Genomic DNA, 144,179 nt, shown 5'->3' with positions numbered 1-144,179 from the left:
CAACAATCTCTTTACTAGCGGGTAAGCTGAAGAGCCTCTGCTCCTGGTATGAACCACAAAGCCCTGGACTAGTGGCAACAACTTGCAGCTCACATGTGTTTATGTCATTGAGTCTTGGGCTTAGCTCTAGCGCATATAAACCAATGTTGGGTGGCTTTAGTACATAGGTTAGAGGTGCCCAAGGTTATATGTAGTCCACGACCTGTTTTGTGTGACCTGTACAGGAGTCTTTTCAAGACTTGAGACATTTAGTGTTTAGGCTTGGAATTCGGGGCTTAGACATCCTACTAGAGCTCTCCCACGGCTCTTGAAAGACCAGCATTGGGTATGTTTTGATGACTGGCCATATTTGGGCATGACAGTTCTTGGAGTCCTTTACTGGGCAAACTAACATTTCAGCAAGCTGTAGAAAAAATGGAGCCTATGTTGGTCAGAGTGGCATACATGTCTGAGTTCAAGGCAAATAAGGACTATGTCCTGTAGATAAAGTTCAGACCCATCTCACCAGGACACAGCATGTCTTACTCCTTAATATTGTCTATGTGGTCCCTGTATCTGCCCCGGGTAAGTTCAGCAGAGGGCATGTCAGCAACCGGGAACAGACCAAAGAACCATGGCTGCACTAGCTACGAGGGAGCACTCAAGTAACCAGTCGGGAGGCTCTTGCCAGAGACATTAGAACTAACACTTGTGGCAAGGAATTCAGATATTCTGAATGTCAACTTCCTGATTTGTAAATTGAGATGAATGGGTAACCAGCAATTTCACTACTGGCTATAATCGAAGAAAGTGAAATCAGAATATCAAAGAAATGCGCAGGTTCCCTTGTTGTGATGGTTCAATTTTTGCCAACTTGACAAAAACTAGAGTTATCTGGGAAGAGGGAGTGTCAGCTGTGGAACTAACTTCATAAGGATGACTTATAGACACGTTTGTGGGGCATTCTCCCCCCCCCCCCACCTACTGGTTTCTTGAGACAGGGTTTCCTTGTGTAGCCCTGGCTGTCCTGGGAGTGACCAAGATACATAAGACACAGCTAAAAGGTGCTATCCAGACTCTAGACTCAAGTAGCCTGGCTGGCCTACAGTCCATGGTTACCTACAATCATTTGCTATTTTAGTTAAGAGGGTGATCTTTATTTGTAAATATCTTTCTACGACAGATACTTAACATGAAACTATGAGCCTTTTTTCAGGTCTTATTCATGTCTGAGTAAAAAAAAAATGCAGGTCTGATCTCTCTGTTAGCATCTCTTTCCTGATATGTAGGACAGCTACAAGCTTTCCTATGTTTTCAGGATAAGGTGTAAATACATATAGTATACACACACACGCACACGCACACACGTACATGCACATGCACACTCTAATGCACACATGAACACCTACTATAGATATTATCTTGATGCTTGTTTCTAGTCTCAGGTGCGAAACATTTATTTGAAATTGGAGTTTGTACAAACATGTCCTTAAAGACTATTTAAATTCATTAAATAGTGACATTTCCTTTTACTCGGGAGTAATTTTCTGTTAAATTAAGGGACAGGATAAATCTATTAAATACATTTTTTTTTCTACTTAGCAGAACAAGATTTGAAATAAAATCTTTAACATGAAAAAATACTGAAATCAAATAGTGGCTTACCACTAGATGGAGCAACTAAATTTAAATTTTTTTCACTCACTGCAAAGTTTTGAGTGGTTTGAATTAGGTTCTGATTTTAGATTTCTTCTTCATTTTTCCTACAGTCCCCCTTTTTTGTTTGTTTGTTTATTGGGTATTTGGAAGGCTAGCAAATCTCTATTAGAAAAAAAATAAAAGTAACATTGCAGTTTGTACATTGATGTCCATAAGCTTAAGGCTTTGTGAGTTGAAAGGAGTCTTAGAAAGTCTGCTCAGAGAGAAATTGGAGTTCAAAACTGTAAACAAAAAAAATTTATCTCAAAAACAATGATAGCATCTTCCGTACTACCTTAATCTTCCACCTTACAATGTTGCCTATCTAGTCAAACCAAGCAAAAGAAACCTTTGACCTGTCAGAACAAGTGCTGTAGAGTTTGTGTGTACATAGCTTCCTATGTTATGGTTATGTGTACAACGCTGGGAGAGCCAGGACAGTGTCTGCTAGTGTGCACAGGAAGCCACAACAGGTTAGTCGCTGACATGATTCAGGTGGAACTGGAAGGAGAGGGTTCTAGCCCATGGCTTTATTCTGTTCCCTCTGAAAATCAAAGCACTTGTCCATTAATGGAATAAACATGTGTGGGGCTGAGACCTCTCGCCTGACACACGTGGGGCCCTGGGTTCAATCCCCAGTCCTGTACAACAATGGTGGTAAATAAATACGTACTAAGAATCTGTTGTCCTGAGCTCTATTCTCCATCCATTTCCATCTCAGTGGCTGAAGAGGGTGTCTCAGAATTAGACTAGACCAATCAGTCCCTGAAAGGTACAACGATATGCGTACTTGCTGTGGACCGAGGGGAGGAAGGAGAGCCAGAATTCATTAAGCTGAGGTTGGCGAAATGAAAGAGGACAGGATTGTATTCCTCACGGCTTAGCATTGACACCAGTCCCTGGATGGAGGATGTGAGCCGTCACCGTCATAACCATACAGAACAGTTCTGGAAATGTGTCTGAACAACCTAAGTCTAGCGTCACTACGCCTAAATTATATGCTTATATTCCAGGAGGAGACAATTTCATCTGTTGTCATCATTCTGAAGACTAGAATTAAAGAATTGTTTTTATGAGATTTAAGTTTTCTGTCTAGACTGATGGGTGTCAAGATCCTGGGACTCAGAAGAGGGTCAGGTAAGCAGTCCTTCGGAAGAGAACAGTGCCTTTTCCTACCTGAAGGAGACACTGCACTAACGCTCAGTCCCTTTCCCAGCAGGCTTTCTGACCAGGCATTCAAAGATCATGGGATTCCATCTTTTTAGGGTCTAAATAAGGTTGATTGGTTTCCAAGTCCTTAATATGGCCAAAGCAACAAATGAGAGAGAGAACCAGAAACACAAATAATGTATTGGGCACCGTATATTGTGTTTATACATTTTGATATGTATTCGTGTGTATGTGCACATATGTGTGTTTGTGGGTGCACATGTGTGTGAGGCTATAGGTCAGTTTGATTTAGCTAGACTGGCTGGTCAACAAGGCCCAGGGATTTCCCTGTCTCCATCTCCCCAGTGCTGTGGTGACAGATGCATGTTTTTGCACACAGCTTTCTTTTGGAAAATATATTTGTATTACTCTTTTGAGAGTTTCATGCATTCGTTTTATATATTCTTATTATATCCACTCATCCCCTTAACTGCTCCCAGATCCACCCATAGTCCCCACTCCTCCCTGCTCCTTTCTTTTTTATAACCCACCAAGCCCAGTTTCTACTGCCCATGACTCATGGTGTGTGATCACTCACTGGGGCGTGATTGACACATTAGGGGACATACTCTTAAAGAAAACTGATTCTCCCTTCCTCTCAGGCTGTCAGCTGTCAATAGCTCCTCAGTTAGGGTTAGTGGTGGATAAGCCCCACAGGCTCTTTGCATCCAACTTTTTCCATGTATGATCTGAATCTGAACTCAGGTAAGCAGTTTATAGACCAAGTCATCTACCTAATCCCAGATCCTCACTTTGTGAGGCATGGCTTTAAGCATTTTTACTTCACTTAGTGTCTTAGTTTGATTTTCCATTGCTGGAATAAAACACCATGACCAAGAGCAACTTGTGCAGAAAAGGGATATTTAGTTTACACTTCCCAGGTCATAGTTCATGGACGAAAGACAAGGCAAGAACTCAAGGCAGGAACCAGGAGACAGGAACTGGAGTCAAAGCTATAGTGGCATTTCATTTGTATTTTAGTAAATAAAATTTGCCTGAAGAGAGTAAAACAGCCCTGATGGTCAGCCTTACAGACCAGGCAGTGGTTAGCACACACCTTTAATCCCAGTAGTGACAGTAGTTGCCAAAAAAAAAAAAAAAAAAAGAAAAAGAAAAAAAGAAACCGGGTGGTGCATGCATTTAATCCCAGTGGTGCATGCCTTTACTCCCAGTTTTAGGATTATAAAATGGGAGGAGACAGCTCTCAGACACAGTCGTATTCTGAGATTCCTGGAAGCAGGATCGCCATTTCAGACTGAGGTAGAAGTAAGAGCCAGTGGCTGGCTTTTTTGCTTTTCTGACCTTCAGGTTGAACCCCAATTTCTCTCTCTGAGTTTTTATTAATCATGTTTCAAGAAACCATGGAGAAATACTACTTCCTGGCTCTCTTAGTCTGTTTTCTTTTAAATCCCAAAACCACCAGTCCAGAGGTGGCACCGCCCACCATGGACACTGCCCTCCCACATCTATGGTTAATCAGGGAAATGTCCCGCAGGAGGTATTTTCTCAATTGAGGCTCCCTCTTCTCAGATAACTCTAGCTTGTGTTGAGTTGACAAAAAAAAAATAAATAAATAAAATAAACAAACAGGACACTTAGTCTCTAAGATAACTTCATCAGAGAGATACTATTTTTATGTACCCTTTTGAACATGAGAGCACCAAAGAACAGGAAGTTAAGTACCTTGCTGGAAACTACCCAGCTCTAATACGACAGATCTGAACTCTCTGACCAAACATTCTTGCCCCAGACTCATGCTCAGAATTGCTGGGTGTCCTACACTGAGCAAATTGTGACTGTTGCCAACCGGACAAGGGGAGATTTGAAGAGTGGAGCCACTAGACAAATTTAAAATTCACCACAACCTGGCGACATTTAAAATATAATTTTCCTATTTTTTTCAGGATATTTCAGGTTTAAAATATGTATTTCTATTATCCTCATGGAGATAAAACTTTGTCCAATGTTTTTCCTAATTTTCAATTCATAAAAAAAGTTCTGTACCCTACGTCTTTTATATTCCTGAGAGAACAGTTTGGCTATGGTTATAGTGAGCTGAGAACTGAGTGTTTGCTGAGGAATGCACCTGTGTCCTCCTGGGTAGCATTAGAGACTTTCTCCTGAGTATCCTGGCATCTGCCAATGGAAGTCTGGAGCAGGAAGAGTTCACTTAAACGGCCTTGGTTAAGGAGAAGGCTTAAAGAGTGGACACCACAAAAACAGCAGGGCTTATGCTCCATCCTACCAGAAATAAGAGTTCTGGACGTGTGTGTACACATGGCACACACGAGACGGTTATCACAGCCAGCAGTGTGACCTAGACTTGACTGCTCCAGATGAAGAAGAGTCAAAGCTGTGACCATATCTGAGCTGAGTACAAGGAAGAGGACCCTGGCACACTACTGCCAGGCTCCACTGACATCAGCATCCTGAGCTAACATTTCAGGATTCGTGTCCTCCCCTCCCAGAAGGAATGAGAAAAGATAAAAAGATCGAGAAAGTTTGTGAGGAGCTGTATAGCCTGCTAGTGACATGCAGCTGAAGTCAGCTAAGAGTGGAGCCCTCCCCAAACCATTGAGCCTTACTTAATGTAGTTCCTGCAATTTCATTGTGTGGTTTTTGAGCATCAACTTTATAGAAAGCAGTTTCATGTTGCAATGTGAGAAGGTTGGACATGTTCATGAGAGGAAGACACAAACGGTTGGGAATGCAAATGGTACCCAGAGAACAGAGTTGCAACAAGGGTGGGTTCAGGTTTTTAAGATATTTGAAACTAGGGCTGGAGAGATGGCTCAGCGGTTAAGAGCAGTGACTGTTCTTCCGGAGGACCTGAGTTCAATTCCCAGCAACCACATGGTGGCTCACAACCATCTGTAATGAGATCTGGCGCCCTCTGGCCTGCAGGCATCCATGGAGGCAGAATGTTGTATACATAATAAATAAATAAAATCTTTTAAAAAAAGATATTTGAAACTAATAAACTGTAAGGGTGTCATTTAAGGACGAATATAATTATGAATATAAATAGCATAAAAATCAAATATTCATGTAGAAAGGAAAAGGCATCACAGCAAATTATAAGCACTCAGGGGGATGAGGCAGGAGGATTGCTTCAAGTTCAAGGCCAACCTGAGCTAAATGGCTGCATGTTAAAATTAATAATAATGGAAAAAAATAATAAAAAATGACATACTGTTTCCCCATCCTCTGACATATTAGTCCTGTATTTTAGGACTGCAGTTAAACATGGATAGTATAAAGTTTGTATCATAAATCAGCAGTAAAAACTCAGGACAATTCCAGTTTTCTTGACAGGTAGTAAAATAAAGTATTTTTCTCTTCCTTTCTTCCTTCCTTCATTTATTTAAATTTATTTTGTGTGTATGTATGTGTGTCCGTAACTGTCTTTTGTGTGCAATAGCTCAACACTGAACATTTTCCTTTGCTGCTTCCCACCCTCCACCTTATTTTTTGAGACAGAGTCTCTCATAGAATCTGGAGCTCACTGTTTCAGCTAGATTGACTGACCAGAAAAGCCCTGGGGATTTTCCCGTCTCTGGTCTCCCCAGAATGGACTGGAGTTACAAACACTCTGCCATGCCCAGCTTTTATTTAGAAGCTGGGGATCTAAGGTCACGTCCCTATGGTTGCACAGCGGGTGAGACATCTCTCCAGACACAAGCATTTTAAGTCCACAGTATAGCTGAAGCTGAGGAAGAAGCCCAGATAGCTAGGGTAACAGCCCTGAAACTCACCCCACAGTGTCTTCAAGACACCTCCAGCAAGTAGAAAGCTTCCGGTGCAGGTTGGAGAGCCAGGAGACAGCTCAGTAAAGGGTAACTGTGTGAGGGCAATGGGAGCTAATCACCTACAGAGAATTTTCACACAAGTGGCCATTGCAAGACTGGAAATCACTGCCAGGTTCAGCAAATCTGGCCATAAAGGCACCAAGAGCAATTCAGAGGTTTCAGTTGCTGTTTCAGTGTCTATACCAGCAAAATAAAGGAGGAGCTGTATGAACCTGGATCCTGCCAGGAAGCAGCAAGAAAGGCCAGCACTGCTATGGTGCTAACCGAAGGGGAAACACACTCTCTGATGCAAAAGACCAGGAGTAAGCATCCTAAGAGGTGGCTTTCAAACACTTACTTCATACAGAGGAAACCCAGTACCTGCATTGCCAGCGGTGGTGTTCAAGTGCCCCACCTAGTCACACAGTGTGGGACCCCATCTCATAGGGAATGGCACTATTAGGAGGTCTGACTTTGTTGGAGTGGGTGTGGCCTTGTTGGAGGAAGTGTGTCACTGTGGGGGTGGGCTTTGAGGTTTTCCATGCTCGGGATACTGTCCAGTGTCATAACTGACTTCCTCTTGCCTACAAGATAAACTACTCTCGGCTTCAGCAGCACATCCATCTGCATGCAAACATGCTCCCCGCCATGATGATAATGGGCTGAACTTCTGAAACTGTAAGCAAGCCACCCCAATTAAATGTTTCTTTATAAGAGATGCAATAGTCATGGTGGCTTTTCACAGCAATGAAAAACCTAACTGAGACACACAGTGCATCAGCTTTGGAATCACGGGGACTTAAAACAGAGTGTTAACTCCCAGATTCAAAACAAAATGTATTGGTTCTTGTGAACCTTATTGCCTCACTACCCTAAAACTACACCCAGTTTCTTTCACCTCTAGTTATCTTAGAGACAAATTCTAGGCACCATTACCCTTTGTTCGCAATTCTAGAGTGTATCTGTAGGAGATAGAGCTTCTCAGCCAGATGTGATGGGTGCACACCTCTAACCACAGCATTGGGGCACTCAACAGACCCTGTCTGGGTTTGGTGAGATTTAACTAAAAAACAAGCCATGACAAAACTAAAACAAAAAATGACCTCCAAACTAAATACCAAATACCTTTAAAATAATGATCATAACCATACTATGACTACCACACTCTTGACACTGATACTCTATGAATTCTAACTAGTGTGTAGCCACATGCTCCTTTGGTTGATACCAATAATTAAAAAGCAGACCAACAAAAGAAACTCGGACCCAAACATAACAGTGAAAAGTTGTGTCTGGACCTCAGTTCACCCTATTTGTGAACACATGGGAATAAATCCTCTAGACCTTGATTTTCAGATTACAAAATGGCCAACCCTGTTCTCTTTTCATTGTTGCTCCTGGGAGTAAGTTATTTAACTTTCGTTAACTTTAGTGTCTCTGTGTGAAATTAGAATAATGACCGACGAGAATGGTAGAATAATACCACAAAGTATGAGGCTATTATACATATTAATTAAAAGAGCTTAAGCATGGCATGCAGTTGGTATGCAACCATCACTCAACTTCTCTTTCTTGTTTGAATCACAAACTAATTTGCAGCAATGTTGCTATTTTTAATAGTGTATAATCCCGGCTCTGATTTTTATCCCTCATGTATTTTCAACAATCTGGCAGAGAGAGTAGTTTAGGTTGAATGTAATCCAAGGCCCAGAGAGATTTATTGTCTTGCCCAGAGTGCACAGCTGTTAAATGGCAGAAGCCGAGTTTCCATAGTGAACTCTTGACTCTCCCTGTTCTTCTGAACCTGTGACATCAAATGAAAGTTAAGTTGTGCTTTGAATATTGTGTTCAGAGACAGATTGATATATAACAGCCTCAAGAAAAATTGTCACTTAGAATAATTACTTTCTACAATTTTTGAACTAATAGAGAGAACAAAGTTACTTTAAAAAACCTCATTTTTGACTGTCCAGTGTACTATAAACTTCAGTTTTTCTCTCTCCTAAAAGAAAAGTAGCTAAGCCTGCTGGTGGTGGCACTCACCTTTAATCCCAGCACTTGGGAGTCAGAAGCAAACAGATCTCTGTGTGTTCGTGGCTAGCCTGGTCTACAAGAGCTAGTTCTAGGACAGGCACTAAAATTATACAAAGAAACCCTGTCTGGAAAAATAAAACAAACAAACAAAAACAAAAAAAGAAAACCAAAAGAAAGAAAAGAAAAAAAAAGGACCTAAGTGATAATAATATACATTCTGTAATTAGCTACGATGAAACTTGTATCCAACTCCATATATAAAATTTAAATTTTAAAAGTCACAGTTTAGTATAGGCATACAACTGTTATCTCAGCACTCAGGAGGAAGAGGCAGGAGGAGGCCAGCCTGGGGTATATAGGGATTTCCAGTCTATTTGGAGCTATAAAATGAGAGTCTGTCAAAGAGGAAGAAAAGAAAGGAGGGAGGGAGGGAGGGAGGGAGGGAGGGAGGGAGGAAGGAAGGAAGGAAGGAAGGAAGGAAGGAAGGAAGGAAGGAAGGAAGAAGGAAGGAAGGAAAGAAGTGGAGAAGGGAGGGAAAGAGAGAGGAGGGAAAAAGAGGATGGGCGTGATAGTACAGATCTTTAAAAAACTCAGGCAGGTCTTTGTGAGTTCAAGGACAGCCTGAACTACAGGAATAAAGATAGACCAGCCAAGGTGTAGATAATGAGATTCCATCATAAAATAAAAGTGAAAAGTACTGAATGTTTATTGACTTTAAATGTAGATCACAATGTTTATAAATTAGTGAACAAAAACTTTTTAAATTTTTCTGATAAAGTGAGACTAGACCGCCCATACCTACAATTTGGCCAGAAGCTTGGTGCAGTCAATATTCCTTTTGTAAACGGGATGGCAATTATTTGTGATTCTGGGTGTTTCAAAAGTCAGAAGTCAAGGGGTGGCTGCAGATCCCAGCAGGTCCTTTCCTAGGGCACAGGCTCTGGCTACCAGTGTTATCCATTTGCTCACACATGTTTACACCTGGATGACTGCTAAGCCTCTGCTGCAGAAGCTCTGGGAACCTTTTTCTCAGCTCAGTGGTGCTCTATTTTTCATTGTATGCTCCCACCTTTCTGCTTAAGATTCTATTCTTGGAGGGAAGGGTATTTGTAGTTTGTGTGTATTCGTACAAAACTACCTCCCTTAGATTTTCTCACAGATGTCTGTGGAGCAAAGGTAAATGATCCTGGGCCTGCTGTCTAGTATTCCCAGGACGACCTAGATGAGAGGCTAGAAGTGCTGCTCTCAAGCCTGTCTGGCCATGGGTAACCATTAACCATCAAGCAGCTGGGGAATTTAACATGACCTCAGACTATCCAAGTGATGTTAGGAACAAGGAACACTGCCTTGAGTGGTGACAACAATGTCCCCAAACAGCAGCAAACAACTTAGCGAGAGAAAGCTGTAGGAGGACTTGCAGCTACTCAAGTCAGTGTCACCTGGAGACTCTGAGGTCAGCGTGCAGGAACCAGGAAGATTTTCTGGCCTAGGAAATTGAGCACCAGAGTATAAAGACCATAACGAGAGTTTCCCTGTTCATTTCCATATTAGTGAAACCCTACCATGGCCTCTTTCACGTCTGACAGCTACTATTTTAAGAGAAAGGTGGAGGTTTCAAGCCTAGACAAAATGAGAATTATGAAGATGAGGACAGTATTTTGATTTGTTTCTTTAAAAGATTAGAATATAGAATTACAAGAAGAATGATAATAGGGAAGTGACCAACAGAGGCCATGAACACGGGACACCAATGACTAAACAAGATGAATCAGGCTTAACCTGCATTTTGAAGTCCCGCCAATGGCAGAAGCAGGCTTATTAATCATTAAAATGAATTGACTGTGAGGATGTCCAATTTCCTGTTCTGAAAGTATAATTTATTAAAATTTGAAACATGCTTCCAGATTTTATGAATATTGACAACAATCATCTAAGGTTATTTTTATTTATATACATGTGTGGGGTCTGTGGGAGTGTATGCCACATGTGTGTTTGCCCAATGGAGGCCAGATGAGTGCATCAGATCCCATGGAGCTGGAGTTAAGGTGCTAAGAGCAGAACTCAGGTTCTCTGGGAAGAGGGGTAAGCACTCTGAACTACAAAGTCCTCTCTCCAGCCACTCAGGCTATTGAAGATATTCACAACTAAGAAAATAAAGGAGTTGTCCTTACTCCCAAGTGCAGAGCAAAGGACTTTGCAGCTGATGGATAGTTGGATAAGATGAGAATGTTGCTTTTCAGTGCACAGTGAAAGAGGGATCTGATGTGTTTATAACTGGGGACTAGTCACTGTTTATACCCATGTCTCGCGGCATCTCGTAAAGAACAGACAAGGAGACACAATCTGGAGAGAAGGCAGGGCAATGTTGAATCAAAAACAAAGTTGTCTCTTAACCAGCTCATGGAATGGATGTGAAGAGGCTCAACAGCTGAGAAATAAGCCTCTAGGATCTCAGAGTGATGCTCACACGGGGGAATAAGTGCCCTTAAAGGCATTTGGAATCAAAGTAAACTTGTTTAAGATTAGCAAAGCTGCTTAAAAATAAATGAAGAGGGCTAGTGAGGTGGCCCAGTGGTTAAAAGCACTGTCTTAACCACATCCCGAGGACTGAGCTCGGTTTCCAGCACCTGCATCAAATGGCTCACAACCACCTCTAACTCCAGCTCCATGGAACCTAGTGCCCTCTTCTGGCCTCCATGATACCTGCACACACGTGGTGCAGGGCTAAGAGTATATACTATAATTCTATAATTATAATTCTATAGTTAGATTATAGGACTCTAATTTGGTTCCCATCACACATGAAGTAGCTTACATTGCCTATAACCCCAACTCCAAGAATCTGAGCCCTCTCATGGGCATATAACCACAGACTCGTCCACATATAAACACAGAACTTAAAAATATATCTTTAAAAGGAAAGAATGAACTGGACATGATGGTGCACACCTCTAATCCCAGCACTGAGGAGGCAGAGGTAGAAGGATTTCTGTGAGTTTGAGGCCAGTCTGGTCTACACAGTCAGCTCCAGGACAGCCAGGGAAAAATACCCTCCTCAATCCTGCCTCTTAAAATGGATTAGAAATGAAAATGCTAAGTATTATAACAGAATCAATTTTGTCATGCTTCATTTAAAATTTTGTGTTTTTTAAGGGTATAACTAGAATATAGCCCTTAGAACTTGAAAAATTAAAGTCGTATGGCATGCAAAGAAATTGGACTTGGAGAGGTCCTCAGCACAGTTTGAGGAATGGTAAAATCTGATTTGCATGTTAGAAACATGCTTCTGGGGCTGGATAGTTTGGATCACGGCTGCAGCCTTAAGGACCATAGCCACAGCTTTGCTGAGCGCCTGACTGTGCTCCAGATGTCACACATGGAATATTAAGATTGAACGTTTTTCCTGCTGGGTTTTGATCTTGCTTTCATTTGATTCTTGCTATTTTCTTTGCCTTTGGAGTGGGACTTCTTTTCTCAGACCGCCGTATCTCGGATGTATGTAGCTTCTCTTTATGTTCCCAGGTGCTCACAATCAATACTTTGCCTTGAGTGTCAGAGGAGACTTTGGACTTGGGTTTTTTTGCTTGTTTACTTGTTTTTTTTTTTTGTTATTTTTTGTGTTTTTGTCTTGTCTTTTTGTTTCTGTTTTTGCAATATTGAAACAGTTGAGACCTTGGATAAGTTTAGGGATACACTTGATTCTTTTTGCATTGTCAGACCTACATGAAACCTTGGGAGCCTGAGGTAGGATGCAATGGTTTAGATCTAGAAAATTACTCATAGCTCCATATGTTAAGGCTGACTTTACTTTTTATCTTGGCAATATTGAAAGGTGGTAGAACTTTTGAAAAGCAGAACCTAGAGGGGCCTTTAGAACACTGGAGTAATGTTCTTTTTTTTTTTTTTTTTTTTTTTTTTGGTTTTTCGAGACAAGGTTTCTCTGTGGTTTTGGAGCCTGTCCTGGAACTAGCTCTTGTAGACCAGGCTGGTCTCGAACTCACAGAGATCCGCCTGCCTCTGCCTCCCAAGAGCTGGGATTAAAGGCGTGCGCCACCACCGCCCGGCCCTGGAGTAATGTTCTTGAAGATGATTGTGGGTGTTAGTCTCTTTTGGCTTGTAGCCAACATGAAGTCTGCGCTGCCATGTGCTCCCATCATGAGGCATTGGCCTAAAGCAATGGGGTGAAGCAAACAAGGGCTGAACCCTCCAAGAGAGTGGACCAAAACAAGTCTTTTCTCTTTTGAAGTTCATGAAGTAGCAGTCTGAGAGGAGAACTATAGAAAACTTGAGAAGAGAGATAGGTCAACCTGTCCAGGGCTGTCCTAGTTAGCCCTTTTCAGCTTGACACAAACTAGTATCACATGAGAAAAGGGACCCTCCAGTGAGGACTTGTCTCTAGCTCATTGACCTGTAGGCATGTCTGTGGGATATTTTCTTGACTAATGGTTGATGTGGGAGAGCCTAGTCTACTGTGAGCAGTACTAACCCTGGCCAGGTGCTCCTAAGATGCATAAGAAAGAAAACTGAGCAAGCTTATGAAAAGCAAGCTGTAAGCAGAGGTTCCTGCCTCTGTTCCTGCTTTGATTTCCTGCCCCGATTTCTCTCGGTGATGAACTGTTGCCTGGAACTGTTAAGATGGGATAAACCCATTCCTCTTCAAGTTGTCTGTGTTTTATCACAGCAACAGAAAGCAAATGAGTGCAGAGATTATTTCAAACGCCTCGAATAGACGACGATGAGCATCTAAGAGGGAGCCCCAAGGCAACGAGAGGAGTATTACAAGGAATCTGACCTCTGTAAGACTCTTCACAGGGGTTTCAAGTAAGTAGGAGACTAATTAGATGAGAAGGAAAACATGGGGCTGAAGATGCTGCTCAGTGTTATGGCTGTATTGAGCTGGTGTCTTATCAGAGCATTAGATAGTACAGAAAGAAAAGTAGAATTAGGGAAAACAATAACGACATTAGTTGAAGATATTTGAGGTTTGAAGCAGAAATATTCAGGCTGGCTTCCTTTATCTTTCCCCTAACTATAATATCTCTCCATGGCCATAAGCAGACCCATGTATACGTACTTTGAAGCTCTGTGGCTTCAATGGTCAATTTCTTTTTCTACCTCTAAGTGAAAAATTCCCAGAAAAGCACTGACCGTAATCCCAGGTCAGACAAGCATTGTGAGCAGGGTGCCCTTATTGGCTAGAATAGCCACACTTTCCTACCCCAGTGACTAGAGGGATACAAGTATGTGTATGCGAATTCCTGCATCTAATTTCTCAAAAGAGGCTTGGAGTGCAAGACATGGTGGTGCATGGATGCTTACTTTTAATTCCAGCACCTGAGAAGGCACAGGCAAGCAGATTTCTGTGAGTTTGAGGCTGGCCTGGTCTACATAGTGAATTCCAGGAGAGCCAAATCTACATAGTGAGACCCTCTCTCAAAATAATTAAGTGAGATTTTTTTTTTAAAAAAAAAAAAAAAAAAGCCTTTCATGCTGGGCAAGCTGGTGCATGTTTGCACTCCTAGCACTCGGGAGGTTGTCGGAGGAGCATCACTGTGGCCTGAGATACAGAGTGTGACCTTGTCTCAAACAAAACAAAGGAGTTGTAGAACTGGAAGGACGAACCCATAGATACCCCTACTATTTCAGTTACTCTGGGTCTGTGTGACTTAAAACATACCCCATTATAGAGGGTACGGAATGACTTGGTAGATAAAGTGTTTGCAACATGTCAGGATTTCAATTGGAAACTTAAAAACCTACACAGAAACTGAACGCACACAAAGAACATTTGTGATCCCAGCACATTCCTACTGGGAGATGGGAGGTAGAGATGAGAATTCCAAGAGCTCATCAGTCCATAAACCTGGCCTAGACAACAGAAGACTAGCAGACTCTGTCTCAAACAAGGTGAAATGTGAGGACTGACACTTGAGGTTGTCAGGTTGCCATCTGACCTCCACATGGGTGCCGTGGTACACGTGCATCTGCATTCACACACAGGAATGTGTACACATACATACACTCATACATCACACACCCACAAACACACTACACCTTCCATTATTGAGACATTGTCACTAGACCGAATTAAGCCAGAAGGAAGATTTGGCTTCAAAACTTTTGTGACTTCGAAGTCATTTTTACCCTTTGAATCTATTTTCTCATCTGAGAGATGCATTATAAATACATCAAAGGGCTATTATGGGATGGTATGAAATAATGTGTCTAAAACTACTTTGAAAATCGCAAAGCTCCATAAGTTGAGAGATCTTTCATTCAATGAGCACAGAGTACCTGCTGTGGGCTGTGAACTCTACGAGGTGCTATGAATGCAAAAATGAGTACAATAGGGGTTTTTTTTGCCCTCATATCATTTAGGACCTTGTTAACATCCAGTACATAAATAGGCTCAGTACATCTTAACTTGTTTAATCTTTAAAATAGATCAAGTAGTTGAGAATTGGGTCAGAGGTTATATTAGTTTAAGAAACATGGGCAGATCCTCTACCTTATAGAGATGTTTCTCACGATCTGAGTGTAGCCTGAACTACTTGAAGAAAATCTTTCGTTTTACCACTATCATTTCATGACATTCTTTTCTATTCTGTTCACCTCTTAAACAAATGATTTCCTCTTAAGGTAGGTGACAATGATAGCCCCTGTCTGGCATCTTTCTTTAAATGTGCTCCTGAGGCTCCTTCTGAACAGAATGCATCTCATTCCTCTATGCACAGTTAAACACCAATGCAGCAGTTTTTACCACAGCCCTCCCTCCCCCACAATTTCATTACTTTTCCCAAAGAAGCCAATTTTGAACTTTATTCATGTTGGGTTTTTGTTCTTATCTTTTCTTGGTATAATTCTCTTATTAAATTATATCACCCTTGCCAAGCTCCTGCTTTGAGAACGAGTTCATAAACATGAGATCTACGAAGTTATTTTACAATTCTTTAACCATTAAACCTAAAATTGCCCGTTATCATTTATGTCAGTCCAACTGATTTCTCTGAGAGCGATTTGGATTTTACAAATCATCTTGAACCACATTTTCACAGATGACTTCTTACAAATTTCAAACTGATTAAACAATAAATTATAACAGACTTGTTTGAGAACCACTTGTCAAAAGTATTTGCTTGCCTGTGCAAAACATTTACGGGGCAAGCACATGCCTTTGTAACCTGAGCTGAGCATATTACATTAAGCTCCTATCAACACCAGAACTGTGTGAAATTTCCAAGCCTACAGCTGCTTAGTGAGCACGAGATTCACTTCCATGGATGGCAAGCACCAGTCATCTGTTAGTGAGAGCTTGGTCATAGCTTCCTAACATACTTTTCTTGAAACTCATTGCTCTGGTTTGTTTGTTCATTTCTTTCCTCAACAAGTATTTCTTGAAGGCCTGTTCTATGCCAGATGATATCCTTGGTAGACACAAAGTTAACAAGGTAAATTCTTCACCCTTGAGATCATTATCAAGCAGTGGAAAGGATGGAGAACGAAATATAAGTGCAAGGCAGGGTTTGTAGAGCATGTCCAAAGGATGTTTCCCCCGTGTGATCGTTCCTTTGGGAAGTTTAGCCTACACTATTGAACTGAAAGTGTTGACCATATTGGTCAGAAATGGCCATATCATTGTTTCAGAGTAGGCCAAGGACTCTTGAGATTTTCTGATAGAATTTTAAAGGAGGCACTGTTATTTATCCCACCGAGAGCCCCTATGTTAAAGGCTTGATTGCCAGCCTGTGGATGGGATGTAGAACTTGTTGAAGTGGGATCCTGAGGTGGACATCTTTGGGTCAATGGAACTACCTGTTTGAAAAAGGTCTGGGGAACCCATTCCTTTGATGCCTCTCTCTTCTGTTCCCTGGCCATGAGGAAAAAGGAACTTCTCTCTCCATTGTATGCTGCTTCACCACAGATTTGAAAGCTGTTGGGCCAAGGGATTATTAATTACATCCTTCAAAACTGTGAGCCTAGGTAATTTCTTTTTATAAATTTACCACCTTCCCTGCTTCTGAAGATCATGTGGAGCCACACACCTCACACAAGTAGCACAAACCAACTCTCAACTTATTTCTCTATACCCCACACATTTTTAAACCATAGAAATTACATTTGGAGTACTAGATAAAATCTCAAAGTAGCTTTAGTTGCCATTTTCCTAGTGGCAAAGGGTGATAAACATTTTAAAAATTATTTCTCAGCCCCTTGTATTTCTTACCATGTATCCTTGGCTGTCCTGTAACTTGCTGTATAGACTGGGCTAACCTTAAACTCACAGAGACCCAACTGCCTCTCTCTCCCAAGAGCTAGGGTTAAAGGCATGTGCCACCATGTCTGCTACATGTTCCAGTTTTGATTGGTTGTTTTCTTTGTGTTCAGGTTTGTTGTTGTTTTAGCTCTTTTTTATATTCTAGATAATAGACCCTTGACAGATGTATAGCTGGTAAAGACTTCTGTCTACTCAATAGTATGTCTATTCCCTGGACTGCTCTTGTTATTTCCAGTAAAAAGCTTTTTAGTTTCATGAGGGTCCATTTGTCAGTTGTTGTTTTTAATACCTGTGTAACTGGGGACCTGCTCCAAAAGGCCTTTCCTGGCCTATAAGTTGAAGCATATCCCCTGCTTTCTCTAAATATATCAAACTATTAGATTTTATATTGAAGTCTATGGTAGTTTAGATGAAATTGGCCCCCAGGTGTTCATAGAGAGTGGCATTATTGGAGGTGTGGTCTTGTTGGAGTAGCTGTGGCCCTGTTGGAGGAAGTGCATCACTAGGGGTGTGAGCTTTGAAGTCTCAGAAGCTCAGGCCAGGTCTAGTGGCTCACAATCTCTTCCTGTTGTCTGCAGATCAAAATGTAGAATTCCCAACTACCTCTCCAGCACTATGCTTGCCTGCATGTCACCATGCTTCTTGCCATGATGATAATGGACTAAATCTCTGAACTGTAAGCAAGCACTAATTGAATGTTTTTCCTTTATAAGAGTTGCTCTATATATGGCATATAATATAGTATAGTCTTGTGCAGGGTAAGAAACAAAGAACAAGTTTTATTCTTCACCATATAGCTATCCAGTTTGGCACTCACCATTTGTTGGGAATTCTGTTTTTTCTCCAGTATAAACTTTGGCTTGCCAAAAAGTCAGGAGACTGTAGGAGTGTGGGTTTTTATATGAGTCTTCAATTCTGTCCCATTGATCAATGTGTATTTATGCAAGAACATGCTGCTTTTATTACTACACCTCTGCAATATAACTCGAAATTAGAGATGGTGATACCTCCCAGTAGCGGTTTTATTGTTCAGGACAGATTTGACTATCTTGAGTATTTGTGTTTCCATACAAATTTTAAGTTAAAAAAAATCTGTGAAAAAAATATAGGAATTTTGATGAGTGTTGCATTGAATCTGTAGATTGCTTTTGGTAAGATGGGCATTTTCACCTATCCATGAATACAGGTGCTCTTTTCACCTTCCGGGGTCTGCTTCAACTTCTTTCTTCAGTGTCTGAGAAGTATTCTTTGTACAAGTCTTTCAATTCATTACAGATACTGCTGAGGTCATTTTTAAAATGAGACTGTTTCCCTGATTTCTTTCTTGGTGTATTTGTTCTTGGTATGTGGGAAGGCTTCTGATTTTTTAATGTTAATTTTGTGTTATACTACTTTCCTGAATATATTTATCAGTTGTAGGAATTTTCTGATGGAATCTTTAGGATCTTTATGTATAAAATCATATCATTCTCAAATAAGGATACTTTGACTTCTTTGACTATTTGTGATCCTTTCATCTCTGTCTCTTGTGTTAGTCCTCTAGATAATACTATAAAACACACTGTTGAGCAGAAATGGAGACAGTAAATATTTTTGTCTTCTTCCTAATTTAGTAGAAATGCCTCGACTTTTTCCCCATTTAGCTGTGGGATTTCTCCATGTTGGCTGGAGGATTGTTTTAAAAGTGCTAGGATTAAAGGCCTGCGCCACCACCATCAGCCTATTCTCCAGACCTCACCCCAGGCCTTGTCCTTCGCCCTCCATTGCTTACATTGGACACCTTTCTCCTTTGCCTCCACTGGGTGTGTCATGCAAATGATTTCTAGAAGTCAGACAGGTTGCGGGGGAGGGAAAATCCAATTGTCTTCAGGGTTGTAACCCCTGTCTGTAGGACTCCAGTAGATAGAACATCCATGCACACTCAGAATCTCAGAATCACTAAGTGTACTCAGTGAGTTTAAAATGTGTGTGTGTGCGTGCGTGTGTGTGTGTGTGTGTGTGTGTGTGAGAGAGAGAGAGAGAGAGAGAGAGAGAGAGAGAGAGAGAGAGGAAGTTGGGACAGAAAAATGAGTGGTGTAGATGAGGTAGGAAACTGGAATGGATTGGATTAAAACACATTGTGCATGTATGAAACTCTCAAACAACTAAAAAACAACTGTAGATGAGAAAGAAATTCAACAATTCCCTACCCAAAAAGTCAACTACATGCAAAGATAGTACAGGATGGAGAGACAGGAAGCAAGGAGGCATATGGAAACAGTGTAACAAAGATTAAACTCTTATTATTAGCAATTATAGCACTTTACAGTACGTGTTCTCAAAGACAGACTGACAGAAATGGATGGAAAAGCACTACCCAAGTGTGTGCTGTCTAAGTGATTTATTTAATATAAAAGGAAAAAACCTATTTTTAAAAAGGGGGAGGGGGAGTGTACAAACAAATATGGTCCATGCAAACAAATTGTAAGCTAAAGAAAAGGGGCGGCTGTACATTAAGAGACAAAATGAATTTGAAGTTGATGCAGAGAAGCTATGTATCTGCAGCCATCTAAACCTGGAAGGAAATAGCCTCTTTATCAAAGGAGCTCACTGTTAAATCTATGAGATGAAAAACAAAGAGAACTAGAACCCTGCCAGAGCCTAGGGGGATTTTGCTCATCTTTGAATGAGTGGCTGAGCTCCAGGAGCAGTGAAATCACTGCTTGCCTAAGCCAGTGGCCCCAAGGTTGCGTTTCCTATTTCCTGACTCTTAGAAGCAAATAACTGGAGGATGACAGACATTTAGTCCAGACTGCCCGCATTTGATCTGGGAAAGTCTGGGCCTGGGAGGGGAAGTGACAGCTGAAAAGTCATACGGAGAGGCTGGAGAGATGACTAGGTAGCCCTGAGCACTAGCTGCTCTTCCAGAGGACCCAGGCTTGATTCCCAACACCCACAGGGCAATCCACAAACATCTGTAACTCCAGCCATAGAGGATATGACACCCTCTTCCAGTCTCTGCAGGCACTGCATGCACAAGATAGGCAGACACACACGCAGGAGAAAATCCATACACGTAAAACTTAAGGTTTTTAAGAAGTGATAGGCTGAGTCCCAGCAAAAGTCTCCATTCACTGAGTGGCCTCCACATTCTCCCCATTAGACCAGATAATGTTTAATCCAACTTAAGCAGCCAGACTGATTCATTGATCCTTATAGTTATGCCCAGACAGCCTTGCTGGTTTCATATCAAATTCCTAATTGATTTTAGATCTTTTGCCCTATTAAGTGATAGGGTTGTTGGGCAGTGGTAGCACACACCTTTAAACCCTGTATTCGGGTGGCAGAGGCAAGCGGATCTCCGTGAGTTGGAGGTCAGCCTGGTCTACATGAGCTAGTTCCAGGACAGTCTCCAAAGCTACAGAAAAACCCTGTCTTAAAAATCAAAAAAAAAAAAAAAAAAAAAAGAAGAAGAAGAAAGAAGGAAGGAAGGAAGAAAGGAAGGAAAGGAGGGAGGGAGGAAGGGAAGAAAGAAAAGTGACAGAGTTTATTTTTTTACTTTTATCTACATTTATTTTATGCCAAATTTATTCCCATGCCATAAGATTGTGTTTCTTCAGTTTCTTCTGGGATATCTTTCCCCCCTGTGTACCTCCCTTCTCTTCTGGCTTTGGAACAATCTGTTTTCAGTGAGGATCTTCTCAGAGTGGTCAGGGAGCGCATACACGGGTTACTCCATCTGGTCATTAGCTCTGTTAAATTTGTCTGCACACCTTGGGTGATTTGCTCACCTGGATATTTCCAATGACTAGGGAATCTACAGCTAAACCCTTCAGTTCAGCATCACTGTCTTTAAGTATGTGCAGCAAAATTTCAACACTCTTTTCAGGCCACCAGCCCTGTGTCCTGCCCTGCTGTTTGATCTGGGAGCACGTACTGATTGCACCACTGTACTGCTATACACTACAATGTGTGCAACAACAGCGCACATTGCTTTTTTAGGACGACTTCTAACAAACTTCAGACTTTTGGCAGCTTTTCAAATGTGCCTACCCTCAATGGCCTGGGCAGTTTCACACATGTTCTTAAAGTGAACACGAAGATTTGAATTTCTTGATCTGCATGATTTTGTAGGGTTGTCTGGGTCACTAGAGTAGCAAACCATCTTCACAGGTCACCTCAGGGGCTTATGGGAAGGGGACAAAGTGATAGGGTTCTAAAAGAGAGGCGATGGTGGCGCACGCCTTTAATCCCAGCACGTGGGAGGCAGAGGCAGGCGGATCTCTGTGAGTTCGAGACCAGCCTGGTCTACAAGAGCTAGTTCCAGGACAGGAACCAAAACCACAGAGAAACCCTGTCTCGAAAAACCAAAAAAAAAAAAAAAAAAAAAAAAAAAAAAAAAAAAAGAGAGTAAAAACAACACGAAAGTGATGTTTGTATCTGGCAATATTTTTTCTTTTCAAGTAGTATGTAAGTGTACAAATAGGGGTTTTATTAAGACATTTTCTAGCATATATATATCAGGTACTGTAATCATATTCACCCTTCACTGTTGGAAGCAGTGAACCCCTGACCCTGAATTTCTTGTAAACAACTTGTTTTACCTGATCTGAGTGCCTACAGCTGCTCTGGGTACGAGACCCTCAGGAGTTCCGGATGGCTGGAGAGTGGTTTCTGGTGTGTTTGGCTTGGGCGTGGCTATCCCTATATAAGCTGCCCCTGAACACAATAAAGAGGGTATTCTTGGGGGCATTCCTGTTTCAAGGATGACTCGTGTCTCTCTCTGTCTTTGTGTGTTTCAATCTCCAGCCCCTTGCCCGGTTCATGAACTGTATGGCGGCACATACCCTCGGACGGGCGTGGTGCGCTGCACTTCACGAGCCTCTCGATCCTCTCGTGCCTCTGGACCACTGCTGCTCGTCCCTGTCTCTTCAGACACTCCCCTTTCTTGTTTTCTCTTTGTTTTTTCTAATGCAGATTCCACATAAGAGAGAAAATGTGCTATTTATCTGTGTTAGTCTTTATCTTTTTGCTAGACAGGATGATCTCCAGTTCTATCCACTTTTCTGAAAAGGACATAATAGCATTACCCTTTATGTGTATGTGCACTGTCTTTACCCATTCATCTGCTAGTGGTCGCTTGACTTGGTTACGTAATTTGGCTATTATAAATAGTGTCTCAGTGAAGGTGTGCTAGTAGACATCACGACTGCATGCTGACTTGGATTCCTTTGGGGGTACATCCAGGAATGTTAGGGTTGGGTCATTTGGTAGTCAGTACTTCCATTTTTGTTCTTTGAGCAACTTCTATTCTGATTTCCGTAGTGGCTATTTTAATTTACATTCCCCGGGAGAGCATAAAAGAGTGGGCATGATGATTTTAGAACTTGATTTGACAGAGGGAATTGCATGGTGAGACTGCGAAATGTGTGTGCTGGGGTCTCCTTTCTTCTTAGTGAGGAACCAGTTCCAACATGGGGTTGGGCACATCCTCATGATCTTAAAACATCCTAAGTATCTACCAAAAGCTCAAGCTACAGACATCATCTTTGTATTAATTGGTGATTAAGTCTCCACTAGAGGAAAGTTGAGTAACACATTCAACTCAAATTACCAAACAAATTAGATGTAAGAAGAGCAAGACTCTACTACAAATGGATGCCATTTCTGTGAACGCTGTCTTTATCCTCCGTGTCTTCAATCCCTTTCGGGTAATTTCTAACCACATGGAATAGAAGGCGGAGAGCAGGGAAGGGCAGAACGAAGACAACAATGGTGTGCTGAAGAACTCATCTTGCCACTTCCAGAAGTAATGGCTAGTTTCTCTATAAGCTGCCTCCGCCGCAGACCACATCAACACCACAGCAAGTGCAGCAAGAATGAAAACTGAGAAAGTCCAACTATCACACTTCAGTCTCTCCCAGGAATGTCTTATCTTTCATCCATTAACACGGCCTTAGGCCAAGGATGTTCTCTATGAACTGCATGCAGATAAGAAATCAGATCTTTAATATTTTGAATGAGCTTTGGTTTTTATAAGTTTTTATAGCTGCTGACTTCATTTACCTTTCAAAGAAAAACAAATGAGCTGACTACATGCATCATTATAGCTAAGGAATTTAAATTCTTTCAGCACTAAAGGGATAGGGAGGGCAAAAATTGAGATCAACTTTTGGCATGATACTTAGGGCAAGTAAAACATGTACTAATGAAAAATGATTCATTCTGAAATGTTAGTCTACATCATGAATCAGTAGGAGAAAAAAGCCCTTGAAGGTTAATGGTTTTAGAAATAAGATTCGAAATTGAAAAATTGACGTGATGTAAAAACCTCAATAGGTTATAAGAAATAATTCAATTTATTATTGTATTACTATGGCCATATCATGTCCAGAAAAGGAATTGAAACTGAGAAACCATGTTACTCAGTGTTTTTTCAACCAGATATAACTGAATTTTAACATTGTGTAGTTATATGTGAATGGCACCTACATAGTGAGTTTTGACATGTTGCAGTCTCCATGTAAAGGACATCTTTATCAACAACTGGCTTAAAAATAAGTAATTTTTCTTATTGTGATAAAACTCTTCATTATTTTCCCTTTATTTTTATTATTAAGTATAGTAAAACTCAGAGTTGAGCACAATTTGATTGAGATCAAATATTATAATCCAGTTGATTGATAAAATTTTATTAACTAAGCATAAGACTTTTTTATGTAAAGTCAGAATGTCATACATTTTTAGGTAAATAATTACCCCAAATATAGACTTTTTTGTTAGTGTGATAAAAAGATGTTGATACTATAGGTAAGCTGTATTTCTGAAGAATTTATATTAAGACCAATGTAACAGAACAAAGCCAGAAGCATATTAAATTCAGTGTAAAATCCTTCAAAATGTTCCTTTTGCCAATAGGATAGTGTCTACAATACTACAGATTTAATAAAAATTCAATTTTAAAATTGATCATTTTCATTCTTTGCTTAAAAATAGCTCTTATTCTTAGCACATAGAAAAATAAAAAATGTCTTTCACAAGTGAACTCATGAGGAAAATCTTGAATATCTTCTCTGTAGCCCCAGTTTCAAGTCAAGAGACTAGGTAGGTGTCCACGTGACTTAAGTCCCAGCTGTATAAGCTGCTTCAGAGGTGTTTAGAAGGTTGCTTATGGCAGGATAGCACAGTCTGAAACATGGTTTTCTGGACTTGTTGAGATTTTCTAAGCCTCCTTATGGTGATGAAGGCAGCTGAAAGACAGTAGCTGAATCTCATTTTTCTCCAATAAAGTACTTTGGGAGGTTCTTCTATGATATCCAGTACAGCCAACAGCTGCGTCTGGATCTCAGACTACTTGCATATGTGTATGCAGTTAGGTACCTTAAAAATAAAACTTCATAGGTTTTATTTTAAAGGTGGCACACACCCTTAATCCCAGCACTTGGGAGTCAGAGACAGGCAGGTTTCTGTGAGTTTGAGGCCAGCCTGGTCTACAAGAGCTAGTTCCAGGACAGCTAGGACCATTACACAGAGAAACCATGTCTCAGATAGATAGATAGATAGATAGATAGATAGATAGATAGATAGATAGACAGATAAGTAAATTAAACTTCATTTGGTGGGCAACTTACAGTTAAACCACTAAAGCAATACACATGTGAATTATCAGCATATAAAAATAAATATGCAAATGACTGTAATATACTTTTCAAAAATAGCATCTTTAATAGGGCACCTTTCATAAGACTCTTTATGAAGTGATGTACTTTAGATTGTTTTATATTTCAGAAGTACTTAGAACCAGCGGTTCTTATTTTTAAATAGAAAAGTGTCTTTCCAGCCACACCCAAATAAGTGGGATGTGTGCACATGAAGAACCGGTGCTTATAAACACGTTTATTGTAAATTAAAGCATCAATTAAACAAGTTTAATAAGCACTTTCTACTCATAAGCAGCTTTTTACAATAGTGAATGCTCTAAGGTACAAAGTTTGATATTAGTTTTCCACTCCAGGAGCAGCAAGTCTGCACAGAAACTCAAGAGTCAATACAACGGGTCCTGTCAGATTTGCTCAACAAAGCCCCGCTAAAACGCAGTGTTCTGCGAATAGCATAAGAAGAGTGAAGAAAGTGTAAAAGTGAATTCTTTTAATTGGGTGGAGAATTTAGATACTTCAGAAAAGTTCTATCAAGGGCAAGTTTAAAGAATAGGACTATTTAAACATGCAAGGTAGACTGTATCCTCATGACTGATTGTATCCACTGTCCTCCCTACCTTAAAAAACCCAACAATCTAAGAAACCATTTTGGTATGCTTGCAGATGATGTGGTCTGGGAATTTGGACAGGACACAGGATTTGTTCGTCTCTTTCCTTGATGTCTTTAGTCTCGTGTCGGATGACTTAAACAACTCAGGGCCAGAACAGCTGAGAATAAAGTTGATTAATGACAGGGGCTGGAATGGTGGGAAGGCTTGGCTGAGCTGTCACTATTGACCACATCTAGGTATGGCCTCTGCTTGAGGTTCTGTGTTCTACAGAACTGTTCCTGGGTTCTAGTAGGTTCAAGCTAACAGAACGTGTTCTAAGAACTCATGGCAGCTTTCAACTGCTGCAGTTATTACATTTGTTCCGGGTCCTAGAGAAATCAGTGGCCGTAGATTTGGACGTGGAAAGGCGAATGCTTTGCTGATGGCACAAATTCCTGAACATATACAGTGGGTACTACAACTGTCCGTCAAAATCTACCTGGCCTTCTTGAGGAAGAGTTATGGGTAGGCCCATGATATTGCTCAGAGACATTCTTCAGCCTCATCTGAAACTAGACACAATCAAGTCACTACCTTTCCACAGCAAAATGTGAGTGGGAATGTCTATTTTTGAGCCATAGCCTTAAGACATAGAACGTTATCACTCTCCATGATCTACTTTTCATCTCAGAAAGTAGGTCATGGAGTTCCCTGACAAGCTTTCAGATATGCAACTGCAAAGATGCCATAATTACTAGTAGAACAGGAAAGAGAAGGCAAAAGTCCTCTGACGGCCTCAGGCGGAAGAGCCGGCCTGATAACTTGCTGTTCTGTGCAGTCCTGTGCACAAATATTACTGTTTCATTACAATAACAAAAACTTTATGTAGGTTTTTTATGAAAAGTGTTTTTTTAATAATAAAAAATCAAAACTGAGCTCACAGTTCTTGAGGCTTTAAGTCTAAATGGCTTCACTTCTGCAAAGAGGGTCACCCCTTGGCTGCACTGTCTCATGGTAGAGAGAGATGCCAGCAAAGAATGCCAAAGTGTGCAGTTGTGATGCCTGTTGGGGGCTGTCAGCTTGACCACATCTGGAACTGACTTAAATCCCAAGTGGCCAGATTCATCTGTAAGGGGTTTTTCTTAATTAAATCTTTGCAGTGGGAAGACACACTTTAAATATAGATCTTTTGAAGGGGCATGGTCCTTGGAATAAGAATCACTCCCATTGGCTTTTGGTGAGCTGCTTGGAAGGATTAGGAGGTGTGCCCTGGTTGGAGTAGGTGTGTTGCTGGGTGTGAACTTTGAGGTTTTAAGTCTGCTCCAGGCCCAGTATCCCTTTCTGTGCCTCTGTAGACCAGGATGTAGCTCTCGGCTACGTCTCTGGCACCTTACCTGCTTGCTACCATGCTCTCTGCCACTATAGTGCACTAAGTAAGCCTCAGAAACTGTAAGCGAGTCTTACCTCACTTAAATGCTTTCTTTTCTAAGAGTAGATTTGCTCATGATGTCTCATCACTCAAAAGAACAGTGACTGAGACAGGTGGGAAGTGCCCCCTTCCATTTGGGAGTCACCTTCTGGTGCCAGGCTAAATAGAGGAAGAGGAAGAAAGGCTTGCTTTCTGCCCTCTTGCCCTTGCTCTCTCTGACATGTTCATTCATTCACTGGTGTAAGAGCCCACTTCTCTAGGATTCCAATGTACACTGGAGGCCAGCTGTGATGTATAGCCTCCAGATGGAGCAGTTACTGGACTCTCTGACTTTCTATTGGTAGGCAGCCATTGTTGGACTAACTGGGTCACAGACTCGAAGTAAACCATGCTAATAAATCCCTTTCACATATGTGTGTATGCATATAATTATATATGCATATATCATATATAATCATACATATCACATATAATCTATTATATATGTATATTCCAACACACACACAGAGTTCTACTCCTCTAGAGAACCCTAACTCATACACATGTGAAGCCTAGAAGCAGAAAGCAGTGAGTGGGGCAGAAAATGATGAACGGGATTAGACTTGCTTCTTTTAAAGCAGCCTCAAGAGAGAACAACCATAGGGTTACATGAGAACTCTTTATTCTCAGGTTCTCCCTGTCAGAAGGCCGATCCCTGAAAGGTTCCACAGCAACTCCCAGTACTGACACTTTAGCGAGTGGTTCCAAACGCCGGAAGCTTTGAGAGGACGTAAGGCGCCTCCAATCTGCATCAGGAGGAAACATAACCAGTGTTCCGGAGTCTGTTACAAAGGGCAATTTACCAGATACATTGTTACAGTTGCGGAGTCTGTTACAAAGGGCAATTTACCATATACATTGTTACGGTTCCGGAGTCTGTTACAAGGGGCAATTTACCAGATACATTGTTACGGTTCTGGAGACTGTTACAAAGTACAATTTACCATATACATTGTTACGGTTCCGGAGTCTGTTGCAAAGGGCAATTTACCGTATACATTGTTACGGTTCCGGAGCCTGTTACAAAGGGCAATTTACCGTATACATTGTTACGGTTCCGGAGTCTGTTACAAAGGGCAATTTACCATATACATTGTTACAGTAGCCTGATGCTGAGGAACTGAGCCAGGAAAGTAAGCTTCCTGCCAGGGCTCTTCCTCCTCAAACCCTCTCAGGCATTCTGCATGGTCAGTAGTTTTGGCACTTATTCATCTGGACTGCCATTGGACAGTTACAGTTCAGCTTTAAAGCAAGCAATAGTTAGTGGCCATGATTTTACATAAGCTGTCTCATTTTCATGTTCCCTTTTCATTTTGACAAAGACAACTCAAATTTTTCATGTATTAACAACTTCTCACAGGAAAAGCCCATGATGCTTGATATGATTTGAATATGATATGGACCCACTTAACACTTGTGTTGAAATTTGATTTCGGCTCTAGCAGTGTTGAGAGGTGGTGAGTCTTTTACAGGGTGCTGTGGATGTTAAGAGAACGGCCACTGGGCGCAGTGACACATCCCTATAACTCCAGCTCCACTTGGGAGACTGAAACCGGAGGCTTGAGTTTGAAGTCAGAATAGGCTGCATAACAGGAGCCCTATCTCAATAGATTAACTCACAAATAAATAGTGAGTCCGAAGGAACCAGTGTCTTTCTCATGGGACTGGGTTAATTCTCATGGGACTGGATTAGCTAGTCCCACAGCAAGCTGTCATTAGTGAGGGTGTGCTGGAGAGGTTATGTCAACTGGAGGAGGGAACCTCAATTAAGATAATACCTTCAAAAGACTGGCCTGTAAGCAAGCCTATAGGGCATTCTCTTAATTAGTGATTGATGGCAGAGGGCTCAGCACATCGTGGGTGCTGCCATTCCTGGGCTGGTGGTCCTAAATTCTATAAGAAAGCAGTCTGAGCAAGCCAGTAAGCAGCACCCCTCCAGAGCCTCTGCATCAGCTTCTGCCTGCAGGTTCATACCTTGTTGGAGTTCTTGTCCTGACTTCCTTCAAGGATGGACTATCATGTGAAAGTATAAGGCAAATAAACCCCTTCCTCCCCAACTTGCATTTCGGTCATGGTGTTTCATCATAGCAATAGAAATCCTAAGTGACACCTTTTCTATCTATGAATGTTTTCCACTCTCCTCTTTGCATGAGACCTTCATCAGGTTCAGCCACCTGGACTTCCCATACAGCCTGTCTCTACTTCATACCTCACCCAGGCTCAGGCGTTTCTTTATAGCAACAGAAAATGAACAAAGGCCGTAGTAAGTCAGAAGCTCTGGAAGTACAGAGATCCCGTTTCATCATTCACACGGAGCATTGCTAATCCAGTCACCAGCTGCAGCCCTACACTTTAGGAGCTCTCCTTTGGGGCCTGCAGAAGACGTGCAAGGTCAAATCCATTTCCTTAGCAGTAGTAGGATGCCCGTTTTCTTTTTCACTCTGATGGCATTTTTCGGGGATTGTGTGGGAGAGGATAAGGCCATTACTTTTAAAGATTAATGAGCTGTAAGCCTGTATATTCTTGTGTTTTAAAACTTCTTTGGTTTTAACTTCTAAAGAGTAAACTTCAGAAGATGTAACTCATCAGGTCTTTGATAATATGTTAATACAAGAGATCTTCAATGTTTATATTATTTCCAGGTGCTAAAACAAAACACAGAATAAATGGCTTACCAAAACAGAAATTTGTTTCTCACAGTTCGGGTGGCAGGAAGTCCCAGATGAGTGTGCCATGGCAGCTGTGTTTCAGTGAGGACCATTTTCAAGCTGAAGAGTGCTGGATTCTCCCTGTGCGCAGGAACACAGGAGTTCTCCCGAGACTTTTCTACACGGACACACATCTTGTCTACAAAGGGGTCTGCTGTTGTTAGAATATGAAAAGTCCTCTACAGGCTGACAAGTTTGCCCTGTTTTGGGAAGTGGAACCTTATGGACATGGATAGCTGCTGAAAAAGCCAGGAGCTCAAACAAATCCTTGACTCCCTCATTTCTTGTCAGGTATTTGGTCACATGTTGACAACAGTAATCTAGTCTCTAGTCATGTGACTTAAGTACTGTCCTAAGGCCCTCCCTCCTAACATCACAACTATTAGGCTTCCATGATTTCGGGAGGGGGGGGGCATTCAGTTCCAGAGACTGAGGGTTCCTGAGTGTGCAGAATGAGGAGTGGGTCTCTGCATTTATATCTGGGCTTTGTGTGTGTGTGTGTGTGTGTGTGGGTGGGTGTACGCGCGCGTGCGCACATGCACACACGCTTGTGTGCATCTTTTTTTTTTGGTCCTATTCCAATGTGTTAGATTTTTGCCTTATCTCATTTTTTACTTTATTATTCTTTAGACTGTCTTGTTTTTTCTAATGAGAGACAGAAAGGGGTGGATCTGAATGGGAGGGGAGGTGGAGAGGAACTGGGAGGAGTAGAAGGAGGGAAAACCATAAACAGGATATATTATTGTAGGGGAATATTATTTTAAGGTGTGTTACTTCTGTTTATGCTGTGGAACATTTGTTTAATGATTAATGATGTAAAAATGTGTTGCTTTTGTTTATGCTATATTTTTTTTTTTACTCTGTGAAGCTGTGTTACTTTGCCTGTCTAAAAGACCTGATGGTCTAATAAGGGGTTGAACAGCCAATAGCAAGGCAGGAGAAAGGATAGGCAGGGCTGGCAGGAAGAGAGCATAAATAGAAGGAGAAACAAGAGGAGCAACAGAGAACAAGAGGAGGAAGATGTCAGGAGACAGCCACGGCATAAGAGTGAAAGCAAGATACACAGAAGTAAGGAAAGGAAAAAGCTCAGAGACAAAAGGTAGATGGATAACTTAAGAAAAGCTGGCAAGAAACAAGCCAAGCTAAGGCTTGGCATTCATAACTAAGAATAAACCTTTGTGTGTAATTTATCTGGGATCTAGGTTGTGAGACCCACAAAAAGCTAAAGAGTAAAAAGAGTTAAGAAATAAAAAATAACATATTATAAGCTAAAAAATTTATTTTCAATAGAAAGAAAAAACTGTACAGACAAAATAAAACTTTACTTTCCAATCATGGTTTAAAACACCTTTTTAGGACTTCAGTGACTGTACCAAGGGAGAAGGTGGCATTTTCTGATATCTCTTTCAGGAGACCTTTTATACACTTGGAAGAAATTCCCAAATAATTTTATTTGGGATAACAACTGAAATATCAGAATCTGAGAATGATCAAACTATAACATGAAAAGGAGCAAGGTTAACTTGTTTGTGGAGGGTAAGAAGAGGCATGGACTCAGCACTGATGTGAAAGGTACTACAGCCTACCATGTGGCCTTCTGTGCAAACTTAGTGAAGTCTTGAAACGCTAGAGATAGTGAGTGACTACAAAGCTCACTGGTTGTAGATTGCATTTCTGGCCCACAGCAATGTAGGCACTCAAGAAATACAAGCAGTGTGGATATTGTGGAAAAATATGTGGGAAAGAAAAGTAACAAGCATTTGAAAATAGCCTACCAGAGACGTCTGGAAACTGAATTGGAAGAAAGAGGCCCATAACTTTAGAGGTTATGCCACTGAGCATCCGGGGCAGAATAGTTCATTCTCAGTTAGCGAGGCCCTGGCTAAAATTGTTATACCTTCAGAAATGTAGAACATAGTTATTTACTACTTGTGAAATACTATATTGCACTGTATAAAATGTGTGCCTTTCTAGTGATTAAAGTCCAATAGAAGAGCTACATTACATACACTGACTCTACAGAGAAGGAATTTAAGTGCCTATAAAATGCAAAAACAAAGTACTGTGGCAAGACTCCATCAGGCCCAAGATGTAATTATTATTTATAATCTGCCCAGCTGCTGGTGCCGGGATCCTTAGGGAACAGCACACCAGATAGAGGAGGAGTCTCAGAAGCGAAGGCTGCAGCAGCTGAACTGCTTCTGTGCTTATCTGCTTGTATCTTAGAGCAGAACTGTGGTCACACTTTCACTTTCGGTTATCACCTGGACAAAAGAGTTAGGACAGTATGAGAACACAAGTGCACACACATACACACACAACCATACACACATATACACACAAAAATGCATACACATACATAACTAGACACAAGCATATATACACACACAAACCTAAATACACATACACACACAAATATGCATGCATATATGACAGATTTATAAGAAAAAGCATAGAACAGCAATGGGACTTCCCGGGAACTGGCAGTCACAAGAACCAAGTTGCCTGCTTCTTCTGCCCTCTGTTAACACAGGCTCTCTCATCTCTGCTTTTGTTTGCACGTCACTTTATTCTCCCATCTATCTTTTGTTGTTGTGACTTGTTTGAAACAAGGTCTCACTATGTAGCCCTGGCTGGCCCTGAACTTGGAGTTCCGCCTGCCTCTGCCTCCAGAGTGCTGGGATTAAAGACATGTACCACCATGCCAGGCTCTCCTATTAATCAATAAAATGGGCATTTTCTGCATTTTTACTGTCATGACCTTATAAAATACAACTTTTGGGGGGGTTTCAGGGGGGGGGACTGAACTGACCTAATTTTCTCTCTCAAACTTATTCTCCTGCTTCCCAGCTGTTGCTTTCCTCACTGTGTTCCAGCATGATTTATTCAAATGAGAAACTTAGTAACTATTTCCCCACCACACTGTTAGGGATAAAGGCCCAAATCTCAATGTGTTATGAAACACATCAGAGTCACCTGCATTTGGTCTCCTTGGTTGTGGTGTTCCTCTGTGTCTGAGGATGACATGCCCTGCCCCTTTGTCCCTTGATGCTCAGCCTAAGAAAGGTTTCGCTGCTCTGCCAGTATGGGCTCAGACTGATGAGGACAAGGAACAGAGCTTTGAGGGCATGCAGCAGGAGACAAGCTTGTCACAAACCACTGAGAAGCTTTCAGAGTGTTTTGTTACACAGCATAATGTTGCTTGTTCTGACTGAGGTACATAGTCTGTGAGCTCTTGCATATTTATTATCCCATCTCTTTGCTGCAGCTGGACTGGCCTTTAGTAATAGCAAACGTGGTTTTATTGTCTCTCGTTGGAGTTTGGTTTATCATTTCTTTTGCCCGCATTTACCCACGAGGGAGATCTAAGGTCACTTGGCCTTTGTGTAAAATAAGCTGAGGCACAGACTGTGGCACAGGACTGTAATCCTAGAACTCAGAAGGCTGAGGCAAGAGGGCTTGCAAGTACAAGGCCAGCTTGGCAATTCAACAAGACTGTCTCCAGTTAAAAGTGGGCTGTTGGTGTATCTCAGAGGTAATAACACTTGCCTTGTATGGGCAAGGCCGTGGGGCACCACAAAAAATGAATGCTACATAAACCTGAATTTAACTTGTCATCATATCTGGTTCAGGAAACAGCAAGTTCCATGAAAACAGAGATCAGATATTGTAGTGGTTTAGCAACCATGCTACTATGTGTACTACAGTCCCGTAGCGCCTGTACAAGTACCATGGTACTATGCCTGTAGCTGCTGCCTGCACTATAGGATGGTTCTTGAGTAGGCCAAGGGGCTGTAGATTGAAACACACAGACACACGCACACATGCACACACATACACACACACACACACACGGGGGGGGGTGTCATCCTTGAAACAAGAATGCCAAGAATGCACCCTTGAATCAAGAATGCCCCCTTTATTGTGTTCCAGGGGAGCTTATATAGGGTCTCCTTGACCAATGGCCACGCCCCAACTTTCAGCTACAAGCCCATCAGAAACCACTCCCCTGTCTCATGCTCAGAGCAGCTGCAAGCACAGGAAAACAAGTCGTTTTGCTCTGAGCAGTTGCAAACTAACAAGTTGTTTACTCTGGCAGGCAAGGGGCTCCACAGTCCCCAATGTAGTGGCACTTAATTTGTATTTTAATAAATAAAGCTTGCCTGGAGATTGGAGAAGTAAAACAGTCACACTGGTCAGCCTTACAGATCAGACAGCAATGACACACACCTTTAATCCCAGTAGCTACACTAGTTTGCTATAGAAACCAGGTGGCAATGGCGCACACTCTTAATCCCAGTCCTAGAGAGGAATATAAAACAGGAGACAGCTCTCAAACACAGTCTCATTCTGAGATTCCTAGAGGCAGGATTGCCGTTTTGGACTGAGGTAGAGGTAAGAGACAGTGGCTGGCTGTTTTGCTTTTCTGATCCTCAGGCAAGTTTTATTTATTAAAATATGAATACAAGATACACTTTAGAATCAAAAGGTAGAAAATGCCATTCCAGTCTTAGTTCTTTCTCCCTATGCTAGCATCTTCAAACTTTTGTGCAGATCTCAATTGTGTATGGTCTACCAGGGGAACCGTCAGTTTACTGGAGGATCTAAATTACGCTCAGTCATCATGGCTTCAGAGACATCTTCTCAGTGGGGTAGATTTTCAGTGTAGGGGGTGAGGCTCAGCTGATATTCTCAGATGCATCTGCTACAGTCACTACAGTTGCCTTAACTATTGTATGTTCCCGAGTCAGGCTTTTCTTCAGTGATCCTCATATAGTGTACAAGGGAATGTTTCTACAAAGAGGTTCTTAGGAAGGAACGATGATGACGAGATAGCTCTTTTTAAAATTTGTGTATTTGTGTGCACACCCAAGTGTGCAGGTGCATACGTGTGTAAAGAAGAGAAGCTCCTCTCTCAGCTGCCATCCACCCTGCTTTTTGGAATAGAATTTCTCACTCACCTAAATCTCAGCCAATTAGACTATGCTTGGCTGGCCCCAGAGATCTGCCTGTCTTTGCCCAGGCTTCCCTGGCCCCACCCCAGCATTCCCACGACAGATGTGTACCACTGTACCTGATTTTTTAACTCTGGGATGCAGGTTCTCATACCTGTAGAGCAAACACTCTACTGAGTGAGCTTTCTCCCTGCTGGCCAGGCGCTCTCATTTTGTCTTCCTGAGTTTTAGGATTCTTATTGTTATTACCATTTACTCTCTGGACACTGGACATACAATCCATCTGAATAGGTGCTTCAACAGGACTGAAAGAGCACCAAGTCAATTCTACCACAATTTCCCTGGAAAAGTTATCTATGGAAAGGAAAAAGATATCACAACAAAGGAAGACAGAGATAACATGCTTTATATAGTCAGCAACTGAAATTATGTGTGTGTGTGTGTGTGTGTGTGTGTGTCTGGTCATCTCTATCTAAAAATCTTTAAAATATATGTGAAAACACTTAAAAGGTGCTGAATAACTAGTGGTAAAACTAGGTATTTTAATGACTTTAATAGAAATTTAAATTTCTTTCCTCCTTTTTAATACAAATTAAACAATAATAAAGTAAACTTTACTTATGATTCTCTAAAATCATTTATAAGCAGGGGCTGAAACATATGAACACACTTCGGAATCAAATTTGATAAGCATTTCCATAAAACTTTTTCAAGCATGCATCAGTCTGATAAGAACGATTTGTTTTCTGTTACCCCCCCCCCAACAACAACAACAAAAAAGCTGGGTGATAGTTTTTAGCTTCATTTGCAATGAAAACTATGACTGCAGTTTTTATGCCTGCCTCCACTTTGGATTGTATTACTTTCTGGAGCAAAATTTATCTCAAAAGTAATTCCTACAATGTAGTGTTATTTTATTTGTATTTTAATAAATAAAACTTGCCTCAAGATCAGAGTGCAAAGCTAAGCCACTAGAGGTCAGGGAGTGGTGGCACACACCATTAATCTCAGGACTCGGGAGACAGAGGCAGATGGATCTCTGAGTTCAAGGCTACCCTGGGCTACACAAGATTGATCCAGAAACAGGTCAAGGTGGTGGTGGCAGCTCACATCTTTAATCTCAGTGTTTGGGAGTCACATATCTTTAACCCCAATACTAGGAAGGTGGCAGACAGGAGTGATATGGCTGAGCTGAGAGAGAACTATAACGAGGAAGAGACACGAACTCATTGGAGTGTGGAGACACAGTGTAGTCTAGGCAGTCTGAGCATTGGTAGAGGTTAAAGGTCTCTCGTGGCTTACTGCTCTTTTCCTCTGATCTTTAGATTTAACCCCATATCTGTCTCTGGACTATCATACTTGTTTTAACACTGGAACTATGAAATATTTGAAGTTTTTCTTGTGGTAACATTCTGAGGGTGCATAATGCTCTCTGAGTTTATACGAGGATTCTATTTTAAAGCACAGTGTAGATTACAACCAGTCAGAGTGGCAAATGGAACACAGGTTCTGAGACTTTAGCTCTTTTTCTGTCTTCTTTAGTGATAACTAGATTTTTCCTAATTAGTCAAACTAGGGCTTATCATTTTCAACTTACTGTAAGATGTAGACTACATATTTAAGTGCCACCTAGATCTAAAATTCTGGGCTGCTGAAATGTCAACACTTTCTCTTTAGATCTAAGTTGGTTTTCTAACAATGCTCATTGTATGTGTTTCTATTTTTCTAAGATCTTGCACGAGTTTGTTTACCTATTAATTTGAGACATGGTCTCACTATGCAGCCTTTCTGATCTGAACTCATCTGTAGACCAGGTGGGCCACAACCTCAGAGTTCTGTCCACCTCTGCTTCTTAACTGCTGGATTAAAGGGGTGCGCCACCACACCTGGGATCTTAGTTTGGGTTTTTATTACTGTAAAAAGACACCATGGCCACAGCAACTCTTATAAAGAAACAGTTAATTGGGGTGACTTGCTTTCAGAGGTTCAGTCCATTATCATCATGGCAGAGAACAATGACCATGTGCAGGCAGATGTGGTGCTGGAGCTGAGAGTCCTACATCTTGACTCAGAGGCAACAAGATGTTGATTAAAAGCCACACTGAGGGAAGCTTGAGCAAAAGAGACCTCAAAGGCTGTCCCCACAGTGACACACTTCCTCCGATAAGGCCATACATCCTAATAGTGCCACTCACTTTGGGGGCCATTTTCTTCAAACCACCACACCTGGCATTACATGAGTAGTTCTCAATTTAACAGTTAAGCACTTACTATGTGTATATGGATATTACATCTTTCCTGGAGTAAGGCAAATTATACATATACATATATGTGTGTGTGTGTACACATATTTTAATAAGCATCCAGTATCCCTGAATTGACACTTTAAATGTTAAATTTTGTTATGTATCTTTTACAATAAAAATCACACTACTCATAGATTAACTCCCCTAATACTTTGTACCTACCACTAAAAATCACATTATAGTTGTTTTGGACACAACACTGCTTCCCCAAAAGTATCCCCACCCTTTTTAATCCTATTTATAACTCCAGAGTCTAACTCCCCCTGGCTATGGTTTCTAGGGAAGGTAATTAGTCTATCCTGGCTGTTCCAAGGGCTGTTAGTTCCTTGTTTCTGCCTTGATTAATAAGACTCCGTATTACTAGCAAGTGTTAAAAACATTACAGACATTACAGCAAGTATGAAGACAAAGTAATGTATTTCAGATGTACAGATTTGCTTTTCTAGAAGCAAAGGTTATCAAAAGTCAATTCCAGACCTAGCAAACTATTTCAAATTCTGCATTATGATTAAGAAAGAAACTGGATGTCAGGTGGTGGTGGCACACACCTTTAATCCCAGCACTTCAGAGGCTGAGGCAGGTGGATCTCTGGGTTTGAGATCTTCAAATTGAGTTCCAAAATGGCCAGGGCTACACAGAGAAAGCCTGGCTCGAAAACCAAAACCAGACCAAACCAAACCAAAAACCCAAAAAAAGAGAGAGAAACTGGATGTATGTTTACAAATTAATATTTCATTAAAGTTATATTAATATTTCATTAAAGTTATAATCAATGTCTAGAAGTGAAACAGTATTAGCCACTAAACACATTCTAATAATTATTATGTAATTTAATATTTAAGTATTTGTTACTTTTATCATTTTCAATCCAGGTAATTCATTAAATATAAATAGTAAAACTTTTGAAGAATGCACCAGACTTTGTCATATATTGTGAGTTGCAGTCACCGAACTCTAAATCATCAATGTTTGTTGAAACTTACTCATCAGACTCGGCGCTACCTACCTAAAGCCTGCCTTTTAACTCCTAATCTTTACCTAAATATCCACGACCACCTTGTCCACACAGCTTTTAACCAGCAGTGTATACTTAAGCTTTAGGATCCCAAGTGAAGCAAATGCAGAGGATGTCCATTCACTGATTAGACAAAACAAAAGCTACAGTTTTGAGACTCTGTGCATACTTGCGAAACATAGTGTTACTTTTAGAAGACTAAGCTAGTTACTAAGTAGACGATTGAGTTCTCCCTGATCCCTCCCTAAGCACAGTTGGCTTTTGTCCACTCCGACCTTGATTCTGCCTATCTCTTTCCGTTAAATTTGGTTAAAAATAAAAAAGCAACAAATGAGCTAGTTCAACTTTGCGCTCGGTAGTTTCCTAGCCCAAACCACCGTTCAGAGTAGCGCTCGAGGAAAAGGCAGCTTGTAGGGATTGCACTCAGAAGTTGTGGGCGCTCTAATCCCTCCGACTTTTTTCGAAAAGTGCCTTTTCCAGGCCAGCCCGGCTCGTGGGGCACCTGACTGGTGGCGAAGGGGCACGAGCGAACGGCAGGAGGATGACAGGTGGGAGGAGGAGGAGCGCGGGGCAGCGCGGGGCAGGCCGGGTCTGGGCGCGGCTCCGGAGAAAGGCCTGGGGAGCGTAGGCCCGACCCGCCGCCAGCGCCCAGACCTAGCGTTCGCGCAGGGCCGTTAAACGCGGCCGGAGGTGGGTGTGGCCTGCACGCTCTTCCCGCCTCCCGGCGACGCGAGCCCAGGCCTCTGGCCCCAGTGTCACCCCGGCCCGCCCGGAGCCGGCCCCTCCCAGCCCGTCCGCCCCGCGCCTATGGACCCGGGGTCCCCACCATCCCCCATCTTCCCTTACCCCGCCCAGCCGGGGGCGGGGCCGCGGCCGTCACGTGCGCCGGCGGCCGCCAAGCGAGACGGCTTTTGCGACGCGGTGACAGCCAAATGGTGCGACAGGGGGAGCTGCCGCCGCGGCCGCTGCGCCCCGCACCGAGAGCTCCGAGGCGGCTCCCGGCGTCGCCCTGAGGGAGCGGCTGAGGGGACAGAGTCCGGCGGGCGGCGGCGGGCGGCGAGGGGGAGCCGCGCCGAGGGCCCTCGCTCCCCGCCGCTCTCCATGAGCCGGGCCGCCTGAGCCGCGCCTGCAGTCGGGCCGCGCCTCCATGACTCCCTAGCTGCTGCTTTCTCTCCGGTCCTCACCCCCCGCCCGGCTCCCGTCCCGCCTTCTCCCTCGGCCGCGCCGCTGGCCGCCTTCAGGTGTGGAGTCCCGAGCGGAGCGCCATGGCGTCCAACCCCGACCGGGGGGAGATTCTTCTCACCGAGCTGCAGGTAAGGGCCGCGGCCCTGCGGGAGCGCCGGCTGGGAAAGCGGGGTGCGGGGGGGGGGGGGCCGGGGATGGCGGCCGCGGGCTCGGGGACGGCGGCCGCGGGCTCGGGGACGCTGCGCACCGCGCCCCTGGCCCGCTAAGTGCGGAAACTCGCGTGGAGTCAGTCCGGAGCGGCTGCCCCACGCCCGGGACTCATCTCCCGCGCGCTCTCGGAGGCCACCGGGCGGAGGGACCCTCCGTCCCCGCGGGCGGGGCCGTGTGCTCGCGCGGGTCCCCTCCCGGTGTCACCGCCCCGCCCCCCCCCCATCCCGCTCCCGAACTCCTTTGAATGACTCCCAGGCTGTGGGCGGTTCCCTCCCCTTCCCCTCAGACTGCACAAAGAGCGCCCCCCAGAACCTCAGCCCCCCGGAGGGCTCGCTCGGAAGTGATGACCTCTCTCTGCCAGCCCTCTTCAGGTGACCGACGGCCTTTAGCGGACCGGGCCGGCCGCGTCTTTTTCCTGACTTTTCCTTTCTAACTCAGGGAGAGATAGGTGGTCCTCCCGGATGGCTCCCTCTGCTCAGATCCGGAAGTTCAGATGCTGATGGGTTTTTTTTTCCAGACTTTTATTTTCCCTCCCGTTTAGACACAAGAGAAAGAGCTCCAGAAGTTGTTTACAAGCCAAAGAACAGTTCACTAAGTGAAAACGTTAGGCAGCACATGTCCGCAGAAGATAACAAAGTAGATGCCGTAATTAGTGTGGTTGGTGTCGGAACAATATTATTCTTTCCTATTTCCAGCTAAATATTTGATGATGTAAGCACGATTTTTGTTTTGAGATCTCGGTGGTGTCGGAGACTTGAGTTTATACACTGTTGGTTGTGTTTCATTACTTTGGAGTATTCAAGAGATGTTTACATCTGGATTTAAATTTTGCCTCTAAACTGATTTTGGTTAATTTTTGGTTTGTTTTAATATACTCATATTTTGGCCACTCAAAGCTTAGAGAGAGGACTGAAGCACTTGCGTTAATTCTGGAAAAGTTGGACAGTTCATTTTTTTAACACGTGACTCTTAGAGGGTTGATTATGATAACAAAATTATTCATTGCTTCTCCCTGTAAATTTCTTCTTGAAATGCCTTTGTCTTAGGTCTCGGCATAAGCCTAGTATATTGGGCCATCAGATGTAAGCGTAAGTGCATTGCCATAATAGTTGGTGCATCTTTAAGTTAGAGACCTGAGCAGGGTACAACTCTACATTACTGTGCCTGTGGAATCCTTTGGAAGTGCAAAGTGGAATTTCCTGTCATTTGAAAATGTCATTATATAGCATTTTAATTACAATTAGTTCTTAGTAAGCAGCTCTTCACAGCATGCATTTGCTAAATTAATAGATTCTGTTCTTAATTTGCATGCTTCTAAAAGGAAAATGCCCTGAAGTTTTGGGAAAGAGCATATATTGCCTACTTTTGAAACATGAAAAGCACACTTTGATTTTGATAACATGTCATTAAAATGACATTTTTCTATCAGTGCTGTTAGAATTATAAATTTTATGGTGTCCTTGTATTTTCTGGAGGTTGGCATAAATGGCACTTATTTTGGCACTGTAGCAAAAAACATTTTTGTGTTTATTAAATTATATTTAGGGCCTTTTTTGTTAGTAAGGTCAGTTTTGGCAGTAACAAGCACGTTAAAGAATGAAAAAGAACTTTAATATGACAATTTAAATAATGGAAACAAAATAAGGAACACCAGATGCTGTTATGCTTTTCAATAAGAAAGTATAACTCAGCCAGGCAGTGGTGGCGCATGTCTTTAATCCCAGCACTCTGGAGGCAGAGGCAGGTGGATCTCTGTGAGTTCGAGACCAGCCTGGTCTACAAGACATAGTTACAGGACAGGATCCAAAGTTTCAGAGAAACCCTGTCTCGAAACTCCCCCACCCCCCAAAAAAAGAAAGAAAGAAAGACTCCCTCTGAAAAAATAATAGTTCTTATTGTTACTTTAATACTAATCTTTACATTGTCCATATATATCTAAGACATTTTTCTTGGTTTATTGTAGTCTCAGTTGTAATAAAAGTTACTGCATATAAAGTTTATACTGTTTATTAAAATATTTATCTACATTACTCAAGATACATGACCATAAAATTTACTTCATTCAAATATTTATTTCATTTGGTCATGAAACAAATGTAATTGATTCAATATTTGTCAAAAGTTTACTTAGAGAGTTATATTTTTAAAGCTTCTAAATTGTTTGAAGTTTTTTAGACTGAAAACTAGTTTAATATGAATTTCTCGATGTTTATCTGTCAAACACACTTTTAAGTATTTAAAGATTAAGTTATGTAACCAATTTTAAAACATGTTTAATGACCGAACACTGTTACTTTGCCATATCTTGTCTTGGGTATACTGTTTCACTCTAGACATTGGTTTAACTTTAATGAAATATTTGTTTGTAAACATACATCCAGTTTCTTTTTTAATCATACTGCAGAATTTGGAGTAGTTTGCAGGAGTTGGAATTGTTTTAATATAATGTTTGCTTCTAGACAGGCAAAACTACATTTGAAACCATTACTTTGTCTTCATACTTACTGTAGTGTTTCTGTGAGTAACACTTTTGACTCTTGCTAGTAACATGGAGACTTAGTAAACAAGGAGGCATTAGTAGAGTGAACAGGAGCTTTGATGGCCAGAGACTGGAAGGTGTGTGGAAGGATATTTGTTATAGAAACAACAAAAATAGACTATCAGAAAATTTAAACTCCATTGGCAGTTTCCAGCTTTTATATCATAATGTATATTATTTTTTTTCATTAGAAGCATGGCAGGAAACTTATTTTTGTGAGGCCAAAAACCCTACATTTTATTTTTAAGAAAACTGGGATTAATGAAAAGTATTAAAAATCTCTAAATGGCTAGTGAAGTGTTGCCTGGGTAAAGGAATTTGCTCAATTGAAAAGTTTTGGTACTCAGCCTTAAATTGCAGATGTTAATGTCAACTGAATATCTACCAAAACTGTATTGAAGGATCTAAATATGACAAGGATTTTTTACTTTCTAGAATAGCACAAATAGCTTTTGTACTAGTGGAGAGTTTTATGAAAGTACAGATAGCATTTATTATTTGCTACATATTGGCCATTGTTCTTAGGTATCTTGTGTCCTTTATTTGATATTCACAATAGACTAGTAAGGTAAGTTGTTTTACTTCCATTTTATGAATTAGGAAACTAGCCTCGAGTGTTAAGTTGACTGGTATGACTGCACATATCATTAATTCCAGCACTTGGGAGGCAGAAGCAGGAGGACTGCTTTGAGTTCAAGGTCAGTCTAAATAGTGAGTTCTGGGCTAGCTAGGACTAAATAGTGAGACCCTGCCTCAAAAACAAAAACCAGAAACCAACCAACAAACAAGAATGTTAAGTAAATTTCCTATGGTTATGCTGTTAACTTTAAATTTGAACTCTGATCTGTGTGTTTTCAATTACATCATTAAGTTGTCTCAGTTCTTTGGATTCATAAATGTTTTGTATTCCAGTGTTGTATGAAAATTTCTAAAAATTGGTCTAAATGTTGTTAATCAGAGTTAGTTTTGTTGTAAATTCTAAGATCCCACTAGAAACAGGAAAAGTGGTGTTCATATTTCATTTGGTAGTGTATAATTTAACTGTGCTTGATTAATTTCAAATAGGGTACACGATTCCACAAAGAGTAGTCATATAAACAACCTTCTCCAGACTTTCTTCTCTTAACAATGACTGTTTCTGATGAGAGACATTAAAAGCTTGTTGAAAATCTGCCAAAGATTGATTTCTTAAGTTCATAGGTTAAATTTTAAGTTTGTGTATAACCTAGTTCTGTGTTGGCACTTAGAAGGTGTTCGGTATATTGATAAGAGGCTCCATTTCTTACCTACAATGAGGACTGTCCTGATCATTTTATGAGAAGTTCATTATAATTACTGTCCTATGCAGTTACTGTTAATCCTTGTATCATTGGATTCTTCATCCGTGGATTCGACCAAATGCCTCTGTTCCCGAGTGCTTGGATCTCTGAGTTTGAGGTTAACCTGATCTGTATAAAGTTTAAGGAAAGCCAAAGCTACATGAAGAGACTCTATCTCAAAACAAGGAGGTGGGGGTAGACAGATGGCTCAGTGGTTGGGAGCTCTGGCTGCTCTTTCAAGACCACAGGTTCAATTCCCAGCACCCATACGACAGCTCACAACTGTCTGTGATGCAGCTCCAGGTGTTTTGACACCCTCAGACAAACATGTGGACAAAACACCAGTGCACATAAAGTAAAAATAAATAAATCGATAAAACCAACTCCATCTGTATTGTGCACGCACAAACGTTTTTCATGTCATTCCCCAAACAATATAGCATTTGCATTGTATTGAAGGATATGTGTAGATGATATTATTACAGTTATTCCTTGAAATCAGTAGGGAATTCATTTCATGACACCTCTAGGTCTCAGAATTCTTGGATGCTTAACTCTTGTGTGTGAAATGGCATGGTATCTGCATGTCTTCAATTACCTGTCAACTGTTTACAATACCCAATTCATATATGCTAACATGATACATTATAAAGATGAACTGATATACAAGAATTATATAGTATTGAGTGTAGATTTGTACACTCAATTTGTAGATAAAAGATTTGCAATGTCTACTTTGCCTAATTAGTTAATGGTTTACTGTTTTAGTACATAGGCATTTTAATTTATTGGAAAGTAATTATGACAGACTATGGAATTTACTTTTCCTTGTAGAAGATATACCACCTAGTATGCTGATATGTGTTAAGTAGCATGTACTTTATACCTTAGTCTTTCTGTTAGTTACAAAGGGATGGCTATTCTGGCTGTTTGAGAGCTTTCATTGAACAAATTACACACAATTTTTTTCTTTTATTTAACCTTAGGCATACTGTACTGAATCGTTATTTGTCATAGTAAGTGCTCCTGGACCACCACTATTCCCTCCTCACAATATCTGCGCTGTAGACAGAAGTTTCTGTCCTGCCCGGCCCTGCAGCTGTTCAGTCCCAAAGAAACACAGAGAGGCTTACATTAATTACAAACTGTTTGGCCTATTGTTCAGGCTTATTACCAATCACCTCTTACAACCTAAATTAATCCATAATTCTTATCTGTGTTTAGCCATGTGGCTTAGTACCTTTTCTCAGTAAGGTGTTCATATTTTTGCTTGTTGATGTAATGTAACAGCATTGACTGTAGTTTCATTGAGTAGATATCTCCCATTGTTTGATATTTGAATATTTAACTCTTATTGGTGATTAATTTATTTTTTTGCTTTTCATAATGGTGAGTAAAGATACTATGGACAGTGTGTTTCCTGTGTTTATAAAGGCTGAAAGTGTATGTGGAGTTCACTTGATGCTTTACAGAGCAGGCTAATGCTTTTAGCATTAAGATGTAATACTGAACTTCATTGGGGTTATATGAATTTATAATCATGCCAACAAATATATGAAAATAAAGGTTCTTTTGTTACCTGTCCTTTCAACACCTTATATTATCATTTTTAACTTTTACAAATCAAAGGGCCATAATACTTTGTCTCTTGATCTTGATGATGCTTCCTGATTATCATGATATAGAATATTTCTTTTTTAAAAATAGCTTTATTATTTTGAAGTATGTATAGGTGTGTATGTGTGTTGTAATAAGAGCGGCAGGGCTGCGTCCCCAGCACCCGACCGCCCGCATGGCTAGCTTATGCCCTGAAATAATTACACGGAAACTGTATTCTTTTAATCACTGCCTGGCCCATTAGCTACAGCCTCTTATTGGCTAGCTCTTACATATTGATCTAACCCATTTCTAATATTCTGTGTAGCACCACGAGCTGGCTTACCAGGGAAGATCTTAACCTGTGTCTGTCTGGAGTGGGAGAATCATGGCGACTCACTGACTCGGCTTCTTTCTCCCAGCATTCTGTTTTGTTTACTCCACCCACCTAAGGGTTGGCCTATCAAATGGGCCTAGGCAGTTTCTTTATTAATTAACCAATGAAAGCAACAGATTAATACAAGACCCACCTCCATCATATGTGTTTGATATGGATATTTGCATTTGAGTGCAGGAGCCCACAGAGGCTAGAAAGAAGCATTTGGATCCCTGGAGCTGGAGTTACAGATGGTTGTGAGCTTCCTGACTTGAATGCTGGGAACCAAACTTGTGTCCTCGGGAAGGGAATCAAGTGCTCTTAACTGCTGAGCCATCTCTCCAGGCGTCCTGGAAATTTTCTTTTTGTTTTTTGACCTTTTATGTTTTTTTCTACAGTTGAATCCCTTTTCTCTCTTGCCCACTTTTTCTTTTTTTTCTTTTTGTTTGTTTTGATTTGTAAGAGTTTCTTATTTTTTATTCTAAACCTGTTTATTGTGAATATCTCAGTTTCTAAATAGTTACTTTCAGTTCAGGAGGTTGTTTGGGAAGAACAGTTATAAATCTTTTACCATTTTGGAATATATTCAGAATCATAATCTACAAGCTTGCAGTTATTATTTGTTGCAGGTTTGGTGTAAAAATAATGAAAGTATAATTTATTTCTATGGATTTGTAAACTTTCCAAATAAAAAGCCCCAGGCAGTTGGTAAAACATGTAAATCCCACACATGCTAGGCATTTAAATGTTAGTTAACATAGTGTAATAAATAGTGTAGAAATAAATAATGAGAATTATTTATGTGAATAGTTGATAAAACTGCTCGTTTTTCCATTCCATTTGTCTTAAATTACTTAATACTTTGTTATTAAGTAATTAATATTTAATTCTTATGTTAGTAGATAGTATTGTATGATTTTGAATCAGTTATTTACATATTAGCACAGGTTGTCAGTTTATTTCTGGAGTTGGTTAGATTTAATATTGAGTATAAAACAAAAAAATGTTACTCCTTATCACAATTTACTAATATTTGCAAACCTAGAATCCTATGGGCAATTTTTCTTATTGCTCTGGTATCCTTTGATGATGAAAAATTCTTAATTTTTAACATATTTGTTCATTTTTTTCTTATAATTGTCTTACACTCTTAAGAAATTCCTTCTTAAACCCAGGAACTGTATTTTCTTACCTGTATTTTCTAGTAAGATTATTTTTGAGATAGTCTCCCTAGGAGAGCCGCCAGAGACTCTAAGTGGCCCAAAGAACCGGGCGCCAACTGTAGAAGTTAGCTCGATTCAGGAAATAACCAGACTAGCTTAAAGATAAACAATTATATTTTTACTTATTATAAGGGGAAACTCATGCCACAAGAATGGAAAGTCCAAGTTCCGATGTGTCCCGCGTGAATCACCCGGAGAGAACAAGCACCTGGTCCATCCCAGTTTTTCTTTCTGGGCTCCAGGAAGCCACGCCTTAACTAGGTTTTACTTCTTAAAGATGATTGGTTAACAAAGCTTTCCCCCATCACTAGGCAGCCTAGACTGGTCTTAAATTTACTGTACTTCTTTCTACCTCAGCCACCAAGTGCTGGATCACACAGATTTGTGCCACTACCTTTGGCTTCTACTAAAGTCTGTGATGTTTCATTTTATTTTTTATGGTCATTCGGTAGGCTTTTTAAAAGAGCAGCTTTATGTTCACAGCAGACCTGAGGAAGACGCAGATTTCCTAACTACCATAAACACACGTAATGACAGCTTCCCATATCACCATGCTGATCAGAATGATATGTTTATTGACATTTATTAATATGCATTAGTATAGCATTTTCTTCCAAAGTCCATAGTCTATATTAGGTTCACTTTTGGTATTGTTTATTGGATAGATTTGCTCAAACGTATGATAACATATATTTACCGTTGTGTTAGGGTTTCTGTTGCTGCGATGAAACACCATGACCGAAAACAACTTCAGGAGGAAAGGATTTATTTTGCTTATACTTCCATATCACAGTTCATATTAAAAGGAAGTTCACATCAGTCACTAAGTAGGCATGGCTACTAGTCAATCTTATGGAAGCATTTTCTCAGTTGAGTTTCCTCCCTCTTAGATGACTCTGGCTTGTATCGTTGACATAAAATTAGCCAGCACAACCATTATACTATCATTCAGAGTAGTGGAGTGGACTAAGAATCCTCTTGCTTCATCCCTTCTTTTCTCCCTCTGCTCTGTTCCCTGAGAACAGCTGATCTTTTCTTTGTTTTTGTGGCTTTTCTTTTCCATAATGACATGAAGTCATTATGTAGCATCCTAACTTTCACCCTTTCACATAGTAATATGCACTTATGTTTCCTCTATATCCTTTCATGATTTGATAATTTTTTTTCCTGAGGTAGGAGGATCTTATATATCACAGACTGACTTCAGACTTGCTATGTAACCTAGGATGACCTTGAGCTTCTGAGACTTTTGCCTCCATTTCCCAAATGCTAGGATTATAGGCCTGTGTCATTCCACCCAGATTATGTGGTGCTGCGGATCAGTCTCATGGGTACTAGGCATGTAGTCTACCAATGGAACTACATCCCCAGCTCAATATTGTCTTACCTCTTTCTTTAATAATCTGCTGTTTGGATGTTCTACGTTTTGTTCACTTGCTTACTAAAGAACACCTTGGTTGCTTCCGAGCTATAAAATAATAAACTATGAAGGATGTCCTGTTCAAATTTTTGTGGAGGGTACATGTTTTTAATTTCTTTGGATAAGTACCAAGTAACATAACTTGGATTGTGTGATAAGAGTCTATCTAGTTTTGTTACCAACAAATCACCCTCCAAATTGACTTACTGTGTATACTCACCTACAAGGAATATGAGTTTGTTTCTTCAAATTCTTTACAACATGGAATAGTGTCTGTCTCAATTTTAGCTACTCTAGTCAGTATTGGATCACATTTTAATAGTTGATTTTTGAATATTGAGTAAATATCACGAACTATCAGTTTTAACGCTTAAAACATTTATAATGTATATCAAACAACCTTATAAATTTCAGATAGAATACTTTTCATCTGTTAAGGTCATATCTGAATTAGCTTTATTTGATCTAGTTTTTCCTGTTAGAATTGAGGCTGTATCTTACTAGGTATGTAAGAATCATGCCTGAAGTTATCCTTACTTAATTTGTAACAGACTTCTTCCTTCTAATATTAGTTTGTGTTTGGTCACTTATTCCCTAAAATATGTGTCAGTAAAGATCATTCTTTAACCTCTCTATTGACTCCCACAATATTCACCATTTATAACTCAAGTTTTGCATTTTCTTTAAGTCCAACCTACTCCTGCTTCTTTGTAGTCAAGAAATCACTTACCTTGTCATTGCCTCTACTAAGTGATATACATGGTATGCCAGTGTGAACCTACTTAACTTTCTTTCTCTTTAAACTTTAAGGTTTTAGTCCTTTTTTCCCTACCCCTCCCTCCCCACCATATTTTAAGGCGATAATGTTTTGCTTTGCTGTGTCTATACTTTGCTGGTCTTTTCCATTCTATGTAATAGCTACGTTTTATTCTTTGCAGTCTAAGGTTTTTATTCTCCCTTAACTGTAAATAAATTCATGTTTCATGTTTTTATTAGACTTTTTAGTATCGTGATCCTTCAGACTTCTTTTATAATCACATTCATTTATAGAAAATTTTTAGCTACTTTTGTCTTTACTTTCCACTTCTTTAACTTATCTAAATATGACTTTGTATCAATTATACCATTAAAATTATTCTCTTACCGACATTGGTAGTCTTCTGTTTCTAATCCTAGGGACAACTGATATTACTTCAACTTCCTGTAACTTTCATGTTTAATCTTTGAAGACCCTGCATAAACCTGGTTTTTTATATATATGTACGCACACACATGCATGTGTGGGAGCCTGTGGCTAGCTAGCTGACGTGTGTGCACTACAGGAAGATTTCACTTAATCCAAGGATAAGGTGGAGACCCTAGTCCCCATAGTACTAAACAGAAAACTGAATGCCTTCTTTCCCTGCCTCCCTTTTCTTCTCTATCATTGATTCTGTGTTCTCTTATCCTTTTAGCCTTACAGATCAAATGCCTGTAAGTCCATTGCTAGTCGAACAGTATACCCTGTGCCACAGTTACAAATGCTTGTTTGAAAAAATCTGATTGGCCTTATTCACCTTGATCCATTCAACTATGTAACTCAAGAAATGGGATTGTGTTAGGGATGACAATTATTTTCTGAAAAGGGAGTGTAGGGTAGGAAAATGCACATGCGTTTAAAGTCTTTCAATAATTTTCTTTTGAGCTGGGCGGTGGTGGCGCACGCCTTTAATCCCAGCACTTGGGAGGCAGAGGCAGGCGGATCTCTGTGAGTTCGAGACCAGCCTGGTCTACAAGAGCTAGTTCCAGGACAGGCTCCAAAACCACAGAGAAACCCTGTTTCGAAAAACCAAAAAAAAAAAAAAAAAAATTTCTTTTGATTATAGAATGAAATAGACCTTCCATTTTCTGTACCTTATAAGTCCTGCTAGACCTTTCTCTGTCTTAAGCTAGGGCATATTGAACTATTCGAAGATGTATGAACCACATTTTTTTGTACTTCTGTGTCTAGTTTTAATAATACTAATATTGTCTCTCTCCATGAATAGTATTTGGCAAATTGGACAATCCTTTAACTCTACGAAGGAACAGTTATATTTATGTAGAATCCAAAAGTTTAAAGGTTGCCCCATCTCCCATTTCTCTTTCTTTGAAAGCATCTCATTTTTAGTCTGGGTTGTTCTCAAGGTCACACTCTTACCTCAGCTTCCCAAGTAATGAGATTACAGGCATGTACTACCACATTTCTTTTTTAAAATAAGTAAATTTAGTGAATTAGTCATTTCAAATTTGTGACTATAGTGATATTTTATTTGTGTTTTAATAAATAAAACTTGCCTGAAGAGCTAAGCCACTAGAGGCCAGGGAGTGGTGGCGCACAACTTTAATCCCAGGGTTTAAGGCCACCCTGGACTCAGATTGAATCTGTCTGAAAAGGCCCAGCACCTTTACATATGAGATCTATAAAGGAGTCACACGCCCCAGCACTAGGGAGGTGGGGATAGGATTTGATACGGCTGGGTGGAGAGAGGTATATTAGGGTGGAGGAGACTAAGAGCTCATAGCAGTCTGAGGTTGGCGGAGAGCATTGTAGTCTATGGTCATGCTTGAGAACAGGATCGCTCCTTTGGGCCCTAGTAGAGCTAAGAATTCTCTAGTGGCTTGGCTGCTTTACTTTTTTGATCTTCAACTTGAACCCCAATATCTGTCTATGGATTTTTATTATTTGTGCTACATGGACCATTTGCAAAATAGGCTATTTTCCATTTTACAGCTCCTGTCATTGAACATATCAGTGCAGTGGTTAAATTATGTGTCACTACCATTTTACTCACTTTATGTCCCTAGCGCCTGGCATATACTATTTGTGCTCAATAAATGCACAAGTCGATAAGTAATGTCAAATTGTTTTAAATCTTCTGGCCAATCTAATACTTCTAAATTTCTAAAATCTCACTGACTATGCTAGAGATCTGGTCATTTTTATTAGTTGCTATCTTAGCCTTTTCAGTTGACTCTTATATTTTGATTATTAAGGAAATGGCTATGCTATTTTTTCCTTTTCTGGTGTAATTTTTAAGATTGTTTCATTTTGCTGAGCATGGTGGCACATTCTATAATTCTAAAATTTGAGGTGTGGCAAGGGCATTAAGATCTAGAGTCAGCCCAGGTTATATAATGAGACCTTGTATTATAGGCTGGCCCAACAGCTAGGTAATTGGTCATGCTTCATAGATTCATTTTATTCTCCTCTTTTTCCTCTTTTGTTCAAATAAGAAGGGCTAGGAAGATAGCTATCTTAACCTACAGATATTTCCATAATCTTAATTTAAATAACAGCAAGCTAAGTTTGTGTGCCTGCATAGTTAAAGTCTTACACTATGTGATGAATTTCTAGGATTGAGCATTCATTGAAGAATTTATTTGTGCATTGCAAATACTGAACTGTATTACCATTTGCAGACTGTGGATATGCTTAAGTAAATTTATAGTTGTCTTTGTCATTTTCCCAGAGACTTGACATAGTTATCAATTTGAACTAAGATCATATATAGCTACAAAATACAAAAGATCCTGCACATTTTTGTACTAGATAAAAAGGTTTGTGGCAAATATTACTAAATAATATGAACTCTGTAATTGAATACACTCGAGCTTTGATGTACAAATTATACTGAGTGCCCAGCTTACTTATTTATCATAATTGAATTTCTATTTTGTTTCTATATAAACCCTCTCTTTATATTTTGAACATCAAGAGAATGTTCATTTTCTTATAAATTTTTGTTTTAGTTCGAGTTTTCACTATGTTAAAACCTCATAGAAACTCTACACAAAATTTTATAGTCTTTGTCTTAGGTAAGGTTCCTTTTGCTGTAATGAGTCTTCAGTAATGTTTTTGTTAATTAGGACACTACACAGGGTCAAGACCCATCACTGTGTTTCTACCTCTACATCTTAATCTTGTCTTCAAGGGAAATAATATGTAGATCCGTAATCTCCTGTGCTGAGTATCTTCTCACCTGGCTGAGGCTCTTTTGCAGTTAACGTTTTTATTTTCTATTGGTAGGAGTATACTCTAAAATTAAAAAAAAATGTGGAAAATGACTATTGTGTAATCATTTATTATACCTAGTCATGATAATTTGAGGTCTAGTACAGTAGCTGCCAGCTGGTATATAGCTTTTAAAATTTAAAGTAGTGAAATTTAATAAAAGTACTCAATAGCCAGATTGGGCCAGTGAGTATTACATTAGATGGCATCAACTTGGATCATTAAATTCTATAGAACTGTTCTAGAAAAGGATTTAATTGATTTGTTTAAATATTGTCAATTTAGATGAGGCCAAAAGTCCCTTTTAAATTATATTTCTGCTTACACTTGAGTGAAGTAATGTATTAATATGACTTGAAAATAAACCATAGCCGAATGGTGGTAGGCGCACCCCTTTAATCCCAGCACTTGGAGGCAAAGGCAGTCACATCTCTGCTAGTTAGAGACCAACCTGGTCTACAGAGTGAGTTTCAGGACAGGCTTCACAGCTACAGAGAAACCCTGTCTTGAAAAACAAAAACAAAAACAAAAACAAAAGAAACCATTCAGTTTAAAGATGCTTTTCTAAACCTGGTGGTGGTGGTACAAGCCTTTAATTTTAGGACTCAGGAGACAGAGACTGGTGAGTTAGAGGCCAGTGTTGTCTATGTACCAGGACAGCATGGTTATACACTGGGTTTGTCTACACAGAGGGGAAAAATGCTTTTCTAGTTGAGTCCTTTTTTGTTTTTGCTTACAATCTGACTGAAAAGTGTCATTGTTACAGTTGGTTGATTATTATGTAATTTTATTGTTGTTGTTGTTGCTCTGTAGATAGGGCTGGCCCCAAACTCAGACATCCATCCACCTCTGACTCCAAGTGCTGGGATTAAAGGCATACCACTTTCTGACTATTATATAGATTTTTTACGTAATAATTTCAGATGAGTAGTAAAAAATAAGATGTATTTAAGATTTAGTATATTACAATATAAACTCATGAATTCTTTTGTTTTGAAAATTCATAGCAAAGATACTGTGAGTCATATTTTGTAGCCAATTCTCTTGGTTAAGGGGATAGGTACTACATTCTTTGAGGAATTGCATTATTCAATTCAGGTATCAAAAACATCGGGTAATTAGTTAACAATTTGTCTAGCACTTTTTCACATTGCTGTCTTAAAACAAGTTTTCTTAGAAATTTTTTATTTTGAATGTTTTTACTGTCATAGAGATTAAAGTGAAACATTTTTGGCGACAGCCTCATGCTATCTCTTTGTTTTGTTTTGTTTTGTTGGTTTTTCTCTGTGGTTTTGGAGCCTGTCCTGGAACTAGCTCTTGTAGACCAGGCTGGTCTCGAACTCAAAGAGATCCGCGTGCCTCTGCCTCCCGAGTGCTGGGATTAAAGGTGTGCGCCACCACCGCCCGGCTCTCATGCTATCTCTTGACAGAACCGGAAGAATGGGGCATATTTGTATCAGCGGAACTCTGAAATCGTGGGTTTCATTGCTTTCATACCAGTTTGTTGACTTGTCGTATCAAATTACTATTAAAAGATCCTGCTAAATCTTTTTTGAATTTGCCGGCTGTGTTTTAAAAGTCTTATTTCTTGAATATATTATTGAAATACATAAACCAAAAGAATAAAATCCTTCATTTCTAAAGATTATAGTAATTGTGTGTTTGTGCATATGTACTCATAGTAAATATTTTGTATTTCCTTTTTAATAGTAAATATGAGGAAACTGATTCAATCTCAATTTTTTTCTCTGATGAGTTTTCTCGTATTAAAACTTAAGAGACTGACTTTTAGGTCTGTATAAGCATATGAGACCTTGAGTGGTTTTATTGTGGTTTGGGTTTTTTTTTGTTTGTTTGTTTTGTTCTATTTTGTTTTTTGGGGTTTTTTTTTCAAGACAAGGTTTCTCATAGTGTTAGAGATTGAACCCTGGATCTTGCACATACTGGAAAACAATCTACCAGTAAGCTACTTTACAATCTCTTCTAAGATTAATTTTAATAAGCAAAGGCCTTGCTTTTAGGACTATTCAGCCCTCAAAATCTCACATGGGAAAACTGCATATATAAAGGGTTATCACTTTAGGAAAAAATAAATAGGGGCAAAAATAGGAATACAAAATTAAATTTTTGTTTTTCCTATATCCTTACATTGGTGGTGATGGCTTTGTCCATCTGTCTGTCTGCCTGTCTATGATACACTGATAATAAGCCTCTCTGCAGGAGTTCTTTTTGGGTTAATTGCAGTAGTTGAGCTAAGGAAGAATACTAGTTCACAGTCCAGTTCTTTATCTCATCAGCTTTGGTAACCAGTTTTTTATTAGCTCTTTTTACTATAATTAAAGTTAATGAGCTAATACTAATACTATATGGAGCAGAGGAAGTAGTTGATTTTTTAAAGAAATACAGTATATGTAGATATCTAGAAAAATTCCTTCAATAATTGTCCATTCTCTGTAATTTTCTACAGTAGAAATAACAGAAACTGCAAATGCATTAAAATGTTTCTAAACCAGAATTTCATAGTTGACTATTGGAATATTAGCATTTTATCTGATTATGCTTGCAACAGCTTTTTTTCTTTCATATATAAGCAAGAGTACAATTCACCTTAGTAGTTTAGAACACATCCTGTCTTCCTTTACACTCAGATATTAGCAAATGAAATGTTGTGAAATTATCATTTCATTGTCCACAGAGAAACTTTTGCTATTAATTTCCAAAGTTGTATTGTTAGGACTTGTGAATTTGCTTCACTTACTTTTTACACAGGTATTGCCAACTAAACACCAAATGAAAAATTCTTATTCAGAACCTTTATTTAAGAAGAGCAATTAGGGCTTATGTTGTTAAAAGAAGCTACACATCTGAATGGAGCCATAAAACACACTACTTATAGCTTAGGAAACTGATCTAAATCAACTCTATTATTTAATAACAAATGTGTAAATACCCATGCAGTATAGAGCAAGCGTCAGAATTTATAGGCAGTTAGCCAGCTGAAGGTAAGTTTGGTGCATGCCTTACGGGAATGAATGACTGGGGAACTGGTAAGTGCATGGGCAGTGAGTTGCAACCAGCTACTCTTGAGCTGTGGGCATTTATTTGTTTTCATATTACTGTTTTTCAAGACTTAAGCAAACAAGATGTGTTGGTAGAACTACATTTGCCATTACAGTGATGAATTTTTATCAAATCAAATATTTGCTAGCCACAGAGGCTCATACCTATAATTCCTGTATTTGAGAGACTGAAGTGGGGAGATTTTTTTTGAGCTTCAGGCCTGCTAAGGCAATGTCTTGAAACCCAGAAACCTTGAAAACTTTTAGTACTTACCATTGCCAGGTATGTTATGTCAAAAACTATGATGTGTTGAAAGAGATATTGGATCTGGCCATTAACCATTAGAACTGTGTTGCTCAGCAATAATGCCTGTTGTGATTGGTGACATTCAGTATGGTAGCTACTAGGCACACATGGTTAGCCACACCAGAATTAAAGCTTAATGTGACTGAGGGTCTGACTTTTTAAAATTAAGGTTACATTTACACAGACATGTGATTGATACTACTGACTTAGATAATGGCACTCTAGATTCTAAGTTCACTTGCTGAGACAGTTGTGATAAAGCTACCATTTAAGATTTAAACAGCAGGTTGGAGAGATGGCTTAGTGGTTAAGATCACTTGCTACAGGCCGGGCACTGGTGGTGCGCCCTTTAATCCTAGTACTCTGGAGGCAGAAGCAGGCGGATCTCTGTGAGTTTGAGGCCAACCTGGTCTACAAGAGCTAGTTCCAAGACAGGCTCCAAAGCTACAGAGAAACCCTGTGCCCAAAAACCAAACCAAACAAACAAACAAACAAAAAAAAGCCCAAAAAGATCACTTGTTACTCTTGCAGAGGATATTAATGTGGTTAGCATCCCCATCAGGTGGCTCACAGCTGCCTGTAACTGTAATTCCAGAGGGTCTGTCACCCTTTTCTGGCTTCCATAGACTTGGACATCTGCATGTTCACACACATATACATAAATAAAAATAAATTTAAGACATTTAAATTACATATCTGAAGAGCAGTAGTTAGTTCAAGGAGGATGGGATGAGAGCCAAATACACGAAAGCAGGAAATTGATATACTTTTCATTCAGAAGGCTGCCCAGAGTCATGTTCTTATAGTTTTTTTTTTCCTTTTCTGGCAGACAAATTATTTAATAACTGCGGATGGCCTTGATCTATTTTCTGTATCTAAACCTGGTCAGCAACATGAAAAGAGGGTTTTGTATTGTTTTCTTTCTTTTAGTCAGAGAAGCAACTTCAAAGATATAAGGAATATACATTTTAAAAGAACAGCTGTGCTTTTATGCTCTTGCTTACTCTTCTGCTTGGTAGACCACTGAGTTTTACCACCTGAAGGTCTTCAGCCACTTTTAATGCTCCTTCCTAGAATGACAACTTAAGTTGAGCACCCATGGAGGAAGGCAATTGATAAGTCAGCACCATGGCCACTGTATCTCTTAAAAAGAACACATTTAATTGACTTTACCGTTTCGGTCCATTGTCATCATGATGGGGAGCATGGCAGCCTGCAGACAGGTATGCTGGTTACATCTTGACCAGGGTGCAGCAGAAAGTCAACTGGAATGTCACACCAAGTGAAACTTGAGAAACGAAACCTCAAAACCCGCCCCCACAGTGACATACTTCCTCCACCGAGACCAGACCTAATCCAACAAGACCACATCTCCTCATAGTACCACTCCCTTTGGTGGGGGCATTTTCTTTCAAACCACCATAACTGAGGGGAAAATATCTGTTCAGTAATTGTTCGCTTTGTTCTTTGAATTATGTTTAATTCTGTAGCATTGTTTTTGCCTTTGAAAGATGTTGTTCTTTTCTTTGGTATAAAAGCTATACTCTTTTACGTACCCCTATATCTTTTAAAAAAATCTTGAATAAGGCCAGGCATGGTAACAAATGTCCTTAATCCCAGCACTCAGGAGGCAGAGACAGGTAGATCTCTGTGAGTTTGAGGTCAGCTTGGTCTACAAATCAAGTTCCAGGATAGCCAAGGACTGTTAGACAGAGAAACCCTGTCTCCAAAAAACCAAAGTAAGGAAGTCAGACTGATGATCTAGTGCTACTCTGTGTAAAAATTGATTAAAGATAAATATATTATTAAAATGTCTGTGGGAGAGCATTTATCTGATGATCTTATATAAAAATAAAATGAGTTACTTTCATGTATTACTATAAAATCTAAGGCATGTAAAAGCTTTGTTATTTAAACCACTACTTTCTTATTAATAGTTATTTTAATTACCACTTACTGAACACCTTTTATGTATCATCTGTATTTTGATTTTAATTTACAATAAAAGTAAGATATTTGTTAATTTCTGTTACTGTTTTTTTGTATTGGCTGGAGAGATGGCTCAGCTATTAAAGACTAGGCTTATAAACAAAAATACAAAAATAATTATATAACATTCCTGCCCCCTTGCTTTGTTGTTGGTTTGCTGTGCAGATTAAATGAAATGTAGCATTATTTATCTTATGTAATTGTTCTTAATGAACAGCCTAAGCATTGTTGCTGTCTTAGTATTTTTTATTGCTGTGTTAAGACATCATGACCAGCTGGGTGGTAGTGGTGCACACTGTTAATCCCAACATTCCAGAAGGACACCATGACCAAGGCAACTGATAGTTCTGAGTTTATTAGGGCTTATAGTTTCAGAGGGTGAGGCCATGACCATCATGGCAGGGAGCTGCGGGCAGCCATGGTACTGGAAGAGTAGCTAAGAGATTACATCCTGACCCACAAGCACAAGGCAGAGACTAACTGGCAATTGTATGAACTTTTGAAACCACAGAGTCCAACCCCAAATAACATACCTTTTCCAATAAGGCCATACCTCCTGATCCTTCCCAAATAGTTCCACTAACTGTGGACCAAGCATTCAAATGTATGAGCCTATAACTATTTTCATTCAAACCACCACACTTGCCTAACGTTCCTCATTCATACTAGCAGCTGAATGATTCTTTTCAATGTCAGTAGTTATGTTTTAATTGATGTTATGACACTTTCATATAATACTATAAAGTCTAAGGCTGTAAAAGTTTCATGATTTAAGGCCTGGCAGTGGCGGTGCACATCTTTATTGAATCCTAGCACTCAAGAGGCAGAGGTAGGCGGATCTCTTTGAGTTTGAGGTCAGCCCAGGCTGTTCTGCTCTACAGAGCAAGTTGCAGGACAGCCAAGACTATACTGGAAACCCTGTCCACTTTTATGCTCCTTCCTAGGATGACAGCTTAAGTTGAGCACCTATGGAGGAAGGCAATTGATAATTCAGCACCATGACCACTGTAGCTCTTAAAAAGAAAACATTTAATTGACTTTACAATTTTGCATTCTGATCTTCAGTCAAACTTTATTTAGTAAAGAAAAATAAAAAAAAACCAAAAAACACAAATTTACTAAAAAAAAAAACCACATCGTGTGAGTGTGTGTGTGTGTGTGTGTGTGTCTGAGTCTGAGTGTCTGTCTGTGTGCTCTGTGTGTGCTGGAGATTGAACCCAGGGTCATGTTCATGCTAGGTAAACATTCTACCACTGATCTACATCCTTAGCCCTGTTTTTTGGCTCCCACCCCCACACATAATGTCTACTGATATTCTGTACATAGACAACAGTGGCCTTGCTATTGTCCTCTGATTTGGTTTGTGTGATTGAACCTGTTAAACCTGTAATTCTTGTATTATATGAATAAGAATAAGGAAACTAGTTGTGGGTATTAGGTTCTTTATAGGTTTTTGTTCAGCTCCACCTACAATGGAATGTGTCACATTAGAAACTTTATTCTGTTTAATGATACAATATACTATAGCTCATATGAGACTTTTGAGTACTGCCTGTGGAAAAGTTGATGAGCTAGTATGATTTTTTTCTCTTTCTTGTTACTTTTAAGTACTAATTTACTGTAACCATTCTTCCATTCATTTAATGAACATCTGTTCCATTCAAAGTATTATTTTGTGGTCTGGTCATATAACAATTAGCAACATATTTACTAATAGTATATTTTTTTTCTCATGAAGATTACACATGGCAGAGATAGTTTTTAAGTAATTAAATAACTAGGCAAGGATAGTGGGACTTGAAGGGAACCAGGAATCACCCTCTTGAGAACTGTTGAAGATAGAATAGTGAATAGGGATAAAAAGGAAGCATGCAGTCTAAGTTGCTGTTAAGGAAAAAAACATTGATTTATTGTTTCAAACGCCTATATGGTTTTTTTTTAACAAAATGAGAATCAATATTGGGAACATATATACTATTCTAAAAATGTCACTGAGAGTAAAAATGATATAGATTTATGAAAAGACTTAAGTGTCAACACATGTTGAGACTTAAATTTATGATTTATTAGACTGTGTTTTTTCCTTTCATGGACTAAAAAAAATTTAACTTTGTTCATCAATTGACCAGTGACAAATTTTAGAAAATATTTTCTCAGCACAATACACCTTTGACTATAATAGTGTATCAAGTGTTTAATGTAGCTATCTGCCTATCCATTGACTATGATGAGTGAAGGAAAGACAGCTTGGAAGTTTTCTGTGGAACAGTGGTTTTATCCTGTGAAGATTTGTTTTTTTGTACTTGTTTAATAAAATGCTGATTGGCCAGTAGCCAGGCAGGAAGTATAGGCGGAGCAATGAGAACAGAAGAATTCTGGGAAGAGCAAATAGTCAGTATGCAATCGTCACCCAGAGAGAGAAGAAGCCAGACACAGAGCAAGCAAGATGTGACTACATCGCTGGAAAAGGTACCAAGCCACATGTCTAACACAGGCAAGAATTATGGGCTAATATAAATTATAAGAATTAATAAGAAGCCTGAGCTTCTATGCCAACCAGTTTATAATTAATATAGACCTCTGTGTGATTTCTTTGGGACTTAATGACTATGGGAACTGGGCAGGACAGAAACCTCAGTCAACAGAAGTTGAAGACTTTGGCATCTGTAACAGAAATAGGGTGATTTGGAAAGACTAATAAAGTATTTATTTTGAGTCATACTGAGTTTAAAATCCATAAAACAGCATATGTAGTGAGGTGGTATGTAAGCAGCTAGAACTGAGAAACTGATTCTAGGAATTAGGGGGTGGGATGTACTCTAGGAAGTAAGTCATTGGGTAGTATTGAATCATGCTGTTAGCCTGAGTGTATGAATGTTAAATAACTAGAAACAGTTTGCCTAAGATGACTTCAAGAAAGGAGGCTTTCTAGAAGTGGGCTGAGATTCTGCAATGATAGGAAGGAAAATTTTTCTAGGGCTCTCCCTCCATCCTCTACTTTGTTACTGGTTTTTTGTTTGTTTGTTTGTTTGTTTTAGAGACAAAGTCTCTCTGTGTAGCCTTGATCTGGCTGTAGACTAGGCTGACCTTGAACTCTCAGAGGTCCCTCTGTCTTTACCTCCCAACTGGTGTGATTAAAGGCATGTGCCACTAGGCCCAGCCATGCACTGTGTTTTATACTAACTGTATCAAGGAGGAAATTTTTATAATATCACCTTGAATTCTACGACATTCATTCTTTTCACTTTATCCTATTCAAATTCTTAATTTGAAATTGATGTAGCTGAACTTAGCACTGTTTTAGAAAAGAAACAATTGAAACATTTGAAAAAAAAATCCTAGAATAAATCAGTGACAAAGCTATAACTAGAATTTAGGTTTTCTTATTCAGAATTCTCCTTGTCTTAGTTACTGTTCTTTTGCTGTGAAGAGACAAAATGACCAATGCAACTTTTTGTAAAGGAAATCATTTAATTGGGGACTTGCTTCTCTGTTTAGGCCTGCATTTCATTTTTTTGTTGGATTATTTGTTCTTTTGATTATCAATTTCTTAAGTCCTTTGTATATTTTGGAGATCAGTTCTCTTTTTGATGTGGGGTTAGTGAAGATCTTTTCTCATTCCATAGACTGCCATTTTGTCTTGTTGACCGTGCCCTTTGCCTCACAGAAGCTTTTCAGTTTCAGGAGGTCCCATTTATTAATTGTTTCTCTTAGTGTCTGTGCTACTGGACTTATATTTAGGAAGTGGTCTCTTGTGCCAATGTGTTAAAGTGTACTTCCCACTTTCTCTTCTATGAGGTTCGGTGTAGTTTGTTTTATCTTGAGGTATTTGATCCATTTGGACTTGAATTTTGTGCATGGCGATAGATATGGATCACCTGAATCATTAGTGGCTCAAAGGAGAAATAAAAGAAGAAAGTAAAGACTTCCTAAAATTCATTGAAAATATCCACACAACATACCCAAATTTAGGGGACACAATGAGATCAGTGTTAAGAGGAAAGTTCATAGTTCCAAATGCCTACACAAAGAAGCTAAGAAAATCCCACACTAGTGCATTAACAGAACACCTGAAAACTCCAGAACAAAAAGAAACAAACTCACTCAGAAGGACTAGACAAAATCAAATTGAGAGCTGAAATCAACAAAATAGAAACAAAGAAAAGAATATGAAGTATCAATGAGACAAAGCGTTGGTTCTTTGAGAAAATCAACAAAACAGACAAACTTTTACCCAAACTAACCAAAAGGCAGAGAGAGAATAACAAATTAACAAAATCAGAAATGAAAAGGGGGAACATAACAACAGACACGGAGGAAATCCAGAGAATCATCAGGTTATATTTCAAAAACCTGCACTTCACAAAATTGGAAAACTTAAAGGAAATGAACAATTTTCTGGATAAATATCACCTACCAGAATTAAATCAAGACAAGACAAACAAATAAACCTATAACTGCTAAAGAAATAGAAATAGTCATCAGAAGTCTCCCAACTAAAAAAAAAAAAGCCCATACAAGATGGTTTCAGCTGAGAATTCTGCAAGATTTTTAAAGAAGAACTAATGCCAATACTTGTCAAATTCTTCCACACAATAGAAACATAAGGAACATTGCCAAACTCTTTTTATGAGGCTCCAATTACCCTGATACCCAAGCCACACAAAGACATTACTAAAAAAGAGAAGTACAGACCAATCTCATTCATGAGCATTGATGCAAAAATACTCAATAAACTGACAAACCAAATCCAAGAACACATCAGAAAAACCATCAACCATGATCAAGTCGGCTTCATCCCAGAGATGCAGGGGTGGCTCAACATATGAAAACCTGTCAATGTAATCCACCATATAAACAAACTGGAAAAAAACAAACAAACATATGATCTGAAAAAGCCTTTGACAAAGTAAAACATTCCTTCATGATAAAGGTCTTGAAGAGAGCAGGAATACAAGGATTATACCTAAACATAATAAAGACAATATACAGCATGCCAACAGCCAACATCAAACTAAGTGGAAAGAAACTCAAAGTGATCCCACTGAAATCAGAAGCAAGACAAGGTTGTCCACTCTTCATATATCTATTCAATATAGTACTTGAGGTTCTAGCTAGAGCAATAACACAACAAGAGGAGATCAAGGGATACAAATCGGAAAAGAAGTCAAACTCTCACTATTTGCTGATGATATAGTTTATATAAGTAAGCACAAAAATTCTACCAAGGAACCTTCTACAACTCAATAACACCTTTAGTAATGTAGGAGGATACAAGATTAACTCAAGGAAATCAGTAACTCTCCTTTACACAGATGATAAGTGGGCTGAGAAAAAAGTCACTTTTTATATTTTCACTACTGTGTATTGTTTCAAATAAGTAGTTAAAAACTAAAACAACCGGAAGACCAAAGCCCTATTTTGTATATAAACAAACCAGGAAGAGGGAAAGTGATGGTATGCCATGTATGTGTTGGAATACTCCTACTGGGGATTGCATTGAACTGCTGTTGGATTCCTAGATTTAGGCCTCTGAAGTATAAAGGATGGATTAGGGTGAAACAAGAGAGGAAAGACCTGTGTTTGCCAATGCCCCTGACTTGAGAAAGTTGCAATGCAAGTCATTTAGGTCAAGGCTTAGTTCAAATATAGGAAATGAGTATTCTTGAAGGGTCCTCATTAAAGAAGGTATAGCAAAAAAGAGCACCAGACCAGGAGTCAGAAGGCCACTGTGCTGAACCAGCCAGGTTACTGACTTTGTGATCTTAGATTATTTGCTTGACTGCTTTCAACCTGATTGCCTCAAACTACAGTCAAGGGGGTTAGACCAAATGATTTTTTTATTCCTTATAGTCAACAGCATGTGAATTGTGACACCCAAGGTTTTCATGGGTATTCTAACATTTCTTGGCATCTGTCAAGTCAGACTTTTGTATTTCTGAAATGCAGTAGAAGTGCCTTTTCACTTCTCTGGGGACCTTGCCAGTGAGGCATAAACATCTTTTCCTGTCTCCTCTAAAATGAAGTACTTGGTCACAAGTGGCAGGCTTTGTTTTTCAAATCTGGTCCTATTCTTATTTCAATGTTTCCTTAACTATATTGTGAACTTATTGAAGTACAGTAGATTGAAAATGCCAATTTATGTTTTAAACTAAAATCAGAATTTTATTGTTTCATAAAGTATGCATTTTGTAAACATAGCTTTACAAATACTTTTCTTCATTTGAAATGCCTGACTGTCAATGATTTGGTCTACTTAAAGAAGAATTTGTAGATCCATTTCTTACAATAGAAATGTTGAATTAAAAAGCTTAAATAGCAAATACATGGTGTTAGATACCATTATAAATTTTTTAATTTGACAGAATTGAAATAAAGTGAATGCTGCTTTTGGTTTCTTCTGAAAACTGTCCTTATAGGCAAAATAAAAGAATAGAAAAAATCTTATTTCCAAAGGCTAGAGAAAATATGTAAAATTTGGAAGAACAGAGTAAAAATCCTTGTTAATATTTTGTCCTAGGGATGGCTATGACTATTTTAATCTTTTTCCATTTTTATGTTAAGCATAACATTTGGAAAAATTGTGATTACTTAGCAGATATAACTGTTGTGAGTGAGTGGGTCAATTGAAGCCGTAAGAGAAATTTGATTTTATATTCTGTAAATTTTTTGTTATGACACTTAAGTAGCATCCTGATTATTTTGTTTTCTTCTATTTTATTTTTACAATTATAATTACTAGATCAAAAGACATCATTGTAAGTTTCTATTTATATTAATAGCTATTAAGGCCATTAGTCTTAGAACTATATATAGTCAGGAGTATGACTTTTATAAATATTTATCAAATGGACAAAGAATGATATAAATTAGTCTTAGAAGTATATATAGTCAGCAGTATGACTTTTGTAAATGTTTATCAAATGGGCAAAGAATGGTATAGTCTTTTTTGTCAAAACAGCAATTTTCTTTAATGAAAATAATTCAGATGAATTTTTATTTCTTAATTGGGAATTTATTTTCCTCAGTTATGTGTCTGATGTACTAATTATCTCTAGTCTTTTACTTAGTCTATTCATTTAAAATTTTAAATTTATTTATTTCCTCTGAAAATTCTTGTAATTTTTGTTTTGTCTATTATTGGTTGTTTTTATTGTCCTGCCAATTGAAACCTCCTTATTTAATCATTTCAGTTGTAAAGATGATTCTTAGAACATTAATTTCACAAATGGGTTCACATGTTTAAAATTTGAATGTTGCTTTAAAGATAAGAGATGAGAGAAAATTTATTATATATTAAATATTAATAGATGCAATTGATAATGCAAACCTTGTTAAAACAGTTTAAGACGTTTTCGTCAGTCATTTGGTTAATGTTGGACTTAGATTAGTAGTTTTAAAAAAAAACACTAGAGCCTTTGCAAAGCAAAATAAAATTAGAATGTATGTAAACCGCAGATTTCAGATTATTTTGATCAGAATGTGGAGTGGCTAAGCATGCAGTTTCAGTGATAAAAGATAGGGGAAATGTGGGTTTTCTTCATGTATACTCAGTGGTTGTGGATAGTCTGTCCAGTTGATAGTTTAGCATTATGTCTAGAAATAGCTCATGGACTCATTTTCCCCTCTTGTTCTTATACTTTCTGATCATATTAATAAATATAAAAGTGACTTTGTAACTAGAAGTTCGATCCAACTTTATTTTTGTTGTTGTTTTACAGTTTGGTGGTGGGGATCAAATTGAGGACCTGGGCCTTGCTTGACAACTCTCTGTCAGTTTGTTTTCCAGATACACTCTCACAATGTAGTTTAAACAGTTCTTGAACTGCTTGCTGATAAGCCAGTTTGTCTCAGCTTTCCTGTTTGCCTCCCAAGTGCTGTGGTAATAGGTGCATGTCTCCACACTACACTTTCTGTAGAAAGATGTTCTGAACTAGTAGATAAATCATGAAGCTAGTAATTAAGGTAGGTATAGACTGTCAGTTCTCCCTCAACAGAAAATACTAAGGCAGAAATTGCCACTAAGGATCTCCCACTGGTTACGAACTATTTTTCTGTAGTTAATTTAGTATATTCAAGTTAAGAGTATTATTTCATTGCCTAGTAATAGTTCCTGGTGTTATAGACATTTTGTTTCTGGAGATAGAAGCATTACAATTTAGGGGATTAAATACATTATTTCAGTTATTGTAAATATAAGAAAATTATGGTTGTTTTAAGTAAACCTTCAGTTTATTCTTACTAAAATTTAAAATTTTTAATTTTTTAAAATGTTTTAAAAGGATAGTGGTGGCTCATGCTGGAGGCAGAAGGAGGAGGATCTTGATGAGGCTAGGCTGGCCTACAAAAGAGTTCCAGGCCAACCATAGCTATGCTGTATGAGGCTACTCGTTCATTCCTGGCTGCTCAGACCCGAAATAATCACTCAAACTGTATTAATTAAATCACTGCTTGCCCTATTAGCTCTAGTTTCGTACTGGCTAGCTCTTACATCTAGAATTAACTCATTTCTATTATTTTATGTTTTACCACAAGGTTCCAGCTGACAATTTGCATCTTTCTCTGGAGGCTACATGGCCTCCTCTGACTACATGACTCCTTCTTTCTCTCAGCATTCAGTGTAGTTTTCCCTGCCTAGTTCTACTCTACCCTATCAAAAGCAGATTCTTTATTCATTAACCAATTAAAACAACACATACACAAAAGGACTTCCCACACCATATCTACATACTGAGACGGACTGACTATGCCTAAAGAAAGGCTGAGGTAGGGGTAGGGAATACTCTAACCTTTTTGGGATCTGGATCTGGTATCTATAACAATTGTTTATCCTAACTTAATGGCTATATTTTGTACACCCCTTGTTCCTGTCCTAAAGGTAATTGATTCATGTCACAGAAAAAGGTGGGAGTAATAATATGGTTACTAAAAAGTCAGATTTGTGGAAAAGAAGAGGGAGCCAATCTGTTATCAGTCAAAGTTTGTATCCGACTTCTCAATGGTGGAATTCTAGTTTGCTTCTGAGCTTCAACAAGTATTCTTTTTATCAGAAAGAGGGAAGCATGAGTTTTTAAATTCGTGTGTGTGTGTGTGTGAATGTTTTAAACATATCTTTTTCTTTTTTAAAAAAGTTTATGTGCCAACTATAATCCTGCCGTCGAACGCTCTTAGTCTTTGGAATGATCACATAACAAGAGAAATAACTATTTAAACAAGGTCCATGATACCAGCACACAGGAGAGTCATTTAACTCCTAAGGGAGAACATTGGCAGGAAATTCTTTCCAGGAAGGTTATCATGAACTTTGAAACAAAAAGTTACCCAGGCCAAGAAGGAACTTGGAACAAGTAATTGGAGACAGAGAGGTGGTATATCCCAAAGGTATAACATGCATGGTGATGGAGCCAAGAAACATGGTTTCTCAAAGGAATTTCCCACAACTTGATATTGTTGGACTTTGGAGAACAATCTGAAAGAACGAAGAGTAGAAGTAAGGAAGGGATGTCAAAAAATTCACATCAAATATGTGAGCTATTTTTAGCTTTTTACTTTAACCGCCTTTAAAAGCTGTTATGTAAATGTTATACTTTTGTTTCAATTTGTATTGTCACTGTATACCATGGCTAAATTGTTAAAAAAAATATTAAGGTAGTTGGATCTTACTATTTACTTAACAGAACTGTTGGGTATTTTTTTGGCCTACAAAGAATAAAGAAAGAAGTTACTAAAGTGAAGGATAATCATGAACCAAGAAATTTTAAGGACTAGTGACTTACTGCATAATATTAATCCAAGAACTTGTTCATTTCTGTGATTTTTTTTTTTTCTGGTGAACTTAAAAGAATTGAAATACCTAGTAGAGTTGGATTAATTTAAAGTCTTTTCTCATCTAAGCATTTTTTTGCTTCAGGCTATTTTCCAAAAGGCTGTACAGTGGGAATATTTTATTCTTTGGCATTCATCATATGACTGGTGTTCCCAGTACCTAACCTAAGGTGACTTGGAAACTAAAATGATGAGACTCACTGAATTATAAATGTTGAAGGAACTGGGGATGTAGCTTAGTGGTAGGGTGCTTGGCTAACATGTGAAACTTGAGTTTTATCACCAGCACTATATGAATGAATGTTTTTGTGAATGAATGCTGAAAATTTTCAGCAGTATTTTATCCCAGGAAGAATAACACACTTTGATAAAATTAAATTTAAAGTCAATAGGCACATTTCAGGTATTAGTTTAGATAAGATGCATAGAGTACAGTATAGAGATTATATAGAGATGCATTAACATTTTTTTAATAGTGTGTTTTGTTTCGTCAGAATATCAAGGAGATCTTAGCTTTAAGAATGTTAGAAACCAGTTAATAGTATTCAGCTCCATATGAGGCTACCCTCTGCTCACTTTTCCCCCTACTTTGCATGACATATTTTTATTAGAGATTAAGAATTAGATGTAAAAAGGGCCGGATGGTGGTGGCGCACACCTTTAACCCCAGTACTCAGGAGGCAAGGCAGGCGGATCTCTATGAGTTTGAGGCCAGCCTAGTCTACAAGAGCTAGTTCCAAGACAGGCTCCAAAGCTACAGAGAAGCTCTGTCTTGAATTAGATGTAAAAGGTAATATACCAAAAATTTAAAGAGTACTTACTCATATGTATGTATATGTGTATATATATGTGTGTGTGTGTGTGTGTGTGTGTGTGTGTATGATGGGAACTGAAAGGCAGTCTTTTATTTCATTAGGTCTGTATTTCCAGAAGTAGGTAAACATGCTGCACAGAGAAATATCTTCCTCTTTTCCATCCTATCATAAAACTCAGCTCTTCTCAAAGGGAACCGATATATGATTGCCTCTCAGAACTTAAGAATGTTCAAGCAATCCTATTAGACTAATATCCACTATTATTAGTCTAATTGGACAAGTAAAAGTAGCTAAAATGTAACTTTGGCTGTTTTAAATGTATGTTGGATTTACTTAGCTGATGTTCTATATTAAGAAAATTAATTATACAGGCACCATCTTAGTATTTAAAGACATAATTTAGAGATATTTTCTATTAATAATTTTCTGTTTTTGTATTCCCAACTAAACTTATCAGATGAGATAGCCTTGAAAAATATATCTGCAATTCTGAATACCATGTTTACAAGTCTATGTATTGTGATGTGATAAAAAGTGACCAGAAAAGTATTTACTTTGTTTTGCTAGTTTACTTTTCTGTTTTTTTAAAAATAGAAGATAACATTATTCTCCTTTAGAATTTTATTAAGTTATTAGTGAGGCAAAATTATACTTGAAATTTCTCTTAGAATGTCTTGAATTACCAAATAGCTCTGAAAGGCCGCTAATACTGTTGTCCAGATTTTATAGATAATTGAATTGAGTTTTTAAAGATGAAATAACTTGCCCAGAGTTTATAATGTGAGAGTGACGATTTAATCATCTGTACACAACTCTGTGATGCCTTTGTGTTGTAGATGTGTTATGATCCATGTACTTAACGAGATTATTTGAGATATAACCTTGCTGTATAACCCAGACTTGCCCTTAACCTTGCTATCCTTCTGCCACAGCTTCCTTTTGGGGTTAAAGGTATGAACCACCATGCTTAGTTCATTTCAATGTAAGTGTGTTTGTCAAATAACATTACTTAGTAAGTGAACAGAATATTTGAACTTTTATTCAATGTGGTTTTAATACAGGTTTTAATACACTGTTGCTTATTAAGGAGAAACCTAAATGTAATTCAGTTAATAAGTAGTCTTTTCATGATACAAACACTTATCCTTGATGCTACATGTGCTTTTCTAGATTCCAATGTTGGATGTCTGCTTACTTACTTACTTATTTATTATAGGGAGATTCCCGGAGTCTTTCATTTTCTGAGAACGTGAGTGCTGTTCAAAAATTAGACTTTTCAGATACAATGGTGCAACAGAAATTGGATGACATCAAAGATCGAATCAAGAGAGAAATAAGGAAAGAACTGAAAATCAAAGAAGGAGCTGAAAATCTGAGGAAAGTCACAACAGATAAAAAAAATTTGGCTTATGTAGACAACATTTTGAAAAAGTCAAATAAAAAATTAGAAGAATTACATCACAAGCTACAAGAATTGAATGCACACATTGTTGTATCGGATCCAGAAGATGCTGCAGGTATTCTACTTCTTTGATTTTTATGTGATATATTAGTAGGATATATGTTCTTCCAGAGAATTCTAAATTTTATGATAGTAGTTTTTAACTGTTCTAAAGTGCAAAGACTTTTTCTTTGTGGTTAATGCCTTGTTTATATTACTGTTCATAAGGTTACTGAGTTGAAACATTTACTGAAAGATAAGTAGCTCTTGTATTTTCTTATCTCCAGTCAGTAGGACAGGGCGTGACATTATTTTCTAGTATTGTCAATCTAGTATTGTCTAGTATGGAGTCAGCCAAATGCTTTTAACCTTAAGATCTGAAGCAAAAGTGTACCAGATGACTTTTTAAAGTGAAGAATTCATTCCACAGGGCAGACAAGACAGCTTAGCCACTAAGGGTGCTTGCTTCTGAGCCTTTGTGCTGGAGCCTGAAGACTTAAGACCTTTTAATACCCAGTAACCATATGGTGGGAAGACAAATATTCTTATGACCTCCACTTGTCCCCTCCCAAAAAAGTAATTGTGAAATAATATGCATTCCATAAAAGTAGATACTTCAGGTTTTTCAGCCATTAATCCAATTTATCACCCTGGTGTTTGGGTACAAAAAAGCTGAATTAAGTACCTACATTATCATGCTCATTGTTTAATTGGAAAAAATAAAATTAAAAACAAAGCAAGAACTGAAACTTGCCTTTTACTTCTCTGTAATTATAGAAAATAAGAGGGAACTGTAACTCATAGTTCAAACCTAAGACCATTGTTTTTAAAGAATCAACAGTTAGAATTTTTTTCAGTAGTGAAAAAGGTGAAAATACGAAAATTACCTCTCTCCTTCTCCAGACCTCTTCCTAAAGGCAACTTTGCTTTTTTTATTGTATAACTTTAAAAAAAAAAAATTCTGTTTATACCATTATTCACTTCTATGTATCTTCTTTCTATAGCTTTATACAAAACATTTAAGACACGTAGTATAATATTTTTGTTATTGCAAATATGATCTTTTAAGTGACATAAATTAAGCTGTGTGATCCTTTCATTTGCAATAAGTGAACAGGTAAAGGAAAAGTCATTTCTAAAGAGTAAAACCCTAGTAGCAGAGATTTTAGATGACTGTGTGATTAGCTAGTAAGAGTTAGTAGGTGTAAAACTAACAATCTAAAAAATTTCTAAGAATAACAGTATTTAGTACTCCTCCTCTATCTACTTCATTACCTTAAACATATGGGACTTAGGACTTTTATTTGGAGAAGGCTCTGTATATAGACTTCAACCATGTACAAGAACTTAATCTTTAAAATGACATAAATAATAGGAAACCAGTTTTTCCGTTTTAGACCTGAAACAGTCCCAAAGGTATGAATTAATTTGCTCAGAATAGTCAAGCTGGTTATATACTTTCTACTCCTTGGCTAGTAGTCTCTTACCCCAAATTCTGTAATTATATTATAAATGGAAACATGTATTGTGAAAATTCCGTTTTTAGTAGTAGTATTTTATAAACTAAGATAGTCTGTTGTGTTTGGTTCTCTGCCAAGTTCTACATGTCTTGTCTATTGCGTCTTTGGAAGTCTAAAATAAGAAACTGCTAGAGCTTTAAACTCTATTTAGAGAAAGCATTTTTTTTCCTTAGAATACTGAGAACTGCCTTGTGATTCATGAAAATTTGAATGTTTTAGCAACACAAAATATAGCTAGCCCGTTTTCTCTAGTCCCTGTTTAAAAATGAGCATTAATGGAATAAAATTACATATAAATATATGTGAATGGTTTGCATATATGTTTAAGTATATGATTTGATGGGTTTTAACAAATGTACATAATGTATCTATGGAAATATCATTAGATCTACTTAGAATGTTCCATTACTTCTCAGGTAGTTTCCACTCCCAGAACTGATTCCTGGAAGCCACTAATATTCTGTACATCACTTAACATTAAATACTTTAAAATATTGACGATCTCTTTAAAGATTTTTTTTAATAACCTCCTTTAAGCCCTACTGTCAAATTCCTGGGCTCCCTCAAAAGCTAAGTTGGATAACATTGTGAAACAGTCCTGGCCAATTTATTCTTATCCTCTCTGTGCTGCTTTGCTCATTCGTTATTGTGATGTAATTTATTTCCATCCACGTTTATCCCTCACTGTGTGACCCTTGATGTTTTCTAGGCTTGTTATAGAATTTGGAACATATAATTGTGAATATTACAGATGTTTCAAATGGAGCAAATCAAAATTATGCTTCACTTTTGTAATTATTATCAAAGTATAATTTGTCATTTCACTTTAAACATTAAATGAGGTAGAGAATAAGCTTTAAAAAGTTTCAAGATAAAACCAAAACTGTTTGAATATTTACTTTGTAGATAATTGGAAGCTAAATGTATAAAATATCACTTTGTGTTCTGATTCCTTAACACATCAGTATGTTGGAGTAAAACTTAGTAATTTTGTTAAATTATGCATTTAATTTAGTTTGTGTGTATAGTACAGGCACATATACACATGCCATGGCACATACATGGAGGCAAGAGGAGACAACTTTGTTTTACCTCACTTGATGCAGGATCTTTTATTGTTTACTGCTGTGAACACCAGGCTAACTGGCTGGTAAGCTTCTGAGGTTTCTCCTGTCTGTGCCTCCTATATCCCTGTGGGAGTACTGAGATTGCAGATGTGTGCATTTCCATGTCTGACTTTTATGTGATTCTGGGGAATCTGAACTCTAGTTGTCAGATTTGCACACTGATTCATCTCTGTAATAACTTTCAAATCATTGGTTGCACATGTGCCATAGCACATATATTGGGGCCAGAGGAGAGAGCTATGTCTGCCAACTTTTGCCTTTTACCTAGCTTCATATAGGGTCTCATATTGTATACTGCTGTGTACAGTAAACAATTTTACCTATTTTCAAAATAAGAATTTTTATTAGGTGTACTTCTTAATTATAAAATTCTGAAATGTTGTTTATCATAAAGGCCTGATCAGCTTCTTTCATGATAACAACTCAACAAATTAGATGTAGTTAGAATGTTCTTCAACACACATACATGCACATACCCATATAACAATATATGAGATATAGCCTCATAGTTCACATTGTAATGCTAAATAGTTGAAAGCTTTTTCTCCAAAATCAGAAGACGGGATAACCACTCTTACCAGTTCTAAATAGTAAAGTCCCAGAAATGTTAGCCAAAGCAATGAAGGAAGAAAAGAAATAAAATGCATCTAGACAATAACAAAGAAAGGAATTATCTGTTTGCTGACAGGACTATTTTGATAGAGAGACTTCTATTTAACTCCCTAAAATTCCACTCCAAAACTTTTAGAACTGATAATGAAATTTAGTAAAGTTGTGTAATACAAAATCAACATACAAAACTAGTAGTATTTTATACATCAATAGTAAAATATCTGAAAAATAAATTAAGAAAATAGTCCTACTTATAATAGCATAACATTTCACATATTTAGTACCTCATTTAATCAAGAAGATGAACAAACTGTTTAATTCAAATTGTAAAACATTGCCTATAAAAATTTAAATGTCTTAAATCAGTTGGAAAATGTCCTGTGTTCATAGAATAATTAGTATTGTAAACAAGTCTGGTAGTACAGTCTGTAAACCCTTCTAATTTAGAAGGTAGGAGGGTTGCAACTTCAAGGTCTCCCTGAGCAACAAAGTGAATTTAAGTCCAGTCCAGATAAGCTAGTTAGGCAATGTCTTAAAATACAAAGTAAATACAGATAAATACAATATGTTAAAAATACAAAGTAAATAAAAGAATTGTGGATATAGCATAGTGGTAAACTTTGTCTCATATGTGTGAGTCATTGGGAAATGTAAAATAGATTTAATGCAGTCTCTGACAAAAAAAGCTCAGTATTTTCTTTATTAGCAGCATGTGGGGTGTGCATGTTCATGTATATGTTTGTGTTTATGAGCCACATGTATGGAGATCAGAAGAACTTTCAGGAATTGGTTCTCTCCATACATCCTAGGCTACAGGACTCAGACTTACATCATTGTCCTGGATGGTAAACACTTTGACCCCTTGTGACATTTTGCCAGCCTCCAATATCATTCTTCACATCACAGAAGATTGAATGACCAGAGTCATTTAGGAAAAAGGAAAAACTAGAAGTATCAGATTACTGGTTTTCAAAGTATACTTTTAAACTATACTAATTAAAACAGCATGATATTGGCACAAAACAGACATATCAACTAATGAAGTTATCTGGCCCAGAGATAAGCCTACACATTTGTGGTCAGTTTTGACAAACTGCTAGGAATATGCATTAGAGAAGGCCACTTCAATAAATAGTGTTTAGGAAGCTGGATAGCCACATGTAGAAAAATGAAATGGGCCTTTAACTCACCCTTAGAACAGAATAAATTAAAAATGGATTATTGCTTAAGTGTAAGATTTGAAACTATAAGCTACTAGAAGCAAACTACAAAAAAATCCCATGTCATTAACCTGAGTAAGGCCTTCTTGAAAATAGATAAATAAATAAATAAATGGGATTACAACAAATTTAAAAGACTTTTTCATGACAAAGGAAATAATGGATTGAAGAGGCAATACAGGTTGCAGAAAATATATGCAAATCATATATTACAGTATTTTTTGAGGAACTCAGACTACCAATAAAGAAAACATTACCTTAGTTTTTTTTATTTTGTTTTGTTTTTTTTAAAAAAAAGACCAAAAGCTTGACTAGAACTGTAGGTGTAGTTCACTGAGAGTGTGAGGCTCTGGTTTCTACCCACATAACAAAAATAAGGGGGGGGGGGGGTATAAAAAAAAAACCCAACAAAACAGAAACTCTAATTGTAGGTACTTCTCAGAGGACATGCAAATAGAAGTGTCTGTTCAATACCCAGTTGTCGGAGAAATATAGCTGAAAACCAGAGAGAGACATTTCTTCCCTCCATTTAGATGGGTTAAGTATTTAAAAGTTGAAGGATCCATACTGGCAAGGATGGAGAGAAGGAAATTCTTGTGTATTCTTGGTGCTATTGCAAGTTAATAAATCTAGTATGGGAAACAGAATGGCGTTTTGTCATAAGTAAAAGAAAAAATACATCAGTACTAAGAGTGTGTGCAAGGCCCCCATTTAGTCTCTAGTGCTACAAACACAAAAGAATTGCCATATAGTTCAGTAGTGTGTCTTCTGGGTTTTTGATCAAAGGAGTCAAAATTATCACATCAAAGAGATGATGGCCACACCCCCGTGTTTCAATATTTTCCACCACATCTAAGCTGTGGGCACAGTTGACATGTCATCAGTAAACAAATGGATTAAAAGTAAAATTTCAGTCTGTGAATATAGCTCATTTGACAGTACTCTTAATAAGCACAAGGCTCCATGTTCAAGGCCTAGTACCACTGCACCCTCACATGCTTTTATATACATGGGGAATACCATTAAGCTCTTAAATAGCGGGAAACAGTTACTGAAACATGTGTGAACCTAGTAGGCATTATCACAAGTAGAGTAAGCTGTATAAAGTAACAAGTACTGTATATCAGTTCATTTGCCTAACCTAAAAACATTCAACTCAGAGATAGAGCACAAAGAGCTGGTTAATTAGCATGATTTGGGTATTTCTGATGTAGAAATGAAACATCATACTGTATACAATGGTTATTCATCAGTTAAAAGTAAAAACTTTAAAAAGAATTATATCATGGAATGTTCTTTGTTAGCTCACATAGAAATTACAAGTGTATGGTTAGTTGAGGCTAAGTGGATTATCTATGAAGGGTTACCCATCTCTGTAAAATGGAGCTGCAGTCTAAGAGTGAATTAGCACCTGATACTCCAAAAGGAATTATTTGGGAAAGAACCATTTCTAAGTCTTGATATCTTCAATGAATCATTCTTAAAGAAGTTAAGAAAATTATGCTGGGCTTTGTTAGATAGCTGATACAGAAGGATCAAGAGTTCAGGCCAGCCAGGGTTAGACTACATAGTGGGTTGCAGACCAACTAGTGCTACACAGTTGGTAGCTCTGTCTCAATAAAAAACAGTAACAATTGTGAGGCATGGTGGTATAAGCTTTAATTCCAGCATCCAGGAGACAGAGGCTACATTGTGAAACCCTAAAACCCTATCTCAAAAACAAAACCAACATACACAGCATATTTTAAATTCCCTGTTTTCATCTTTTTTTTAAAAAAATATTTGTTTCTTGTGTTGTGTGTGAGGGTAGGGATGCAGATGCCCTATAATCCGAGGATTAATCTCTAATTAACCTTAACACCAAGTGCCTTTATCCACTAAGCTGTCTCCCTGAACCACCGTTTTCATCTTAGTTCATTTTTCTATTTTCTTATACCCTCAAAATATAATGAACAATTACACTTGTTAATCTAGTGTTTATTTTCTTTAATATCTAGTACACACATATGCAGATGTCTTAGTATGTAATTAACAAAATTGAGGTTTGGGTTTTTTTTTTTCCTTTCTCTGAGATAGTTAATCTTAGCTTTTTTTTAAAATGACTAAAGCATAATTTGTTAAACCGTTTTTGAACAGTAGCATTAGAAATTTAATTTTCCTATTGTCACCTAAATGTGGCGTTTATTTAAAATGTGTGAATATATTGCCCACATGCATATGTGTGCCATATGCTTGTCTGGTGCCAAAGGAGGATAGAAAAAAATTACAGTCTGTGAGCTTCCATTTGGGTCCTGGGAACTGAACCTGGGTCCTTCTGTAAGACCAGCAAATACTCTAACCTGCTGAGCCATTTCAGCTCCACTACTTGAATTGTTTGATGTGCTTTTAAAAAATTACTATATGGTAAACTTGGTTTTGTTTTTGCTTGTTCTTTTTGTTTGTTTGTTTTTCTAAGTTAACTTATTGCCAACTTGCCATAACCTAGACTTACTTAGAAAAGAGAAAGCCTCAAAAATCAATCACTCAGTGAGTAGACCTGTGGGCATGTCTGTGAGGGATTGTTTTTTTTTTTTAGTGCCTTACTTGATGTGGGAAGAAAACTGAAAAGGTGGATACTGCGTGGGCAGAAGAAAACAATGTCTTGATTGTCACCGTCCCCCAACTTCCCTACTGCTAAACCTTGTACTTACTCTTCTCAAGACCATATTCAATGGCAATCATTTATGATTACTTTTACTTTTAAGAAAGTCATAAAAATAGAATCATAAAGTATGTAGCCTTTAGAAACTGACTTTTTTAGAGTTAGCATGTTGCCATTGAGCTTCAATCTAAGATATATGCGTCAGTAATTGTACAATTTTTCTGAGTAGTCAGTTGTATATGTGTATCACAGGTTATTCATTCACCAAGGATATTGGAGTTACTGCTCTGTTTTAGGCGATCATCAGCCGAGTTGCTATAAATACTCATGAATGAAATTTTGTATGAGCAAGTTTTCACTTTACTTTGATAAACATCTAGGACTGAGTTTGCAAAGATTTGTTTGTCTTAAGTAGGTTTCTATTGCTATGAAAAAACAGCATGACCATGGCTACTCTTAAAAAGGAAAACATTTAATTAGGACTCACTTACAGTTTCAGAGGTTTAGTCTATTATCGGTATGGCAGGAAGCAAGGCCTCATGCAGGTAGACATGGTGCTGGAGAAGGAGCTGAGAGTTCTTACATCTTGACTCAGAGGCAATAGGAAGTGGTCTGAGATACTGGGCATGGCTTGAGCATATATGAGACCTCAAAACCTGCCTCCACAGTGACACTTCTTCCTACTATACCATACCTACTCCAACAACGCTACACCTCCTAATAGTGTCACTTCCTTTAAGGACCATTTTCTTTCAAACCAACACAGTGTGCTATATATATATTGCCTTCAACCTAAACTGCTAAAATATTTTTCAGAGAAACTGTATTATGTTTCCGTCTCACCAACAATGCGTAGGGAGTCTGTAATATGGTAATATGTTCCCTAGTATTTAGCATTTCAGGTCTATTTTTCAGCCATTCTAAGGTATGTCGTGGTTATTGTGATTAGAGAAATGAGCAGATGGATAAAGCATTTACAGAGAACTTAAGAAGCTGCATATACCTTAAGCACAGAGTTTATATACAAAATGAAATTCCCTTTCCTAGGAGATGCAGTATACAGCTTTCAAACAGTAAGATGCAACATGGTAGCAATTCTGAACAGTGTTAATATCAGCATTGGTTCACCTTAATCAAAAGCTGTCACACCCCACAATCTTACCCATGTCCATTGCTTGTAATACATTAAGAAACTTAACTGGAGTTGGTGTTAGTTTATTAAATAGCAAAATTGCTTTAGCTGATAGCATATCTGACAAAGTTCATCATGAATACACAAAATACTAAAGCTCCGTTATATTTTGAGTAGATTCCAGGTGATTCTAAGAGGTAAGTCTGCCTGTTTAAGTAGAAAAGTAGGGCTTTGGAGGAAGTATACGCAGGTAATTAACATATGACAAGATCCTGAAGCACTTTATTTTTTTTAATTAATTTATTTCTTAAAAATTTCTGCCTCTTCCCAGCCACCGCCTCCCATTTCCCTCCCCCTCCCCCGATACCAAAATGTTGGTTAGTAAGTAGTACTTAGCACCTTGTGGACTTGTAGATAGATAGACGCTTAAGGAAATAGATAAGTAGTGCTTCCGTATAGTACTTTTATTAATATAGATTTGGCCTGGTTTGTTTTAACTGTCTTTTCTCTTAGCTGTTTTAAATGAAGTAAATAGCTTTGTCTCATAAGCAGACACTCAGGCTGTACAGTACACCTTGATGAATTTTGAGCATAGAGTCAGTTAGCTATAAATGAAGACCAAAGGTTATATATGATTGAGTAGTCACAAAGCTAGATCATTACATTGCTTTATGGTTGGTTACCACTTGGATGACCTTCAGACTTTGTTTTTATTATTTATTAAAAAGAAAAAGAAGCTAGACAGTATGTTCTTCACTGGGGTATTTTGTTAACAAGATGTTTGTAATAGCATATGTGTCAAGCATAAGGCACCTAAGCTCAGCTGATCAGAATGTGAAACCTCTGTGGATGTAAGTAAAATCTTAAGAAAAGTTTTCTAGTGCAGGCAAGGAAAGTGAATCAGTGGGGACTAGAGAGATGTCTAGGAGCACTTGATGCTCTTGCAGAGGGCCTGAGTTCAGTTCTTAGCACCCACATAGCAGTTCACAGCCACTTGTAACTCCAGTTCTAGGTGATCCAGTTCCACTTCCAGCTGACACAAGCACTGCGTGCATGTGATGGACTTACATACATCCAGGCAAAACACATATGCACATGAAATAAAAATAAGTGTTTTTTAAAGATCAAGGAAGCATTTGATCTAAAGATATTCCCATGTTCTAAACCGCTAATATTTCTTCAAAGCACTCAGTTGTGGTTTTGTTAAAATATTAAAAATGCCAGAAGCCAGACAGCAAGATGACTTAGAGAAGTAAAGATTTCTTGCCTTACCTGGTGACTTGAATTCTATCTCCTGGACTTCCATGGTGGAAGGCAAGAACTGACTTCTACAATTAGTCCTCTAGCATCTACACCTCCATTATGATACATTTGCATCATGTGTACACATGCATGTGCATTACAAATGCTACTTTAAAAGGAAAAGCACCAGAAGCAGCATATCAAACGTATTACAAATTTGTGGTAGGGATGGGTGATAACAAATCAAAATGTTCTGGCCTTCTGAAGTTCCATCCCTAGAGATTTTTTAACCATGCTCTATTTTCTGATAACTCAAAAGCTGTATCTCTAGTCAGGATATGTTCTCTGAGCTGTACTGATAGTCTTATATGACTCAAAGCCCCAACCCCCTATGTTATAATTACTCTTTCTAGAAATGTTATCCCCCATCATGAAACCATTTAGGGACCTACAATGAAACACCTTGTTAACATAAACTCCAGCATGGTCTGACACACCATGAGTACCAGATTTCTATACTGGAGACAGTTCAAAAAGTTTAGGACAATGGTCCTAATGTTAACCCTTTCATACAGCTCGTGTTGTGATGATCCCTCCAACCGTAAAATTATTTTCATTGTTATTTTATAACTGTAAGTTTGCTACTGTTTTGAATTGTAAATATCTGTTTTCTGATGGTCTTAGGTAATCCCCAGGAAAGGGTCATTTGATGAACTACAAGGGACACAACCCACTTCTAAATTTTCGCCCACATTTTCTATGGTAATGACATCAGTGGCCATAATTAAAACTTGGCTTTTAGGATGGATATCATTTTTCTGGCCACCTTCACTTCCCCATTCAGATCACCAAAGCCTGATTCTGTCCTTTTCAGATCTGTATTTTCTTCTTCAGTCAGTTTTTCTTTAATCCAATTTAAACATTGCTGCCAGCATTATTTATAACAAAGTATGCAGTGGAGAGTTGGTTTGGATAGGTTGCTTGCTTCCTTGTGTTTTTGTTGTTGTTTTGTGAGGCAGGATCTTGTAGCCTAGGCTGGCTTTAACTTTGGTAGTAACTAACAGTGACCTTGGACTCCTTAGTGCTGGGATTATAAGTGCAAAACTCATTCAAGCTTTCTAATAATGTTTTGATCCTGTTGTTTCCTTATATATGTTTTCAGGTGGTGCTCCATTCTCTATAAAAAATATAGCGCAGATTTGTAACATGTTAGAGATTCCCTTTATGACAAGGCATCTACATATTACTTTGGGGCTAGAGAGATGACTCAGCAGTTAAGGGTACTCCCTGCTCTTCCAAATGTCCTAAGTTCAATTCCCAGCAACCACATAGTGGCTCACAACAATCTGTAATGAGATCTGGTGTCCTCTTGAGGAAGAGACCTGCTTAGTCGTCCTCATCAACTTAGACTATGAAACCCAATAAACAGAAACTTGTTTCTGTTGAAACAAATTCAACACAACCACCATACACGGTCTGCCCATGCATGCTTCAGCAGTGCCAGAGCATAAATTTCACTTTTCATTTCTACATATTACTTCAGTTTCTGCCATTAATCACAACTCCCAATTTTTCCCCTTGCAGTTATGTTTGCTTTGTCTCTTTTCTCTCCTTATTCTTGTACACACATGTTTGTGTGTAGGGGTTTGTATACCAGTGAGACTACCTTGGGGAAGGTAATTTTCCTTTGCCGGTGGTTAATTAGAGACTGCTGGGATTAAAGGCATATGTCACCACCACCTGGTCATATTACATCCCTTTATGTCATTTGTATACACATGAAGGAGTGTGCATGTGTGGAGGTTAGAAGACAGCTTTCAGGAGTCAGGGTCCTCGGCCTTGAACATACAGGTCAGTAGGCTTGATGCAAGCTCCGTTCCATTGAACCATCTCACCAACCCAAATTTCCTTTATTATGTGCAGTGAACATTAGTGAAGGCTTTTTGTTACCACGGTTTTGAAATACTAGCAAGTACACTGGAAATGATTTATTTTCTAAAGCTTCCAGTTACCAGTAACCAAGGACAAAATGAGAAACAAGCAGACCGGAAGCATGCAGAGTTTGCATCCCCTCACTCCCATTTTCAGTAAGGTCTTACTAGCCCATGCTGACCTCAGTGTCATAGTGATCCTCCTGCCTCAGCTGCCTGAGTGCTGGAAGTCAGGCATGATAGATCACATACCTAGCTATAGTTTCTCTAATTTCTAAATGAAAAGGTGAGTGTGTGTGTGTGTGAGAGAGAGAGAGAGAGAGAGAGAGAGAGAGAGAGAGAGAGAACACAGCAGCAGCATCTCATTTCAAAAACAAATACCAAAAATTGGTGCTTGCATTTGTAACCTTAGAATTACTTATGTAAAGATTAAGTGAAGAGGACTGTCCACTGCTTAGATGAGCCTTGATTTAATTTATTTTACCTTTAGTGTGCTTTAAGCTCCTTATAATAGCTGCAGTACAGCTATGTTAAGTATATAATCATAACCACACTGATTATTAACAGCCACAAGGTTAGCCATGCGATACAGACTCTAGAGCTCTGGCTCACCTGTTCTTTTCCTTTTCTCCTGTGGTTCTTCAGACCAAAGTCAGTGTACACTACTTTGTTAACTTTACATACTGTAAGTAGTTCAATGTCAGAGTCAACCTGCAGTAATATACAGGAATTCAGTATACACCGTCTCTACCAAAACATATAAAATTTTGTATATATGGCCAGGCAGTGGTGGTGTATGCCTTTAATCCCAGGACTCGGGAGACAGAGGCAGGCAGATCTCTATGAGTTCAAGACCAGCCTGGTGTACAAGAGCTAGTTCCAGCACAATTTCCAAAGCTACAGAGAAACGCTGTCCGGAAAAACCAAAAGGAAAAAGAAAAAAATTGTATATATGTTTCTAGAGACAGGGAACTTTGTTACATCTTGAGGCAAGCTATATTGTTGTTAAACAACCCTAACTACAAGGAATTCATCTTACGATACAACTTGTGTCCCCACCACCTTTTACCCACTGAGTCTCTGACCCATGTGGAAACATCAAGAGGACAGTTTTCATTTCATTTACAGGCAAATGTTTAGACAGGGATCATTTCTCCCCTCATCCCAGGCTAAACACCATCCACAGTTTTACAAACAACACATTCCTGTTCTTTCCTCGGCAGAGGGCTTTGTACTCTCCATACACTTTAGTTCTTCTAATTTAAATATGCTTTTGTGGTAATTGTGTCCCAGATTCTGTGTGATTTGAGTATTTTATACAACCTTTATATCATTTATACAAAAAGAGAAAAGGAAAAAAATGTTTTCAGAACTATATTATGGATTGTATTATAATCTCAGCAGAGATTTTTTTCTACAGTTAATGGTGGGGATATTTATTATATATTTACTATGCACCATACCCTATTCTCAAGTCTTCATACATAACCCATTTAATCTTCACAATAATCTTGTGAGGCACATGGTGTTTTCATCCTAGAAGAACATGTGACACAGCCATTCAGTAACTTTCCTGTGTTACAAGGTTTGAGTTGGATCCCAGTGTCTAATTTAAATGCAAGCACTTTTCTTTTTTTTCCCCCTTTGAGGCCAGGTTTCTCTGTGTAACCCTGACTGTCCTGGAACTTTCTCCATAGATCATCCTGTCCTCAAACTTACAGATCCACCTGCTTCGCCTCCAGAATGCTGGGATTAAAGGCGTGCTTCCCACACCCAGCTAGATCTAAGCACTTTTATCCCCTGTACTGCATATGGTCAACAGTTCCTGTGTGCTAATTTAAAAGCATAGGTACATTTATCTTACTTTTCTATAAGAATGTGTTGTATTTAAAATGAATTTGACTAATTCACTTAAAATAGAACTATTTCTTAAAGTGAATTCTAGCTATGGCTTTGTTTGAGTCTTGAAGCAGGTAATATCTGTCTCAAAGGGTTACTTAAGGATTAGTAGCAAACATACTCATGTGATTCATGGTTATACTGTTGTTTTCATAAATATGCATATATATACGGAGTGTATTGTAGTTGTTTATAGGCCTTTAAATGCATAAAAGAATACATGCTAAGCACAACATAGCACAGCAATCAATAGGGTAGAGGTCAAAATAGAATTGATTAAATTCAAATCTGTTTTTCCACTTTAATAGCTATATGGCATGGAACATGTTTCTTAACTAATTTTGTACCCTAGTTTTCTTAATGGAATATGAATGTGATATGATAGTTTAGGGCTTCTTATGAATATTGATACTTGTTTATTCATTTATATTTGCTACACTTATTATTTGAGTGTGTTTTGGGTGTGTGTATGGATTTTGGCATGCATATCACAGTATACATGTGGAAGTCAAAGGGCAACTTGGAGTTGGTTCTATCTTCCATCGTGTAACTCTTAGGGATCAAACTCAGGTCATCAGCCATGATAGTAATTGCTCGTACCTGTTGAACAGTCTTGTTTCTGTATATGCTCTTATTTTAAAAACATTTTGATTAGTAATTGTATTTAGTAAGCTGTACATAAATGTTTTGTTTTTTATTTTTTTCTGAGGCAGGATCTTGCTGTGTAGTCCAAGCAGGCCTTGAAGTCAAGGTATTCCTGTTCCTCCTGACAAGATTACAGGTGTAATGTTCTATGTCTGGCCTAATTGTTTGTCCTGCCTATTGTTTTTAAATTGTGAGAACAAGTATGGATATGAAAGAAACCACTTACCGTCAATATGAACATTTAGAGACATAGTCAAATTATCAGAAGTCGTTGCCAAACAGTCACTTTTGAAGTCAATATACTTTTTTAATGTAAATATAAACAGCACAATATTCAGTACACTACACCATAGTCATAAAAAATATTTGATCTCTTTACTCCTACCTATTACAAAATTTGATGTCAGTCAATAACCTTGAACAGTTTCCATTGTAATTGAACATTATCACAGTATAAAACAAAATGTACACATTTTTATGTTCAATTCATTAGCACTTAATGTCAGCACCACCTTTTAAAACTCACTTAGTTCTGTTTATAGAGAATCACCAGGGTGGAATTTGTGTAATATTTGGATATTTTATTCTCTTATCAATAATATGACAAAGGGGAATTTTATTATTGAATAAAATAGTCAAATTGCTGTGGTTTAATTTAAAAGTAGTAATATTAAGAAAAAAAGCCGTGGACAGGTATCATTCAGCTTAAGATAGACTGATTTTATTTTATTTTATTTATTTATTTTTTTTGATAGACTGATTTTAAGGTCACTTTGTACCCCACAGTGGCCTCAACGTCGTATAGGGATTATACTATGCCAGGCCCCAAATGGTTAGATCTATAAGGTATAAAACTGAACTAGCAGGTAGTTCTGCCACTCAGGTAGTTCCTTTGCTTAAATTATTTAATTTTTTATTATTTATAAACATAAATTCCATTTAGGTGGCTTGAAAATTATTTCAAACTCTTATTCTTTGAATATATTAACTTACAGATTTTATTTTCAATGATAATTTTTATTGATGTGTATCACTTTATAATGGATTTTATTGTGCCATGTTCACACTTGCAGATAATGTATTTTGGTCAGATTCATCCTGACATGCAGTTTCAATAAGCAGTTGGTCCTAGTAACATTAGCATAATATTTTATACACAGATTGTCCAAGGACTCCAGATACTCCAAATAGTGATTCTCGTAGTTCTACTAGCAACAATAGATTGATGGCCTTGCAGAAACAACTGGATATAGAGCTTAAAGTAAAGCAAGGTGCAGAGAATATGATACAGATGTACTCAAATGGCTCTTCAAAGGTAAGTAAAGTCCCTAGTATTTGTAGATTCCATATTTATGAGTTTACCTACTCCCTAAAATTCATTTGTTACCCCGGTGTCAGTAAGTCTTTTGACTGTCATTGGCACATCTTCACAGAGTGATGGACCTGCTTCTTCTGGCAATGTGAGATCCCTGCTGAGGTCAACAGGTGATTACCACCTTCTAAAGCTCTCCCACTGCAAAAAGCATCTTTCTCATTCCATTTAGTGACACATTTTTCATATAGTTTTGGTTTGGGTTGATAATTTTGGAGTTTAAACAGTATATAATGGTCCTGAGACAATTTTAGCGTCAAAGTTAAAAAATACAGAAAAAAAAACCAGAAATGTTTTTAAAAGCAATAGTATAAAAATTGTGTATTTTCTGAAAACCTAGTTTTCTGTATTTGTGACATTTCTGTGAACCTAAAATCACATCAAAATAAACAAACAAACAAAAAAATCTATTCCCCCAAAAGAATCTAGACTATAATGAATTTTCCAGCCACTAGCAGACGTTGGGAAAGGGCAACGTCCTAGAATTACCGATTACATGACATACTGTTGTATATTCTTGTGACTCTAATATTGTAACTACCATTTGAAAATCTGTGTTGAGGGAGCATATGCTTTTAAATATACTGTGGCAGGAAAAAGAAATGTTGGAAACCTCTGACTCATATTATACTAATGATTCTTCCCAACATAAAATTTCATAGATTTTATGATTCTGAAAATCTGGGGTACATTTATTATAAATTCTACCTATCGAATCTCAATTATTTTAAAGATTCTTATCTCTGGATATCAGTGTTTCTTTGTATTCTAAAGCTTACACGTACGTGTTATTTTTTTCTGTGAGTTGTGTATGTGTTTGGGCCCACAGCATGTGTAGAGGTCAGAGGACAGCCATGGGATTTAGTTCTCACATATTACCATGTGAGTCCCAGGGGTCAGACTTAGGTCATCAGGTTTGGCAGCAGGTATCCTATTATAGGAGGCCACTTTTTTGTTCCTGGCTGCTCAACCCCAAAATAATCACACAGAAACTATATTACTTAAAACACTGCTTGGCCAATGGCTCTAGCATATTCCTGGCAAACTCTTACATGTTAAATTAACCCATTTCTATTATTATATTTTACCATGAAGGGTGAGGCCTGCCGGTAAGGTTCCAGCTAGCATCTTTCATCTTTCTCCTCTTGTGGCTCCTTGGCTTCTCCTGACTCCACCTTCTTTCTCCCAGCATTCAATTTAGTTTTCCCCGCCTACCTCTATTCTGCCCTGCCAGGCCCAAGACAGATTCTTAGTTAACCAATGGTATTCATAGCATACAGAAGGGAATCCCACATCAGTATTCTTTGCTCTAAGCCTTTTCACTTGCCTCAGTGTCTGTGTGTGTATGTGTTTGTGTAGAGTTGTTTGGTATTTCAGCTTGAAGAGAATGTGAAACGAGAGCGGAGAGGATCATTTCTTGATGTCTTGTATCCCACTCTTCCACTGAACAAAGATATGTATAATAAGCAAGATTTTAAGGTTAATTATGAAAATTAGCTAGATGATATAAAATTAAAAATTTTAGTGGAGTATGTTTTTACTTGATAGATTATTGCTTCACTAACCTTTAACTAACCTTGGAGATAAAATTATAATAATAATTATAAATTCCTGTTTTTAATCTCCCTATCAATACCCTCCGTTATAGTTCCTTTCAGATATTCATGTCAGTTTTGCTTTATTTTTTTGACCCAGTGAATTTAACCAGAGCCATCTATGCAATCACTGGGTGAAATTCTCTATTGAAGGGCGCTTGTCTCACTCAACAGTGAGCGTACAACTAAAGGTGCTAACTCTTCCTCTTCCAAAATCTCTCGGTAGCCAGGGGCTCATTAGGGAGAAGGCCCTATGAACACTTTATTTGTGCCTCTCTGTTGACAGGCCTACACTTGTGTGAGCCACCAAAGTTGCCATGGGTTTATGTTTGCAGTGGCAGTGTCTTGCCTCAAAGGTGGCAGTTAACATCTCTCTGTTGTCCAAATACTACAGTCTTTCCACTCCCCCTTCTATGGTGTTCCTCGGTGGTATGGATCTTGGTTAGCAATGCACACTCAGCTGTCACTTGATTTCAGCATTTTGAAGAACCACAAATCTCTGAATTCACCAAGTCGTCTCCAATTAATGCTTTTTTGAGACAGTGTCTCTCTATATAGCCCACGCTGGCCTCACCCCACAATCCGCCCTGCCTTGGCCTCCCAACTAGTAGGAATACAGATATTTGCTAATGTGCCCAGTTTTATTGGCTTTTAGTGGTTTTACTATTGGCCTTTAGTATAGGAAATTTTTTATTTTTATGAAAAGTTATGAAATGTTCTGCTACATGATGCCAAGCATTTTAAAGTTAAATTAAGCCAGTTAGTGCTGTCTGTCATAAGATTTTTTTTTTTTTTTTTTTTTTGATGTTCGAGACAGGGTTTCTCCGTAGCTTTTGATTCCTGTCCTGGAACTAGCTCTTCTAGACCAGGCTGACCTCGAACTCACAGAGATCCGCCTGCCTCTGCCTCCCGAGTGCTGGTATTAAAGGCATGCGCCACCACCGCCCGGCATGTCATAAGATTTTTTAAATCCTAGGTTGATGGATTAATTTGAAGGGTTTAAGAGATCCCTTTAAAGTTTGGATAAAAGGACCATAGATTGATTCCATTGTATTCTCCTAGAGTTCTTGGAGAATGGTAAGACTAAGAACCATAATATATCAATTGAACAGTGTTATGAACATACTAAAATCAAAGAAGTACGTGGATAAATTACAAAAACCACAGGTCCAAACTAAACAGACCTGTAAGCATAGTATTAGAACAGATATTTACATTCCTGTAGCTTTTGAATTATAATTAGGAAGTCTCTTAATTATACTTAATTAGAAGACCAAAGCCTATTAGCAGCTGCTTGCTGTAGTCACCAACACAGTCTTAACATCTTTCTTCTGTCTAGATGTGATTTTAACTGGTAACTTCTCAAAGGATTAATGTACATTTTTATAACATTAGAGATAAAATTGAATTAGAATTCTCTAGAGTATTGAAAGGATCTAGTTTAATACTCATGGTAGGTACTTGCATATAAGCTTTTAGAAGACTTAAAAAAGCAATTACAAGTAATAGTAGTGGCTTGAGCAAATGACTCTAGAAATCTAGAGAAGGAACACTGAAGTTCTGTAACAAATTATTTAGATCTTAACTGTGGAGTATCAAAGACAATTTGATACTTAAAAACTAAATTCAGCAGGACTTAATGGCTCATACCTATAATCCCAACACTTAGGACGCTAAGGCAGTAGAATCATAACTATAAGGCCAGCATGGACTATGTAATGTAATGAAACTGTCTCCACAAACAAAAGGCAACTACTTTCTAGGATGGTGGTATGAGTTGCCTGGTTAAGACACTGAGGTCATTGATAGGGTTATAACACAAATTTGTAGTAGCATTTTTAACCTTAGTTGAGAGTAAGTAAAGTTTACTTTTTCTGTGTATTATATACACACATCTGCAAGTGGATGGCATGTGTGGGGAGGATAGAAGTTTGAGTAGTTTGTTTTTATAGGAGTCCAGATTAAATGACTTCATGTGTCTTGAAGCAGCAGTAAAAATAAAGGACATAGAATCAAGCTATTGGTATCTGGATGAGGAAGAACACAGTCAAAACTGACCCTTAGATGGCATGTGGACAGATTGAATTGAATGTGCTATTCATAAGAAAGTCACAAGAGGGAATAAGAAGTTTTGGAACAGGGATAATTACTCTCAGTTTGACAATCAAGTCCTCTTCAAAAGTCTAGTTACTGGTTTCTATATGATAGTAACCACTATGCCTGTATGTGGTATAGTCAGAGTTGCCCTTTCAAATATTAGGTCAGATATTCTGAACCTCCTGCTCAAACCCCAACACTTTCTATCTTAGCTTAAACAAAATCCTAAGTCCTGATTCTGATTTGGTAAACCCAGAAAATTTATCTCTGGGTATCTTATGTTTTAAAAACAGCTTTTTCCCCTTGTCCTGTACCATCACTGACCTTTTCCTGCCCTTTGAATATAGCTAGCACATTCTACTCAGAGCCTTTGTCTTAAGTATTTTCTTCTCCTAAATATTTTCATGACCTTTTTTTTTAAGTTCTTAGATGCAACCATGTCACAGCAAGCTGTTTATTACTGTCTCAAGTGAAATAGCAACAATTCTCCTCTTCATAACACTGCCACTAATTAGTTCATACAGGGTATGGATGTCTTCTTCATTCACAGTCCTGTTCTTTTAAAGCGCTGTCTGACCAGACTGTCTTTGAAATCATTATGTGCTTAAGTTGGCTTCGAATTTGTGATCCTCCTACCTCCTGCCTTCTAAGTGGTGAGATTCTTCTAGGTTTATGCACCCATGCCTGCAACATGATCAATTCCGTCATCCTGTGTTTACCATTAAAATTCAAATTTTATGTAAGCCAAGGACATTGCTTTGCTTTTTACTGTCTGTATGTACTATTTAGAAGAATTTCTTCCTAGTATTCTGACATACTTTATTTGCTACAAGACTGAGCGCGGCGCTGTCACTCATTTGTTACCACTGTCCTCCATTGGCCCCTGTTGCACACTATTCTTTTCTGATTTCATATCTGTATACTCTAATTATTTCTACTTTATAATTTACACGACTAACATTTTTATTATTATTAATACAGAGACCTGGGCAGTGCGATATATCTATCTTACGTTATTGTCTAAGGAGTAGTATTTATTAGCACTTTCTCGGTTGTTAAGGTTTTGATAAGATTTGTTAAAGAGTCTTATGCTTATGTTCAGATAATACACAAAGCTATTAAAATCTAGGGCTTTTTCCAATGTTTTCTTCCTTTCCTTCTGTTCCCAACCCTTGTCATACTTTTTTCTAATTGGGAAATACCCCTTTATCTGTCTTTCTTTCTCAATGTCTATCAAACTAAAAGCTTGGGTTAGGATTCTGACAAGCCAAACCTTGTATTTTAATGAGTATGGTAATATTTAATGTATGGAAAATAAGCTACAAGTATGATAGAAAAGTTTATAATGGGCTTATTTATTTGATAGCTGTGTATTTGTGAAATGTATGTTATACCTGCATGGTTTTACAAAGCAGTACATTTTAAAATTTCTTTTATTTTTTTGAGACAGTGTCTCACTATATAGCTCTGGCTGGCTGGAACTTGTTATGTAGTGCAGGCTGACCTTGAACTCACAGAAATCTCTTTGTCTCACTTCCTGAGTGTTGGGATTAAAGGCTTGTGCTGTCATGACTGATCAGCTGTTTTCTATTAGGTGAAGAGCAATGCATACTTAGAAGACTTTTGCATTGTCTTATTGTATCTTATTTTGTCATTTTTGGTTGTCTCTTGGAGGCCTGTTTTTTTCTGAAGGGAAACAAAGGGGGAGTGAATCTGGGGGTGAGTTGGGAGAAGTGGACAAAGGGGAAACTATGGTCAGGATGTATTGTATGAGACAAGGAATCTACTTTCAATAATTAAAAGTGATACATAAGTTGAAAATAAGAAATTTATAGTTATTTTTGCTTATAATTATAAAATATCCAACCAATGCACTTATAATTATCAAGCATTGTAAAGTGCTTATTATTAGTATTCACTTTAATTATTCTATTAGGTGGAACCATAAGAAGTTATTTTTAGTCCAAAGTTAGTTAAATATTAGTCTAAAACTGGTACATAGTAACTATACACTCCTGAAGATGGTAGGTGGTATCCTAAGTCAGTTTTAAAAACCTTCATCACACTGTTGACATTTGAGCAGCTCTTCCGAAAAAGATCCGTGTGGGAAAAGTCCATTTAGTTTTTAAATGAAGTATAAGTGTTTTCCTTTCATGTTATACTAAGATAGTTAAAAGAACTTCTGGGATAAGGACATAGTTTGACTGATGCAAGTGCTTGCCTGTTCTATACACTATCCTGCTTTCTGCTCTTATCAGTACTTAGACCAGGCAAGTCAGAGGCAAGACTAGAAATTCAAGGCCATCCTTAGTGACACAATGAGTTTGATACCAGCTTTGGATAATAAGCTTTTTCATGGGGGTGTTGGGGGAGAAGGGAGGGAGAGAGAAAAAACAAATTATCATAGTGATAAGATAATAAAGAAAGTGGCTTTACTGAAAAACATAGCAATGTATAATTGCCTTACTAGTTATAATTTCACATTTAAAGATGAGGTACTGTACCATTCTTTTGTTGCCCTAAAAGATTTTAACCATAATTATGCCCTAGCAGTATAATTTTAGTATTATGTAACACAGAAACTCTGTATTCAGAGAGCTGTATCTCCTTTTACAGTTTCTGAAAGAAACCAACAGCTTTACGAAAGTGGTCATTTTCACACACGAGACAATTTGATTCATGTCTGATTAAATTATGAGTTTCAGAGCAAACATTTCTCTTATTTCAGATCTTTGATTTGTCTGATGTTCCCTCCCTCCCTCCCTCCCTCCCTCCCTCCCTCCCTCCCTCCCTCCCTCCCTCCCTCCCTCCCTCCCTCCTTCTTTTATTTCTTTTCCAAGACAGGGTTTCTCTGTCCTGGAAATAGCTTTGTAGACTAGACTAACCTCGAATTCACAGAGCTCCGCCTGCCTCTGCTTCCTGGTAATGGGATTAAAGGTGTGCGTCACCACCACTCTGCTTTGTCTGATGTTCTTAACACTCAAGAAGCAGAAGAAAATGAAAAATGCTTTCCTTTTAAAATTGAAAAGTTAAGAGTTGTATTCATAACAGTGTATATGATATGCCTCAGACAGATAACAAATTCAAGGAGATTCCTCACTGGTAAAGGGTAATTAACAAATGTATATGGGATATATGTTTCTGCCTTATAGTGTGCCTATCGAAGCGATTTAGTAATTTGTCTGAGCCTGACTTCTTGGCATGAAATCAAAATATTTTATTAAAGGGTAAAAACTAGGTGGAGAGATGGCTCAGAGGTTAAGAGCATTGCCTGCTCTTCCAAAGGTCCCGAGTTCAATTCCCGGCAACCACATGATGACTCACAACCATCTGTAATGGGGTCTGGTGCCCTCTTCTGGCCTGCCAGCATACACACAGACAGAATATTGTATACATAATAAATTTAAAAAAAAAAAAAAGAGCCGGGCGGTGGTGGCGCACGCCTTAAATCCCAGCACTCGGGAGGCAGAGGCAGGCGGATCTCTGTGAGTTCGAGGCCAGCCTGGTCTACAAGAGCTAGTTCCAGGACAGGCTCCAAAACCACAGAGAAACCCTGTCTCGAAAAACCAAAAAAAAAAAAAAAAAAAAAAAAGTAAAAACTAGGTAGAAGTTCCTAAAATTGAGTTGGGAGCAGAAAAAAAAACTAAAGAAAAACTGCACAAACATGCCACTCATTTCCCCAATTATATACTAGTTCTGTTAAATACATCAAACATAAATTAAGAACTCAACTTTTTCTCTTTCTCTTAAAACATCACACCATACATACCCATTTTTCTCTTTCTGCAGTGTTCCATTCTACATGGTTGTTTAACTGAAATGGTACTGCTAAATTATGCCTGTTTCTTGAATTCTGGCCCTACGTATCACAGACAGTGGAGCTTATTGTAGTCTATTTTATTCTCAAGTTAATACTAGTTGCCTTAATGGTTAAAGGTTTTGCATCAATAATAAGTGAAGATTAGCCTACCATGTAAATAACTACTTACCAATTTGATTCGTTAATCAAGTGTTGTGGATACCTATTCTTTAAAAAATGTTTATTTAGTTATTAATTAATTAATTTAGTTTTTCAAGACAGGGTTTCTCTGTGTAGCCTTGGCTGTCCTAGAACTAGCTTTGTAGACCAGACTGGCCTTCAACTCAGAGACTCAGAAATCTACCTGCCTCTGCCTCCCAAGTACTGAGATTTGAAGAGTACACCACGACTGTTCAGCTAAATTACAACTCTTATAGTAGTTCTATTAATATCTGATAGTTTTTAAAATTCCTTGTTGAGTTTCTATGATTAGTGTATGGAACAAATTATATTACTTACTTTTTTATTGTTATGATTCCATGATCAAGGCAACTTATAAAAGAGTTTAATTGGGTTTATGGGTCCAGAGGTTAGCATTTATAATAGTGGAACGAAAGCATGGAGGCAGAAAAGTCCAGAGCTCATATCTCAAACCACAGGCCAGAGCCAGAGAGCAAACTGGTACATGTCTTTTGAAACTTCAGTGTCTGACCCCAGTGACATACAACTTCCAGCAAGGCCACACCTCCTAGTCCTTCCCAGCAGCAACCAACTGGGGATCAAGTAAAGCCTTAGACTTATGAGGAACATCTCATTCTAAACACCATACCAATTAGAGATTTAAAACAATGTAGACTTTTTTTTGTGTGTGACAGTTTTATAGTTATTTTGTCAGAAATAGACCTCACTAAGCTGCAGTTCAGGTGTTGGCAGATCAGTGTTTCCTCTTAGAGACTGCAGGGAAGATTCCATTCTGAGCCTTTTCATCTTCTGGAAGCTGTGCACTGGGACTCCCCATCTGTGTGTCCACTGTTTATCACATTCTATCTCATCACTCTAGCCTGTTCTCTCTTCCAGTTTTACATTTCAGGGCCTTTCTGTTCATGTTGAGTTTACTTGGATAATCCGGGATACTCTCTGTAATTGAAGGTCAGATGATTAACAATCTCAAATCCATCTTCCACAAAAATCCCTTTGCTGAATAAGGTAACTTAGAAGATTCTCCCATTAAACATGGACATCTTTGGGTGGGCATTTGTTTAATGTCCTTTTATGTCATTTACCATCAGTGATTCTAGAATTAAACAGAATCACAGCAATTTTGCTTAGTTCAGAATCTTGTTTGAAGTCTTAAAAGATGACTAACTCCTCAATTTTGCAAAGAACTCATTCATGACTATCAAGATTTTCTAGACTTTTCCTCTTGTCACCGGTGCAAATCAGTCCTGTTCCTTGGTCTTTTTGCCTAATTTAAGGAAGCACAAATATTTTCTAGGATTAAAATTTGCCCATGTATGTTACATTCCCTGAACTTTTAACTCAAATTTAAAGACTTTTTTTTAGTTATATGGTTATGTATGTGGGTATATATATGTGAGTACAGGTGCCCACAGAAGCCAGAGGAAGGCAGTGGATGCCCTACAGGTGGTTGGTTGTGGCTGCCCAACATGGGTGCTGGGTATTGAACTCTGGTCCTCTGCAATGTCAACGTACTCTTAATTGCTGAGCCGCCTCTCCAACTAACTGACTGAAATATATAGTAAGACAGGAAGACATCTTGGTTCCATTATTGAAGTAAACATCAGATACCATGCTTCAGATTTTGGGAATTACTGATGATGATAAAGGAACATTCATCCTATTTTGTGTAAGACAAAGATGGAAGAAAATTCCAATTTTGAATTTTTAAAAATATTACTAGGGTTCAAGGAGTGTCCATTAACTGATGAATAGAGAAATTGTATGATATACATATAACATTCAGTAAAATACTGTGTTACTTTTCTTTTTTTTTTGGTTTTTCGAGACAGGGTTTCTCTGTAGTTTTGGAGCCTGTCCTGGAACTAGCTCTTGTAGACCAGGCTGGTCTCGAACTCACAGAGATCCGCCTGCCTCTGCCTCCCAAGTGCTGGGATTAAAGGCGTGCGCCACCACCGCCCGGCTCACTGTGCTACTTTTCAAAGGAAAATTCTGGAGCAGGCATGATGACTCAGCAGATAAACACGCTTGCTGTGCACACCTGATCTGAGTACAGTCTCAGGATCCCATGATAGAAAGAGAACCAACTCCCAAAAATTGTTTTCAAGCTACCACATGCATGTCTACATTCAAACAAAGACATATGCATGCACACACCACCACAACAATAATAAATTTTAATTTTTCACTGGGTGTGGGGGGTTGCACGCTTTTAATCCCAGCACTTGGGAAACAGAGGCAGGTGAACTCTTTAGTTTCAGGACAACCTAGTCTACAGAATGATTCCAGGATAGCCAGATCTACACAAAGAAACCATGTCTTGAAAAATCTAAATAAATAAGTAAGTTTTAATTTTAAAGACTGGTGTTCTTATATTTGTAATGATATAGCTAAACCTAGAGGACATCATGCCAAGTGGAATTTGTCAAGCACAGAAAGAAAAATGCTTTATGATCTTATTTTATGTAGACCTTTGATAATAAAGTTGAATCAGTATAACACTAGAACCCCTGTTCTAGGACAAGGTGAGGGAAGAAATGGGGAGAGGTAGGTCTTGCAGGCTACAAGTTTTTAGGGCAGATGAATAAGTCTAGAGATCTTAGGTATAGGTTGAAAACTGTAGTTAATATTATGTATTGGGAGACTAAAGGTTTAGCTCAGTGCTATGTAAGGCTCAGCATCACAGAATTAATAATACTGTGTATTGAGAAATTATTTAAGGTATAGACTGTAGGTGCCTTTAGCACACATACACACTATAAGAGTAACTAGAAGGTCATAGCTGTATTAACACTTTGTACTTTTCAGATACATAAGTGGAGATGTAACTGAGTGTGTGGTAGAGCACACACCTATTATGGATTTAAAAAAAAAAAAAAAACCCTGGGCTTTAGTCCCTAGCAATGTAAGCTGTCAGGCTAACATAAGATTCACTTGTTTTGCCAGGCGGTGGTGGCGCACGCCTTTAATCCCAGCACTTGGGAGGCAGAGGCAGGTGAATCTCTGTGAGTTCGAGACCAGCCTGGTCTACAAGAGCTAGTTCCAGGACAGGCTCCAACGCCACAGAGAAACCCTGTCTCGAAAAACCAAAAAAAAAAACAAACAAACAAACAAAAAAAAAACCCAAGATTCACTTGTTTTCTCTCATTGTCTACACCAATACTGTTTCTCTTTAAAGTCTTGATGGCTCGTGTCTGTGTGTCTATGTGTCTATGTGTCTGTATATGTTCAAGATTATTAGAAGCTGGACATGATGGCACACATCTTTAATTTCACCACTGCAATAGGGAGGCCTGGTCTACATATTGAGTTCCAGGCCATCCAAGGCTTCACAGGAGGACTTTGTCTCAAAAGACCAAGACCAAATTTTATTATTAGAATGTGCACATTCTTTTAGCCCTTTTAATTGCTAGGTTATCACTTGATCTTTTAAAAAGATAAAGATTTATCCTTTTCTCAACTTACCTTTTTTAATTCATTTTTGATAGGATCGGAAACTCCATGGTACAGCTCAGCAACTGCTCCAGGATAGCAAGACAAAAATAGAAGTCATCCGAATGCAGATTCTTCAGGCCGTCCAGACCAATGAGCTGGCTTTTGACAATGGTGATGGAGTACACTTAAGTTTTGTTGTCTTTTACAGGTTTAGAGTGCTTATTAAATTCATTAAGAATGAGGCATATGGGCTGGAAAGTTGGCTCACCAGCTAAGAGCACTTATTGCTTTTGAAAAAGACCTGGGTTTAACTCTCAGCACCCACATTGTAGCTCACAACCATCTGTAACTCCAGTTCCAGGGGATTCAACACCTTCTCTGACTTATGTGGGCACCAGGCATGTACATGGTTTTCATGCATACATACAACCAAAGCATGCATGTCCATAAAGTAGTAAAGTGAATCTTTAAAAAAAAAAATCTTTCAAAAAAAGGAAAGAAAAGAAACATTCAGAGTTTAGGGAAAAAGTTTTGGTTTAGGGATTTTGATTTGTTTATCTTGAGTTTTATGTAGGATGGTTGCTTTCAGATATTTGCCCATTATTTTTCACACGTAGAATTCTTCATTTCAATAAGCAATCAGATTTTTTTTGATTAATGCTTTAAGAAGCATGTTACTATTTAATAGTATTCCTTTGTTTAGCATTTTTCTTACTTTATTTAGATTTTTTTTATTCTAATGGTAGTCTTGAGCTAGTTATTAGAGAGCCAGAAACTACAATTGTTCAGTATCTACAGATTGGTTTCATGTCCTCAGTGGATCCCAAAAATCTATGGATACTCGAGTTCTAAGTGAGCATGTCATAGTATCTGCAAAGAATATTTGTGCTTCCTCTCACATACTTTATCTCTGGATTGCTTATCATACCTAGTCCAATGTAACCACAATATAAATAGTTCTGCTGCTTAAGAAATATTTACAATAACAAAACGGTTTTATATTATCAGTATAGATTCACTTTTTCCCTCAAACATTTTTGCTTTGGAGGTGGTTGAATTCTTAATATGGAACTTAGTAGTGTGATGAAGAACCACTGTGTTTCCATCTCATCAAATTATATATACCAGTGTCTTCAGGTGTAGAACCTTTTCAGATGTGATTTGTATGTATAATGGCTTAAAATACCATTTTGTATTTCAGCTTTTTATCTCTTATTACTATAGTGTTTATTGACTTAAGAATGAGCCCAATGTCAGTAATTCATTTATTTTTCATGGGTTTTAATCACTAGATGTTAGAAAGTGAAATGATTCAATTAATAAATTTTTGTTTCTTTTTTCTTCTAGCAAAACCTGTGATTAGTCCTCTTGAGCTTCGAATGGAAGAATTAAGGCATCATTTTAGGATAGAGTTTGCAGTAGCAGAAGGTGCAAAGAATGTCATGAAATTACTTGGCTCAGGAAAAGTAACAGACAGAAAAGCACTTTCAGAAGTAATTTTAAAAACAATTTTTAGCTGTTTAATATGTTATTTGAAGAATATCATGGCTTAGATGACAACAATATCTCTTTTCCTTGCAAGGCTCAAGCAAGATTTAATGAATCAAGTCAGAAATTGGACCTTTTAAAATATTCGTTAGAGCAAAGGTTAAATGAACTTCCCAAGAATCATCCCAAAAGCAGTATTGTCATTGAGGAGCTTTCACTTGTTGCATCACCAACCCTAAGTCCGCGACAGAGCATGATATCCACGCAGAACCAGTATAGCACACTGTCCAAACCAGCAGCGCTAACCGGTGCGTAGTATGTGCCTCTTTCTGTATGTGTGTGTTTTTGTTAACATTAGATTATGGATTAATAGTTGGAGTCAAGGACATTTGTACAGATCTTTTCTTGAATTATAGTTTAGGTTCCTATAGTAAAACTTATTGCTTTTGCTGGGGCTGATGGCACAGCCTTTAAACCTAGCTACTTGAAATGCTGAAACTGGAGGAACACAAGTTTAAGTCTTGCCTGGAGAACTTAGTAAAACCCTGACTCAAAATAAAAATTAAATAAATGATGAGAATGTAGCTCAGTGGAAGAGTGCTTGCCTAGCATGTATAAAGATTCACTCCCCAGCCTTGAAAGTTTATTTTAAAACTGTTCATAAGAGTATAAAATTAAGAGACTTATAATGTAATATACAACCATCATCACTATCAAGTTCTAGAGCATTTCATCATCCCTAAGGAAAACTAGTACTCATTCAGTACCCCATTCTTCTTCCTAGTCTATGGCACCATTAGTTGGCTTTTTGTCTCAGCGCATTTGTCTCCTAGTTCATTTCAGTGAGGTTATATGCTCTATTGCCTTCTCTATCTGGCTTATTTCACATAGCACACTTAATCATCTTTTGACTGAATGGTGCCCATGTTATAGTTTTATGCTACATTTTGATTGTTTATTTGTTAGAATATTTGGCTTCTTTTTACCATTTGGATATTGTGAATAATACCTACATGAACATTTGTGTACATGTTTTTGTTTGAACACCCGTTTTCAGTCTAGATGAACACATATCTAGGAATGCACATACCAGGTCATATGACTCCATTTTATTTAAAATTTGAACAGCTATCTGTTGTTGGATTTTCTTTTACTATAGCGTCACATTGGGTGTCAATGTTGTTTCTGGTGTTTCTTTTCCTCTTACCCCATGTTGGAACACCAAAACGTTGTTGTTGGTTGTTGGATTTTTTTCTCTTTAATCTTCTAGATTTTGGGGGGGCCCGCAACCCAACTCCCAAATAAATCACACACACAAAGAAACCTATTATTACTTATAAATGCGTGGCCTTATCTTGGCTTGTTTTTTGTCAGCTTTTCTTAAATTATCCTGACTACCTATTGACTCTGGGCTTTTTCCTTTTCTTCTGTATATCTATCTTACTTTCCTTCTTACTCCATGATTGGTTGGGTGACTGGCTCCTAGCATCTTCCTCTCCTTGTTCTCTCATTTCTTCTTCCTTTATCCACCTTTGATGTGGGATGTCCTTCTGTATATGTGTTGCTTTTATTGGCTAATAAATAAAGCTGTTTTGACTAACAGCAGAGTAAAGCCAGGTGGGAAATATGACCAGAGATAAAGAGAATAGGCGGAATCAAAGGAGTAACGTGCTTCTCCAGTAAGCCACAGCCTCTTGGCAGTACACAGATTAATAGAAATGGGTTAATTTAAGATGTAAGAGCTAACTAGGAATATGCCTGACCCATCGGCCAAATAATGTTGTGATTAATATAATTCCTGTGTGATTATTTGGGTCTGGGCAGCTGGAGAACAAAAGTGTAGTCTCCATCTACACTCCTTTTTACCCTCTCTACCTGCCAGCTCTGCCTATCCTTTCTCCTGCCTTGCTATTGACTGTTCAGCTCTTTATTAGGCCATCAGGTGTTTTAGACAGGCAAAGAATCACAGCTTCACAGTTAAACAAATGCAACATAAACAAAAGCAACACATCTTTACATCATTAAACAAATGTTCCAGAGCATAAACAAATGTAACACACCTTAAAACAATATTCTACAACAGCTATCAAACTCGACAGGTATTGCTCAGTTTAACATTCCCCAAAACAAGTGCATGAGGGTTCTCTACATTTCACCAGTGCTTGTTATTTTCTTTTTGTTCAGTGTTGTTATTTCCTTTGTTGTTGTTGGTTTTGAAATTATTATAGCTATTCTAGTAGGATCATTATTGAAAGTACGGTATAGGTCCTTGGCTGTTTGTGTAGCTGTCTTTATTTCTTCTTTCAGTTGTGTGTGTGTTTCACATTTTTTTGTATCTGTTAGATGCGTCTAGTTATATAATTATTATATTTTCCTCATGAATTGACTTCTGTCAATATAATAGTGTCCTTTTTTGTCTTATAACAATTTGATGTAAAGTCTGTTTTGTCTGACAGTAATATCATCTTTAATGCTTTCTGTTAGTATTTTTTAACTACATTGGTTCATGCATCTATATTTATAATAACTGCCGGTGATGTTTAATAAATTCTAATGCTAACTACTGGAAGTTAGTTTAAATTTTATAGGGTTATTCTATATGCTTGCCTTCACTTCAGACATGTAATTATAAGGTTGGAGGTCCAGTCATCTGTACTTCTGTACTTCTTTAGAACCTCAGGCTCCATTCCCTGGGACAGACTGCTGAACTCATGAAGGACTATATTTAACGTTACAGTTTTATATGAATTAGACTCAGAAAAATACATATTTTTATTTTATATGTAGAACCTAGATGTATATGTAATAAAGCAGAAGAGGGTAAAATAAAGGGAACCAGTCAAGCAAGGGCAGGAAGCATGGGGAGGGAAGTGAATGGGAATAAGTAAAATGACACATATGTATGAAAATGCCAAAATAGAACTCATTACTTCATATACTAACCAATAAAATTAATTTAAAGTAGAGTTGGAAATAGTAGGCTGAGCCACAAGCGAAATGCAAGAACTGGGAGGGTCTTTCTGGTTCTTAGGATTTGTTGCCCTGTGTAACACATCCATGTCTGTCACCAACTAGGCTGTTCACTTTAGCTTTGGGGGTTCTGAATTTTTATTGAACTTTACTATGTGGTTGTGATTGAGTGAATCATTGCTGTGTGAGTGAAGTCAATTCCAACTAGTTGCCCTGTTCAGGAGGTCAGGGCATCAATCTTATATCACATGACTCAAAGCCCCAATCCCCTATGTTATAATTACTTTTTCTAGAAATGTTATTCCCCATCATGAAACTGATTAGGGACCTACAATGAAGCACCTTGTTAACATAAACTCCAGCATGGTCTGACACACCATGAGTACCAGATTTCTATACTGGAGACAGTTCAAAAAGTTTAGGACAGTGGTCCTAATGTTGTAACCCTTTCATACAGTTCGTGTTGTGATGACCCCCCCAACCGTAAAATTATTTTCATTGTTATTTTATAACTGTAAGTTTGCTACTGTTTTGAATTGTAAATATCTGTTTTCTGATGGTCTTAGGCAATCCCCAGGAAAGGGTCATTTGAAGAACCCCAAGGGACACAACCCACACAGGTTGAGAACTCCTGGCTTAGGGTCTCCTTACCATAAACTAATAGTAAAATTCTTTTTAATATAACAAAAGTACCTACTAAAGAATGAGGTCAGCCCGGGCAAATATGAGACCTCTGTCTCAGAACACAATAGAGCCTGGGAGATGACTCATCAAGTAAAGATATTTGCTAACAAGCCTAACTCTCATAGTTTCCTCTGATCACATGCATACATAGTCAGTCAAGTAATGTAATTTGTAAATTTTTAAACAAAAGATTTTTTGCTACTTTTCTATAAATGGTACTTTTTCCTAGAGCCTTATATGACCTCTTTATAGATTTTTCTAGTCTCTTATTCTCTCACTTTTTAAATATTTAATTAATTAATTTTAAATTAGTGAATTATTTTTAGAAAGGTTATAATAGGCACATGCAGAATTTGAACAAGAAATAGAAGAGTTCATAAGCCAAATTTCTACGTATTAATCATCTCCCCTGCTATCAACATCTTAAACCAGACTGGCATGAGTATGTTTTAGTTTAAGGTTGGGTTTTTTACACACATACCCTTTCTCATTTGTGTTTTAGGAGTGTACTGTTTTGATGCAGTCTCACTCTCTATCCCATACTGGCCTTGAACTCATCCTCCTGAATTAACAGGCACGAGTCACAAATTTTTATAATTGTTGAGTCTACACTGATACATCATTGCCATCTGAAGTCCATAGTTTATATTAGCTTCTCTTTGTGTGGACATTGCCCAGGTGTTAGCCAGTAATGTAATAATGGAATATAATGGAATGTATGGTACATTGTAATGATGGATGTCTGCCATTATATTTCTCTTTTGCTTTCTGCCAGTCTGAATACCAGACTACAAGCCTGGTAGCCCTTTGCCTTTGTATTTTTTAATATTGAATTTGTTCCTCTCCCTTTTCCCAAATTCTGGAATTATAGGCATTTACCCCACACCTAGCTCAAGGATTCTTTTTCCTGGATATCATAGCTTGAGTTGAAATGTGTGGCTATTTCAAGGCTTCGTGTGTGTGTGTGTGTGTGTGTGTGTGTGTGTGTGTGTGTGTGTGAGAGAGAGAGAGAGACAGAGACAGAGACAGAGAGACAGAGACAGCGTGTGGGGTGGGGCAAGGGAAGGGCCAGCATTATATGTGTGAGATGCCAGAATTTCAGCATTTTTTTAGTACTCTACAAAAACTGTTACATTGGCCGGGCGGTGGTGGCGCACGCCTTTAATCCCAGCACTCGGGAGGCAGAGACAGGCCGATCTCTGTGAGTTTGAGACCAGCCTGGTCTACAAGAGCTAGTTCCAGGACAGACTCCAAAACCACAGAGAAACCCTGTCTCAAAAAAACCAAAAAAAAAAAAAAAAAAAAAAAAAGAAAGAAAAAAAAAACTGTTACATACAGGTGTTCCTTCCCTTTTCTTCTGCTGTTAAAGATTGTCTTTATACATGATTTGCTCATTAACAGTGTAAGCAAGTTTGGGTTTTACAGCTCTGGAGCTACAAAGGTATAATTGGGAAGCCAGACCGCATAACCGCAATAGGGTTTTATCTGGGAGAAAATTTTCTGCTCAGGGATTGGTTAGTTTTTCTGCTTAGGGACTCGTTAGTTTAGTTGATCAGGGGCAGAGTTGGGGTTTCAGGGCCAAACTGTTTCTTTCACTGGTCCATTTTAGCTATTTTACTCTGTTTTCAGGGCTAAGGCTAATTTTGCTAGCTCTGGTTCCAGGGCCAAAGTATGTTTCTTTGGCTCTAGGTTCAGGGATAAAGTTTCTTTCGCTGGCTCTGGGTTCAGAGTCAGGGTATTCAGGGATTGGTTGGTTTTGTGTTTCAGTTTATCAAGGGCAGAGTTGACTCTGGTTTTAGGACTAAACTGTTTCTTTCACTGATCTTTTTTTTAATTTTTAAAATTTTTATTTTTTTAATAGCTTTCTGGCTCTAGTTTTGGGGACAGGGCATATTTCTTTCACTGGCTCTGGTTCCAGGGCCAAAGTGTGTTTCTTTGGCTCTGATTTCAGAGTTAGGGTATGTTAAAAATAATTACAAACCCAAAATCATGGTATTTGCTTTAGTATATACTAATGTCATTTGTGTTATAAGTGTTCATTATATTTTCTTTGGTTTCAAATCTTTGGTTACCCTGGGCGGTGGTAGCGCACGCCTTTAGTCCCAGCACTCGGGAGGCAGAGGCAGGCGGATCTCTGTGAGTTCGAGGCCAGCCTGGTCTACAAAGGGAGTTCCAGGACAGGCTCCAAAGCTACAGAGAAACCCTGTCTCGAAAAACCAAAAAAAAAAAAAAAAAAAAAAAATCTTTGGTTACTAGTGTCTTTTCACTTAAAGGTAAGCCATTTTCTTTAATGTCACTTCTGAGTAGGTAATGTGGTGAAGGACTGCCTTGGAATTTGTTTTTATAGGGAAATATAATTATTATTTCATTTTTGTATCACAATTTTGTTATATATTGTTGGAGGAGGCTGCTTGTTTGTTCCTGGTTGCCCAGACCCAAAATTACCACACAGAAACTTTATTAAGTAAATCACTGCTTGGCCTATTAGCTCTAGCTTCTTATTGGCTATCGCTCTTTTTTTTAATTTATTATATATATAGTGTTCTGGGCACCAGATCTCATTATAGATGAGTGTCTGTCATCATGTGGTTGCTGGGAATTGAACTCAGGTCCTCTGGAACAGCAGTCAGTTCTCCCAACCTCTGAGCCATCTCTCCAGCCCAGGCTATCTCTTACATCTTAATTTAACCCATTTCCATTATTTTATATTTTACCATGAGGCTCGTGGCCTACCAGCAATATTCCACCTGGTAGCCTGTGTCTTTCCCCTATGATGGCTCCATAGAGTCTCCTGACTCCCCGTTCTTTCTTCCAGCATTCAGTTTAGTTTTCTGTGCCTATCTCTCTTCTGCCCTGCATAGGCCCAAGACTTATTCATTAACTAATAAAAGCAACACATTTATAGAAGGGAATCCCACATCATTATATAGAATTTATTGACATTGTCTCTCAAAACTTTCTTAATAGTAATAATTTATTTATATTTTATGTGCATTGGTGTTTTACCTACATGCATGTCTGTGTGAGGGTACCAGATCCTCTGGAACTGGAGCTATATAGATAGCTATGCCATGTGGATGCTGGAAATTGAACCTGGGTCCTCTGGAAAAAGCAGCTAGTGCTGTTAACCTCTGAACCATCTCTTAAGCCCTCTCTTAGTGGTTTTATGAGTGCCTGTGCTCTTTCATTCATGTATGTGGATTTGGATGCACACGTGCCATGGTGCACAATCTCATGTATCAGTACTCATCCTCCACCTTGTTTGAAACGGGGTCTTTTTTACTGTTTCTCTGCTGTGTATGCCAGGCTGCCTCGCTCTTAACTTTCAAGGAAATCTTATCTCTGTAACCTGTCTTCCTCCAGCTTTTGCCTGGGTTTTGAGGATGTAAACTTGGGCACAAAGAGAATATTGGGAGTTGTTTCCTTTGTCCCATTATATGTGAATTGATGATCAAACTCAATTCATCAAGTTTGTCTACAAGTGACCTTACCTCCTTAACCATTTTGCCAGCCTAATGTGGTAAACTGACAGAACACATGAAGGAAATTTTATAATTCAGCTTTACTCTTGTTACTAATTAGAATCATCCTAAACTGTAGCTCCCAATTTGAACTAAATCTGAGTCACACTGTGGTGCCAAAAGGAATTTGGAATACAACAGGGTATATATTTGAGGCCCCGCAACATTACCACATTTAAGCTAACCATTCATGCCGCTAGAGGTTTCTCTCCTGCCTACCAGTTCCCAAATAACCACTCTGAGACTTAATATTAATTACAAACTGTTTGGCATATTAGCTCAGGCTTATTATTAACTAACTTACAACTTTATTAGTCTACATTTTACCATGAGGCTCATGGCTTGTTACCTCTTTCTTATCTGGCCACTGCTGGCATCTCCGAGACTCTGTCTTCTTTTTCCCTTTATCTTTGCTTAGATTTACCACCTTGCTCTTTTGGCCAGCTAAGCTTCTTAATTAATCAATGGTAATAAAACATATTCACAACATAAAGAAGGGTATTCCACATTTACAGCTTACTGCAGTTATAATTTGAATCCCAGCTGGAAGTACGTCCTTTTGACATCTGATGTCTGATGTTGTAAAGCTGCGTTTTATTTTGTTACTATGTGAAAAGTTAGTAGAGGAGGAAATCAAGGTGGAAAATTTGAAACCTACTCCAGAGTTTGGGAAGCTTGTGCATTGCTTGGCAAATGGCCCCTACTAGGAAATAATCTTGCTTATTTAACGAAATAAAAAATATTTTCAAGTTGTGTGAATTACTTTTTCACATAGCTATTAATTTATGAAGATGTCAGTAATATTGAACTACTATTTAACAAACTTTTCTATAAATCTTGGAACACTCAAAAGAAACTGCATATTTTGATACCTGTGAACTTCTATAGCTATAGTTTATATGGCTCCCACCACAAATATCTTACAATTCAAGTACTTTGTAAGCCATCTCCCGCTATCTTCTTTAAATGTCTTGGCCTTATTATCCATCTTATAATATTGTATATATGTTTTAAACTCAAAAAGAAAAAGTGTAGACCTATAGTGAGTCAACCCACCCTCTTATTTATTCCACAAACAGTTGATAACTACTATGGGGTAATTAGGTACACACTGTGCTTACTGTCTTAAGTTTGATGATCTGTTAGGTTAGTGTTTATTCTCAATTTCTCAAAGATTCATTGGTTAAAGTAGATTTCAAGCATTTGGAAATTGATATTATGATAGAAAAGTAATAAAGCCACACTTTTGAAATTAGCTGATATGCTTACAATTTTATTTTTTGTTCTCTATTCTAGTTTGATTTTGCTGGCTAGTTTTATGTCAGCTTAGCACAAGCTAGAGATGTATATTAGAAGAGGGAATTGAAAGCTGTCTCCCTAAGATCAAGCTGTAGGCAAGCCTCTAGGGCATTTTCTTAATTAGTGATGTTTAGGGGTCTAGCCCATTGTGGGTGGTACCATCCTTGGGCGTGTATCCTGGGTGCTATAGGAAAGTAGGCTGAACAAGCCAACAAGCATCACTCTTCCACGGCTTATGCTTTGCTTCCTGCATCCAGGTTTCAACCCTGTTTGAGATTTTTCTGTCCTGACTTTTCTTCAGTGATGGACTGTGCTGTGGAACTCTAACCTGAAATATAAACCCTTTTATCATCCCAAAGTTGCTTTTGGTTATGGACTTTCACCACAGCAGCAGTAGCCCTAACTAAGACGTGGGGTTTTTTCATAATTTGTTTTAAAATGTATTGCTCAATTATGCCAAGAGTGTAACTGTAACATAGTGGTGCATGTTGGCAATCCCAACCCTGGGAAGCTGAGATGGGAAGATCCATCAGGGTTCTAAGTTAGGTGGGACTACAGAGAAGGCCTCATCTCAAAACAGCCATAGCAGTTAATAACATAATTTTGTAGGTTACAATACTGAGTTAGTAAGAAAGCTTATGAATGTATTTAGTTCTTAGATTCATGTGCTTTAAATTTTTTGTATTATGGTTTATGAAGGTGAAGAATGTAGTTTTACCCTATTTCTAATGTGGTTACAAGCAATTGTAATTATGCCATGTCATAAAAGAATGGAACCTCTAGATGTTTAATAAAGATCCTAAGGTGTTTTTTTTTTTGCTCTAAATGAAAGCAGGTGATAAGCATTGTCATGTCCTAATATTTTGAGATTACTGAAATATTTAATAAGCCACCAGGATTTGAAGTCGTAACCAGATGTTTTCAGTTTCCCCAGGATAACTTTTACAACTTAGTATTTACACTGGAAATGAGAAAAGTTTGCCATTGTTTTCAACAAAACAAGTAAAATACAAGCACAACAAATTAATTTTTGAACAACAGTAAAAAGATAGCTACCCTGCTTAAACTGTCCTGTTGCTCCATAGCCTAACAAGCTTGAACAAAAAGATAATTGTTCTTCTTCCTACCTTAACAAGTTTGCTACTGCAAAGTGACTCAGTAGGATTCACCCGTTTTAAGAATACCATTTAGCTGGACAGTGGTGGCACACGCCTTTAATCCCAGCACTCGGGAGGCAGAGGCAGGTGGATCTCTCTGAGTTTGAGGTCATCCTGGTCTACAGAGTAAGTTCCAGGACAGGCTCCAAAGCTACAGAGAAACCTGTCAGAGAGAGAGAGGGAGGGAAGAAGTGGGGGGGACGACGACTGTTTAATAACTTTTAAAATAAATACATATCACCTTTTGAAAGTATTGAAAAGTAGTTCTGCCCTGTTTTCCAATGAGAAAACTACTGTTATCCTAATCTCTGTTCTTCTGTATGTAGTGTATTTTTGTTCTTGTTGCCCATGGTGTTTTCTATTTATGAAAAAAACCCACTATGATATACTTTATGATTCTTTGATTTAGTGATCATTGAGCTTCTTGAACTTATTATCATTTTCATAAAATTTTGAGAGCTTTTAGCCACATATATATATATATATATATATATATATATATATATATATATATATTTCTGTTCCATTCTGTCTTTTTTTTTTTTTAAATCAGGAACGTCATTTAAACTTGCATGGTTCTGGCTAAGTATAATTCATAGTTCACGTATGTATAATTTATTTCATTGGTATATTGATCTTGTCTGATGCTATTGTCTTTAACTCAGACAACCTTTTCTTTTTTTGTACTGCCTAAAATTTCGACATGAAGGCAACATTTTTTAAAAAAAAGATTTATTTATTTGTAATTTTTTATGTGTTTTTGGTGTTGTCTTTTTATATGTCTGTCTGTGCACCACATCCAGACTGTTCACTTAGACAGCAGAACAGGATGTCAGATACTCTGGAACTATAGTTACAGACAGTTCTTAGCAGCCACATGGGTACTGGGAACTGAACCTTGGTCTTCTGAAAAAAAAAAAAACAGTAAGTCTCTTCACTCCTGGGCTGTCTCTCCAGCCCTGAGACAATACTTTTAATTAAAAGTTTAGTTCGCATAGTGACAAATCCATGTATCCAGATAGCTTTAGTCACAGTTCTTTGTTTTCATTTTGAGCACTTTTATTTGTCTAAGAAAAATATATAGTTGTACTTAATTATAACGCATAATTACTTAACTTTCCTGATACAGAAAATAAAATGTTAACTTTACATTTCAAATAGAACAGGAGCTGTTTGTTTATGCAGACAGCGAGGCAAAAGTACTTTTCTATATCAGCTGTATAACTATTAAGCATAGCTGTTATTTCACTCAGAATTCTTTGTATCTTATCTGAATGCTAATATTTAGCTTTATTTTTCCCCTCATGTTTTCTAGCCACATAATTCTAAAATCTTTATGGTTATGAAAGAATTATTTGTATGTGTGTTTATTTTGTCTCTCCCACACTCAAAATAAATATTGGTAAATATTGTTCTTCTAAAGTTGTTACTTATTTGTGTTAGTTTGTTAAGACAGGTTCTCTTATGTAGCCCAGGCTGAACTTGCACTGTCTGTATAGTTAAAGGCTGTCTTTTAAGGCCTCTTCTGCCTCAGCCATACGTTCTGGTTGGTAATGTTCCTTTCTATAAAAACTATTGCAGTTATCATGATTAAGAGTTTTCAGTTGTTTCTTTGAGTGGATGAAGGAGGATGGCAGATTCCTCACAGATTTTCTGTTCAAGAATTTTTGTTATTTAGCATTTTTTTTCCGCTTTCTAAATAGATAAGACTTGGCTTTGTATATTACAATTGTTCCTATTTCATATTTATTTATTAACAGGTACTTTGGAAGTCCGTCTTATGGGGTGCCAAGATATCCTAGAGAACGTCCCTGGACGATCAAAAGCAACATCGGTTGCACTGCCTGGATGGAGTCCCAGTGAAAACAGATCATCTTTTATGAGCAGAACTAGTAAAAGTAAAAGTGGAAGTAGTCGCAATCTCCTGAAAACCGATGACTTATCCAGTTCAGTAACCATGCTTTTTAAAATCATGTCACAGATTTAAGGGCCTTATCAATGGAGACAGACAAAAATGGAAAGTGTCCAAAGAGGACCAAAAGATTTAATTGCCATAATTTAAAACTTTTTTAAATTTAAAATAAGAAATAGAAAAGCAATACATTTTGCTCTATTAAAAATGAATGACAATACATGGCAAATAAAATCATTTGAAAGAATGAAATATTGAACATCATTCTTTATACCAAAATGAAGGGCTATGGACACTTGAGATTATCCTTCCTATTATACTCTATCTTGGTTCTTTTAATGGTTTGGTGACCATTATAAGTTGAACTTTTAGGAAATAGCTAATGGATGAGATTGTGCTAGAATAGTGACTGTAATCAGCTTTGGGAGGGGATGCATTCAGGGTTGTAAAAGCAAAAATAAGAGATTTAGGAGCACATTGAGGATATCCTAGTATATAACATATAGCCGAGAAGGAAGGCAAATGACAATTTAACATTCTAGAGAATACGGAAGTAGTTTTCTTATGTTTAGAGGGTACTAGGAGAGAAATGAAAATAAAATTTAAGGCAATGAATGAGCCCTCTATCTAGCAAATGTAGTGGGAGATGATCAGATAGCTAATATGAATACACATATAAGCAGGGTAGTTGAATTACATTATTACTTATGAAAAACAGCTTTTAGTGTTTATGTTTTATCAGAAATGATAATGTAAGAGGAGCTGATAGGAATGTTTATATATACAAAAGAAACCCAATTAAAATTCCGACAGTTCGATATTCATTATACAAAGAATCCTCAGACTGTTGTTACTGTAAAATAGTGGTGATTATATTTTAACATTTTACAGTTTTTAACCAGACTTTCAAATTCTAATTACAGATGATATCTGTGCTGTTTTGAAGCTAGATAATACTGTAGTTGGTCAAACTAGCTGGAAGCCTATTTCCAATCAGTCATGGGACCAGAAGTTTACACTGGAACTAGACAGGGTAAGATGAGAAATTTTTACTTGAAAATTGTGTAAAATTTTTACTTATTGGAAGCCTTTAAGTTTTCTTATATTACATTGTTTTGTATTTTGAGATAGGGTCTTACTATATGTCCAAGCTGGGCTCTAACTCACAGAGCTTCTCCTGCCTCAGGGATTGAAGGCATACACCACCGCACCAGGTCCAAGAAGTTTGTAAAAGAAGAATTTACATATTTCTGACGTTTCTCATCTGAGGGATGTGTATACGTTTTTCTTAAGATATAGGTATATATCTGAATGCTACAGTAGCTTTAGTTTGCAATAATCGGAAAATGTGTAGTTTATATCAACTAAAAAAGTCTGTAGTGGTAAAGTCTAGTACCAGAGTATGTGTATGTTCCTACAGAGTATGTTAGCATTGGGGTTATTTTGTATTGTTTTTTGGTGTAGCTCCATTTGGCTCAATTGCCAGTTTTCTTTCCTCAACCTGTGCTTGGATTACAGCCTTCTGCCACTGCCATGGTCAGCTATTTGTATTTAATAACATACAATCTATTTACTGCAGTGATTCTTCTGTACCAAGATTTGCAAAATTGACTCTGAAAGGAGTTCTTATGCTTTGTTTTCCCAGCTGTCAGTGTGTCAGAATGGTGTTTATAGCTAGGGTCTAGTCTGTGTCTGTATAACAACAGAGGTCAACACAGTATATTTAAATCTGCAAGACTGCAAGATACTTTTAGATTTTAATCCATCTAGAAGAAAAGTAATCAGCCTTTATTGTATTTTGGTCTAAAAGTAATAGATTTTACTATTTAATGATCAATACATCTATACTATTTTAATTACATGTAAAAGAGCTTATATTTGTTGTCTGGGGAGATTATAGGCTTTGGAAGTGCAGCCAGTTACACCTCTAACTTCTGCCTGTAAAATGTTTTTCTAATTTTTTTGATGTTATCGTCAAAGTAAACATCCTGTTTCAGACTTACTGTTGCTTTTATTGTCTCATAACTATATCTGCCAGATAACTTTTACAGATATCTAACCTTTTCTGTATTCCTCTTCAGTGATATGTGAGATATGTGAGGACTAAGTCCATATAATTTTTTTAAAGAAGTGGTAAGAATTTGGTGTTCACTATTTCACTAAAGTAATCTAATTTCTCTACCTAAGCACTAGACTGATTTTCAGCAAATGCTACTTTCATCTCAGTTTGGAAACATTCATTCATTAGATGCTCCTATTTAATCAAATATTTATTGATTACTGTAGCATCCCAGTACTTCCAGGTGCAGATTAACAATGAACAATATAAACAAGTCTCTCAGGTTCTGTTAAAAGTTTTATACTTCACTGGCTTTTCGGTATATATCTCCTTAGTTACAGGCTTTACTATTACAACAGAATTATCTATGTAGTCTATTACTTAGTTTTGAAGTCATATCTTTATTCTAATGACTTCATCTTAAAAGATAATGACTTTGCTATTCATACTTTATGGTAGTGTGCTTAGAAAATTCATACAAGAAATCTTGACCTTAGGGAATTTATGTGGAGAATAACTGTGAGGGCGAAGAGATGAAAGGCACATAGATTGATAGATATCTGTCACTGAGGTATAACTATAAGGTAATGAGAGGTAAACTAAATTGTGTTAGTAGGAATAGAAAGAATATGTGAAAGATGAAAGGCAAGTTAGTAAAACTTAATAACAGAGTCGACTCAGATCCACAGGAAGAAAATGCTGTCACAGTGGTTTGAAAATAATTATACTGTAGAAGGATAAGTTCTAGAGTTCTTCGAGTTAGAGATCATAAGTGAATCAATCCCATCTATCTGTAAGACCATTCTTTGTGTATTTACTCATCAGTTTATATGTGCCGGGCATTTTATAGGATATAGGTTCACAGAGATACATAGTTACAGTGTAACTCACAGGCTTACTAGTCACTGAATTTCCATGCCAAGTATTATATCATTGCTGACTGTAATTGATCCAAATAGTCAAAGTCCTATAGAAAAAGAAGATACTAGTAAACAGCTTAAAATATGCACAGAGATGTAGTACAGGTTCAGAAGTGAGGGACTACCTTAGACAGTGGAAATTATACTTAACCTGAGACCTGGTGTGGGGAGACGTAGACAGATTGCTAGGATCCAAAGAGTATTTCTAAAAGAGAAACAACTCCCTAACACAGATGGGAACTTGATTTGTGGCCAGCAAAAAAACCTGAGATAGAGGTGTGGTGTGATGTAGAGCAGCAGAGGCGGAGGGTGCCACATTATAACTTAGTTATAGGCTATGAGGTAGAAGAGAGTAAAAAAAGATCTTTTTGTTGTTACTCTTGTCTTTTTTTGTCTTGTGGATTTTTTTCTTTTAAGCTCATTTTGATCTCAAACATGCTCTTCTTGCCTCAGATTCCCACATGTTCTACCATGCCTGTAGACTTTTAAGAGGGTGCTTGATCTCTGGTTTACTACAGCAAATGATCTGACAGAAATACCATCCATTAGAGAAGCTACCACTAATCTACAATGAAAAAAGTTGATGTTGAATGTTTGATCGTTTCTAGAGCACTGTATTTACTTACTCTTATCCAGTGGGGAATTTCCAGGATGGTAAGATGGTTTAAGTTAAAGGAGAAATAAGGAGAAAGTTTGACTAGGAGTATCAATGGGGTTCGAGTATGAGTCTTAACTCACTGGAGTGAGTTCATAAGGATCTGGGCGTGTCTTGGTTTTAAGAGATAATCTAATCAGTGTTTGCCAGATGCTTGGAGAAGAGATTGACTATGCTTCATGACTTTGAAGGACAGGGCACAAACCAGTAGACAGATTCAAGTCTTTGAGTCCATTTGCTATCTTTTAATTGTCTGATAATATGACAAGTTTTTAAGTTTACTTTCGTCTATTTGGCTCACTATCTCTAAAATGGGTGTTAAGGATGAAATACAGTAATGTTAGGTAGAAAGGCAGGCACAGTGTATATACAATGCCTTTTATTATCCTGGCACACTTTAGCCATTCAGTGATACACTAATAAGCACGCAAATGCATGTATGCATGCATTGGTGCTTCCACAAGTCCATGCTCAGAGACCAGGGTAGAACATCCTGTGTCATCTATATTCCCTTGAGATAATATTACTATAAGAGAAATGAAAAAGAATTAGAAATGTTTTTTCCATTAAAGGTTCTAAGATTGGCAGGTTAAAAAACAAATTGTGACAAAATAAAAAGTTAAATAGTTTGGAATCAGAAAGTTGGATTTTACTCAATATGAGCTTGTATCCAAAATTTGAAAATAGATGAAAATATGGTGATGTTTAAGGAGAAATAGTTCATGGGATTGAGATAGAGAATTTGAAGTTAATGTTTAAATGTTTAAAGAGAAGTGTTTTGAAAACTTCGGCGAATAATGAATGATAAACCAAAATGAGTAGGCAGAGTTTTAAAAAATGGAATGAAATTAAAGATGTATAGATTTCATTTTGATACAGTTGATGGGAAGTAGAAAATAAAATGTGGTTTGGCCATTAGTTGATGAATTATTTGTTCATATACATGGGAAGGAGAACTGATAGAACTTACAAAAGTGGCAAATGTTATATTTGAAATTGAGGATGAGTTAAATGGCTCTGAGATATAGCTAAAGAAATTGTAGGAAGGGGCTGGAGAAATGGCTCAGTGGTTAAGAGCACTGACTCCTCTTCCAGAGGTCCTGAGTTCAATTCCCAGCAACCACATGGTGGCTCACAGCCATCTATAATGAGACCCAGCGCCCCCTTCTGGCATTCAGGCACACATGGAAGGAATGTTGTACACATAATAAATAAATCTTAAAAAAAAAAAAAAGAAAGAAATTGTAGGAAGAATAAAATGAGGTTTTATAAAAATTATGATAAAGAGGCCAAGACACATGAAGGATAGAACAAGAAGGCCAACACACTAAGTAGAGTTCAAAATGAAGGAATGGAGGGTAACCATTTATATGAACTTTCCAGAGGAAGTTATAATAAGATATAATAATAATTTATAATAAGATACCCACATATAAAAAGTAAAGAGAGAGGATTGTGGATGTTTAGGTCTAACCTTAATGCATGGAGGGAGTTGTACTGCCATAGGGAAGACCAGAAGGAAAATCACCTGTTTTCGTTTGGGAAATATATTCAAATTTAGAAGTAGGAACAATAAGTGTATAGAGACAGAAGAATATATAAGTTTAGAAAGAAAGCTGTGGAAGAGTATGGACTGACATAGGAAAGAGTTATAAGTAACATAATTTTATAAGACAATAATTCATTCAGTTCTAATTGTTTGCCTGCCTCTTTCCCTGTAATGGAGTAAGAGTGCTTCTGAACAGACTGACTTTTCAAGCATAAATCATGACCTTAAATTGTTCCTTGTCCCTGTGTCCTGTCCTTCGTTCCTTCTTGTCACATTTTCCCAGCTGTAGAATCTACTCATTGGACTCCCAGAATGGACCAGATATTACTGTTTCCTCAAGTGATTGTCTTTGCCCCCAGGAGCTTCTAGTCTTCTCACTTTCCTGTTCTATCCTTTGTCCTAATAGGCACATAGCAGTGAAGTGCCCAAATTTCTGAATAGTGTCCTAGAATAAGAGATACTGGTAGATGAGGGCAGGAGCACTCCCCCTCTTCTTCACTTCTTGACCTTGCTTTTTACAGCAGTGTTCTGTAGTTACTGCCCCTTCTGGGTGATTGTCTTGTCACGATCCATCTTCACTGGATTCTGATAATTATTGGATCTTGTTTGTTTATCCTAAGAGTGATCATGACATCTGCTCTAGCTAATTACTCAGGTTTTTATTCTTTGTTCTTTAATCACATCTTAATAAAGTTTTATTTAACTCTTTAAAGTTTTTAGTATGTCATCTGCTTGCTTGCTGCAAAAACCCACGTTTTCCTCAGAAACTCACTAAAGACCAATAATCATTACATGCACCATTGTAAACATGTCACCATTCCTTAGCTCATTGATTTTCAAAACTGAACTTTTTTTTTAATTTAGGACAAACAAAAAGTTTACTTAGTGTTTTCGTTTTTGCAGTAGAATTTCATTCTCCTTTACTTTAGCAGAGCTCTCAAACTTTTTCAGTTTAGTGCTCCAGTAAATTTTTCATGGTGTCTCTATAAGCCAAAATATAAAAGTAAATACATATTCCATGGTTGTCTTCATTATGAAGTAAGTGCCAGATGAGGCATAATCTTAGCACTTATGAAGTTGAGGCAGGAAAGTTTAAGGGCAGCCTGGGATATGTATAGTAAGAGCCTTTCTCAAAAACAAAACATTAAACTAATTATTAGTTGGAATTTGCATTTATATCCTTAAAGGTCAGTTTCGGGGGAACAAGTGTTAAATACTTTTATGTAGTCCCCATTTAATTGCAAATAATAAGTAGTATGCATGTATGTTGTCCAGAATATAGTTTTCCAAAATTTGGGATCAAATGGACCCTCATTTTTTGCACTTTTTTTTGTTGTTATTGCTGAAAAGGAATCTTAGTAAAGATTTGATGGCATCAAGATAGATATAGCTGTATATCTATATTATAGTGAAATTATACATAAACCTCAGCTGGTAGTTCTCACTGTGCACCATAGATACCACTGTGTTCCCTCTGAAAAGTAAAGGTATTCCCCAAGCACCCTGGGCTCCTCAGCAAATCATTTCAAAATTCGTCCTTCCTCATGTTTCTTTGTGCTAAATGTACATCTTTTTTCTTAAGTTGCAATACAATATTGTATTCCTTATACTTCTACTATAGCTACATGTAAAGCTGACTAGGTGGGTACCTCTTGTCTTTTTCTGTTTATATTCCAGCCCTAGAGTGATGATAAGCCACACAGATTCCTTGTTCATACCCTAAATTCAAATTCACAATGAAACAAAATGAAGCAGGAGCTGTATAGTCAACCAGTATTGCCAGCTATTACTTAACTCAGATCCAGTTGCCCAGCCATTTTGAATTGCACTTTTGCCCTATCTAAATTGTATTTCTCCTGTCCTTTGAAATTACTTGTAAAGCCCTTGCCCTTTAGAACTAACCTATAGTTTCCATTCAAGACAGTGGTGGTATCTCTTTATATAGAAGCCTTAGTTAGTCTGTATGCTTTGTGCCTCAGATTCTATATCTCTAGCCAACCTTTCTAAATTACTTTGGGTATTAGGGATTTTAAGAAAACTGACAGTTTGTTGTATAAATTGTAGAGTACTGATAATATCTCTAGGTCATAAAACTGCTCAGTTTGGGAAGAGTGTTCATAGGGAACAGTGCAAGGGACAAAAAGTAAAGGTTATTGTTCCTGAAGTCTTGTTGAACTCCAAGAACACTCATCTTAGCTCTGTGAATTCACATTCCACACCAAATCTCAGAGCTTTCATTTATTGCAGATTGACACACAGACTAGAGATAGGGAAAAGGAAAATCAATTAGTAGGTTATAGACTCACTAGAGTGGATAGCGGAAGTGAAGTGACTGGGACAACTCTTCACATCGTCCCACACTTCAGCAGTGCAAACAGTAGTAATTCCTTCCACCACTAGCATTTGTGCCTCCTCAGGCTGCTTAATCAATAAGCCTTTTGTAGGAGGAGGCGCTTGTTCGTCCTGGCTGCCCAGAACCAAAATAACCACACAGAAACTGTATTAATTAAGTCACTGCTTGGCCCATTAGCTCTAGCTTCTTATTGGCTAACTGTTTTTTTTTAATTAATTTTATTTTATTTATTTTTTTTATTGAAAAAAAATTTTCTGCCTCCTCCCCGCCTCCCATTTCCCTCCCCCTCCTCCCACCCCTCCACCCCTCCCCCCACTCCTCTTCTCCTCCCTCTCCAGTCCCAAGAGCAGTCAGGGTTCCCTGCCCTGTGGAAAGTCCAAGGTCCTCCCCCTCCATCCAGGTCTAGGAAGGTGAACATCCAAACTGTCTAGGCTCTAGGCTCCCACAAAGCCAGAACATGAAGTAGGATCAAAACCCCGTGCCATTTGTCCTTGGCTCCTCATCAGCCCTCATTGTCCGCCATGTTCAGAGAGTCCGGTTTTATCCCATGCTTTTTCAGTCACAATCCAGCTGGCCTTGGTGAGCTCCCAATAGATCAGCCCCACTGTCTCAGTGGGTGGGTGCACCCCTCACGGTCCTGACTTCCTTGCTCATGTTCTCCCTCCTTCTGCTCCTCATTAGGACCTTGGGAGCTCAGTCCGGTGCTCCAGTGTGGGTCTCTGTCTCTATCTCCATCCATCGCTAGATGAAGGTTCTATGGTGATATGCAAGATATTCATCAGTATGGTTATAGGATAGGGTCATTTCAGGTTCCCTATTACATATTAGTTTAACCCATCTCCATTAATCTGTATATCACCATGGGGGTTGTGGCCTACCAGCAAAATTTCAGCACCTCTGTCTCCAGCGGTGGATCTATGGTGCCTTGTCTCCGCCTTCCTTCTCCCAGTATTCAGTCCAGTTTTCCCCGCCTACCTAAGTTCTGCCCTATCAACAGGCCAAGGCAGTTTTTTTATTCATTAATAGTAATCCCAGCACACAGAGGAGACTCCCACATCAGCCTTTGTCTCATATATCTTCTTGATCTTTAGTAAGTCTTCCTGTTCAAAACAGTGGCCGAAGATAGGAGCCCGTAAACCTCCATTCTCCTGATTTAAAAAGAAAAAAAAAAAGAAAAGAAAAACCCAAATCTAAATTACCAATCCTTAGTTTATTCTTCCAGTTTATTTCTAAAAATAATTCTAAAATATTTAAACCTTGTGTATGCTTGTGATTTGCATGTATGTGTACACGTGCCTGCAAGTGTCCTCCCAGGTGTGTGCACAGTGCAGACACCAGAAGAGGAGGTCAGGAATTTTGTTCTATTATTCTTTACCTTATTCTCTTGAGGCTCCTCTTGTTAACCCTTTCCAACCTCAGCACTGGGGTTACTGGCTCCCATAGCCACAATGGATAGCTCAGCTCTTCATGTCTGTAGAGCAAGAGCTCTTACCCACTGAGCCATCTCTCCAGTTTCTAAAGTATTTAAACTTCTAATAGAATATAAGTATTAATGCTTGTGTGTGTGTGCCTGTCTGTCTGTATGCATGTGCCACTTGCTAATCCTAAAGTACATATATTCTCATACTTTTAATTCCAATATATTTTTGTCATATTACTTATGAGTCAGAAATGAGAAGAAATCCTGGGATCACATCAAAAATTCTATTGTCGGTTTTTTTCTTTTGCTAGTAATTAGTCTGTATTAACCAAACATTGTCATTGTTACAAAACCCATGAGAAAATCATCTCAAACAAGCAGACTTTTTACTGTAGCTTTCAGTTTCAGACTTTGGAGTTCATAGTCATTTGTCCCAGTTGTTTTTAGACTCAGAGTAAAGCAGACATAATGAAAGCACTTAGGAGAAAGACTTCTCACCTCCTGACAGCCAGAAAGCAAGGAAAGAAAAAGGACAGAATACAGGTAGTCCTTCAGCTATACTCTTCCAGTGTGCTCCTTCCCCCCTAAAGCCCCACCTCCTAGGGTTCCACCATTTCCCAGAAGCACTGCTGTCACCTTGGATAAACCTTCAGAAGGGTCCTGGGGGAGACTGACACTTCAGACCACATGATAACAAAAAACCTCTGACATGTTCTGTTTTGACTCATGTATGTTTCATGTTTCCTTTTTATAAATGTTTTCATTTTCATCAACTAGTTTTATAAACTAAAAAAATCTATTATGTGTGTATACTAGGAACTTATATAATATGCAAAATTTCACATATTAAAAATTGATATGTAAAAGAAGTAATTTCTTATAGAACCTAAAGGGAAATACATTTATATCTTATTGTGGGTAATCTGCATAATTCCTAAAAATAAAACAGTGGAACAGTTTGATACTTTCTAATTAAAATGTGCATAAATTGTAACATACTGCAGAAATCAGCCATGATTTGATCCCAACATACAAACTATTTAGGAGTAAGTTGTCAAAACCTTAAGTATGTTTTCACAAGTAAACATTATTTCTAATGACCATGTTATACTCTCTTGTTGGTCATGAAATCATATATGCTTAACTTGTCCTCATGTTCTTGATATTTAAGTCATTACCAATTTTTTATATGTCTTTTTTAGATTATAGTAAAAGAACATTTTTCCATAAAAGGCATAAGTTAATCACCCCCCTTCCATTTGACACAGACTGTCATGCTCACCAGCCTTATTGCCTTGTGGTAATCTTTTGAAAATTGAATGGCCTGATAGTCTCATAGTACTTACAGTATATGGTACACAAAAGTGCGGAAGAGAAGTCATTCCAGACCTCTGTGGCTCAGTAGTGGGTCAAAGAACTGGGTTTTCTGAGGGAAGTCCTGTGACATTTTAGTGGCAGGACAGTAGCAATGATGATCTTTGGAGACCCAAAAGATTCAGGTTCTTAGTGGGAGGGAGGTTTCTGTAGTTATTGATTGTTGTCAGCGTGTTCTTTGGGCCTTGAACCTTAGAAATGCATTAGCAGAGATGGTGTGAATATAAGTCTATTTATTATTTGAGTTAAAATTTGTTAGGTTGATAAAAGTGATATACAATTGAAAAAATTAGTGTTATTCAAAATACTGGATTGTAATGTGTACTTTGTTTATTGTATTTGCATTTCATATATTTTGTGATATTTTATTCAAGTGTGTGTCCAATGATGTCTTTTCTGTTTGTTTGTTTTCTTTTTGTTTGTTTTTTTTTAATTACTTAGTCACGTGAACTGGAAATTTCAGTTTATTGGCGTGATTGGCGATCTCTGTGTGCTGTAAAATTTCTGAGGTTAGAAGATTTTTTAGACAACCAGCGGCATGGCATGTGTCTCTATTTGGAACCACAGGGTACTTTGTTTGCAGAGGTAATAAATGTATTTTATTCAATGTGCATAACTACAGTAGAAATTGTATATGTTGGCAGTATGACAGAAGTGTCAAGAACATTATGTCAAAAGACAGATACCTTGAACTCTTGACTGCTCTGCTGCATATTAGGGGTGTGACTTGGAGAAAAATCATTTATCCTCTCTAGGTCCATGTTCTCATCTGGAAAAATGAAGGGGTTGGACTCAGTTATAGATCAGATTCTATTAAATTCTCAAAAGTTAGGAGCCTAGTAAATTTCATGAAACACAATCCTTAAAGTTTTCATGTTGACTTAAATTTTCTTTACCACAGGTTACTTTTTTTAATCCAGTTATTGAAAGAAGACCAAAACTCCAAAGACAAAAGAAAATTTTTTCAAAACAACAAGGTAATTACTAAGAATCGAATGCAGTATTTAATTTTTAGAAAATCCAACTGTCGTCTTAAAAGTAATTGTATTTTCTTTCTTTGTAAGTTGATTTCTAACATTTTTAAGTAGTACTTAAACATATTCTTAATAATAGCCTGTGTGATCTCAAATTATCTGTCTGACCTCAAAGTGATCCCCCTGCTTTTGTCCCTCCGTGCTTGGATTATAGGCATGCACCACCATGCCTGGCTTAGTCACTGAGTTCAGCGATAATCAACTTGTGATTGTCTTACCATTTACCACCCACTGCCTGCCCTGCTTTCTGAGCTTATTTGAAGCGAACTCAGGTATCACTGAGTCCTGTTGTTCATTATCATAAATGTCTTAAACTTTAGTCGCACCTAACTACTAGAATTAGGAAATAATCCAAATTTTTTTTATCTATTTTTAAAAATTATGTGTGTGATTTACAATAGTTTTAATAAAAAAACAAAATAGTTAAGTAGAGAACTAGTTTTTAAGTTACAAATTTTATTTGTTCTTCATAAATTATAAACTGATGAATATGGATTTTTAAATTTTTTATAGCTTTTGGTAATATATAAAGAAATTACTTATCCTACTTTCGTTATCCACTATATCTACAGGCAAAACATTTCTCAGAGCTCCTCAAATGAATATTAATATTGCCACTTGGGGAAGGCTAGTGAGACGAGCTATTCCCACAGTAAATCATTCTGGCACATTCAGCCCTCAGACGCCTGTGCCCGCAACAGTACCAGTGGTTGATGCACGCATCCCTGAACTTACTCCTCCAGCCAGGTATGTCTTAGAAGACTTAAGTATGTCTTACACAGCCATTACTGTGACATCATAATATGGATTACAGTGGTTGTATTTAGTCCCAGTCTTTTCCAAGTAGAATTGTGAAACTACTGCACTCCTTATTTAAAAGAAGTTAGTTTCCTTTTATTTTGCAGCTACTTAAAAATAAAGACCTTGATTGCTGTTTCGGTAAATTGCTTTGTCTTCTGTAAGTGATTCTACAGTAACCAAATTGGACTTTGATCTTGAACCTGAACCTCCTCCAGCCCCGCCACGTGCTTCTTCCCTTGGAGAGACAGATGAATCTTCCGAATTGAGAGTTTTGGATATACCTGCACAGGCAAGGCATTCTAATCCTTCCTTCTACAATTCCTTCTTCAGTAAAGTTATTATAGTGACTAAAGTGTATATTTCAATTAAAATTACCAGCATGAACTATGAGTTTGCATTTTGTTTTGGGGTTTTTTATTGTTTTGTTTGGGTTTTTTTTAATGAGTAAATTTTCTCAAGGAAATGAAATTGAGGGGATATAGCCACTTTCTTCCAATTGAACAGTTGTTCTTGACCTCTGTCTTCTCACAGGCCAAAAGGAATACAATGGGCTGCATAAATTAGAGGAAGATAATATCTTACTTTTTCATATTTTTGTTTGTTTTTCCATAGGAACCTAAGTAACCAAATCTGAATTTTTTTTCTCATGCCTTTGGAATTGTTTCTCCAACTTTATGGTTATCAAATAATTTTTTTACTGTAAGTTCCTCTAGTTTATTGAGCACTTAATATTTTGCAGGGTTCAGAAACTGTTTTCGATATTGAGAATGACAGAAATAACATGCGTCCAAAATCCTGTTCTGAATATGAGCTTGACATTCCTGACTCAGGTCGAAGCTGTTGGAGTGTTCGAGAGCTTGAGGAAAATAGGTGAGGAGCAAGCAGATGAAATGTGTTACTACTGTCTTCTTGGTTCTGTAGTTGCCTTATTTTAATTATTACTGTTTTAGATCTCAACAAAGGTTTCAGTTCAATCTACAAGACTTCAGGTGCTGTGCTGTCTTGGGGAGAGGACATTTTGGAAAGGTAATCTATCAGCTCTTTAAGAATACTTACAAAAGCAGTAATTCAAAAGGATATGAACTGTTTTAATCTTATTTCAGGTGCTGTTGGCTGAATATAAACACACAAATGAAATGTTTGCTATAAAAGCCTTAAAAAAAGGAGACATTGTGGCTCGAGACGAAGTAGACAGGTCAGTTTTTTAAAATGAAAGTTTTTCTTTGAGGCAAGAGATTGAGTGGATAGCATTAAATCTGAGGTCCCAGAAATATCTGATGAAGCTAAATATTTCTATATGGCAAATGGCAGACATTAATTAAATGCTGTTTTTCTTTCCAGTCACTTTACTCAGTGTTTGTGGATACCAAGTAAAGACAGTGGAATGTTTAAACTAATTCCATTACATTTTAATAAGTTGAGACGTTAATAAAGTTTTAGCATGGAACTGTTTCTCATTGTGATTTAGTAAAACTAGTCACATTTTAGCCTTTGAAGCAGATAAAATGTCACTTACTGATAACCCACAAGTAACTCAAATGGTTAATAACATCAATTTTTGAAATACATCTTTATGAATTGTCCCTTCTATGTGTTTGTAGGAAGAGGCCGCTTAGCCCCACACAGAAACTGTATTAATTAAATCACTGCTTGGCACATTAGCTCGAGCTTATTTTTGGCTAACTCTTACATATTAATTCAACCCATTTCTATTAATCTATGTATCGCAATGTAGCTGTGGCTTACCAGCTAAAGTTCTGGCGTCTGTCTCCTGCAAAGCTACATGGCTTCTCTCTGACTATGCCTCCTTTCTCCCAGCATTCGGTTTAGTTTTCCCCACCGAGCTCTGTTCCCCTATAGCCCTGCTATAGGTCCAAAACAGTTCCTTTATTAACCAGTGATATTTACAGCATAGGAATCCCACATCATGTGTTTTTTAAAATTATACTCTTTATGTATGTACACATTCAGTGGCATACAGCATACATGTTGAGATAATTTTTTTTTTTGCCTGTATGTATGTCTGTGTACCATATGCATACAATACTTATTGAGGCCAGAGTAGTACACGGTATTGAATCCCTTGGGCTTTGAGTTACAGTTAGTTGTGAGCTGTCATGTGGATAGCAAAAGTTGCACCTGAGTCCTTTAGAAAAAAACCAGTGCTCTTAACCACTGAGCCATTTTTTCAGTTACTTCTTTGTGTTCTTTTAAATCATATTTTCAGTATAGTACCTTACCTTTCAAAGAATTTAATAATGATAAATGCCAAGGATACATCTTTATATGGTTATAAAATGCATGGACTTTAAGGAATATATTTTAATATGATTAGAATTCAAGAATATATTTTAATATGATTCATATACACACATGTGGAATTATTTTATAAAATGATACATTTATCAGAAAAGCTTTTATATGATATTTAGTAGTGTTTTTCTTATGCCACTAAGAATCTTAATAGAGAATAGTCCTGCAGATACTGAACAGATAGCCCATCTGTGAAGACCATTTGCTATTTTTCTAGAGGACAAGGTTTGGTTGCCAACTCCCACATATATAGATAGTTTTGGTTTTTTGTTTTGCTTTAATTCCGTGTTTTCATGACTAGAGATTGAATTCGGGGCCTTGTGCATGATAGGTAAGGACACTACCGTTGAACTACATAACCTAGCCCTCTGCTTGTTTTTGAAACATGTAGCTCAAACAGGTTTTGAATTTGTGGTCCTCTTGCCACTGCCTCTCAAGATATCTGAGATTACAAGCCTGTTTACCAGACCTGGCCATGCACGTTTATTTGTATATGACATATATGTATATGTGTATTTAACTATATTTGCTTTCCTCATTAAATTGATACCTATAATGTTTTTTGTTTCTTCATATGAGTAGTTCTTAGAATTAAAATAGGTTTCTGGTCATAGGGACACACTTTTAATCTCAGCAGTCAGGAGACTGAGGTAGAAAGATTGCTGTGATTTAGGGCCAGCCTGGGCTATGTACTGAGATTCTGACTCATATCCCTCCAAAAAATTTAGAATTTGAACCATTGTTTACAAATTGACATTTAAAATCAATTGGAATTTGCCTATTTGAGTTTTGCCTCTTTCCCTCTCTTTTTCTCATTTTTATCAAATCATATCAAATCAGATGCCTCTCTGATAGCCAAACTACCAACAAATGGAATTTTCTGGACCTTATATAGTAGCTAACCATTTTAGATGCTTAGAACTGTATTTATGTTACAAAACAGATAAGTGAAGCTAATCTTTTTTATCCATTTGTACTTGAAATATCAAGTTTCAAATATTTTTATTCCAGGTTTGTAATGTTGGTAATGTTGAACCCAACTCAGGCATGGTGGCACTGAGTATAATCCCAGCACTCAGGTGTCTTATGCAGATGGACTCTCAAAGTTTGGGGCCACCCTCCCTCATGTTGAGAGTTCTGGCTACTCAGAGCTACAGAGTGAGACTGTACCTTGAATTCATTTGTTTTCTAAAATAATAATAAAAAAAAACTAGTTCAGATTGAGCATCTATAATCTAAAAATCTGAAACTTGAAATGCACAAATTCTCAATGTTTTGACTAAAGATGTGATACTAAAATCTATCATTGATTATTCACAAATGTTTCATATACAATTATTTAAAATGTTGTAAAATTACTTTTAGATTTTGAATATAAGGTACATATGAAACAAATGAATTTCATGTTTAGACCTGGGTCACGTTGTTTTGCTCTATCTTATTACTGTGATGAGAAACAGTTCTGTCCTTAAACACTTCAGATAAGGTATCTATAACCTTGACTACTCTCTTATCCTGGTTGCTCATAGATGTTTTTGCTACGTTGTTATTACTTTGAATCAGATCTTTTTAGAAAGGTGCTTTCTAATTAAGGCAATTAGAATAGTCCTAATATTATCATAAAGAAAAAGTTGTAGATCAGAGACTAGAGCCAAAGCCAGACCCAAAGACATTACCTCTGGTGAAATGGAGCTTAGCCTTGGATAAAAACTGAGAAATGACTGAAATAGTTTTAAACTTTTCTAGTTTTGGGTAATTTAGATGGAGTTTCTTTGTGTCTCAGCAGCCACTTGCCAAATAATTATAATTCTTGGCTGATAGCTCAGACTTATTATTAACTAGTCCTTAGAACTTAAATTAACCTATTTGTATTAATCTATGTACTACCCTGAGACTCATAGCTTTAACCTCTCTTGCAAGACCTGCTTCCTTTCCATCTGGCTGGCAACTCCTCTGACTCTGCCCTTCTTCCCAGAATTATCCTAGCCTGTTTCTCTCACCCAACCTCTTCTGCCAGCTACAGGCCATTCAGCTCTTTGATAACCAATGAGAGTAATACATACTGACAGTGTACAAAGTTTGTTCCATATCAGGGTAACATGGAAACAGATCTCAAATATGAACACCAAAAAGGAAAATGTTTCACGAATGGTAAAGCTCACTCTTGAAGAAACTCTGGGAAGGTAGTTTTTTTTTTTTTTTTTAAAAAAAAAAACAATTTAAAATATATCTTTTTGTGAGTTGGGGTTTGAGGTTGATTGTTGGTTGGTTTGTTGTGTGGGTGGTTAGTTGGTTGGTTGGTTTATTTGAGTCAGGTCTCTCTGCATAGGCCTGGCTGTCCTGGATCAACTGGCTATGTAGACCAGGCTGTCCTAAAGCTCACAGGAATCTAGCACCCTCTGAGTCTTGAGTGCTGTGATTGAAGACAAGTGCCACCATGCCTGACTACTGTATCAGTTTTAAAAAGATCCAAAAAGAAATAATAGTGTTACCTATCTCTAACATCTGTGGTTTACCTCGACTTTTGGAATGCCACAGTATTACTTGAAACAACAAAGATCAAAGTCTAAGCATTTGAAAATATTTTAGGATAATGATGATCGTTATCATGTGTGGTTTGCCATGGAGGTCAAAGACACAGTGTAATTCTTATACTCCAACTTTATGAGTTACAGACATTGAGCTCAAATAGCTAATTACACACTCAGGCGTCTCACTGGCCTTGACCCTCTTAATTTAAAGCATTAAAGCTTTAAGACATTTTTTATTTTTATTTTTTTTCAAAAGAAAACCAAAGACAATTTATTTGCATTTTGACTACATCTTAAAGCTCAGTCGGACAAACATTATATTTAATTGTGATTCCTTGTAGTTTATATTAAAATGAAAAGGGCATGTTAACATAATTTGGTTTGACATTCTCTAAACTTAAAATTTGAGTTCTTTCCTTGGCCTGGAATGTCTAAAAGGAATTTGAGATGAAATTATAATCCTCTATTCATTTATAGTTTACTCCTAGGGTACTTTTTTAATGGACCTCATTTTTTAATTCTAAGTTACAATATAAACAGAAATGAACCTTATTATTTCTTAATAAGGTTTATCTATTGATCGTTATTTTGTCTCAGTACTAAAAATTAATATGTTAATTCAAGCTCCACTTAAATAACATTTTATTACTAATATTTGACATCAATTTGTCAAGTGTTAATATTTTTTTTTTTTTTTTTTTTTTTTTTTTTTTTTTGGTTTTTCGAGACAGGGTTTCTCTGTGGTTTTGGAGCCTGTCCTGGAACTAGCTCTTGTAGACCAGGCTGGTCTCAAACTCTCAGAGATCTGCCTGCCTCTGCCTCCCGAGTGCTGGGATTAAAGGCATGCGCCACCACCGCCCGGCTAAGTGCTAATACTTAATATCAGTAATACTTGACATAATTTTCTTTGAATTTCACTAAATATTTTCAGAAGGAAGAATTCTTTTGCTTTTGCTGTTTAGCAACATAATTCCATATTCAGAGAGTTTTGCCATATTCCTTTCAAGAATTTGTCTTGTTCTTATGGGGATTGCTACAGGTATTTGTATAGTTTCTCAGAAAATCGTGTTGTCCTCAAAGAATTCCCTTTTGAAACATGTAGAATTCTCTTAGCTTTCTAGTCAGTCTTCTAGATTAAATTTCTATCAGCCTATTTGTATCTTTCAGCATCATATTTTATATGATAAAAATTTGAATATTCAAGCTAATGAATTATAAATGCTGTCCTTGGAATTACCATGTTCACAAACTTTATTTACTTTTTGGGTCTCTCTATGTAAATTAACTATAATTACAAGCTTCATTTGTGCCAGGCTGATATTATCCTGTAAGTTATATAATCTTTATATCTGCTACTCATTAATATATTTTCAATTACCATTATATATCAAGTAGAACTTTTCTCATAGTATTGCAAAATACATTTTTATGATTTTTAAATTCATAAAAGTTAGAAATTTTATTTCAAGTTTTGGTAATGTTTTTCTCTTACAGCCTGATGTGTGAAAAAAGAATTTTTGAGACTGTGAATAGCGTCAGGCACCCCTTTCTGGTGAACCTTTTTGCATGTTTCCAAACAAAAGAGCATGTTTGCTTTGTGATGGAGTATGCTGCAGGTGGGGACCTGATGATGCACATCCATACTGATGTCTTCTCTGAACCCAGAGCTGTGTGAGTATACGTTAGACATATGCCTCTCTCTCCGTGACTCATGGCTTTCTGGGACTAAAAAGAGCTGTGACTTTTACATCCTTGCTTTTTCCCTAATGAGTATAGACCCTATAAGAAATAGTAGAATTTCTTACATTTTGCAGAATACTTTTTGTGTTTATATACTCTGTTGTCCATGGTGAAGATTTCATGAGTTACCATTATTTCATACTTGATCATTTAGATTCAATTTAGGTTATATTTAGATCATTTTTATTTTAGTTATTAGTTTTATCCCTACAGAATGACATCCTGGAGTCCTAAGTTTAAAGATAAATTATACTCAAAATATAATATAATATAATATAATATAATATAATATATACGTGTATATATATAGGAATGTTGGTATCTCATATTTAAAACATTTATATTTATGTTTTAAAGGGTAAATCTATGTTTATAACATTTCTCAAACAATGCTTTAAAAAAAATTGGTATAGGTTGATTGCCATTACACAAAAAGCCAGAAGTGTTTTAAACTTTTGTTTCTTCGTTGTTTGAATGTTTGCCTAGTATTCCAGAATTTAATCACAACATTCTCCAAGTTCTGTACCTTCCCCCCCTATACCAGATAAGGACTCTCCATATTACACAAACTAACCTAAAATTTGGTATGTATTCTAGTCTGGCCTCAAAACTCGTAGCCATCCTCTGTCATCTCCCAAGTTTTATGATTGTCGGTATGTACTGCCATACCCAGCCCTGAGACTATCTGAATGAGAGGCCGTGCTTTTGCATTGGTTACGGTCTCATGATGATGTGTTGGGCACAGGAATTAATTCTGATGCATAGTAAAGTAGTTTAAAATTAGGCTGAGTAGTAAAAAGTTACTAAGAATCAATTTTCCAAATGTTTAAAACTTAAATTTTTTTCTTATTTTATGTGTGGGAGTCTGTATGTATTTCTGTGTACTACATGTGTGCAGTGCCCATAGAAGGCAGAAGATGGAATAGGAGTCCTCTAGGTACATTAAAAATTTTAAGGTGGTAGTGCAAAGTAGAACCTCCATTCATTATGTGGTGCCAGGAGGATCCTGAATTTAGGTCAACCTGTCCTACATAGTTAGTACCTTGGTCCACAAAAAAAAACAAAAAAAAAAAAGCATAAAAATATATTAGGCAGATATTTACTATACATGGGAATTTGTTTTGTTAGTTTGGTTTTGATTTTAAAGAAATATAAAAAGTGGTAATTATTTCCTTCTATTATTAACAGAGGAACAGATTCTATACCTGCTGAATAGTATGATACATGGAAGAGAGCCTGGCACATAAGGCAGTGTGGGCCTGTGCCACCTTAGACTGTGAGATCAAAGTGCTCTAATGTTTCTAGCTGTGCTGTTTTTCAGTTGTGTGGCTCTAAACAAAGGAATTCCTCTGTCTGAACTTCATGCTCTGTGTTTGTAAAATAGAGACTTTAAGAAAAGCTACTAATAAAATACCTGACTATACCAGACTTAGTGTTTTCCTATTTGTTTTGTAAATTGAGTATAATCAGTGCAATCTGTTTTAAAAGCAGAAAAGGAGACACTTTTAAATTGCTGCAATATTGTTTTGCTAACAATGTTTGCTTTAAAAAGATCTTGAAAAAACTATTTTGATTAGTGTATCAAGTTTAACAAATCGCACACAGATACCTGTTACATAAGATTTAGTAGACAATTAAATATATTCTTGTAAGTAGTTGTATTTTTAAAATTCTTCTAAATTACAATCCCATTCTTAAGAAAATGAGTAAACCTTAAATCTGAGTGTAATACCTATATGTAATAATAATGTATTCACTTCACTTAAAAGAATATAATTATCTCTGTGGATGGCAGTTGAGTTGCAGTGATAGGAATAGATTGCTGAGTAGAAAATTATACTTTTGCAAAAGGGTAGGTAATAATGCATATTTTATAGAGAAAAATAATTGTATTTTATATAATTAAGAACATAGTTTTCCTAGATATCTCTAGATCTGCATTTGTAATTCATTCATTTGTTTATTCTCACCCTCACTCAGCAAATCTTCTGTGAGTCAGGATTGTGCTATGCCTTAAGAATCAATATTTCAACTGTTTTTCTTGGAACCCAAGGCCATGTGTCCATGCTAGGCTCTCTTTCCTGCCCCACAATCCTAAGTTCCTATGTCCAAAGCCAAACATTTTTTCCAGCAATACTTTATTTTTTTGTTATCTGTTCATTTCTATTCTTTACTATTTCCTTATCTTGGATAATTGTTGAGTTCTTTGCAAGCACTCTTCTGGAAGTCCTCATCATCTTTCTTCTGTTCTATTGTAAAACCTTGTTTGTTTGTTTTCTCTCTTCACTGCATAATTCTATTCCAGTACTTACAATGTCCCTAATATAAAATGTGCTTCCTCATTAAGGGAAGAAATTCCTGATAAGAGGTAATTTTCATATCTGTTGCTTGGCATTCATGATTCTACTTGGGTCCTTTCAGCTTGATCTCCTGCTATGCTCCCCATGGACTCCAATCCTGTGCTTTATCCACAACTGTAATGAGTATTTTTCTCTCCTGCTGGCCAGACTCCCAAATAATGACAATGAGACTTATTACTTATGAAAGCTCGGCCTATAGCTTAGTCTTATAACCTGCTCTTATAATGTAAATTAACCCATTTATATTAATCTACATTCTTTTATGAGGCTTTACCTCTCTTTCGCCTTGTATCTCCTGTTTTCTTTTTGTCTGCCCACATCTGCTCACCTAGATTCATCTCCTACTCTTTTTTTTTCTCTCTGGAAGTCCCACCTATACCCCCTGCCTAGTGATTGGACATTGAGCATTTTATTACACCAATCACAGCAAATACACCTTCACACAATGTACAAATATCCACAACATACAGCAGATTCTTTACTAGTTGTCAAACTGGCAGTTTCCATTCCTCTGTTCTTTTTCTGTCTTAAGGGAATGGCTTGTATTTTCTAACAAAACTTTTGCTTTGGCACACTGTTCTTCCATACTTATAGCACATTGCAATTCCTCCCTACAGAGCCAAACCTAAAGTCCTCTCTGAGGACCCTCAGTGACTGCTATGCAACTGAGAGCTGTCCATTGCTATAATTATATTCTCTCAGTTTTTAAATTCATTTTGAATAACACAATATATTGTATGTGATAAGAATAAATAAATATATTTGAGTAACTACAAAGTGTCCATTGAACTATAAAAGGGTTCAAGAGCAATGAAATTTATTAAACATTTGATTTAATTTTTCTAACAGATTTTATGCAGCATGTGTAGTTCTCGGGTTACAATATTTACATGAGCACAAAATCGTTTATAGGTAAGTACATTTTCCTTGTTTCTAATAGCTTACTTCCATGTGAATTGGAATTCAGGATAATTAACAAGGATATTTTGTGCTTAACAATTTTTTAGTTTTCTTTTTGTTAATTAGCCTGAATTCCAATTCACACGTGAGTCCTACCCCAACTTGGAAAACTAGCTCACTGGCGTGAGAATTGTGTGATGGACTTCTTGGTTGTTGGTCCTCTGCTTATTTCCTAATTAAAATAGTGAGAGAGTGAGTTGACCTATGGTGACACAGTTCACCAGTAGCTTTTATCTAGCGATTATATTTAGCCATCTACTACAGAGAGAGTAAAACAACTATGCCAGAGTGTAAACTACCATGCCGTCCCTCATTAGGATGTCTTCAGTAGCATGGACTAAGAATAATGGTAGAGAGGTTATGATATGTGATGCCTTGGGTTTGATCTCCCACATACAAGAATGAATGAATAAGAAAATGTTGCCATCGTCTGAACTACAAAGGGTATTGGTGGTATAGCCCATTCATATTCTGGCACTGGCTCCTTGTCAAACTGCAGAACAGCTTGTGGCCAGCGTCTGATCCCTGGCTACATTGAGTAGTGCTGCTCTTAACTTCCCATTAATGTACTGTATGGCACTGGAAAGCAAGCTCACTATGGGAAAGCCAGTCAGAATTTGGAGTCTTAATGGTTTAGTCAAGCTTCTAACAATGTTTTTAAGGTTTCCTCATGATTCCGTTTACTTAATAAAGTATTTAAAACTAGCTTCATTTGTAATCACTTAGCCTTCTCTTTATGTTAAACTATATTCTTAAAAGTTAAATCCTTTTTTTTTTTTTTTTTTTCCCGAGACAGGGTTTTCTCTGTAGCTTTGGAACCTGTCCTGGAACTAGCTCTGTAGACCAGGCTGGCCTCGAACTCCCAGAGATCCGCCTGCCTCTGCCTCCTGAGTGCTGGTATTAAAGGCATGCGCCACCACCGCCCGGCTTTAAAAGTTAAATCTTATACTTTACTTACATTGTTAGCTTAAATTATTTCATAATGCATGTGAACAAAGTTCAAATTGTGACTAAGTCAGATTACCCTAAATAAAAATTTAAACTTCAATAAAAGGTATTTAAACTGATTCTGTATCTTAATATAAACAATTAAAAAGATAGAATGTTTATTTTGTAAATATATTCTCATGTATATAATAAGAAAAATTATGTAAAAGCTTTATTACTATACAAAAGGAAGAAAAATGAGAACATCCTATGCTATAACTTGGAAGAAACTGTTCCCAGAAGACAAAATTGGGCTCCTCTTGAAAATAAAAATGCTGTCTTGTGCTATGTGGTTTATTGACTTATTTTCATGTTTCCACCTTGAACAGAGATTTGAAGTTGGATAATTTGTTGCTAGATACAGAAGGCTTTGTGAAAATTGCTGACTTTGGTCTTTGCAAAGAAGGTAATTGGACTTTTTAAGTTCTACTCTATTAGATTACTATTCCTTTGTACTTCAGTAGTTTTCATTTGTGTAAGAAAAACATTTTTTATTTTAATTCATTCAATTAAAACATTTGGATTGCTCATATAACCCAGTAACCACATCAAGACTTTGGTCGGTAGATATAGATAGTTGGTATTTTCAGAAATTATTGTGAGACTCAGCTTCTCTGTATGGTTGATATTCTTGCCAGTATTTTAACATGGTGCTAAGCGCTGGTTTGTTGATTGGGACTGAGCCAAATGAAGTACATGCCAGATTCTTAGAACTATTAACATTTTAATGGAAAAATAGAATTATGTAAATATCTCAAGATTTTATATATATTTAGGGATTAAATAAAGCAGTTAAGCTGAGGCCATTCAAATGAAAGATCATGTGAGAAATTGTAATGATGATGGTTGTAAGCAGTAGATAATGCTAGGTTAGGTTTGACTCCTTATAAGATATTCACTCTTTATATACAATGTTATAACTAATGTTATATGCTTCCTCCTTCGTACACTAGTAGCTTTATTTTATTACTTAACTTTGTTTCCATTGTAAATAAACACAGTTTTTGGATATCTTAGAATTAGTGAATGTTTACTGAATCATGAGTTTGTTGGTTGAAACATTTGTGAAGTCTTGGTATGTTTGAGTTACAAACATGTATGTACAGCAATGTTAGTTTTCTTTCCTAAGCACACCTTCTAATTTTTATGCCATGTTTTTCTTTGCCAATAAATACTTGAATTTATCATCTCCAGGAATGGGGTATGGAGATAGAACAAGCACATTTTGTGGTACTCCTGAATTTCTTGCCCCAGAAGTATTGACAGAAACATCGTACACAAGGGCTGTAGATTGGTGGGGCCTTGGCGTACTTATATATGAAATGCTCGTTGGAGAGGTAAGCTACAGGAAATAGGTAGATGAAGACAGGGAGGATGATTGGAAGGAAAAAGTACATCATTTTTATTAAGACACTTCCATATGTCTCCTATATAACTAGAAAATCAGTTTTATGCTAATAATTGACTGTGTTTCTATAATATCTTTACTAGCCTAGTAGTTTAGATTTTTATATAGTGGGTGGACTGTATTATGTATGTTTTCAAATAGCCTCTTATATTTAAGTGTTTTAAGATGGCTATGTTTTGTGATTTTAATATAACTGAATTTCATAGGGAATAGAATAACGGGAGAGTAATAAAAATATACTCTACAGGCAGGTGTAGTGGTACATACTTGTCTTCCGAGCACTTGGGGGGTTGGACAGAGAGACAGGGAGATTATGAATTTGAGACCAATCTGGGCTACATAGTACAAACACCTTGTAATTGAATTAAAATGCAAAAAGAAAAAAATATTTGTCATCTATAAAAATAAAACAATAGCAGGGTTGGAGAGTTGGCTCAGCAGTTAAGAGTGCATATTACTGTTGCAGAGGAAGAACTCCAGTTTAATTCCCAACATCCTATTCTGAGCGCTCACAACCACCTGTGACTCCAGCTTCTGGGAATTGGACACCTTTGTACTCTAAAGTACCTGCACTCAAGTACATATCCCCACACAGACACACATACACATATTTAAAAATACTTATAAACCCCTTTTTAAAAAAATAAGCAGAATTGAAGCAGTTGACACTTTACTCATTTTCTTATTAACAATATTAATCTTTTTTATGTTTTATGGATTGCTAAGAACGATAATGGGAATGGAATTCAGAATGAGTATATTTTTTGTCAAGGCAGTTGAAACCTTTCTCAAGAGGGGTTTTTCTGTAGATACAAGTCAACTTGTTCGAAATGAATCATTATTCTGGAGTTTCACATTGCCAGCCACCTTCCTTGTATATCCAAGTCATGAATCATTTAGTGGCTGAATAAATGAACAGATGCCTTCTTATTTGTTAGATGGTTCTGAAGTTTTAGTCTGTGTGTTGTTTACTAACACTTAACCATAATGAACAGATTTGTCCAATAGATGACAGTCCTTTCAGTGTGTCAAACTGGAGCAGATTCTCTGGAAAAAGGAGAAAGAAATGGCTTATTAAAAGAGCTATGAACTTTATAAATGTTAGCTCTGTTCATTTTGCATCCATCAACATTTAATATATTCCAAACTAGTAGTATTACCGTTTTCAGATATGTAACACAAGTGGTTAATAACTTGTCACACAGCACTTGTGAGTTAGGATTGCACCTTTTTTGTCCTCTACATTTTCAGAACCTGTTTCTAAACCCTGTACTTCGTGCATTAGGATCAGGTATCAATTCCATCTGGTCATTTATTTTCCCAAGACCTGTGACCCAGATTAAATCTCCCTCCTCTGTTTAGAAAAGCGACTTTAGGTATTTGGAATGGAATTAAATTGTTTTAACCTCAGTATTCGCTATTGCAATAGTCTTTCTAACTAAGGTGATGGAAATACTGTTGTTGGTGACTGTGGCATACTTAAACTCTGTCACCTCTCTATGTTTCTGTTGCCATATTTTTAAATGTATCATTTAAGTAAGTCCAAGATTTATTTCTGAGCCAAAATTGTATTCTTTCTTATAATTTACTTTCAGGAAGCAGAGGCTTCTCTGAGTTTGAGGCTGTTCTGGTCTACATAGTGAGTCAGGACAGCCAGGGCTCCACAGTGAGACCTTGTTTTAAATTCCATCCTCCCAAAAATATTTTTATGTTAGAAATAACATGCGAAAATTAGTTGTATAAATCTTGCAGAATTAATATGCTATTGATTTTGCCTTCTTGTGTTCAAGTCACTGGTTAACAAAAAGTGAGGAGGTTCCTGCTTTCTGGTTTTGAAAGGGTTTCTAAATGGCTGAGTTTAAACACACCCAGAAGGCACTGATACTCCATTTTAGTTGCCTTTCAATTCCATTTATCTTTAGTGCCTCCACAGCAAGGTAATTAGGAAAGGAATTAAACTTAAAACCTATTTATTGGTCTGCATTATATTTTATAGCATTATTGAAGCTTCAGTTATAATGGTCTTTGGAGGTTTTTTTTTTTTTTTGGTTGTTTTTAACTGTTAAAGTGTGGTTTGGCTAAACTTTGTTCATTTGTTTGGGTTTTTTGTTTTTATTTTTGTGTTTATTTGTTTGCTTTTGTCCCATTGGGACATCCTCTCCATTTTTTGTGGGGAGGTTTGAAATAGGGTCTCCCAACTTCTTGAATGATAGGTATAAGCCAGCCTACGCAGCTCACAGTCAGAACTTCATAGAGTATTTGTTGTTTCTTTAAATGTGGTTTCATGTAGCCCAGAGATAGCACAAGCCACTTACATTCACTGTGTAGTGGGGGCTAGCCTTGAACTTCTTATCCTCCTGCTTCACCATTTCTGATTTTATGCAGTTCTGGGATTGAACCCAGGACTTCTTACATGTTAGGCAGGCATTCCAACTAAGCTTCAGGTCCTGCTCTCTCTCTCTCTCTCTCTCTCTCTCTCTCTCTCTCTCTCTCTCTCCCTCCCTCCCTCCCTCCCTCCCTCCCTCCCTCCCTCCCTCCCTCTCTCTCTCTCAGTATTTTGAGACAGGGTTTCTCTGTGTAACACATAGCAGCCCTAGCTTCCCTGAAACTAGCTCTTGTAGACTAGGGTGGCCTTGAACTCACACAGATCTGCTTGTCTCTGCTTCCCAAGTGCTGGGATCAAAGGCATGTGCCACCACCACCCAGCTTCATTTCATTTTCATTGCCTGAATTTTGGTTCTGCTTTGAATATATGGGTTTTTTAATATATGGGACTTCATCTTACTAAAAAATATTTCTTCCAGTCTCCCTTTCCTGGTGATGATGAAGAAGAGGTATTTGACAGTATTGTAAATGATGAAGTAAGGTATCCAAGGTTCTTATCTACAGAAGCCATTTCCATAATGAGAAGGGTAAGAAATCAGGATTAAGAATTCTTTTTTTTAATTAAGCTTAATCTTTTAAGTTGAAGAAATTTTCCCAGTTGAATTTTAGAAGTTGTTTTTAATTCATAGAAGACACATACTTTAGGCAAATCTTTAAAAAAAAAAAGAAAAAACTAAATCTCTGAAAAGTTGTGAGAGTCTCTGTCAGTGAACTATGTTCTGTTGCTTTCATCGTAATTTCCTTGTTTTGTTTGCTAGCTGTTGAGAAGAAATCCTGAGCGGCGCCTGGGAGCTGGTGAGAAAGATGCAGAAGATGTAAAGAAGCACCCATTTTTCCGGGTAAGTGCAGAAGTTCAAAGCTTTTTTATGGAACTTAAGTGATTAAAACAGGAAACTAAACTGGTTGCTTTATATTTTGTGACCCAGCTAACTGACTGGAGTGCTCTGATGGACAAAAAAGTGAAGCCGCCATTTGTACCTACCATCAGAGGACGGGAAGATGTTAGTAATTTTGATGATGAATTTACCTCAGAAGCACCTATTCTGACTCCACCTCGAGAGCCAAGGATACTTTCGGAAGAGGAACAGGAAATGTTCCGAGATTTTGACTACATTGCTGATTGGTGTTAAGTTACTGGACACTGTGAAACCATGCAAACTGACTAAAAAGAAGACCTCTTGAAAACAGCACCCTTCATTTGCCTTCTGTGCCACCAGGAGCTTCCAAGGTTTTTAACGCACATGAAGATGTGGTTAAAGTACTCTTTTAATACCTTCTCAATGTTTTTAACGTAAATCTGAACACTGGAAGCTGTTTCATGGAGTTTAGGCTGAGTGAACATTGGCCATGGAAATCCATTACAAATAAATACTTTCACATCGATACTCTATTTTTAAAAAGAAGAAGAACCACTCTTTAATAGTCCTCATCTTTGCCCTAGGCCTGCCTTAAGTGGAAGAAAGATTAATCACTTTACTGTGTTTTACAAAAGAAAAAATAGGGCTTTGGAAGCTATTACTGTTCACAAAGTGTGATTCTGTTTGAAAAAGGCAGTTTGTTTTTTAAGAAATCACTATAATATGGAAAATGTGGCAGTTTATACACCGTTGGTGGCTTGATTTAAAGGAAAAAACGAGAATGTATTAGTGTCTAGTTTTATAAATTTTCTATATTTATCAGGAGAACACTCTTTATTGCCTTAACTCCCCCAGTCATGCAGCAGAGCCTCATACATAGCTTTCCAACAGAGCTACCTGCCAAATGAGCTTTTCTTTAGTAAAAAATGCTGCAAAAATTAGGAACATCGGCATTTACTTAACATTAAGAGTGAGAACTTCTGATCAGCTGGAACCAAGATACTGTGCTAACTGTATGCATTCCCAAAGTCAAGACACCTGGAGGCTGTTCAGTCAGGTCTTCCAAAGTCAGTGCACCTGATTAACCCTTTATTGGTATGCATTCTACACTTTTATCAATGTAGTCATCTTGTTCTTGTGTCTGCTGTAGAAGGGAACTCTGTCATTGTTAAACCATAGAGATTATCATGGTATACATGCTGTGAACATGTATATGAACAGGTTGTAATGTATTCTGTGTTGTAGGCATATTATTTAATTTCACCACTTCCTCACTTTTGTACAGTGGCCAAGCAGACACCTCAAACCCCAGCATTTACAGTAAGTGCATTTGTACATTTTAGGCCACTGGATCCAGATTTTATATTGGCAGTTATTGAGGGCAAAAGCAATATATTATAACAGAATGTATAAATATTTTTGATAAAACAGTCTATATTTTATAAAAATTTATTATAACACTAAAGCTGTACCTCAAAAGTCTCACAAATAATTGATCAAATACTCTACATATCTTCAGAGGATCCGTTTGTGGCTTTTTATCTTTCTTATGGTATGCCTTTTTACAAATCATGACCTTCACTTGGCTGGAACTCTTTTAGGTGTTTTTGTTTGTTTTTACTTTTTCCTCCTAGCCTGTCACTTCATTGTTTTTCGTCAATTTGATATCATTGATGATCCTGTGCTTAGCATGTTAGGGCCATTATACCTCAGGAATAGCAAGTTGGTAACTAACCACACTTGAATTAACCACGCAATCATAGTAAGCTCATCTCTTAAAATTATCAAAATTTGAGTCTAATGAGGAACATAAAGCACACTGATACATGAAGAGTTGAGCTTAAAACAGCCTTGCTAAGATATGTTGGCATGTTTGTATTGTACTCTAAGAACAATTAAAATTGTTCAGAGATACTTTATATTACCTTCCAATTCATTATTATTTTAATCCCAAGATCCTTTGGAACAAAATTTTATAAGAAAAAGGAACAATATGTTGTTTTAAGTTGCTTTACCTTAATTAATTACCTTGAAAAATAACAATAGAAAAAATAGCCTAATTTTCTAGCTTTAATCTAAACAGTGTTAACAGAATATTAAAATCAAACACTTTTGAGGTACAGTCTGCATACCTTTGTTGGTTCTGAATTATGCATAGAAAGCAACGTTTTAAATGGGCTTGTTGCATTAAAAACTGACATAGAGTTATATTCACATTGTACAGAAATTTTTTAAATTGAAGTCAATCACTAAAAACTTTAGAGGTCAAGGCATAGTCACACAATTATGCTGAAAAAGCACTAATTTTTCTGTAGTTTAAATATATATATATATATTTAGCCAGATTTTAAATTTTAAGAGTGTAAATAGATTTTGCTTTTACTGTATGTGTATGTGACTGCTCAAGCACTTTGTAAGGAAACCGGATACTTTAAATGGTACCCTATGCATCCAAATGAATTGTGCCTTTTCATCATTCTAAGAAAAAAGGTGTTTTGCAGTCATAAATTACCACAAATGCACAAATTAAAGTTTAAAATAGATTAAAATTTGTAACTTTGGTTTTAAGTATTCATTCCTTTTAGAATTTTCCTTGTGTTAAAATAATATTGGCTCTACTATGTTCAAGATCTGGAGAAAATTATTTTTAGTTAGCTTACTGGTAAGTCATTTTTATTCTGGGAAAGGCATTTTATCAACTTCACTTGGAATAATGGAGAAAACTTATATTGTATTCTGTATTCAGCAGTTTCTTTCATCCACGCATAAAATGCCCACTGTCACTATGCACCGAGGCTAGGAAAGCTGAGTGGAGGAGAGAAACAAGAAAGTTCTCAAGACCAAAGAAACAGTGTGTACATGTTGAAATGTGCAATGTAAGCAGTGGCAGCATGCACACTTTTCTCATCAGAGGATAGCATTTTAATTTAGAGCTGACATTTGAGAAAATGGGCAGATTAGTAAAGCTGATTGCTAGCCATTTTGTAGTAATAACACTAACAAGGTACATTTTAGAAATGTACAATGATATGTAGTATTGTTGGGACATAATGAACATTGTTATTATGTGCTGGTCTGGTCAAACTGACTTCCAAGCTCAAATCTGACAAAATTGTGGAAGTTATGCCCATCTTCCCAGAGAAGCTGATAAGGAAAAACCAAAGTAGAAGAAAAAAATTACGTATGTTCATGTACAAGAGTAGAGGTAAGTACCTAGATAATTTGGAAATCTATTTGTCAAAATCCCTGCTTGATGTCACTCACTACTAGAAACACTAAAGCATCATTAGTCTCATTAAAGGTAAAATGAACTTTGGTAGCGCTTCATACCAAATAAGAAAATAGTCTTGAGCAGGAGAGTGGAAAGACTAGTGTTTAGCACCCAAAGTAGAGTTGGTGTAACCAAAACTACAAGTGGTGTGTGCCTATAAATCCTAGTACTCAGGAGGTATAGGTAGAGAAACTATGCAAGCTTGAGGCAACTTTGGTGTCCACGCCAGCCAAGGCTACATTGTGTAATTCGCCCCTAAAATACACAAAACATTGACGTAACAGTGAGTGAAAAAATATTCATCCAGATATTCCAAAAAGAGATTTTAACCTCACAGGAATTTTTAATAATGAAAAAAAATCACTTTGTACTATGAAATCAACATAATCTAGATACATTAAGCATGGATACTTTATTAATAGCAAATTATTAGATCAAATATGACCATGCCGGAGTCAGCAGCATCTGAAATAGATACTGCTTTATTAGCAAATTGGGCTCATTCTAGGATTGCAAGTGTGATTTATTACTACGAAGTCCCAAAGGCTACTTGCTGTATTAATAAAGAGAAAAGTGATAGATTAATGGTGATATCATTCCTGCTTTTTAAACAAAGGAAGTATTTTTCTTAACCTGATAGATGGTATCTGTTAAAAACAAAGAAATGTAACCTATGTCATCATCCTCTATCGTCTGAGGGTACACTAAGTTGGGACTAATGCTAGGACATCTGTCATTACCTGTTTTTGACATTGTACTGTACAACATGTTTATCACAGTGCAAGATTCAGAAAGGGGACAAAATAGCCATTTTTGGATAGATGTGATTGTCTACTTGTAATATAGTAAGGAAACGGTGTGAAAATTGTTCTGTGAAGAAAAGCAGTTTTGTCATCGCTGAGACACTGCCGTCTCTGACATGGTTTCTTTTTTTTTTTTTTTTTTTTTTTTTTTTTTGGTTTTTCGAGACAGGGTTTCTCTGTGGTTTTGGAGCCTGTCCTGGAACTAGCTCTTGTAGACCAGGCTGGTCTCGAACTCACAGAGATCCGCCTGCCTCTGCCTCCCGAGTGCTGGGATTAAAGGCGTGCGCCACCACCGCCCGGATCTGACATGGTTTCTTACATATGCACCCTAAAACTACTGTTTCCCAGCAATAGGAGAGAATCTTGTTCTTTATCCCAGCTCCTAAGATGCTGGTAATTCCTAGGTGATAAGAGTTTCTGAGATGATTCTTGCCAGGGGGATTGACCATATGATTAGAAGGTAGAACTCTGAACACTTATACCCCATACCCCTAATGCCTGGCAAGGGAAGATGTGCTGGGGGATATTGATACCAATGGCTGGTAATGTAACATCAATTAGATCACATAAGAAAGCTGCCATAAACACCTAAAGGTGACTCATTTCTATCATCCGACCACTTGGAAGACTGAAGTAGAAGGGTTTCAAATTGCAGGCTCCCATTGCGGTGCTATTCAGAACGCCAGATTATATACACACAGCTCAAAGAGCAGTTAAGAGCTTCCTAATAGCTGAGACTGTGTGATGGTTTCTGGACGATGGAGTGCCCAAGGAAGAGCCAAAGTTCTGCCCTTGGCACATGCCTTGGCCATCAGGCTGTTGACTTGTGTCCTTTTATTATAAGCAACAAGCTGGTAAACATGTTTCCTTGGACCCTGCTATAGCAAATTAATGAAATTAAAGTGAGAGCTTCAATTATCAGTTAGCTGACAGGGATAGCAAACTACTGTCTACAATTTGCATCTAAAGTGGGGCTCAGTTTTGAACCTGTTGGAATCAGACACTATCTTTAGGTAAGTGGTGTTGGAAATTATTCCTAAGTAATGTCTGTTTAGGTATTACTTGGTTTATAAGAAAACTCCCTCACACATAGCCTGCAGACAATTCTTTTCCTCTCAGAATTGTACTTTGATTTTCTCTCAAAGGCCTCTTGAAGCTAAAGGCCACTGCTCCCCCACCTCAGATCATGAAAAAGTAATAAGGGAAGTATGTGAAAGACGCCAGGGTTTCTCTGACCTGGAGATCAACTGAGAATGCCTTTATTGTGATACCATGTAATCCTGATACCCTGAGGCATCTGTGTATCTGGGGGTGGGGAGAGCATAAGGATGTCTTGGGGGGTCAGGGAGTCTTTGAGTAGCTCAATTGGTAGATGAGATGAAAATCCAGCATCACAAAAAGTCAGGGCCACTGACATTTGGAAATATTAGCATGGGGCATAGAAGCTTTTTGCCTGGATAAGGAGCAGATGGGTCCTAGGCTGACCCTTTCAACTGTTCATCTTCATAATTAAAGTAAATCTCACACTTGTGGTAGAAAATTACCTCAGGACCCAAAGACAGCATGGGGAGAATCATGGCTACTGCCTGACTCGGCTTCTTTCTCCCAGCATTCTGTTCTGTTTACTCCACCTACCTAATTTTCTGCCCTATTAAAGGACCAAGGTAGTCTCTTTATTTGACCAATGAAATTAACACAAAACAGAAGACTCTCCCCCATCATTGCAGGAATTTTTAGTTTGGAAAAATAGCTAAAGGGCAATTTCTAGTTAACTCCTTGTCACCAGGCAGATTTAAAAGTTACTTTATTTGCATGTCTCTGGTGTACACATACACATTTGTGTTCCCGTGTGTGCAGGCACACATGGACGTGGGTAGAGACTCATGGTTGACCTCAGGTGACTCTACCTTACATATTGAGGCGCAGTCTCTTGACAACCCAGAGCTTATGTTTCTGCTACTCTGCCTAGCCAACTTGTTCTTGGGAGTTCCAATTGGGCCCTCACACACACCCAGTTTTCAAGTGGGTTCTACCCCTTTTCTCCACTCCCCCAAAAGAATTTACTCCTCTCTTTTTCTCTTTTCAAGACAGGGTTTCTCTATGTAGCTCTGGCTGTACTGGAATGCACTGTTTCAACCAGGCTGGCCTGCAACTCAAGAGATCCACCTGCCTCTGCCTCCATAGTGCTGGAATTAAAGGTGTGTGCCACCATCACCTGGCTAGAATTCACTCTTAAAAGCTTTTTTGTAGGCCGGGCGGTGGTGGTGCACACCTTTAATCCCAGCACTTGGGAGGCAGAGGCAGGCGGATCTCTGAGTTCGAGACCAGCCTGGTCTACAAGAGCTAGTTCCAGGACAGGCTCCAAAAACCACAGAGAAACCCTGTCTCGAAAAACAAAAAAAAAAAAAAAAAAAAAAAAGCTTTTTTTGTAAGAAGCTATATGTACATTTTGCTTCTAAACACTCTAATAAAATTCTACTTGAGCAATACAGCTTATCTCAGTACTGAGACAAACTTCTTGTAAAATCATCCCTTGGTCTGGTTTCATGGTTTCTATCAAGAGACCTCAGTCCCACCTCAGCTACTAAGTGAATGTAGGGCTAGAGACTTCTGACATAAGTGGGAGAAAGGACCTGTGTGACAGGGAAGACAGGGCAAAGGTTCCTCCATCTTGTATTGTTGCTTATACTGTTTCAGGTTTAACTAGAATTTGATGATCTTGATGAAGAATCCCATGGAAAATTACCAAACTATTCTAGGAACCCAAGGCCAAGATACCCTTGTGAACTTAATTTCTATTAAACTATTAAACTGCCTGCTTGTGCAGTTAAGCCCTTAGCTCCTGTCAAATTGCTTGCATACTCTAATCTGCCTCCTCACCACTGCAGCGAGGTGCCAACAACATGGTTTCTGCCTTCAAAACCGCATGCTCTTGGTCACTTCGGGCTACAACTGGCTCCCTAATACCTGAGTGTAGTCTTAGTCAGGTGGAACAAAGACTTCGATTTGGTGTGGAGGATTCCCTGGAACAGCCTGGAAGAGTATGAAACTGACAACCAAGACTTGAATTCAGTAATAAATGACTATCAACCAAGGTAGTTTCCAGTGAGTGACTTCAGGTGACCTCAGTGTGTTAAGGCATCACATGCTAACATGCACAGAATGGATTTGCATGGAAAGTAGCCTGTACTAAGCTCAATAATTACCAACTTGCAAGATAGCTATCTGTTCCTCATTAAAGCTCGGGGAACATACAAGTGTACTGTTGTTCTCCTTCTGCATGAGATGTGAGATACTGAGGATTAAGAATGGCACCCATGAGGGAAACATGGAAAGAGAGACTCCTTCCATGTTTAGGCTTGACCTCTGTTGCTCTGGGACAATGGTCTTGTGCCCTGTAAAGATTTGTCACTTGTATTGGTTTAATAAAATGCTGATTGGCCAGTAGCCAGGCAGGAAGTATAGGCAGGATGACCAGAATAGAATTCTGGGAAGAGGAAAGGCTCAGTCTACAGTCATCACTCTGACACAGGAAGCAAGATGAGAATGCCCACCTCACTGATAAAAAGGTACCAAGCCAGGTGGCTAACAGATAAGAATTATGGGTTAATATAAGATATGAGTTAATAAGAAGCCTGAGCTAATAGGCCAACCAGTTTATAATTAATGTAGGCCTCTGTGTGTTTCTTTGGAACGGCTGCAGGACCCAGCAGTACAGAAACCTCTGTCAACACTATGTAGAGGATAAACTTCACCAGGTGTGCTGTCCTGCACTTGGACTGCAGTCTCCAAGCATCTGTTTCTACCTAGCTTTGTGCAATACCATGTAATGCAAGCAAGCACTCATGTTTCACCTAAGGGAAAAAAATGGTCATGTTCCTATGCCCATCCTCCTTCCAAGAGC

The 144,179-nt window shown here is 37.6% G+C and overlaps 1 protein-coding gene across 2 annotated transcripts; it reads left to right on the top strand.

Moving 5' to 3' along the window:
- Window positions 1-38,594: 38,594 nt before the first annotated feature.
- Window positions 38,595-138,759, top strand: Pkn2 (protein kinase N2). Of its 2 annotated transcripts, XM_057793182.1 has the most exons (22): window positions 38,595-38,975; window positions 68,775-69,075; window positions 84,129-84,283; window positions 95,518-95,635; window positions 96,812-96,957; window positions 97,047-97,260; window positions 108,344-108,529; window positions 109,419-109,528; window positions 119,267-119,410; window positions 119,727-119,802; window positions 120,432-120,606; window positions 120,823-120,949; window positions 121,400-121,530; window positions 121,611-121,686; window positions 121,764-121,855; window positions 126,999-127,175; window positions 130,454-130,516; window positions 131,881-131,957; window positions 132,746-132,888; window positions 135,764-135,871; window positions 136,103-136,183; window positions 136,271-138,759. In XM_057793182.1, the coding sequence occupies exons 1-22, from the start codon at window positions 38,928-38,930 to the stop codon at window positions 136,472-136,474; spliced, it is 2,952 nt and encodes a 983-aa protein (XP_057649165.1). In that variant the 5' UTR covers window positions 38,595-38,927; the 3' UTR covers window positions 136,475-138,759. The 2 variants fall into 2 exon arrangements, with proteins under 2 accessions (XP_057649165.1, XP_057649166.1); XM_057793183.1 differs by lacking the exon at window positions 119,267-119,410.
- The last annotated feature ends 5,420 nt before the right edge of the window (window positions 138,760-144,179 follow it).

This window comes from Chionomys nivalis, chromosome 18, assembly GCF_950005125.1.
Source record: "Chionomys nivalis chromosome 18, mChiNiv1.1, whole genome shotgun sequence".
NCBI classification, from domain to species: Eukaryota; Metazoa; Chordata; class Mammalia; order Rodentia; family Cricetidae; genus Chionomys; species Chionomys nivalis.
Note: the sequence above shows the minus strand (reverse complement) of the source record. Positions and strands in the feature narration are given on the sequence as shown.

Bases quoted from the DNA above. Each gene is read 5' to 3' on its own strand.
- Pkn2 (XM_057793182.1), top strand. From the start codon at position 38,928: ATGGCGTCCAACCCCGACCGGGGGGAGATTCTTCTCACCGAGCTGCAG. The intron at 120,950-121,399 runs GCAAGGCATTCT...AATATTTTGCAG, and splicing joins TTTTGGATATACCTGCACAG to GGTTCAGAAACTGTTTTCGA. The intron at 121,687-121,763 runs GTAATCTATCAG...ATCTTATTTCAG, and splicing joins GGAGAGGACATTTTGGAAAG to GTGCTGTTGGCTGAATATAA.